Source organism: Rosa chinensis, chromosome 4 (assembly GCF_002994745.2).
Source record: "Rosa chinensis cultivar Old Blush chromosome 4, RchiOBHm-V2, whole genome shotgun sequence".
NCBI classification, from domain to species: Eukaryota; Viridiplantae; Streptophyta; class Magnoliopsida; order Rosales; family Rosaceae; genus Rosa; species Rosa chinensis.
Window position 1 is genome coordinate 25,270,770 of NC_037091.1, and position 139,864 is coordinate 25,410,633.

General features: G+C 38.1%; 7 protein-coding genes and 2 long non-coding RNA genes across 13 annotated transcripts; 5 read left to right on the forward strand and 4 right to left on the reverse strand.

The window, feature by feature from the left end:
• The first annotated feature begins 9,032 nt into the window (after nucleotides 1-9,032).
• Nucleotides 9,033-11,882, forward strand: LOC112198195 (5'-deoxynucleotidase HDDC2). The gene is made up of 8 exons (XM_024339276.2): nucleotides 9,033-9,491; nucleotides 9,576-9,700; nucleotides 9,782-9,819; nucleotides 10,100-10,210; nucleotides 10,311-10,390; nucleotides 10,928-10,964; nucleotides 11,167-11,208; nucleotides 11,498-11,882. The coding sequence occupies exons 1-8, from the start codon at nucleotides 9,171-9,173 to the stop codon at nucleotides 11,566-11,568; spliced, it is 825 nt and encodes a 274-aa protein (XP_024195044.2). The 5' UTR covers nucleotides 9,033-9,170; the 3' UTR covers nucleotides 11,569-11,882.
• A 182-nt stretch (nucleotides 11,883-12,064) lies between these two features.
• Nucleotides 12,065-17,817, reverse strand: LOC112198193 (protein WHAT'S THIS FACTOR 9, mitochondrial). Of its 3 annotated transcripts, XR_002935891.2 has the most exons (4): nucleotides 16,118-17,817; nucleotides 12,658-12,755; nucleotides 12,501-12,565; nucleotides 12,065-12,286 (listed from the first exon to the last, which is right to left on the reverse strand). XR_002935891.2 is itself a non-coding variant. In XM_024339275.2 (2 exons), exon 1 carries the CDS (start codon nucleotides 17,767-17,769, stop codon nucleotides 16,156-16,158), a length of 1,614 nt encoding a protein of 537 aa, XP_024195043.1. In that variant the 5' UTR covers nucleotides 17,770-17,817; the 3' UTR covers nucleotides 12,065-12,755; nucleotides 16,118-16,155. The 3 variants fall into 3 exon arrangements, 1 of the variants encoding a protein (XP_024195043.1); XR_002935890.2 differs by having other exon boundaries at nucleotides 12,065-12,565; XM_024339275.2 differs by having other exon boundaries at nucleotides 12,065-12,755.
• A 930-nt stretch (nucleotides 17,818-18,747) lies between these two features.
• Nucleotides 18,748-29,197, forward strand: LOC112201045 (5'-nucleotidase domain-containing protein DDB_G0275467). The gene is made up of 14 exons (XM_024342050.2): nucleotides 18,748-18,930; nucleotides 19,010-19,043; nucleotides 19,224-19,412; nucleotides 19,501-19,637; nucleotides 19,733-19,882; nucleotides 21,150-21,251; nucleotides 22,038-22,202; nucleotides 22,381-22,491; nucleotides 23,635-23,732; nucleotides 24,652-24,775; nucleotides 24,887-24,976; nucleotides 26,623-26,667; nucleotides 27,263-27,580; nucleotides 28,968-29,197. The coding sequence occupies exons 1-14, from the start codon at nucleotides 18,883-18,885 to the stop codon at nucleotides 28,992-28,994; spliced, it is 1,638 nt and encodes a 545-aa protein (XP_024197818.1). The 5' UTR covers nucleotides 18,748-18,882; the 3' UTR covers nucleotides 28,995-29,197.
• Nucleotides 29,198-47,182: 17,985 nt separating this feature from the next.
• LOC121052981 lies at nucleotides 47,183-53,308 on the reverse strand. 2 transcript variants are annotated; one of them, XR_005810449.1, is made up of 9 exons: nucleotides 52,513-53,308; nucleotides 50,334-51,542; nucleotides 50,162-50,257; nucleotides 48,955-49,870; nucleotides 48,766-48,856; nucleotides 48,530-48,613; nucleotides 47,910-48,178; nucleotides 47,564-47,814; nucleotides 47,183-47,420 (listed from the first exon to the last, which is right to left on the reverse strand). It is a non-coding gene; the product is annotated as an uncharacterized LOC121052981 (long non-coding RNA). The 2 variants fall into 2 exon arrangements; XR_005810448.1 differs by having other exon boundaries at nucleotides 48,955-49,878.
• A 1,233-nt stretch (nucleotides 53,309-54,541) lies between these two features.
• On the forward strand, nucleotides 54,542-57,101 carry LOC112197824 (cinnamoyl-CoA reductase-like SNL6). The gene is made up of 6 exons (XM_024338707.2): nucleotides 54,542-54,833; nucleotides 54,956-55,113; nucleotides 55,206-55,394; nucleotides 56,125-56,278; nucleotides 56,452-56,644; nucleotides 56,923-57,101. The coding sequence occupies exons 1-6, from the start codon at nucleotides 54,716-54,718 to the stop codon at nucleotides 57,005-57,007; spliced, it is 897 nt and encodes a 298-aa protein (XP_024194475.1). The 5' UTR covers nucleotides 54,542-54,715; the 3' UTR covers nucleotides 57,008-57,101.
• Nucleotides 57,102-61,912: 4,811 nt separating this feature from the next.
• On the forward strand, nucleotides 61,913-83,608 carry LOC121053005. Its single transcript, XR_005810502.1, has 3 exons — nucleotides 61,913-62,023; nucleotides 80,902-80,927; nucleotides 83,437-83,608. It is a non-coding gene; the product is annotated as an uncharacterized LOC121053005 (long non-coding RNA).
• Nucleotides 83,609-86,094: 2,486 nt separating this feature from the next.
• Nucleotides 86,095-89,169, forward strand: LOC112195746 (tetratricopeptide repeat protein 1). Its single transcript, XM_024335934.2, has 5 exons — nucleotides 86,095-86,419; nucleotides 86,692-86,871; nucleotides 87,789-87,915; nucleotides 88,071-88,184; nucleotides 88,916-89,169. Exons 1-5 carry the CDS (start codon nucleotides 86,228-86,230, stop codon nucleotides 89,029-89,031), a joined length of 729 nt encoding a protein of 242 aa, XP_024191702.1. The 5' UTR covers nucleotides 86,095-86,227; the 3' UTR covers nucleotides 89,032-89,169.
• A 149-nt stretch (nucleotides 89,170-89,318) lies between these two features.
• LOC112199040 (putative clathrin assembly protein At5g35200) lies at nucleotides 89,319-95,249 on the reverse strand. The gene is made up of 16 exons (XM_024340106.2): nucleotides 95,109-95,249; nucleotides 94,604-94,733; nucleotides 94,444-94,513; nucleotides 94,123-94,220; nucleotides 93,706-93,847; nucleotides 93,525-93,625; nucleotides 93,172-93,255; nucleotides 92,884-92,934; nucleotides 92,734-92,799; nucleotides 92,572-92,637; nucleotides 92,405-92,485; nucleotides 92,230-92,307; nucleotides 91,837-91,992; nucleotides 91,673-91,748; nucleotides 91,362-91,513; nucleotides 89,319-90,566 (listed from the first exon to the last, which is right to left on the reverse strand). The coding sequence occupies exons 2-16, from the start codon at nucleotides 94,685-94,687 to the stop codon at nucleotides 90,015-90,017; spliced, it is 1,857 nt and encodes a 618-aa protein (XP_024195874.1). The 5' UTR covers nucleotides 94,688-94,733; nucleotides 95,109-95,249; the 3' UTR covers nucleotides 89,319-90,014.
• A 7,193-nt stretch (nucleotides 95,250-102,442) lies between these two features.
• On the reverse strand, nucleotides 102,443-108,464 carry LOC112200231 (AFG1-like ATPase). 2 transcript variants are annotated; one of them, XM_024341255.2, is made up of 15 exons: nucleotides 108,310-108,464; nucleotides 107,597-107,859; nucleotides 107,427-107,506; nucleotides 107,051-107,151; nucleotides 106,789-106,914; nucleotides 106,495-106,564; nucleotides 106,032-106,118; nucleotides 105,882-105,947; nucleotides 105,671-105,763; nucleotides 105,385-105,441; nucleotides 105,157-105,285; nucleotides 104,961-105,051; nucleotides 104,646-104,734; nucleotides 103,641-103,834; nucleotides 102,443-102,841 (listed from the first exon to the last, which is right to left on the reverse strand). In XM_024341255.2, the coding sequence occupies exons 2-15, from the start codon at nucleotides 107,817-107,819 to the stop codon at nucleotides 102,736-102,738; spliced, it is 1,512 nt and encodes a 503-aa protein (XP_024197023.1). In that variant the 5' UTR covers nucleotides 107,820-107,859; nucleotides 108,310-108,464; the 3' UTR covers nucleotides 102,443-102,735. The 2 variants fall into 2 exon arrangements, with proteins under 2 accessions (XP_024197023.1, XP_024197024.1); XM_024341256.2 differs by lacking the exon at nucleotides 108,310-108,464 and adding an exon at nucleotides 108,151-108,260.
• Between the last annotated feature and the right edge of the window lie 31,400 nt (nucleotides 108,465-139,864).

The window sequence follows — 139,864 nt, forward strand, 5'->3', positions numbered from 1 at the left end:
AGGTAAGCTAAAATGAGGTTTTATTATAAAAATGATTTTCTTGAGTTTTGAATTGTGGACTATAGTTGGTATTAGTGACATTCTTGAGTGGAAAACTACGTTTGTGTGTGTGTGTGTATATTTACGTGAAATATATATATATATATATATATATATATATATATCTTGATGGCGTGGTATTGTGGTGAGAACAATATTTATGATTTTAATTTATGATGGTGTTTTGTGGTTTTACTCTTTGTGGGAAAACAATATATATTGAGAATGTTGATTTATATTTTGTTGAAAGAGTACTTTGAACTGTGGGGCAACATTTTGAGTCATGTGAGACTGTTTAAATGTTTTTCTGGTCTGTGGAGACCTAGTGTCACATTTTAAGTCATGTGGACCTTTGAGTTATGGTGTAACATTTTGAGTCATGTGATGTTTTCGTCTGAGGATCTGATGTCACAGTAGTGACAGAGGCAAGAATATTGAGATACCAAGCCTTTGGCCGAGTGATTGTTATGATTCAGTTAGAGCTTTAGTCTATCTGCCATTGTATGTCATGGGGGTAACCAGGGAATTACTTGCGACTCGTAAGTACACATTTTTAAAAGAGAGTTATAGGTTTGTATTGTTTCTTTTATTGTCCAAGAGGGACATGGGTGTTGTATTTAAAATGTGTGAGTATTCACTTGAGTTGAATGGGCGATTTCTTGGCTTTAGCGTGAGTTGTTTCATTTCCTTATTTATTTTCCTCTTTCATTTCTATTGTTTGATTTTAATGTAATCTCCTAAACTAAACTATATGCCGGGATTACGATGATTTTTTTATCAATTGATTTTAACGTAGTCTCCTGAACTAAACTATATACAGGGATTACTATGATTTTGGATTGTGTGCTTTTTGGTGATCTCCTAAACTAATTTTTTATGCAGGGATTATTGGTTTTATTTAGTTTAATTTGTGAGTGCTACTGTAGTTGAGACTCTGTGGGTGTGGTCAAAAAATTTGACCCTATGATCAAGGCAATTAAAGAGAAGAAATGGCAGCAGTAAATGCGACAGTTAATGTAGCCGTAAATGCAACGATTAATGCGATATTCAGTGTGGCAATCATGACTGCCAATAAGTGACGGTTATTGCAAGAGTAAGTGCGGCCTTAATGGTAACTTGCTACCCAAGTTATTGGTAACTTGCCATGCAAGTTTACTTGTAGCCCAAGTTGTAAGTCACATATAAATAGGGACAAAACGATCAGGTATGGTATCGAACTCTAGTTAAGACTTCTATACTCGACTCAGAAAAATACTGACTTAGGCATCGAAGAGTCTTTTGCAGGTACCCCCCCCCCCCCCCCCCCCTTTTTCGCACCGACGACGAAGAGGAGTCTCCGCTTCCTCATCAAAGCCAAGAAGTGGAGAGAGATTATGGAGAGAAGCTACATAGGGAGACTACATAGAGAGGTTACAGAGCAGCTGGGGAGAGATTACAGAGAGAAGCTACGGAGGGAGCTTATGTAGGGAGCTTACGTAGGGAGACTACAGAGGGAGGTTACGGAGAGAGATTTCGGAGAGGAAAGAGATTACGGAGCGAGGCTACGGAGGGAGACTACGAAGGGAGATTACAGAGGGAGACTACAGAGGGAGGTTACGTAGGGAGACTACAGATGGAGGTAACCGAGATATGTTATAAAGCAGAAAGGAATCAAGGAGTGGTGATAAGTTACGAAGCCAAGGGGAGTCTTCGCTTGGTCAACATCAGGTCAACGACAAATAAAAGCTTCTCGATCGTCCCCGGTTCAGCTCCCGCTCCAGTCCGCATTAATTGTTGGGTCAAATTCCTAATAGGAATTTTTCCTCACCAATATGTGGCTCCGTTTGTGGGAACCCTTTTACTTAAAAAGTGATGGAGGGAGCTGCATCTCAGGACATTTTATTCCATCACTTAAGGGCTGGGAGTGATGGAAACCAAGCAGAATGGAAAATCAGGTGGGTTAAATTCTGATTAGGACCTCTTTTGGTTTTCCTAATACAAACATCGAGCGGAGGTGAGTCAAATCTAGTTGAGGACCTAAAATTCATCTCGCGAAATGGAAAAGGTACGATGATATCATGACTTTGTCTTGACCAAAAAAATCAAAAATCAGGTGAGAAAATAAAAGTATTTAGGGATTGCTGAATGTTTTTATTCTTGGTGGGATATGTGAGTATGGCATGTTATATTGCCTCATTCTGCTAAAAAATTCGTGATGAGTAACTCGAGTGTGACAGGTATATAAAGATAGTAGTTTGTCCCTTCCCATGCTTGAATTTGACTGCGCGTGGCAAGGAAAAAATGAAGCCTACGGCTGGTTTTTAGTATGAATAAAATGTTGTCGGATTTACTCATGTTACCCCAGGAACAGGCGTCGCCACCACATGAAGTGGGGCGAGACGGTCCTTGCCTCCGCAAGAAGTGGGTTAAGCAGGCCTCGCCACCACAAAACGTGGGGCGAGGTGGTCTTTGTCACCACCACAGGACGTGGGGTGAGATGGTCCTTGCTTTCGCAGGACACAGAGTAAGCTGGCTTCACCATTACAGGATGTGGGACGAGGTGGTCCTTGTCGCCACCACAGGACGTGGAGCAATATGGTCCTTGCCACCGCAGGACATGGGGTAAGCAGGCTTCGCCACCACATGACCTAGGCTAAGCAGGTTTCCCTACCACATAACTTGGGGTGAGGTGATCCTTGTCGTCACCATAGGGCGTGGGGCGAGATGGTCCTTACCACCTCAAGACAAGGGGTAAGAAGGCTTTGCCACCACAGGAAGTGGGGCGGGATGGTCCATACCCTCGCAGATGCAGGGTGAGATAGCCACGACACTTGTGAGGCGTGGGGGCATGACCCAGATTACCTCTGCAGGGATTGGGGGCAACATCTTTTCGAGCAAACTCCGCCCAGAAAAACTACAAAGATAGCCTACGGTGACCAAGTGCATATGCGGATAAAGCACTTAAAATTGTTTTTCTTCTTGTGTATGCGAGTACAACGAAGAAAAACAAAGAGGCATGATAGGTGAGGTAAGTACATTTGAAAGTTGGCAAATTGCATTTGAAAATTGTGTGACTGCAATGAAGGGTCAAAAAAGCTTGTATAGCCGACAATAGTTGCTCAAGAGAGAGCATGGAGACCATCGTCAATGCCATGGAGACCAAAGCTATTGTTTCAGAGTTCGGTTGACACAATCATGGTAACCGTCAACGAAGCCGTTGAGAACTGCGATCACCGTCAGAGTGGCAAGCATTTGGAAAGGTTAGTCCGTCTTTTCAAAGGTAATTGAGAAGTTTAAAATTGAAATTAAAATTTAAAATGCAATTTCATATGTTCTTGAAATATCAAGAAAGTACAATAGAGTACAATAGAACCACGGTTTGTGAAAAAGGAAATAGCAGTCGCCTCACATGCGACTTTTATTACATAAGCATGAAATATTAAAAGCAAGGTTAGACATGAACAACCTCGAAAGCTTCAAGACTAAGGAGCGTAGTCGGGCCCACATGGTATAAGAGGAGAGATTGATCATCAATCTAACTCAAGCGGCGGATGACACCTCCTCCTCCTCCTCCTCATCAGACGCGCTCAAGGCCAGCAACGGGACATCTCTTGGCCGCATGCCTCGAATGGGAGAATAACCCATAGGATCAATCCCATAAAAACGATCAAACTCATTAGGGCCTATGTAGCGCCTTTTGTCTTCTTCGGTCAGAGCCTGATTCCATCCGAAACAGAAGTATTTGGCTGCCACACACTTCATCTTAATAGCACCTTTTTGGAACTCCTCGCTTTTGCTTCAAGTTACTAAGGCTAGGTCATTCTTCAACTTTGTTATCTCACGGTTCTTGTCCTCAAGAACAGAGGCCAATTCCACCATTGTCCTCATCTGATCATCGAGCTCTTTCTCTTTAAACTCGAGTTTACGATTCGCCTCGTTGAGTTTATATTGTCATTTTGTATGCAAAGCATCAAGGCCGAGCAAAAGGCGATGAGATGCCAAGAAAGCCTGCACAAGAGAAAAGGGAAACAAGAGAGAATTAGTTAAATGAAGCAGAGATTCTGTAAAGAAGGGAAAAGTAAAGATACTCACATCAAGCTGAGAGGCACAAACGTCATTATACAGCGCCATGGGGCTCTTGGGAGGACCTCCTAATTTAGGATGTGACGATACAGAGGTATCGACCACTGCTGACGCCGCCAAGCCATTGGAAGAAAGGGACTCCCCAGCTAAGATATATATGCTGTCCCGTTTCTTGAATTTGAGCTCCAAAGTCTTGGGTGGCGGCAGTGGCATGAAAGTGGTTGGATCATCTTGAGACGAAGAAGCTCTCTGAAGAGCAGGATCAGCGGCTTCGCTTAGGGTAGGTCTTTAGGGAAGTGAGCCCCCTAGCGAAGGAGAGCGTGGCAGGGCGCTACAAGACGAGTCGATGGAGGGAGCATGTGAAGGGCCGTCGCTGTCATGAGCATTTTCAGCCTTCAACTTCCTCAATTTCCGAGGAGGGGGGATTATTTGGGGTAACTCCCACACGACGTGGGAATGCAGTCTCTCCTCTGCATCGTCGCCATTGAATCCCTCCTCCCTCTCCTCTGAACCTTCGTCCATGTCGTCCTCCCCAACTATCACGACCCCAAAACCAGGGATGACCGTTTTGAATGTGTCCTTAATAGCAAGGTATTCTACGAACAAAGGTTCACAACTCTCCGATACATAGAAATGACCCTCCATGCGGGCAACCTGGAGTGCTAACATTTTTCCTAAAAGAGACTTACTCACATGGGTTCAATAGGGGCCAAACAAAGCCGAAGGACGATTGGACACCATGCCAAGAAAATTCTCAAAGGTTGCGAACTGAGAGGGATACCATCCCTACCCGACAAGAAGAGACTCCAGCCATTGCAAGCAATTAGGGGGAAGGTCGAATTTTGCTTGAGAAATCTTATAAGCTGCGAGATGACAAGTCACATTCAATAAACAATTGGAAGGAAGATTCTAACATAATACAGTGTAATCAAGATACATAATACATACCAAGGTCATCAGAGGAAGCAAGTCCAGCTCAGGAGATCGCCAATCGCCAAAGATAATCAAAGCCCTAGATTTCCAATCATTGTCACGAGTGGAAATCCATGCGGACACCTTCATCTTCGGAAAAGATGTGAAATTGAAATACTGAAAATATTTACTTAGCTTGGGGCAATTGTAGAGGTATAGGAAATCACACAATCTCAGGGAAACTTCCCACTTCAAACCCATGATAAAAAAGGCAGATAACATGAGGTAGGTGTTGAAATGGATGCAGACCAAGCATGGCCCACATGAGCTGAAAGACAGGTGAATAGGGAACCTGACATAAGGTAAGTACTCAGGAGACAAGATCAAGGCATCGTCGGGAATATTTCTACCAGTGTAGATATCCGCGTCTGCAGGAACGACTGAAAGTTTGACCGATTTCGGGATAGAATACGTTTCAGCGCATTTCTCCATAATTGAATGCATCGGTTGCCAAGGTGTAGGTTCACCAATTGACTCTAAGCTCCCTTTCTGAGGTAAGGTCGAATCGGTAAATTTGATGGGAGCCATGGAAGCGAAAGGCGGAGCTGTAGAAAATAAAAATGGAAATTAAGAAGAGGCAATAAGTGGGACATCGAAGTTAAAATAAACAGCAAGAGACTCGCATGAGGCAAAAGAGGCAGCCTCGGTTTAACTACAATTCAACCTCTATCCCAAAGCAGAGGCTGGTATAGGAAAATAAAAAATAAAGCAAAAACTTACAAGTGGCAGTTTTGATTCGATCGGATTCGATGCGCTGGCTCGAAAGCAAAAGTTAGGAAAAACTGGAATTAAGAAATAAGGTCAGGAAAAACGAAGGAACAAAAAAAAAAGTAAGAAAGTAGCAAGGACTTAGGGTTCAGTTAAAAATAAATAAATAAATAAATAACTAATAAAAACATATGGGCTTGGGCCTAGACGTGGTTGACCAGATTTGGTCTCGGAGGCAAAGTTGGGCCTTGAATGGAGTGAGTCTAGTATGGGCCTAGGGGATCTCATCTTGGGGTTCCTTCTAAAATGGGTGCCCAAAGGAGAAGCTCGGGTGGCCTATTTTGAAGTTCAAGCTTTTTCGAAATTTTCTCTTCGGATAGGCGTCCAAAGAGAAAATTTGGGGCATTGTGGGGGTGGTCAACAAATTTGAACCTACGATCAAGGCAATTAAAGAGAAATAATGGCAGCAGTAAATGCGACAGTTAATGTAGTCGTAAATGCGATGATTAATGCGACATTCAGTGTGGCAATCATGGCCGCCAATAAGTGACTGTTATTGCAGGAGTAAGTGCGCCCTTAATGGTGACTTTCTACCCAAGTTATTGGTAACTTGCCACGCAAGTTTACTTGTAGCCCAAGTTGTAAGTCACCTATAAATAGGGACAAAACAATCAGGTATGGTATCGTACTCTAGTTGAGACTTCTATACATGACTCAAAAAAATATTGACTTAGGCATTGGAAAGTCTTTTGCAGGTACCCCCTCCCCTCTCCTCTTTAGCACAAATGGCGAAGAAGAGTCTCCGCTTCCTCATCAAAGCCAAGAAGTGGAGAGAGATTACAGAGAGAAGCCACGTAGGGAGACTACAGAGAGAGGTTTCGAAGCAGAGAGAGATTACAGAGAGAGGCTACGGAGGGAGACTACAAAGGGAGGTTATGTAGGGAGACTACAGAGGGAGGTGATGGAGAGAGGTTACAGAGCGGAAAGGAATCACGGAGCAGTGACAAGTTAAGAAGCCAAGGGGAGTCTTCGCTTCATCAACAGCAGGTCAACGACGAATAAAATCTTCTCGATTGTTCCCGGTTCATCTCCTGCTCCAGTCCGCATTAATTGTTGGGTCAAATTCCTAATCAGAGTTTTTCCTCACCAACAGACTCATAGTGAGTTAAGAAATGTTTTATTATGTCATTCAGGTGATAAATGCTACCTGTCGAGAGGAAAGAAGAGTGATTTCTTGGATTTCTTGTTGAGATTTCAAATGATTTGGTTTATCATGGTGGTGACTTGTGCTTTCCTTAAAAAGAACAAGATTTTGATTTTGAAAATAATCATTGTGTTGATTTGTCTTTCTTGAGTCGAAAAGGTGATTTTGTGGTTATTTGAGTTTACTCACACGAGCTTGCAAAAGATTACCGGGTTTGTTATTTCAACCTGGTGCATTATTTCATGGTGTAGGGGTTATTGTACAGGTCAGAGTAACAAGTAACCGTCGTCGAAGTTGTGGCTCTATTGCTGTCGTAGCTTGGATGTAGAAGTGTACTTTTGGTTTTAGTCTTTCGCTGTGTAATGAGTGTGGTGGGTGTGTTTACTTATTGAATTGTCGTTCACTTTAATTTGTATACTTTTTGTAATGTAATATGTGACTCTAAAGAATGAGTTGATATTGACATTTGTAACCTTGGTTTGTTTTGTTACTTAGTTTAAATGAAAAATTTTCCAAGTGTTTTTCTTGGGCTTGTTAAGTAATCGCGTTTCAGATTTGAAATTCTTTATTCGAAATTCAGGACATGACAGCTATAGTTGGTTCGGGTCTAAAAGTATTCATCTTGAAAAAGATTGGGCTTGGTCCCAAGTTGGGGTTAGACTGGATTTGGTTTTGGAGAAGAGTTAAAAGGGTTGGATTTGATTTGGGTTTACAGAACTCTTTTTGGAGAATTCTTCTAGAGTGGGTGTCCAAAAAAGAAGCTGGGTATCCAGAGAAGGAATTCTGATTTTAGAAATTTCTTCTTAGGAGTGTCCAAAGAGAAATTTAGAGGTATTATGGGGGTGGTCAACAAATTTGGGCCTACAGTTATGACAAATATGAATGTGGTAGTGATGGCAACCGTAAATACGGTGGTAAATTTTGCCATAAGTGCAGCAATGATTGCAGTTACAAGTGAGTCAATGATTGCAGCCATGAAGACAACCGTAAATGTAATACTAATTACGAATGCTCTCATTTACGATTGCAATCATATGCGTAAGGGAAAAAAATTGAGAGTTTCTATTCATACCTCTAAAATTGACATTTGGACCTCTCCACTTAATAGAATTCCAACTTACTTTTACAAGTAACCAATATGTTATGTACACCTCTTTAATTTTCCCACTATGCCTCTTGTCTAAATAAAATCAATACAACCATTTTTCCCCCTGTAAAGGAGGATAGGGTTGGAGTCCATGGCCATGAATCAAAGTCGCCAACAACACGCATGTGATCCATGAAGTCAAAGACCAAGGTATATACTGACAGTTCCGAAAGTAATAGCTGCAACTTCAATGCCTTCTTCATTAACTTCAATGACGACTTTATTTGGGAATAAATTAATAGTGGCTTACCCACGAGTGATTTCACCTCTTCTATCAAACCTCCCAGAAGTCCAAAATTCTTAAGAGCATCGGAAGCTTCAAAGTCGAAAGAAAACTTGAACTTTGGAATTCTGAACTCACCCACTCTATTTGTCAATCAACTATAATATTGTTATTAAGTGACGATTTATTTGTCAAAGAGGTGACTTTAACACTACTCCAATTTAAACTGAGACATGCAAGAATCGCCCTTTAGGTACCTAGAAGTCAAGCAACTTATTTTGTAGACGGGGCTTGCAATTTGTTCATTGTATCTATTTCAATGGTAGTTGGGAAGCGAAAGTGATTTTACCTTTGAGATAGTTTTTCATCAAATTCTTTAGCACTTGTAAAAATAATACCTGATAATTAAAAAAAAATAATATTATACCAAAACTTGTAAAATCAGCTCAACGTGATACTTTCGTTCATCTTTCGTCAGTATTTCTTAAAATTATAGCACATCCAAACACACCCCGAGTCATTTTCTATCTAAAAAAAACATGACCTCACATTTAATAAAACATTGATATAAAATAGACAAAAGTATCACAATGGCAGATTCTAAATCTAAAGTATCACATTGATCACTGTAAAAACTCTTATAGAACTTTGATAAAGAAAGATTCTCATCCGTAATGGTGGAAATAGTGTGAACAGTGTCTGACCAGCTAACCTCAATAGTGAAAATACAAGGTAAAAAAACAGTGAATAGTTTTGATCGGTCAAGCTCAACGGGTGGACTTGCTCTAATGAGATAACCAAATGTGTTGGATTCTATGGACCCAACAAAATTTGGCCGAAAATTAAAGGAAAGCAAAAAGGAAGGAAATCGAAAAAAGAAAGGAAAAAAAATGAGTCGAGCGTTCCTCTGTAAATCGCTCCTCCTAACACCCTCTCTCTACTCCGCTCCCCTCACATCCTTGAAGCCCACACTCACCTCTGCTTCTCCTTCTTATAGGGTTCGCCGTATGGCCACCGAAGCTTCGTCGTCACCGTCATCCCACACCGGCGGTGACGCCATCCACCCCGACCCAACCTCTTCCTCTCCTCCCGCCTCGTCTGCCATTGATTTTCTCTCCCTCTGCCACCGCCTTAAGGTAATCAATTTTGAATTTTCACACTTTTCCTCGCGAATGTGTTTTGGATTTGAATGTGTGTCTGTTGTGATTGTGATTGTAAAGACGACGAAGAGAGCTGGATGGGTTAAGAGAGATGTGAAGGATCCAGAGTCTGTGGCTGACCATATGTACCGCATGGGTTTAATGGCTCTCATTGCTTCGGATATTCCTGGTGTCAATCGAGACAAGTTAAGTTTTGAGATTCACATTTTCTGCTTCTATACAACTCCCTAGTGTTTTTACTAAGTTTCGCTTTTACGATATTTCAGGTGCATAAAGATCGCCATTGTTCATGACATTGCTGAAGGTGAGTCTCTAATTTGTTGTTTTCGAAATTGAAATGAGGAAATGAAAATTATAGACATGTTTAGAAATGGACTTTCCTTTTTACAGTATGGCATGTTTATATTAACAAATTGGTAATTACTACTGTAAGATTCTACTTTTAGATGGTTGAAATCCTAGTTATTTACATTCTGGAATTTAATTTGAAAATATTAAGTGGTTATCTTTTTGTAGAAAAATAAATGAATTCCATTCGTTGATTGTCGAGTTATAAATTGTGGTTATGTATGATTTCTTGGTAGCTATTGTTGGGGATATAACCCCCACAGATGGGGTACCGAAGGCAGAGAAGAACCGAAGAGAACAAGAGGCAATGGACCACATGTGCAAATTACTTGGTGGAGGCTCAATAGGTATTAAATTAGTACCTCCCAGATTTGTACATTTGATATTATTAGACCTGAAAGTGGGAACTGTTTCTCATATTTTAGTTGTTTATGTTTCAAATTTCAGCTAAGGAAATAGGTGAATTGTGGATGGAGTATGAGGGGAATTCCTCCCCAGAAGCTCAAATTGTCAAGGACTTTGACAAGGTATGTTGTCCGTTCATATTTCCTGCTAAATGAGTGAACTTCAGCACTTCCTACGATTAGTTCAGTCATATATGGTGAAAATTATGTATAGGCTGCCAGCTGATGATTTTTGTGTACGTGGTGTTGGAAGACATATATGTACAATAATGGCTAATCACTTCAAATGCTACAGTGTTTATTGGCCAGGTTTAGGTTTTTTTTTTTCCTTCATTGTTTTTTGATAATCTGAATGAAAATTGACGAACACTTTTTAAAGTTAAATATTAAAAATTAAGAATAATGTAGGTTTTGTGAGGGTCAATGGACTTCAAATACTGTTATTTATGGGATGTCATACAGACAATATCTGTAAGGTAACACATAACTTGAGTAAAAAGAGATAATAGGATAAAGAAGCTGACTGAGAAGTTGCAGGCACTTAAAATGTTGTTCATAACTTCATGTTGGTAGTAATCGATTTGCTAGAGTTGGTACTAAAAATTTTCTCCTTGGTAGTTGAACATATAGCTTACTTTTATAATTGTTTCTTACATGCAGGTGGAGATGATACTTCAAGCCTTGGAATATGAGAATGGTGAGGCTGTTCTTATCATTTTGGTATTACAGTATCAAACATGCTGTTACTTTTTCAAACACAATATTAACTATAATTACTTATCCTTTTTGGCAATTATTTATAATTACACTTTCAAAGAATATAAAGTTTGCACCTATAGTGTGCGCTTATGAAAGATTCCCGTGTCTGGCTAAAATCTTTTTCTATTCTTTTTATGCAGGTCAAGGAAAGGACTTGGATGAGTTTTTCCAGTCAACTGCTGGTATATACATTTCTGTCTTTGATTTGATTTGCATCCATATCCAAGTTTTTCTTTTACTCATTTTTCACTAATATTTTGAACCTGATATTTTGATTACATCTGCATCAATATCCACTCGCTTCCATTAGATGGGAGATGCATTTGTAGGTTCATTAATAATTCATGCCCCCAAATGTGAATGAAGTCTTAGGAGCGTCAGTCAATTATTTTGTGGCATTATGCATTTGTATTTGTGAGTTACTTTATGAGAGGCTTATTATATTCTCTGTAATTTCAAACTTTTTCGCAGGGAAGTTCCAGACTGATGTAGGCAAAGCTTGGGCAGCAGAGATAGTATCCAGAAGAAAAAAACAAGGCTAATTTCTATCAAAGTTTTCCTTAGGGTTCAACAATTTAACCTACTCAAACCTTAACGATGTCGAGATGAAATAGTGCACAAGACTACAGCACCAGCAGTTCTAAGCAAGAACAGCATGATTTGTTGTTAGCTTGTAGTTCAACTTTATTTCGATACAAAACTTCATATTTTTAAGCTTGTATTTTGCCAGTTTATAATTGGGTTTGGTTCAAGTTGTATTTGGCAGGTGAGAAAAGGAATAGCTTTTAGGAAGCTTTAGAATGCTATGTCCCAGTAATATTTTCAATTAGTATAACTCAGGATTTAAGGTCTCATATAAGCAATTTGATTAAAGAAGTATTTGTTTTCATTTTCTCCAAGTCTTGCTTTTGGTTAAAGAAAAGAGATGATACACTGACGCTCCGTGCACATACAAACTGTTTGTTTTTATTCACTTGCATTTATTAGACAACACTAGTAAGCAACTGGAATCAGCGAGAGAGAGTTCTCTCATGAAAAAAACAACCCCGATTGCACAAAACGGCCTGCAGATGCACAAAACGGCCTGCAGATGCACAATCACCAGCACGGCAGAAAAAGGATGAGAAAATTGGGGGCCAGCAGGCAGCAGGTATTCAAAGGAAATACCATAAGATGGTCAAATCAGCATTACTGTGGTAGATGGACTTCAGTGTATTTAACAAATATAATACAGTGATCAATGCACGTTATGTCGTAAACCTGCAATGAATCATAGTGTGCAGCAAAGACAAGATACAAGAATTAGAGTGAAACTTCAGTAAGGATTCTAGATGAATTTTCTGATGTTTGGAGGTGTATAACAACAAAAAGTTGATAAAAGTAACATGTGCACATCTGAATGTCCAAGACTCCAAATTGATGCTCTCAGTAACCTAGCAGCCATATTACTTTTTCACAGGTTTTGGTATCATACCTTGTGTACTGGTCTCGCTCATCTTTTCACTTACATTATCAGAAAGATGGATCATATACACTTTCCTAACAAACAAACAAAAAAACTCATACCAGTAAGAATGATCAGATTAAACAGTGAAGCCCCTACAACTCATATCACAGTCTGTTCTCACTACCATTGGAGATGAAGTTTTGGCAAGCTCACAGATCCTCCAGTAGTCTTCTTCGTCACATTTGGGGGATGCAGGTTTTCTTCTCGGACACATCATGCCAACTGAAATAATGCCATAAGCATATCAGGTAATTAGCAGATAAAGGAGGAAAATCAGGTCCAGTTTCAGTTTTTATTCAACGAAAAAGTCCAAGCCATGAATCTATGTACCAAAACACAAGAAGGAAAGATTAAAAGAATAAATTATAGTCATGCAAAAGGTAAAAGAAAACAGAAATGCCTAGAACGAAAAAACAAAACGTGTACAAAACAACAATTCATATGAACAGCCTATGTGAAATGATGTAGTTCTAGAAAGACATAGTAGTTGTTCGTCAAAAATTTTCAAAGAAGATAATAAATGTGGACTACTTGTAAGGTGGCGACAGAGGATTTTATCAAAGGGTATTCTATAACGTGGACAAGATTCTAATATGTACAATGCTGAAAACAAAACAACTGGGCCATAATACTCTTCTTTCTCTAACCAGCGAAGTCTGTATTATGATTAATTGGAAGAGAACTACCCATTAAACACACCAATAATCAGAAAATTAAACAAAAAAAAAAAATCAAGAAAACTCAAAGTACAAGAATAAACAATATAAAAAAAATCTCGAAGAACCTAAAATAAATACTTGTTTTGAAAGCTGAGATGATTTTCTTTGACATTTCAGAAGAGTGAACTGAGAATAAATGAGATAAAAATTCAACCCTGGAAAATAAAGAGAAAGCCGGTTATGGATAATGATCAGAAACAAAACCCAAATTAATGTTACCTGGGCCATGCTATAGCTATAAAGAGCTGCACCAACAAGAGTTAAGAGGAAAAGAAACAAGATGCAAAAACCTAAACAAGACTGGACCAGAAACAGAGATGATGAGGAAACCTAAAAGGATGAAGGTATGGGAAAGAAAATATATATATATATATATATATATATATATATATATATATATATATACGGACGCGTTCTAAAGAGGACGTCCGCACTTTCGTTAAAGTGCGGACGGCGCTGCTGCAGCTCGGTTCGGGGTGCGACGGAGCAGCGGAGCTTGCCGGACGGACGCCACGGGTCAGACGGATGGGTCTGCAGTCGGTGGAGTCGCCGGCGACGTGGTTGCAGGCTTGCCCAGAAACCTGCAGTTGCAGGTGAGCTCGCTGCCCAGAAACCTGCAACTCCGACCTCCTCCGACCTCGAACGCTGCCCAGAACCGTCCGCCAAGCCTCCGGCCTCCGTCCGCCAAGCCCCGAGCCGCCGTCGCAGCCTGGAACGCCGCCGCTGCGTCGCCGTCCGCACTTTAGCCAAGTGCGGACGTCCGCTTCAGAACCCGCCCCTATATATATATATGTATGTATATGTATATGTATATGTGATATGTTCAAAACCAGAAGGATATTTCGCCTCTGATCATTAGAAGAGGAAATGAAAGATGACCTTTCAGATGCTTAACCAAATTGCTGTCAGGATCAGTGATTTCATAAGAAAAGCAGATATCTTCTTATTTACCAAACAGGATATCTTCTATGTAATAACCCGTTAAGTGTTAACCTCCATTACTAACGAGAAACTTGAAGCCTTTTACCCTTAACTCATAAGTCATACATCTCATAAACAAGGACCTGAATCCTCTACAATTGCTTTATGATTCTTTCTCTCCTCTTAAATCTCAGACATTCAAGTTTCATAAAACAGGATCTATGGTCATTGTGTTTTTTTTTTTGTCCTCCAAAGAAGATTGTTGCATCAAGAAAATACTGTTTATGAAATTGTGTTACATTTCCTATTCCTTCTTTCTAAAGAAACTGAAAACATATCCTTGAGCAATTAAAAAAAAAAAAACACCAAAGATACCCACAGCCACCTACCCTTTGCATGAATCTTTTCAGAGACTGATGATCTTCCACTTTCCCCATTCATAATTCACAAGCAAACACTTGGCTTTGTTAATTAAAATTCCCTAAAATAATTAAAGGATGTTCTATTTCTGCTTATCCCCTGAGAAGAAAAATAGTGTTAGTGTCATTAGCTAAGTCAAAAGGGCATCTTCTGTGCCAACTGACAACTCTCCACCTAATAGGCCTCCTTTGCTATGTCCTTTAATCTACTTGAAACATCTACTACCACTGTAGATGAAAAAGTTAAGTGGATTCCCTGATGTCAAAGCACGTGAAGCACCAAATTTTTTGCTGGCCTCCCGAATTCCTTTCTGCATCTACCTACACTCCATGCGATCATATGCCTTCAAACCTATTTTGAAAACTCCGTCTCTTCCTTGCCCAATCTTTCATTCAATGGAGTTCTTTCACATTTTTATCCATTTTTAATTTAGAAATGTTTATTTTACATGTACTTTGAGAAAAAAGCTTAAGGTTTCCCTCAATAGGGGGAAACACAGTTTGTCCTATGCATATCTCCTTATAAAACCAACACAACATAGGGTGTCAATAATATTACAGAAGGGAAATAGTGAAAACTGGCCAAGAAAAAATTGCACCTCAAGCAGGAAAAGTTTGTATCTAAGCTAATGTTAGACATCCATTCTAGATGATCCTATAGACCATAGACCTACAAAGTCACATAACCCATTCTATCATGGAAGGAGAGGTGAAATTACTAGAGCTATGTAGTGGGAAGACTGGGCATGCCATGCCTGAGCAGGCAAATGTGTTAAAAAACCGTTTGGGATTTCAATTGAACATCTTTGTCCTGTGGCCATCAAGAAACAAAAAGGGAAACACTGAAATGAGATTTGTGAATTCTTTGCGTGGGGTTAGTTCCTCTGGCTCGTCTGTTTTCTTATTATTTAGGAACAAGAAGGAAATGCTTTATTTATAATGGAAACTTCAGTGAAAAAAAGCTTAATCATTTTAGGCATGGCAATCTCCCAGAGAGCTGTACACCCAGAGTTTCATCTTAAGCAATACTGAAGTGTCCTATTGCTGAGATTCCTAACTAACAATAGGAACACTGCAAGACTGCTGAATGCTATGATGTACGAATGATTCTTACAGCTTCTTTCTATTGCCTAATTGTGTTCTCTACCAACTGTTTATATTTGACTACAATTTCATAGGCCATAGGCCATTATACTCTCAGCTATACTTATTTCTCCTCATTCTATTCTACGCCTTCCATGCAGCTTGCATCAATGGTGAAAGAAGGGTAATTCTGTATGGAAGAAGAAGTGGATGTTTTACCAATTTATGTTACTATATGCTCCCTAGGGAAACAGAGTTGGGGGTCTCCTAAACTCAAACAGGCAAAAGCTTTCTCATGCCATTAATATAAAGTTTTTATTTATTGATGGTTTTAATTGTATGAATGAACATATAAGTCACAGCCATTGTCAATCACAATTGTTAAGCAGGCAAATATATTTCCAAGCTCATAACAAGGTAGTATCTAGAACATAGAACAAACCTATCGGAATGTTGTTGCAGAAAACTAGCCGACTTTCACTAAACATAATTCTTCTTGTCTGGTGAATAACTCCCCCTGCTTCTGGAGCGATCTGATCTTTCTCTTGAATTTTGGTGGACATTATGCCTAACATCAGCTTGTGTTCTTCTAGAAGTTTCTGCTGAGACTTCATCCCCTCTCCTAAGAGGGTATTGTCCACCGGACCTCCTTCTCCCAGTATTATCAGATTTCCAAGCTCTTCTTTGACCTGAACTTCCTCTTCCAGCATTTCTGGAAGGCGTCATGACATCAAAATTAGATTTCCTAGCTCTTCTTCCTCTAGTATTAGCATCATTCATTCGAATGCTTGTCACACCCTCTTCTTCATCATCGTCTTCATCTTCTTCTTCATCGTCTTCACTGTCAACATTGTCATGCTCCACTTCAGCATCAGACGAATCACACAACTCCCCTTCCAGCTCTTCCTCATTGTCATCGTCTTCCTCTTCTACATCCTCTCCTTTAGAATCTTCAATTCCCTTCTTCTTCTTCTTCTCCTTGGAACTTATCGTTTTACCATCTTCCTTCACAGCATTCATGAGGTGAATATACTGGTTTCTTATGTCCATCAGCGGATGATTTTCGATAATGGCACCCCTCTTATACCCTTCTCTCAACACAACTGTATAAGTCCTAATCTTGCTCGACACATACAATATTCCCGGATGGTGAAGCAATGCCCGCTTAAACCTCGATCTAATCCCCAAATACTCTCCCAGAGCCAAAACATTCTCCCTGTCTGTCTTCTTCGGAACCAAAATATGCAGAAGCTCATGCAAAACCGCAACGGCCCACTTATCCGACTCGTCACTCTGAGACGACAGATGAGCTGCATTCTCATAAGGAGACACATACGGCAACTTCTGCCACTCATCAATCCACTTCTTCAGCTTCTTATCCATCTCGAAGCCTCTCGAAAACCGCATAGGAAAAGCAAGCGGCATTCCCTTGACATAGCCCTGTTTTGCTTTCTTCTCCATAACCGAAGTGGCCAGCTCATCACTCCAACACACCATCTCCAACTCCGGCTGCCCATATTTCCCGACTACAATCTTAAAGTAATCCGGAAACTCCGGCACAATGGTGTCCACGTAATCTTGAGGAAGCCCCAAATCCCATTTGAAAAGCTCGATGACATTCAGCGGCAGTTTATTGCTTCTCACCAGCATTAGCAGCTTGAAGAGGCGATCGGCGGCTTGGTGCGTGTAGGTCACGCTCTGATACATCAACTGCTCGTTGGCGTCGATGTCGAGGACTTGCGGGGTGAGGCGGACGTGGGGCTGGACGGCGGCGATGCCGGCGGGGAGGAACTCCTCGAAAATGGAGGGGTATTGGCGGACAAACTCGACGGGGCGCGTGGGGATCATGAGGGAGTCGCGGGATTTGGTGAGGAGGGAAATGGGGAGGGATTTGGAGGGCTCTGATTTGATGAGGTTCTTGATGTTGATGATTGGCCGGAGGTTTCTCTCCCGCTCGACCACGTGGTCGAGGCCGCGGTCGCGGACCCAGTTTATGGTGGTGTCCACGAAGGTCCTGCGGCTGACGTGGCGGTGGTGGTGGTGGTGGTGGTGGGGGTTTAGGACGGAGCGGAAGGTGAAGTGAAAGGGAGACATTGGTTCCTGCTCTTTGTTTTTGCAGAGTCTCCCTGTGGAAAAATGTGGTGAGGGTTTTTAGTAGGGTTTTAGTTTGGAGTCGACTCGACTCAGTCCAGACTCTTGAGCCATGACTTCGCTCGGCTTTTTTTTTTTTTTTTTTGTATTCAATTTAAATTTTCTGATTACACATTTACACCTCTTAATTTTCATTTTCTTTTTGTCAAAAAACTCTTAATTTCGTACATACTTTTCACCTTTTACCTTTTATCTTTCAAATTTTTCCTCCTATTTTGCCTCTCCATAAAAGTTAGAAAGTGAAAATATTGGATGGTTTGTAAGCCAACAATATAAAAATTTACCTTTTATCTTTCAAATTTTTCTTCCTATTTTGCTCCATAACAATTAGAAAAGTGAAAATGTTGGATGGTTTGTAAGCCAACAATATAAAAAGACTTAGATATGATCACTTAAAAGTAGTCCACAACAATCGTTGGATGTTTATCTCACCGTTCTAGGTAACATCCCTTATGTTGAACAGAGATAGGCATGGAGGTGGGTGTGATGGTCTCACTGCATAGAAATTCATTAAAATGATCGCTAGGATGCATGTGACAAACTATTTTCTAATGATATAGGCATGTAATTGGAGTTTTATTAGGGAATCTAGTTTCAAATCCTAAGATGATGAAGTAATTGCATCGAGGAACCAAGTGGAATAATTGTTTGTTTGATCTACTCTACAATCGGTTAGAGCAAAACAGAAGAAGACGACATAACTAAATGATTGTCAGTGATGGATATCAGGCAACAAAATGAATTGAAGAACTCATTTCACTCCCATTATTTATAGACTTTAGCGGAATAGTCAACATTTGACCGAATAGAATACGAGAAATTTTTTTTATTTTTATTTTTTTCACGAAAATGTAACCAAAAAGATAAAACTTTTTGACGAAAATGAATAATTTTCCTCCATGTCTTGTTCTCCTAAGCAAGTTGAGCTGCATCACGAGCTGAATGTCAAAATGGAGGTGCTTGATTTTCCCATACACCACTAAACAAGTTGAGCTTCTCTCATTCCACTCTTAAATCCCCACCTCCGAATGCAAACCTAAAACCCCTTCCCCTCCCATGGCCTTGTTTCGCAGGCTGCTTCCTCCTCTCTGCTCTTCCATCAACGTCTCTCTCTCTCTCTCTCTCTCTCTCGATATCTCTCTGTGTGAAGCTTCTAATCTCATCTGTTTGTGCTTTGTTGCAGAGGACGAGCTTTTACTCATCTGGAGCTCTACAAGGTTCACTTCCTCTCTCTCTGTTGAATTTCGATATGAATTTGTTCAACAATGCCTGAATCTTTTACTCATCTAAAGGCCTGTAGAAAATGAGTTGCACTATGATTTGTAACGTTTACTGTAAATGTGATTGTCTGTTGATGATTACGAATGAATGGAGCTGTTCAATTCACTTAAATTTAGGTTTTCGGAGTTATGGAGCCATTGCTACACCCGAGCCAACCGCGTTGAAATTTGAGAATGGAGAGGCTGCTGATTCTGTGACTGCTGGTGATGAGATAGCAAAGATTCGGCGTGAATTTGATGCCGCAAAGCAGAGTTTCCTCAGGATTCCACAGGCACTTAGAGAAGTGCCGAAGATGAATCCGGAAGGTTTGTCAGTCCGTCATTCCTGTTTCTCAGTTGAGCTCGATTGCTCATGTCAGTTCTGTTATTGATCAATATCGTACATCCAAATTAGGGATATATGTAAATAAAAACCTGAGGTTGGACAGTATTCAAGTTTATGGATTTGACTATGACTACACGCTGGTGCATTACTCGGCATATTTACAGAACTTGATATATGATCTTGCTAAGGAGCATATGGTCAATGAGGTCAGTTTAGATCCATTGAAGCAATACTGATAAACTTTGTGGTGCTGATGCTTTGCTCTTGTTTAACTAGAGATGTTTGTTTGTGATTGTTTCAGTTCCGGTATCCTGAGGTTTGCATGGAATTTAAGTACGATCCTACTTTTCCCATTAGAGGACTGTGCTATGACAAATTGAAAGGGTGTCTCTTGAAGCTGGACTTTTTTGGGTCAATTGAGCCAGATGGATGCTACTATGGTCGTCGAAAGGTACTTCAAAATTAATTATTTTGCTTTTAGTACTGTATAATGTTTTCCAGAACTGGAAGTTTATATGGAGATATTTTCTTTATTTTTTTACTAGGGCCCTAGGCTATAGATAATGCTTCTAAGGTAGGTGCTTGATGGGTTCCCAGGAAAACAAGACAGCAAATTTTGAGGAAAGTAACTATAGTGTTTTGCAGTTAATCTGAAATGTATGGCTTAAGGGATCCACCTCATAATAATGGTTATTCTGTCTTCGGGAATGACGGATAGAACTTATAAATGATTGATGTTTTCAATTTGGCAACTGAAAAATTAGAAGGTCTAGACATGAGTTTTAAACTTATTTACATAGAAGATACAAGTCCATTCATATAACTTGTGTTCGATTTTAACAGTAAGCAATTTGTTTAATTTTTTCTTACATAAAAGACCATGCCTATGAAAGTAAGAACAGTTGTCACTGCAGAATATGTATTTCACATATTTTGCCAAAAGAACCAAAAGGATTTGTGGGGCGTGGAGACAGGGCAGTAGTACTAAGGCTACAGGGGACTGGGAACTCTGGCCTTTAGATCACTTGCTTTAACAGCTTTAGGCCATAGTGTATTTCAATTCTCATAGTACTTAGTAGTTTTGTATTAACTTAGTAGAAAGAATGAATGGCATGGATACCCTATGCCAGGAGATTCATAATTCCAAGAAATTTAAGTAAAGGGATTCATTATTTTAGTTTTCTCTCTGGACGTTGGCCTTACTGTATATAAAAAAAAATAAAAAAATTGACTTGTAGCTCTTTTTAATCAAATGTAGGAATAAAGGTGCATGTACAAATGAATTTGTAATGTGACTCACTATGAAACAGCTGACCATTTTTTTTTCTTTGCACAATAACTCACTGGCCCATGGTTACTAGCTGCCAGAACCCAACCTTGTATGAAATCCTGCGAATCTAATTGCTTATCATCTGGATTTAACCTCATTGCTTTTAAGGATTGTTCAGAGTTCTAATAATTCTTGTGGATGATGCTTAAAGGAAAAGGTCACCCCTTGCTGTTTTTTTGTTTTTTGTTTTTTTGTTTCAACAATATCTATTCACTCACTTCTATTGTAATTTCAATATTGTTTGTATATAATCTTGCTCTTGATTTTTTCTTCTTTGCATTTCAAAATTTTGTTGCATTTCTTTGTCAATTAAAGTTTTTCAATAAGATTTTGGCGCACAAATTTGTTTCTTACCATCCTCTTTCTCTCTCTCTGAAATCTCATGCAGCTTAGTAGGAAGGAAATAGATGAGATATATGGCACAAGGCGTATCGGTCGTGATCAAGCAGGAAGCCTTGTTGGGTTGATGGATTTCTTCTGCTTTAGCGAGGTTAGCTATTCTATTTAATTACCACATTTCTCCCAACAAGGTCCAAGGGAAGGGGTGGGGTTCATTTCATGTCTCTAAGGTGGTGATCTCAACATTTCTGCATTAGAACAATATACATATGATAAGAAATTTTAGTATGGACCTGTTTACACAATCTTTCAGCCATTGGGCAAGTTTTTAATTTTGTTGTTAAGAAATACAAATTAGACCAGAAAGGTTGTACTGCAATCATAGTAGAGGAGCTGTCTACTGGAGTAGATACAGAATCCTAAGCCTTTCCATTTGAAATAGAATAACATCTGAGTGATCCCAAATGTAAATTTAAGTATCACCTGTTGCAACCTAAGAATAACAAATGATGTTATTTTTATCTATGTTACCAGAAACTGCACCTCTAATGTACCAATGCTCCCTCACTCCGCCCTTTAGTCTTCACAGATCATTTTGTTTCTTTCCATTTATAGCATCCACACAACAGCCCTCACATATTAAGTTAATAACGGTACTGCTCTTCCCTCGAACCCCTCCATGTGCAAATTACTTTTTCCACACAAGAAAAAATGCATTAGCTTCCAAAGAAGATCGTGCTAAATTAATAGGGTAACAGGCCAGTGAAGAAAGAAATACTCTTTACTTTCAGCTCCCTTAAAAAAAAAAGAAAAAAAAAATGTACATGTGACCTGCTATCAATGCACAGGTGAACTGCTATCAGTCATCTCCTACGTTATAGGAATAAGTTCACTTTGGTTTAACTCAATTATGTTTTGTCTAAATTGTACTTTATAGGCATGCCTGATTGCAGACATTGTACAATATTTTGTGGATGCTAAGCTGGAATTTGATGCTTGTTACATCTATCAAGATGTAAATCGTGCGATTCAGCATGTTCACCGTACTGGACTTGTTCATAGAGGAATTCTTTCTGATCCCCGTAAATATCTTGTTAAAAATGTAAGTCCTACAACATCTGTAAGTATGTTATGTAGCAAGATGATATGTTACAATCATGCTGATGTTGATGACTGCTTTATTGAGAATAAAATCACCCTAGCATCTAATCCAATTGTCTACTTTGGGGCTTTGAGCTTATTATATATCCTGTTGCTTTTTCTTATCTCGGTCAATATAGGGCCAGCTGTTACACTTTCTGAAGATGCTCAAGGAAAAAGGAAAGAAACTTTTCTTGCTGACTAACTCTCCATATTACTTTGTGGATGGAGGAATGCGTTTTTTGTTGGAGGTAAAGTCAAATAACTGGAAATTCTACCTCTACCAGTTTTAGCATGCTATTCTGTTGTGAGGAATCACTATCTTCTAAATATGCAGCCTTTCAATAATAGAGGAATATAAAGTGTTGATAGTGTATAGGGGTGGCAATTCATGCTAGGGGTCGTTTTTGAGCAGTCTCATTCTGTCTAATGTTAAATACTAGTACCTAACCCTACCCGTGGATTAGTTGAGTCCATTGACTCCACTAATCCAACCTGTTTATAATCTTGTCTTGTTAGGGATGATCTGCTTGTATGGGCATGCATCATCTTTCTGATTTAGGGGTTTACCTGACTATGTATGCTTTTGTTCGTATTTGAGGAGGGGAGGGAGTTAGTAATTCCAGATGTTTGTGGTTAATATTTAGGATTCTCGGAGTTTGGGCTATTGAGCGTCCTGGTTTACAATCACATTGGGGGATCAACATGCATGTATAGAATGTCAGTCTCACACGTCATCACAACTCTGTACAATTCAATTTTTCCAAGCCAACTTTTGAGTTATACTCATGCACTCTAATCTTCAAATCCATCTATGTCTTAAGAGTTTAGATATACTGTATTTTTGTCTCATCACTGAAATTGTTACCGACATAGCTGCAGTACCGAGGTGTATGTGGTTGATTTATAAATTAGTATCTATCGTGTCGCGTGTGAAATTAGATCCTATTGTAGCCTTTGTAACACTTGATTATAAGTAAAGTGTTGAAGCTGTATATGAGACTTGCTAGTTTTTATATGTGGTGCTACCGTGCTAGCCACAGAAGGCCAACTTTGAAGAAGATGGCCACCATTTTTGAGAAAAGAAGGGCACAACCAGAATCGGTTTGGTTTGGCTCGAAAGGGTTTTAGTTGTTGCACTAGGGAAGGATCCCACAAATTCATGGCTTTCGTCTCACAACTGCCAGCCATTTCGAGCTAAATAGGAGGGGGTTCTGTATGGTCTGAAAAAAAAATATAAAAAAAATAAAGTTGATGCTTGCTTAAGAAAGGTTTGGTTTGTTTGTTATTCATGTGAATGTGAATGTGTCTGTGCATAGCCATAGATTAATTTCTTATATTTCTCGTTTGGGATTTTGTGAAATTGGTTGAAGTATAATGTGACTTTTTGTTAGGATTCTTTGGGTTGTAATGACTCTTGGAGGGAACTTTTTGACGTTGTGATTGCCAAAGCCAATAAGCCAGATTTCTACACATCTGAGCATCCATTCCGGTGTGTATCTTCGATTTTGTTTTCTGTTTCATAAATAGTTACATGTGAGATAGACATCAGACAAGGTGCTTTATTTTGTATACTTCTCAACAAAAAAAAAAAAAAAACACTGTGGTTGTGCTCAGTTTTCTTTTCGGCTTTCTAACAAAAAAATTTGTAGTTGCATTTGGAATTCACATAAACACTGAGGTGAGGTGGAATCCGGATACACATTATTCCTTTAAACAATAAGAATTGAGGTTATGTTTCAACTGTTGGACTGAGGGTTTGACCAGTATTTCAAATGCCTAACCCATAGAGGTGGAAGAAAATGGCCTCAGGGCATCAGTCTGTTTTGCAAAAGGCACAGTAGGCACATGCTTCTCCAGTGAAGCATGCCCTTGTTGAGGTGGTGGAAAACTCATCCAAGCGTATGCAGAGATGACATCATGACATCATGATCTGGCCTTTCTTTTTCTTTTTTATTATTAAAAAAAAAAAAACCAAAAGCGACAGCTCTTGGAGTGGGTTTTGAAAAAGTTGCAACCTACGTTGTTTTGCTTTCTCAGCCAAATATGCCCAAGTCTTTCACTTTAACCAATAACACCCAACTCTAAAGCACTCCCATTTGCACTCGAGAGAGCTTATGCGTCAGGGCTTCAAGACTATGAGGTGCAATGTGAGAAAAAAATGCCTTGGCTATTTAAAACTTTGGTTTTGACTGTTGGTTCCTTGTATAGAAGTTGAGTGTCAAACGGTGAATGCCTGTACCATTTATGTTATACACCTAAAAACTGGTAAATATTTACCAATAGTTTCTTCGAACCTCTTGTTTTGTGTACTTTGGTATCCTCTTCTCAGTTCAGTTTTATTCTTCATTTCTGTAAGAAAAGCTAACATTGTAGCTTCTTTGGTGTTTTGTGAAACTTGTTTTCTGCAGTTGTTATGATGCAGAGAAGGATAATTTAGCTTTCATGAAGGTGGATGCGTTTCTTCCTAATAAAATTTATTACCACGGATGCCTGAAATCATTCCTTCAAATTACTAAGTGGAAGGGACCAGAGGTATTAAAGTATCATTTGATTTTATTTTTTTTTCAAACTTCTCATATGCCTCTGTATTGTTATTCTCTTTGATTAATTAAAACTAATCCTTTCCCTACACCCATTTGGTAGGTGATATACTTTGGTGATCACCTCTTTAGCGACCTAAGGGGACCATCAAAAGCTGGTTGGCGCACTGCTGCTATAATCCATGAACTAGAAGTATGACTTTTTCCATAATTCTTCTGAATGTTGTGTTATATATTCAGAATTGTGGTTTACAATCTGCATAATTTTACAGTCTAATAGGTAAAAGGAATGGTGCTCTTAGAAATAGGAGCAGAGCTCTTTGTCGTCTTATGCTACTGAAAAGGATCTAACTGTTGATCCTGCAGAGTTGATAAAGGTCTTCAAAAGCTATAATTGTTGCATCTTTCTGGTTCTCCCAACTCCTGCTTTTGGTCTATTACACTGTAGGTGTTGAGAATCATAATTTGAGTCCTCACTCTGCAATTGGTATATTAACCGAGCCCCTGATATGTCCAATCTGCATGGCTGAAAGTTTGTTTCTTTGGGTAATAACTTTATTTATTTTTGAGAATTTTGGGTGATAACTCTTATTCCGTGTGATTAAGTTGAGTTTGATCAGACCAGGCCGACCCAGAGAGGACTCATGAGGACTGGATGGTTTATATAAACTTTCTAAAGAAGAAGTTGAGTATACCCTAGCTTAGGCAGAAAGTTTATTTTGTTAAGCCTAGCAATATTTACGCAGAAAGCATATCATAGCTTAAGCAGAAGGGGTGTGTGTGTGTGTGTCTTCAGTTCATGAATGTTGACGTCATCGTCCTTTTGTTCTCTTTGGTGGTTGATGGAAAATGAAGAGTCTTCTGTTCCTTCCAGAGTTCTCTTGGGTTTTCTTCTGTTTTTGACAGTTGTTTTTTTATTTTTGTTTTTTGTTTTTGTTTTTGTTTTTCTGGGTCTTATGTTTTGTTTTCCTAAGCCATTAGCTGTCAGTCATTAATAATTAGTCTTTTAGGGTTTCTAGAGGTAATTTATGAGGCTCATTTAATCTTTGGTCTGGAATCAAAGCGAATGAGATTGATTGTGTTTTGTTGCAAACAATATCCTCTCGAGTGATTCATGAGAAGTCTTGGTGTGACTCCAAGACATCTTGGTTGGATGCCAAGAACCCTTTTGGTGTGATTCTAGGTTTATCTAATTTCTTCCTTTCCCTTCAATTCCAGCTCTTAAATCAGAAGACCCATTCCCCCACAGAGCATAACCCTAAACCCCCACCTTCTCAGACCATAAACACATAAACCCCTAGGTTATCCTACATCAGTGGTCTTCTGACAGAAGGTTATATTTGCATTTTTAGCCTTTACTTCAAAAGATCTACCATTTTATGTGACTCTTTTGCATTACAACTAGAAGTTGTAGTCTTTCTGTTGTTTGTATTATATTTTTACATCATTTGTACCTGATTTTGTGGGCCCCTCCCTCTTCTTTCTTCCCCAACTTTGATGTCGAGTTGGAGCTCTACCCACAGCTGATGAAGTCATTTGTGTCATACTATTTTACATTTATTTGTGGGTTTGCCTTGATATCAGCTAGTATAATTTAGTCTTCTCATTAAGGTGAGAGCAACCTGGGTTACTACTAATCCTTTCCAAATAATTGGATAATCACTGGTCAAAAGAAAACACCATTTTGGAGATTTATCAACTCTTAGCTTTGGATAATCAATGGTCAGATCTGGTAGTTTATGAGATATGCTGTTTGGCTTTTATGAACATTTCAGATTAAGTCTTATTTATTTATTTATTATGAATTCACATTATTGAAATGCTCCATTAATTTTGTAGGATGAAATACGTATACAAAATGAGGATGCTTACCGCGTGGAGCAGGTATATTTTTCGAAAATGTTCTCATTTTAATTTACTGGGTGGCCTTCTCATATTTTATTTTATTTTATTGTATTTTTTTTGTTTTTTGTGGGTTGGGAATATTTCTGTTTCTTCTTGAAGTTGGTGTACAACTACTATAGATTGAATACGAGCAACATCTAGTAATTACATAAACATTATTTTATCATCTTTAGAGTACTCTTTCCTGGTCTTTAGTTAAAAATTTTAATTTTTTATGACAATTGAGTTTTCAACTCACTTTTGACCATCTCTCTTTCATTCAGTGCACCCATGAGATCTGTTAAAATTATTTGACAAAGCAATTTATCTAAATAGTTGATGAGCTTCTGTTCTCATTGATGTAGAGCAAAGAGAATAGAATGTAGAGAAACTACAGGAAATTAGAAATTCTGGTATTGGAATCAACATTGCAATAGTAGTTAACTGTTGGGTACAACGTCGATTCAGGTAGATAGGATGAACTGACGTTGCATAATGGCCAAAATCCTCGATGTGCATGGAGAATTTCTTCTGTTCAAAGTAGTTAATTTTCTTATCTTTTTTAAGTTTGCCTCTGAAACTTCTTTCTGGACAGGCGAAATTTCATATATTTCAAGAATTGCTTGGTAGACTGCATGCAACGGTAGCTAATAGTCAGAAAAGTGAGGCCAAGCTACTGTTGGACGAGCTAAATGAGTGCAGGCGTAAGGCAAGCTACAAGATGAAGAGAATGTTCAATAGCTCTTTCGGAGCCACCTTCCTTACGGATAAAGGTCAAGAATCTGCTTTTGCGTATCATATTCATCAATATGCAGATGTCTATACCAGTAAGCCAGAGAATTTTTTGCTCTATCCACCTGAAGCATGGCTTCATGCACCCTTCGATATTAAGATTATGCCACATCATGTGAAGGTTCGTCTGACTTATATCTTTTAATAATCCCTTGATATGACTATCATATCTCTTATTTAAACGTGCTCTTCTCTGGTATGCCTCTGGTAAATTTAAGTAGAGCTAGTTTTAGGAAAAAAGTTGGAAGTTGTTGCTCTTTTAAGGTCTGTGTTTAGTTATGTGACTAAATATTTACGAGAAAAGAAAATAGGTCACGACCCAATAATTCTGTATTATTCTGAAGTCTTTAAAATGTAGTAAACTAAGAAGACACTATGCAAGTCTAGATATTTACTTTCTCATAAACTGTAGCAGTTCTTTACATTTGCTTTCCCATGCAATATATATCTATGATGTTTGTCCCTTGTGTTAGGATCTATAGCTGTGGAAAGTTTGGCTATTCTTTTTTCATGATTGATGGGTTGTATGCGATCTTTTTACTTCTTTGTTGACCTTTAGCTTACATTCATAATATACCAGGGATGACAATCTCTTTGCATGACATAATCTTACTGAACTTCCGTGAAACTCAGCTCTTTTTTGTTCGTTCACAATTGTATGTATTTCAAATTTTATTTCCACCATCAGGTTGTGTATTTGCTCATTTTCTGTTATTCATATATTTTCTCTTTATTTCTGTTTTCATTTCCAAACTTTTGTTGGAGATTTCTAATCTTACAATGTGCCTGCACTGGAAGTGCTTTTGGAAGCTCCAGCTTTGGAGCCCATTCCTGCATAATCGTTGTTACTCTGCTATAAAACTTTTTCTGTTACCTTACACTAGGCTGATTATTGAAGTTATTAACTCTGGGGAGGGGAGATTGAAATTAGTAGGCTGATAGTCCAACTTCATAATAAACTTTACTGACAGAAAATATAATTGTATAATTTATTCCTGAACTTAAGTCATAAGAGATCTGTCCATGCATTTCCATATCTATCAGTGATATAATACCAAATTTTCTTATGCTCGAGTATTCGGCCAGGATTGGAAAATTGATGTTATGAAGTCTAATTGTTGGTTTAACCCCATCACTTGCTCATTCATTCTGATCAGGTTTCCATGGCGTTTTCATTAATTTCTTTATTAAAAAAAATTACATATGCTTCTCGAGGCATTGAATAATGTGTTTGGAACTCCTTTTCTACTGCAGATTGATTTGTCATAGATTTTGATGTTGTTATCTCCATGTCAATTATATCTATTTGTTTTTTTGTTTTTCCTGATTCCTTACCAACCCTTAAAATGTATGCTCAATCTTGATGTATACAGTGGATGTTAGGCTTTTGATGTGTGCAAGCTCTCACTAGCTGTAGACTAGAGCCATTTTCAGCTGAGCTGTTAGATATCATAACATGTATAGATAATCTGTCCATTCTGACGTTTCCAAGAGCATGCTTCTTTCAGGTTTCATCCAGCTTGTTCAAGACTTAATTGTGTCCAATCTGTCCATCTTACGACATGGTCAGGACTCAGGAATGAGGTATCATGCAGATAGGTGCTTTGTGTTCATCGCGGTATGATGGGTATGCTCAAGTATGAGAGTTCGGACACAATTTCTGTACCATTCTTTGTAAGAATATGCACAAGAACTTAAGCTGCAAGTTCTTCATATTGAAGCCAAAATGCAAATTCCATTCTTTTGACTCATATAATTCAATAAATTAGTCACTGAAAATAAAATAAAAGAATAAAGAATAAAAAAGAAATCTTTTATTTGAAAAAAAAAATTATTTGAAGAAAATAAAAAATAAATAGGTTTTTGTCAATTTACCCCAATTCTGGGTCATTTATCTCACTTACCTCAATAAGTTTTTTTTTTTTTTAATTCTCCCTTGTCCATGAAGACTTTAATAAGGTCTTCTCTAATACTTAATGTATTTTAGGAAAATTGAAATTGGGAGAGAATTGAGTTGTGATATTATTGATAATAGTGATCTCTTTATATAGAGGATTACAAGCATAGAATCAGAGTTGTATAGGAAAACATAAGGGTTAATGCTCATACACCCCAAATTCGAGAAAATACTTCTCATACACCCCAGTGTCTTATTTTTGTTCTCCCTTACACAAACTTTCCTTGTTTTCTTTCTTACCTACCCATCTTTTCAAAATCCCTAACATTAGTATCCTTTATTCCTTTCTCTAGCAATTTTCTTTGCTGTCGTCAAAGTTTGCATATGCATTTGTCTCTTTCATATAGTTTTGTCGTCTATTTCATTGTTTATATAAAGGTTTTAGAAATGTGGTGGGCCCATCAGAGTTTTATTTGAATATATATGCTGATGTAACAATCATCCTCTAAATTCAAAAGGTAAACAGTACAAATTACTATTCATAATTTCGATTGTAGACAGACTTGAATTGATTGCAATCTGCAAACACACTAGTAAAGAATTGCAAAAAGAGAGAGAAAAATTGAGAAAACTAAAAGCTTATCGAGATAGTCTCGATATAGAATCTCCCAATTATTGGGATATTATTTATAGACTTCAGACTAGAATATATAAAATAGAAGAATAGATTGATAATCTCCTATATGTTCTTGAAGAGGAACAAAAACCTCTTGATTATTTGAGCATTGGTTAGATCCGCACATCACTGGTATCAGAGCTTGTAAAATAGCTCAAAGGAGAAACCCTCCTTAATGGGGACAATGTCAGAATTGTTATTAGAGAAAATAAATTCTCTACTGAAATCTTCTGATGAGAAATATCAGAAGCTGTTACTAGAAATATCTAGATGTCAAACTCATCTAGAAAAACTACCTTCTATAATCCACCAATTGGAAAGATTGGAAAACAAACTGGATTATATCAAGGAACTTCCAAAAACGGAAGAAGAAAAACTAACGAGTGTTAGTAGAAAAATCAAATAACAGCAAAAAACGCTGGATTCTATACTGAAGGACAAGAAAGTGCCTACAGTAAAAAAGAAAGCTAATGGGTTCAAACCATTAGAAAAACCAGATTCAAATCTTGTTCCAAACATGATTTTTCTGGAACCATCTACTAGTCAGACTAGTATCCGGTATGAAAACCCGAAAAAAAGAGAAATGAAGATGTTAAGCATCTTTAGAAAGAAGAAAGGAGTACAACTCCTAAATGCTGAAGAGTTCGAATTCAACGAAATCGAACAAGAGGTAAAAAATTCCTCAATTCCAAAACTAGATTTTAAACAAATCTACAAGAGGGGAAAGTTTGATTTAATGGATAGCCATTATTTTAAACTATTGGAAATCATAACCCCCGCTACAGCAGGAGGAGAGACTGATCTTCTACTGATCACTCCTTCAGAAGTTGCCAGAGCACAAGCAAAAAAATATCAATTTATGCATATTGGAGCAGTCCAAGTAGGCATAAATCTGCTTGCTCGTGAAGGCATAAACTGTTCAGTCCTATGTGTTCTACAGGACAACAGGTTAACAGACTTCCAAGCTAGTCTGTTGGGAACACTCGAAGCATCCTTATGCAATCAAGTGGCGTATTTCAACTGCTTCCCCAACTTCACCACCAGCTTGAAAGATGCAGCTCACTGTCTCCGACTGAGAGTCAAGACAGATGACATATCAATGAAAGAAGATATGCAAGAACTCGCAATAGGATACAGAATATACTATAAATTGATGAGTACCACAGTAGCCCCTAAGACAAGGATAACAAATATCCCAGGTCTTACTACTGGGTTCCTCACCAATCAGAAGAACCATTCACAGCAGATTCATAAAATTACTTGGAATGAAGTGACTTTTCCTCTTGAATGAAAATTATCCGGTCCAAAAAAGCAACCATAAAGAGCAAAAGCAAAAATCTACGAGAGTAGAAGAACTGGAGAAATCATCCTCAACTGCGACAATCACAGAAAGAGTGATGTCTGTCCTGGAAATTTCAGGATAAACAATAACAACCTTTTGAGAAGAAGTTATAGCACTAGAGAAGCTAGTGTCAGTGGTACAAAACCCACTATTGAAGAGCCAATATTAGAAGAAGATCTGGAAGCTGATCTAAACAGACCAGTCCTTATGCTCAGAGCTGAGAGGCTCTATGATCTTTATGAAGAAGCTGAGAATTGTGAAAATCCTGAACGATTAGAAAAACTAATCGAAGAAATGAAAGAATTCAAAATCAGAAAGACGAGAAAAGTCTTTCCTTATCAAGATATTGAAATGGAAGAAGAAGAAAACTCCAGAACTTTCATTAGCAGAGAAAAAAGGGAAACAAAACTCCCATTTCAGAAAGCCCCCACGGGTAAAAAAGGGGAAAGAAATTCCCAAAGATTTGTCCCAGAGGACAATCTGCCCAGAGTTCCTATCACGAACTATGGCATCTTGTTAAATCTAGACAAGAGTTTAGACAAAAGAAAAACCATTGACCAATGGGTAGATAGCCTGATGATGGCTTCTGCACTTACCCTTGGCAAATTTGAAGTACCAGATTTGCAGGTGTACTATGAAACTACTCTTACTGGAGTGGCAAAAAAGTACTACCTATCTTTCAAAGAAACTGCCAGAGGAAAAGACTGCCTTGAAGAGATAAAAAATTCAAAGTCTCCGTATGATTTTGCAGTACCCCTGTACGATTAGTTCTGTGGAGATCTTTCAAATCTGAGTGAAAAAGCCAAAGAAACGGCAAAGTCGAATATCTATGCTCTCAAGTTCTGCGACATGAGATATTTCGAAGAATACCTGAATGAGTTTCAGGAATATTACTGTACAATTGGTGAACTAGAGAATACTGATCTAGTTAATCTGTTGCACAGAAAGCTCCCTGAACCATGGAGAACAGCTGTGAGAGAAAGCATAGCTGAGAAGCCAATTGAAAGATTTTCAGTTGGAGGAATTGCCGACAGAATCCGGCAGTTACTAAAGGAGCAATGCAAAGCCAATCTTAGAGCTAAGATGGCCAAGAAGCAACTCAAAGGAGTTGAAAATTTATGTTATGGAATATTGGATATACCCACAAATTGGGGATGTCATGATTCCAAGTTCCACAGAAAGAAGAAGAAAGAAAAATATTACTCTAAAAAATTCAAAAAGAGTAATCAGAAGAAAGATTGGAAATTCAAAAGAAGTTCCAGTCACAAGAAGCAGGAGGAAGATCCTAAAAAGAAATTTTTCAAGAAAAAGAAGAATACTCATCAGCATAAACAACCAAGCAAGAAAGCTTGCAGATGTTGGTTAAGTAAAGCTGAAGGGCACTATGCCAATGAATGCCCGGAAAAGGGTAAAAGATCTACTAAAGCTCTCTTTGAAGAATATGAGCAAATAGTAGAAGTAGCAAATATGAAAGGCTACGAAATAGCCTATTCTGATGATGAGGAAGACGACAGGTCAGTTTACTTTGCCTGGTCTGAAGAAGAAAATTCATCAGAAGAGTCTGAGATAGATTCCGAAGTAGAGTACTTCGAATCCAGACAAATGAATGTTTTGAGAATCAAAAACTGGGAAGAAAGCAAGACAGAAACTTTCATGTCTTCTTATCAGGTGAACCCTGGTACATTCGTTTGTGACTACTGCTTGTGTCACGAAAAGAATGGTCTCCCTATGTTTTGTGAAGAGTCTAAGAAGACTTATCACAAAGAATGCTTCATAGCTGAAGCAAGAAGGAAAACCAAGAATGGCCTTGTAAGCCAATTGGTTGAACAAGAATATGAAGAGTATTTCGCTGAGAAAAAAGCGAAGGAAGTTGAAACTCTGTTCCAGGAAACCATGGAACTATCTTCCTCAGAAATAAAGGAAGAAATCATCGGTGAAGAAAAAATCGATGAAGTGATTGAACTAGTTGAACTACCAGAAATTGTTCCAGAAGAATGTAAACCATTCATTCTAAAGGAACAAGCTCAGGAAAATGAGCTTCAACAATCGAAGGTCGTCTCTACTAGTAGATACAGCAACTACATAGAGATTGGACTAAAATTCCCAGATCACAAAAAATATAATCTACATGCCTTTGTAGATAATGGATCGGGATTTACTGTTGCAAAGAGATTTGCAATTCCAGACGAACTCTGGAAAGAAGATAAGAAAAAATCCGCTACTGGTGTCACATTTGATGGGAGCCATCTCACCATGAAATAAGTAGCAAAAAATGTTCATATCACCATTGGTGGAGGAACATTTATCATCCAGAATGTTTGGCAGTCTGAAGGCCAAGGATCTGATTTCTTGTTGGGAAATGATTTTATTCTCCAACAAAGATTCATTCAGGATGAAGAAGCGATAGGCTTCAGGAAAGGAGAACGGGTGTTCTGGGCAGACCGACTCACACAAGCAAAAAGTGTGGTAGGTCCCGGTTTTACTACTCAGTATCAGAGATCGCAACGAAATAGTGGTGATCTTACCCCCTACAAGCCCAAATTTGAGCCTATACTCCAAATCAAGCAACAAGAAGAATTACTTGTTGAAGAATCTTCCGAAGAAGAAGAAGAAGAAGAAACTAGTGAAGATGAAGAAGCTAGTTTCATCCATGAGCACAACCTCAAGCACTTTCAGAACAAGCTTGAGTCTCAACAAATTCCCACTCTTGAAAAAATCAAGAAACTACTCGAGCAGAATGTTGATACAAATCCTCAGAAGTTTTGGGAAAAAGACCCAGTGGTCTGTGAATTGAGATTGCATGACATGAATGCCATCTGTCATGTCAAAGCCATTCCTCAGTACAAAGAGGAAGATTAGAAAGAATTCAAAAATGATATTGAAGATCTCCTGAAAAAGAGATTAATTCAACCTTCCACTAGCCCTCATCATGCTCCAGCATTCTACGTGAGAAATCATGCAGAAAATCTACGAGGCAAAGCTAGAATGGTGATTGACTACAGAGATGTCAACAAAAAGACTGTCAAAGACGGTTATCAAATTGCTCAAGTAAGAGTATTGATCAACCAGCTCAGAGGAGCCAAAGTCTTTTCGAAATTCGATGCAAAGTCGAGTTTCTGGCAAGTCAAGATGCATCCTGAGAGCATCCCTCTCACTGCATTTGGAACACCACAAGGTCATTACGAATGGTTGGTAATGCCTTTTGGTCTAAAGCAAGCTCCCTCAATCTTCCAAAGAAAGATGGACAACATCTTTAAGCATGTAGCGGAGTTCTGCGTCGTCTACATAGATGACATCCTGGTCTTCTCCAAAAACAGAGAAGAACACATGAAACACCTCCATGAGGTAGTAAAGCTGATAGTTCAGTATGGAATTATCCTAGGCGAGAAGAAAATCTTCTTTATCCTCGATGAAGTTGATTTCCAAGGGATAAACATCAAGAATGGAGTGATAAAACTCCAACCACATATTCTTGAAAAGATCTGGAAGTTTCCAAATAGAATTCCTGATGCTAAGAGTCTAGAGAGATTCCTTGGTGTCATAAATTATGGGAGAGATTTCATCCCTAAGATCTTAGGGTTAACGGCAATGTTATCTCCTAAGACAAGTTCCAAAAGAAAATAGACCTTCACAGAAGATGATGAAAAGATCGTGAAGCAGATAAAAAATCTCTGCAAAAACCTCCCTCCTCTACAGCAACCAGAGGAAAATGATGAAATTATCCTCCAAACAGATGCGAGTGATAATTACTGGTCCGGTGTGGTTCTGGCGAGAGCGCCTGGAACTAACATTGAAAAGATGTGCAAATTTTGCAGTGGCAAGTTCAGCCCTGCAGAACTGAATTATCCCACAGGGGAAAAAAAAAAATTAGCTGTCAAGAAAACGATTTTAAATTCTCCAGCATATCTTGGAAAAAACTTTACTGTCCGCACCGATTGTGCCAGAGTAAAGAATTTTAAAAATTTTAAACTTGACAAAGCTGCTGACAGAGGAAGATTAGCTAACTGGCAATTATTTCTTAACCAATATGATTATACTGTTGAATTAATTGCAGGAAACAAGAATTATCTTCCAGATGCATTGACCAGAGAAATGGCAATGTTCAGCCAAAGAGAAGACGACGAAGGTCGTAATCCTAGAAGCAGAAGAGTTGGGAAAGAACAGGAACCTGAAGAGGATCCAAGAGAAACCAAGGAGAAAATCCTTAAAAGGTTTCTGCTAAGCTCAAAAGGCTTGGCCTCAACTGATCAATCCCAGGGTAAAGGATTGGCTAGCCCGTCTCAAACGGCAGACGGTAAAGGCACATTAAGACCGTTGATGGCTGCTGCTTTGCCAAAAAGCAGACCAACTCCAAGTGGAGTTATAAATGTTCCCGACACTCTTTGCTCTACCTGAAGACTGGCTTATCACCAGAAGGCAATCGTGGATAACCTTTTATTTGCCTTCCAGGAAAGAAGCAGTGGTCTAATGTTCCCGGCACTCTTTGCTCTAGCTGAAGAACTTTATGAGAATGCCAGACCACAGAATGAAGAGATCCATATGCAGCAGAGTGCTGTAAGAAAAGAGAAAATTCACTTCCTAGAAAGTCCTGAAAGTGCTAGGGTCCCTATCATGGCACTTAATGAATCAGACTGGCATGAATTCCATAGTCTGATAAGAAGACATAATCCAGAAGAACTAGTTCCTCCAACTCTCTTTATTGTGTCAAGACCTTATGTTGGAAGGTACTTAGTTAATGTTCAGAGTGAACATCCTCAGGAACACAAACTTTGGCTTGTTGAAAATGGTTTTGTCCATAATCTGTGGACTAAAACTAATGATAATCTGAAAGGTTTGCCACCTATTATTGTAAACACAGTAAAAAACATCAGAAAAGATGATTGTATGCTTCGTCTGAAGTTCAGATCCACTCCTCCAAAATGGATCCAGAAGGCAAACGGTGAAGTTGAATATATTTCTCCATATCACTATGTGAGAATTATCCCAAGGAAATATCTTCAACCAGCCTGTGTTGGGTACAATGGTCAACCAAATTCAAGCATTCCCTGGATGAAGGCCATGGCCCTGGAATACATGAAGAAGATCATCTCTGAAGATATCAGCAATACCTTCCTGGCAGCAGGAGAAAAAACAATCATCACTGCTTACGATCATCCTGACGTAGTCAGCAGTGACCTATTCCTATCTCTAACCAGAAAAGAGATAGACTCGACGATGGCATGCATGCGCTGGGTGGAAAAGATTGAAAATGACAACCACCACAAAATGTATGTAGATACAGACATCGAGGACAATGCAACAACAACTCGCATGGCCCAGGCAGACAACAACTCCTTTTTCTTTGGCCACCATTCTGAAACAGACGAGAACATGTGAAGCTACAAGTGAAGAATCAGCACCAAAATAGCAACTGTAGACCTTTAGACTTTTCTAAAGCTACTTTTGCTTTTTCCTTTTCACAAAAGAAAAGGACAAGTAAAAAACACTTCACTTCTCACCCTACTTGCTTTTTGCTTTTCCCCGAACGACCTCCACCAGCAGAAGCACTCAGAAAAGCATAGAGTCACGGAGTTGTTCTGAACATTTTTTTATTTTGAATTCTAGTTTGAGTTCCGCTCCCTATATAAGGAGCCTTAGCTTCTCTTAGAAGGCATTCAAAGACTTCGATATCAGTAGGATATTCGAAGAAGGACATAGCAGTTCTAAATTCGAAACATAAAAATCAGTTAGAATTGAGCAGAAGAGTCTTCTCTCAAGTAGTATAGCAGTGTGCTTCCTTCTTGTCCAGGTGTGAAGTAGTGTGCTTTCATCAAGTAAGTACCTGTTCTCATTCTTATGGATAGCTAAATAGCTTTTGCTGTTTAGCTGAGAATGAGGCTCTGAATGTTTTAACTATATGTATATTTGAATAAATTCAGATGGTTGTTCACTCACTTCTTTAACGAATATAGTTATTATCAGTTTATTTCTTTTTATCAGTTCATATCTATCATGGTAATTGTCATTCATAGTTTACTGGTTCTAAAAACTTACTGTTCACCTGAAAGAGTCAGTTTTAAAAACAGAAAAAATTAGGACAAGCAGCAGTGATTCCGCCCTGTGAGTAGCCGCTTAGACAGGATATCGTTAGGCGAAATGTGGCATGTTGAAGGCTAGTCTTGTTTTCGTTTTGACTTTTTAAAAAACTGCTCCTTTTGTTGGATAGAACTGTAGAAGAATCCAAAGGTCAACATAGGATACAAAAGGCATTTGTTTGTTTAAACCATTCTTGTTAGTCTTTTTCTATCAACAACAGTGTAATACCAAAGTGTTGGGCAGTTGGGAAAAATACAAGCGCTTTTTGGGTATACGGGAAAAGACCCCATATAATAATATAATGAATGGATATCTACAAAGATATCTATGATATTAATCCACTTGCACAAGTAACTAGAGTTTGACCCAAACACATATTTTGGATTTACTTGAACACTCCCTCTTGTGTCGCCCAAATGTGGTGCTCATCTTGTTGCCTTGTCAAAAACTTTGCCGAGTAACAAAAACTCAGTGGGACAAAAATAACGTCGGTCGAAGGAGAAAAAGAGTATAACACACCTTTCACGTTTCGAGACTAAATGTGTAGACGTCTCTTCCTAATGCATCTCCCCTTGATGACAACGGTCATGGGAGTTTGGAACTTCTGCAAACGATGCTATTAACATGTTTCTCAAAAGTGGAATTAGTTAGTGACTTAGTGAACAAGTCTGCCACACTGTCCTCAAATCGAACCTAGTTCATTTTGATCTTGTGGAAAGTCTGTTGTTGCTGATGATGCTTGGTGTTGTCGCTTTTGATGTAACCTTGCTTCATTTATTTAATGCAAGCAGCATTATCCTCATAAATGCTCATAGGCTCATATGTTGTAGACTTCAAACCATAATTTCTTTAAAGAGGGTAGAATGTAGTACCTCGGAAATTCGTTATTATTTTCCGGAATTTAATTAGTGGTTATCGGATGGTTTCGTGGCTCGTGGATGGAGCGGAAGTGTTTCGGGCGAATAATTATTCAAGAAGCGTCATTTTAGGGAGGGGGGCGGATGCAAGGGTTGACTTTTTATTCGTTGGGTTTCTCAGAAAACTTCCTTCACGAAAGTTGTAGAGCACGGCGATACGAGTTCGTGGCATGTGGAACGCGGATATCGGAGTTCGTATGGAGAAGTTATGGTCATTGGAAAAAGTTTCTATTTTGGTATATATGAGAAATTTCCGGAAAAATATCAGAAAAATTAGAGTTTCCATTTTTGGAAAGTTTTCTCTCTCTTCTCTCCCGAGCTCAAGTCGCCCTCTCCACTTTGCCGATCGGTTTCTCCCTCATCCGGCCACCATAGGATGTGAAACCAAGTGGGATTTTTTCACCTCAACCTCCTCTACAAGCATGTGGAAGCCATCGAGTGTGGGTCGAGCTGTGGTGGGCGCTGCAAGGCTGAGAAGAGGCCTTGACGGAGCTGCAATCGCCTTCGTCGGAACTAGAGATTCTGACCATCTTTGCCTATGATTCTTGAGGGCTTTTGGAGCCCAGAGGACGTAGAAGCTTTCTCCTAAGGTGGCTTGCAACGATTCAACATGTGGAGATCGAATTTTGAAATTCAGGATTCTAGGGTTCATCGGAATTCAAAGCTTTCGAGGTAAATTCCGGCCATATGGCTTTGATTTAGACTTTGTCCTAGTTATGAAAGCTTTAATTAGAGTTGAGATGAAGAACTTTTGTGTTAAGAGTTTTGTCAAATTTCGACTTTGGGCCTGCGGCAGCGCCGCCACTGTGGTGGTGTTTTCTAGAGGTTTTCGGCCACCTAAGAGATAGTTTCTGTTCCTGATTTTGATCTACTTGTCGATACAAGTATTTAGATATACAACACTTAATTTTTGGAGATCGTATGAGCTTGTTAGGGTTTTCATAGTTTCGAACCGTTCGATTATTCGATCTGTGAGGATTCGAGTGTTTGATCAACTTGTGGTTTTGACATATCAATCATAGAAGTATTCCAGAGACTTTGGGTGGTCTCGGATGTGGTTTCGGCTCAATTGGAGTCACTTTTGTGGTTTTAGTTCAAAACGGGGTTTCAGACTTTAATCACTTTGTGATTCGTGCACTGAATCGAGACCGTATGTATTTAGGTACTTGACAAGCTTGTATTGAGCGGATTGCGGCGATTTGTGCTTGTCTTGGTTAGTGTGTGAAGACGCAGCGGGATTCAGAGGCGAGTAATCTCACGAGGTTCATTTACGAACAGAATACCATGATCATTTTGAGAGTTATTTATTTAACTGCAAACTATAGTTGGTATTAGTGGCATTCCTGAGTGGATGACTACGTGTGTGTGTATATATATATATATTTACGTGAAATATATATGTATTGGTGGCTTCGTTGTGATGTGAACAACATTTGAAAATAAATTCATTATTGCTCGAGAATGGTGACATTGTGTATTGAGTTGTGATTGTAGAATTTCATGTGGAGATACCATGAGTCTAGTATGACCATCTTAATTGAGATTTAAGATATGGTAGCTTGTGTAGGAATATCTGTGTGATGATTCGATGACATCAGTGTGATGAATCTTTGTGATGATTGCTATCTGTGTGATGACCGACGAAATTTGTGTGATGATAAGTTGGACGATTGCTATCTGTGTGATGACCGGTGAAATCTGTATGATGATCAGTTGGATGATGACTATCTGTGTGATGACCAGTGAAATTTGTGTGATGACTGCTCGGTAGCGAAGTTGAATTGTTATTAAGTTAACAAAGATGGAGAGGTCTACTATGATGGTCGAAGCGACCTACGGATGTTAGATTGTGAGGTTATGATGATTACTATGACTTCAATTACTTGTTTTAATGTGACCTCCTGAACTAAAACTATACGCAGGGGTTACTATGAATTGCTGTGCTTGTTTTGAATTGTGTTCGCCTTGTTTTCTTCTTGATTTTATTGATCTTAAATGCCATAGTGGTGACGATTGTGCTCCATATGAGGATAGGAAGGTGATTCATTGTTTTCACCTTTGATGTCATGTTGATGACAAAGGCTTCCGGTGGGAAGGAAATGAGTGTGATCTTTGTGACTCACCGTTGTGCGTCAAAGGATTTCCAAATATTACTTGAGGAGGTTTTGTTTGACTGGAATTTGTGTAATTGGATGCTAGGTTGAGAATCTGAGCATGGGGTTTTAGTCACGAGTTGACCTACATAAGCATGTTATGGAAAGTTATGAAACAGATTGTTGTAGTTGTGAGTTATGTGCTTATCGTTGTTAGGTTGTGGTGACTTAAGAATGTGTTTCTGCTTTGTGGTTTTGAGTTTACTCATATGAGCTTTCATAAGCTTACCGAGTTTGTTGTGTGGCAACCCGGTGCACTATTCAATGGTGTAGGGGTTAATCCTGCAGGTCTGGACAATCGTGGTGGAAGCTAAGATCGTGTGATTACAACTATACGGTAGGAAGCCAATTTTGTGATTTTACCATTGGAAAGACTTCCGTTGTAGTAGCTCTGAGGAGCATTTACGTTTTATTTTGCTGTGACGTTTTAATTCATAAGCATATGTAATATATAACTCTGTGGAGCGGGTCTGTATTGACATAGTGGGTTCAAGGCATCAGTATGTACTTAGTTTAAAAGGAAAACGTTTTCTAGGTATTTTGTATTGATGGCTGAACCATCACGCTCAATTATGAGATTATATATCGACTTTTATTTGTGTTAAAAATTAGGGGCGTGACACTTGTCTTAGAGATGCGAGGGCATTCACATATCGCTTCCCAATCAAGTAGCCACTTCAGTGAGTGTTTCAACCTCATTGCAAACGTGCTCCGTGCTTTAGAGCCACTTTACTTGGGTAAATGCAGTTCACCATGAACCTTCATGTATATTCTGTATCTAGATCCCCATAAAGATACGTAGTGATGACCACATTCATAAGCTACATGTTCAGTTATTCCGAAACTACCAAACTGACAAGGTAGTAGAGTGCAATGACATCAATTACTAGAGAATATGTCTCCTCGTAGTCGATTCCAAGGCATTTTGTGAGAAACCTCATCTCCTTTTCTCATCACGGTTTCTAACGAAAACCCATTAGTCAATAGGTTTTATGTTAGGAGGTGTTGGCATCACTAGCTCGAAAAACCTTCCCCTTCGTTAGAGAATCCAACTTAACCTGGATCACATCTTTTCATTTAGGCCAATTTTCTCTACGTTGGCATTCATTAATCAACGGAGTGTGGTTCAATATTATCGGACTTAACAAACTTATGTGCTATGAAATGCGCAAATACATCATCAATTATGATGGAGTTTTTATCACATGTCTCATGTACACTAGTGTAATTTTCATTGAGCTCTATATTCTCAGGAATAGGTTCTGACGTTGAGGCGTCCCCCAACGATAACCTTAATCCAAAACGTTCTAATGAGACAAATTTTGAGTGTCGATGATTAAAGGATTCAGTTGTGCCAAAGTATCCATCGAACCCACGAGCCTCCCACGCATCCTAACTAGGGCCATGGCCTGTAACTCTAGAGTGCCACTCTTTATGGCGTTGGCGCCATGCCTACCTCCATGTAGGGTGGTGCTACATCCTCTCGTATAGATGTCCATCCTTGCAGGCATGTTTGCAACATATATGTGTGATCTCGTCACTTTATACCTGCTCCGAGTCGAGTCTGTTGATGTTGAGGAGAGAGAACACAGCTTTCTGACTTTTCGGTTTTGGCAACTTTCCAAAATATCAGACTATGAAATACCAAAATAGAAAATCCTTTTATAATAATTTCCAAAAATAGCATAAACTTCCACTAACCATAACTTTCTCATCCAAACTCCGATTTATGCATGCTACATGTTCACGAACTCGTATCGACGCATTCTACGACTTCGATGAAGGAAGTTTTCGGAGAAACTCAACAAATAAAAAGTCAACTCTTTGACCCCTCAAAAATAAAACGTTTAGAGTAATTATTCGTCCAAAATATTTCCACATCATTCTCGAACTACGTACTCGTACTAAAAACCACTAAATAAATTCTGAAAAATACTCAGAAAATAATAACGAATTTCTGGAGTATTACAAAAAATCTCAATAATTTATGACATTTCTAAATGAAAATCTTAATACCTCAAAATTTAATAATAAAGACTTTCGGAAAGTAAAAAATAATATCAACTTCACCAGCTTCGTAAATCATCAAAATGCCATCAAAAATATAACTCATGAAATCTCAATAAATCAATCATAAATCAAAAATCAAATATCATGTTTCATCAATATAAATCAATACGATAAATTAATATTCGAAAAAATAATACTACATACATAATAATTTAAAAAACAAATGTTCATTCACTGAATTGTGGCTATGACAGCCGTCGATGAATTCCTCTGTGAGCTTCATCTACACGTCGACCTGAACAAATTGACATCATGAATTACTGTTTTCGAGTGTCGAAAATAAATTGGGAATGATAAAGTTGAAACCCTAAAAAGGATAATTTGTCGAAAGCTTGATATCATGAATTACTGTTTTTCAGTTTCGAAAATAAAATGGCGATAATAAAATTGAAACGAGCTCTAATTTCATAGGTTACGTTGAGTCGATAACTATAACCTCCTATCGAAGAATGTGATTGATCCAACAGTCGGATCGTCCCGAATCGAAACCGAATATCAAAAACTTCAAAAATTCCTATCGATCCCAAAGTTCATCGTATGGTTACCGAACTATATCCACATGTTCATAACGATGAGCTCTCCATAATAAATAAAAATAAAAGACCTTAAGTGGCCAGACGCACCCCCACACGTCGCCACCTCCAACACCGAATTGGTACCAAAAACTTTAAAGGGAAATGATCATCTACTCAATTTTTGGGTTATTTAACCCCACTACCCAAACACTCTAAGAGATTGCCCACTTAATCAACAGTTTTCATTTTTAAACCCCAATTACCCAACCTTTTCAACACGTGCCTGTTTTATCATTTATTTTTTACCCTTTTGCCCCTCTATAACTGAAACGCTTTCAAATTGTAATAGAAACGTGATTTAGGGAGCGAAGCTCTCCGATTTTAGAGAGAGAGAGGATCGGCTGGAATTGTAGAGAGAGAAGCTCCCTGGTTTTTTAGAGTGGAGCTCTACCATTTTAAAGAGAGAAGAATTGTGCAATTTCTAGAGTCAGGAGAGAGAAGCTGTGCGATTTCTTGGTTCCAGTGTGTGAAGCTCTCCGACGATTTCAGTGTGTGAAGCTCTGCAATTTTTATTTAGAGCTGGTGGTAGAAGCCTTGCGATTCTTAGAGAGAGAAGATCTGCTGCGATTTTCACATGGAGCGAGATCGAGATGCTCTTTGTGTTCCTCCATTGCGGTTTGCTTTTTTTTTTCTTTAGCTCTATCTAATCTGTTTGACTTTTTGCCCGATTTAATATGTTTGATTTTAGGTTTTTTGATGTACGAATTGTTGTGTTATTTTCAAACTGATTTTTCTGAATCAGAGCTTCGTGTTGTGTTTGTTTTGGTTTTGAATTGTTTTTGCAATTTTGATTTTATTTTCCAGGTGTTTTTGAGTGTATTGTTTAGTTTTGAATTTCTATATTAACTTCGTGTTTTTTTTGGTGAATTCATGCTTGGATTTGGGTTTGAGCAGTTTCCGAAGTGTTGTTGTAGTTCTGATTATATTATTGGGAGGCAATAATATTTCTATTGGGGGCCAATAATGTGTGTTAAATGATATGTAGTCTCTATAATTGTTGTTTGCTGATCTTTTTATTTGGGTGCATAGCAATTTATTACATTTTCCGAAGTGTTTTAGTATTTTTGACTATATTATTGGGGATCAATATTCTGTGTATTGGGGGGCAGTAATGTTTTTTATGTGTTATTAAGTCGCTGTAATTGTTGTGTAGTTATCCTTTTCATTATATTAAAAGTAATTTGGTACTGCTTCTAATGTGTTTTGGTAGTTTTGATTAAATCAGTGGGGGGCACTAATTGGTTTATTGGGGGGCAGTAATATGTGTTTTAGGGTTAATAATATATTCGTTCTCCTGTGTTTTTTTCCGCAGGATTATGGCTGATCCTTTTGTTGCTAGGTGCCTTTACTCTGGTAAACGTTATATGGTTCCTTTGAATCAATGTATGAGCTACTCTGAGTTGTATGAAGACATTTTCCATACATTCCAGTTTTTGCCGAGTGATGTTATTGAGCTTTAGTATTCAGTTCCTGGTTGTGAAGTTTGTTTTCTTCGTAAGGATCGTGATTTCCAGATGCTGTTTTGCTCTGCTAGAATTCATAGGTTAGAGTGTGTCGATATTTCAGTTGTAAAGATTGGGGGAAGTTGCAGCAGAACTTGTTCAGTGGATAGTTGTTCGGAAGTTATTGATGAAGGTGATTATTTGGGTGATGCATTCAGGACTGAAGTTCACAAGACGTATTTTTCTGATGAGTGAAGTTCTTATATTCATCATGTTGGGGATAAGTTTCATGGTGCTGCCGAGCTCCGTGAGAAGCTCAGGAAGTATGCAGTTGCAGTTGGTTTCGAGTTTGCATTCCTGAGAAATGATTTGGACCGTATTCATGCAGTCTGTGCAAATGTTGGAACCGAAGGTTGTGATTGGCATCTTCGTGCTCTTTCATCATCTGCCAATGGTTGCCTTTATATAACAGAGTTGAATAATATTCACACTTGCAAGGGTGTAGTTAGGACTCAAAAGCATAAGCTTTTGGGATCCAAGGTTGTCAAGACTTGCATTGCTGCCGATGTTAGCTATAATCTTTCATTGAAGCCAAGGGATATTATAAGCAAGTTCAAATCAACATATGGGTTTGATATTTCCTACAAGGTTGTGTTGAAGGCTTCCAATTCTGTTTGCCTGTGTTGTATGTTGATGGAACATTTGGTAAAAGCATTTACAAAGGTCAGATTCTTTCTGCAACTAGAAGGAATGGAAATCAAGGTAGCGGTATAGTTTATTGCCCCCCCCCCCCCCCCCATTTTATTATTGGCCCCAAGTAATATTGGCTTTTGTTATAGTTTCTTCATCTGTGTGATTAATATTTCTTGTTTTAGTTTCTTTCATTGTTGTTGATATCATTTTTTCTGTGCAATGCCATGCTGCTATAGTTTATTGCTCTGCAATAAAAATATTATTGGCCCCCAGTAGACTGATTGTTCTGTGATCTAGTTTATGCAGGTTTCTACCCTCTAGCCATATGTTTTTGTGATTCTGAGACAGATGCAAATTGGACATTCTTTTTCAAGCATTTGAAGATTTTGCTTGAACCTCAAGGAAGAGTCATCACATGTATTAGTGATCGGGGTACTGGTTTGTTGAGTGCTTTCGATAAGATATTTGCTGGTAATCCACATCTGTTTTATTACAAGCATTTGGTGGTGAACCTTGCAGGTAAATATAGGGGTAAAGGTAATTCTGTCTTGATAGAAGATGTTAAGCATAAGTTTTTTAAGGTTGCATATTCCTCCACTGAGAAGGAATACCGTTTCAATTTGCGGTTGCTTAGAGCAGTTGGTGGTGCCGATATTATTGACCCTTTTCTTGCTGAAATCCCTGTGGAAAATTGGTGCCGTGCATTTTATACTAGCTGCCGATATGGAATTATGGCTAATGGGATTGCTGAATCATTTAACTCTTGGATTGCAATTGAGCGTTTGATGCCTGTCTATTGTATGCTGGACCAGACAAGAATAAAACAAATGGAGCAGATGGGGGAGAGGAGGGATGAGGCACAACGTTGGACCACAGAACTAACTCCCAAAATGGAGGAAAGGTTGAAGGTGCAGATGGAGAAATCTCGTTGTTTCAGTGTCCATTATTCTAGTCCTGGAGTTTACAAGGTTCGATCTGGCTTTTCCTATGTAGTCAACATTTCTGATCATTCATGTTCATGTGTGAAATGGCCGATCAATTGTTTTCCTTGTCCTCACGGCCTTGCTGCAATACAAGCTACCTCTGAAAATGTCTATGATTATATTGATATATAAGTACTTTCATGTTGATATGTTCAAGAAGAGCTACAGTTTTCCTATCCGGCCGATAACCAATATTGATATGTCTTCTTCTGAATCTGCTACTGAATGTATATTACCTCCCCTTGCAAAGAGGCCACCCGGGAGGCCTAGGGTGAAGCGATTCAAGTAGGTTGGAGAGGTTGAAAAGAAGCTTATTCGTTGTGGCCGTTGTGGCAAAATGGGCACTCATAACAAGTTGAGCTGCACTGAACCTCTCGTTCAGCAGTAGTATATGTTTATGTAAAGAGTTGATAGGTTTTACTTTTTTCTATTGGGGGGCAGTAATGGGTTTATTGGGGGCCAGTAATTATTTATATTCAGGCTCAAACAATCATTACTCTTTTCAGATGGCAGATTTTTACTTTTGGTTTGATTGAAATTGCTTTTAGATAGCTGAAGATAAATTTCGAACAGGTTTCTGGGGAGGCAATAAACTGTTTATTGCCTCCCAATAATGTCATCCATTCAGAGTTCTACAGTCCTTCTTGTGATTTGAAACCCATATCAAATGTTGCCAACAATTTTAATCTTTTCATTACCAACTGAGATACTTCTGCCCGTCTTATTAGTGAGCCCGAAGACTATTATGACCAAAATAACGAATATTATTAGGGGGCAATAAACATGTCTATTATGGAGCATGAATCGAATACTGCATGTAATGTCACCCTAATTTGTAAAGGACCTGCTATTAATTGAGGTCAGCAAGAGTATATTATTTCATTCAATATTGCAGCCCATTCCACCATAGTTTGAAATTAAGGATAGTATGAGAACTTTACAATCCCTAATCTTCAAATACTGAAACCAAATTTCTACATATGTTATCTCTAATGTCGCTCCTCACTTTCTGCCCAATAAAAGGTGCATGAACCTCTCAGGCATTCTTTTCCTCATGTTGTCCCCGCCTTCCTTGGTAGGATCTTCGCCATTTACTATGCATTCCATGAAATGGAGCATAAATGGTCCGCAATCAACACTGCAAAATTAATAAATGAATTTATGTTAAATGTTATTGGGGGGCAATAAACAGAGAGATTGTAAGCAAAGCATTTAGAAATCAAGTCCATATCATCATGTTTCACATTTACAATGTCAACAAGTGTGGTTTGAGATAGTTACGATGTTGTGTTCTGTTGCGGACACTCAAAGTCTTCATAGAGTTCATAGTCTGTCTCCACAACGTTATTATGCAAAATCCAGTTCCTGGTTTGTTTTCCCTCCTCGATCATTCCTTCTTAAACAATAATTAGGTTTTCCTTGTCATCTTCGCCTTTGCATTTTTCTCGTGTGACCTCTAGATCTTGGCTGTCCCCCGGGATTCTCATCCTAGTCAAGTTCACAGCATGTATGAACTTCTTGATGTGCTTTGTCTGTCATTTGGCAGATTAAAAAGTTTAGTTCTTCAAAAGCATGCTAAACAAATTCATGATAAACATAAACAAGCATTGTTCATGTGATTACATACCACTCTTGCTGCATTCAGGTGGTACTTCTCCTCATTGGTGAATTCATCGATTGCTGGCCTCATTAATTCATATGAGTGAAGCTCCTTTTTTCATTGTCGACTACCAGCAAAGTGTAGTGCATGCTTGTGCTGTGGTGAATTGGTACTAGGACATTTTTGAAACGGAAGATTGACCACAGCGGTTCATATAACATCGTTTCAACACCACACTCAAACGGTCTAGTATCCTCATCTTTTTCTTTGTTTTGTTCATACTTTAGAGCATAGTACTGTATAGACAACATAACCAAGTTAATACAAGGAAAAACTTAAAACTGTTGGGTAATAAGCCACCACTGACTCCAAACAATCATATTACTGGGGGGCAATAATATGTATATTTCCCCCCAATAGACCAACATAGTACACTTCATTTCCATTCTATAAATACAAATAAACGTATCAGCCATGAATAATATATTACCCACAAATAATAACATATAGTCAATAGATTATTGGGGGCCAATAATCTGTCTACTGCCCCCTAGTAAACCAACCAAAAGCCCTCCATTTTAACCTTATTTACACACTACTACTCTTTATTAACTGAAAATTCAATGTGCTGGGTTTAGGATACTCACTGCAGCATCTACAGTCAGAAATCCCACTTGCGCATTTCGCTTTACGGTATCAGACTTCAACAAGTCAATATAAACTCTAATCACCTGCAATTGTGTCATTTCATTGTCCATCAGAACCATATAAGTGAACATGGTTAAAGCAAGTTGCCCTAAATAACCAAATTACTTGGGGGGCAATAATCGTTCTATTGGTCCCCAGTAATACATTAAATGGATCCCTTCTTTGGAAGACTTACATCAGTTTTGACATCCCCCTCTTGGATGATTACTCTGAGGTCGTGCTTGGTGATCCGGTGTAGAAGATTGATGTTGATCCAGTACTCGGTTCTGTTCAAACAGAAACATTTGATTTTAAGGCATATGTAATCAGTATGAAATACGGAAACTGAATTGTTGTACCATATTAAAACAGGCTGTGTTCTTACGTGTCTTTCACAGCAACATTGAAGAAGTCTCGATAGTGCCTTGCCACTGTTGGGTCTAGTGTCCTCCATGTTTGCTTATCGCCGTTGACACCCTTGATCTTGATCTTGTTCTCCATTTTTCTCTGGGCTTGCGGCATGATTCCAGCTTTCTTAGGTGCAGCTCTCTTCCTCATTTTTGTTTCTTCAGGAGTGTCATACTCCCACTCCTCTTCTCTAGACTTCTTGGCAACCCTCCGGTCTGTCTTCAAGTTCTTCTCTATAGAATGTATCTCGGGAGTTTTCTTCTGTTTTTACTGTTCAGCATGGGTCCCTTCTTTCTGTTTTTCCTTTCTAACTGCTGCCATCACTTCTTTCTCAGCAATCATCCTTATTATGTTATCGACCTGTTCATGTTCCTCTTGATTCCCACGTTCTGGTTGCTCCGGTTGTAAACGGCTTTCATCTTGTTGTTCAGGTAATTCCATTGCAATGGGAAACATTGATGTCACCGTGCCTGTCGACTTTCCCACACTAGCTGCATAATGGGTTTCCTCTCCGATGCTTGGTCCAAAGTTTGGATTTTCATCCTCAACTTCATCCTGGGGGGCCACTTTCTGCGTGAAAGGAACTATCTCAAGCTGTCTTTGTTGTAGGGGGACCTCTCCTTTCCAAGCCTGATGTACAACGCCCTGATGAGGTTATTTTTTGCCCTCTTTTCATTCTCCAGAACTTTAATCCTCTCATCGGCAACCTTTAGCTTGGCCCATAGATCTTTGTTCTATGCATTCATTTTCTCGTTTGCTTTGGCAAGCCTTCCTAGCTTTGCCTCCATTTCTTTGGTGGGCTTTGTCTCACCGATGGCTGCCTCCATCCCCCTGATTAGTTCTTTCATATTCCTTGTCAGCCTTTCATTTTGTTCCTCTTCCGCTTGGCTTGCCTGGGGCACTTGCAAACAATATAAACAAAACCTGTAAGTTATTGGTCCCTAATAATGTGTTTACTGGGGGTCCGTAATAATATTATTGCCCCCCTGTAGACCACCATAAAAGCTCATATTTCCATGGAAAACAAGCCAATGTATTAAAGAAACACACAAACATCATTTTTTTCACTTGCAAGGCCTAGTTTAAGTTATTACTGAAGAAGTGTCAAAACATTATTGGGGACCAATAATGTATCTATTTTCCCCCAATAATAGGCAGTAGACAAGATCAGCTGTGATACTCACCTAGTTGTCAAAGCTTGGTGTGTCCTGCACCTCATCTCCCAGCTCGAGGTCTTCCAGTTCAATTTTCGCAGACCACGGTCCATCTTTTATCAGATCCTGTTACATTTGACAAGTCAGTTCGGTGTAGTAATCATATATGTACATCCATGTAATGTTTTTGTGTTTTGCTTACCACGGCTAAGTTCTCATTCCTGTACAGCTACTCCAGGCTAAATATTTCCTTTATCGACCATCGGATGAATCGTGGAGTTTCATTCTGCTTTCCAGGTATCCAGGTCTTTGCCTTGGTCTTCTCAAGGAACCAGTAGTAGATGAGAAGAGGCATCCATTCATTGTAGATGGGTTGTTCCTCCTATACTTTTGTAGCCTTTCCATCAAGAAGTTCAGAATCAGTCTTGGCTAGTTGTACAAGTTTATGGTCTCAATCCGTTCACATACAGCGACCATATCCCATGTAATCTGAGCTCCGGTTCGATTGAAGAAGAAAGTGCTGAATAGATATGTGATCGTTAGCGCTGCTATCTTCCTGGCATCTTTCTGATTGGCCGGCTTTGTCAACTCAGTTACCAGCTTCGATTCCACCTTTGTTCTGAGGACAACCTGCATCTTTAAAGGGCTGCCAAATATTGGGGAGTCTTCCATCTCTTCCCTCACCACCCTTCTGTTCACATTGAACACTTGTCCTGAAGCCGGAAGCTGAAATAACGCCGTGACATCCTCCTCTGTTATTTCCATAACAACATCCCCAAACTTCCATTTGTTGTCTGTGTGGAGCTGGATCTCGGTTATCTCCAAGTCCGCTTCATGCTTGTGGAGCTGGATCTCGGTTATCTTGTCTTGCTAGAATGGCTCGATCATTTCACCAAAGTCTATACCCCTCAATATCTCCTTTGTTTCGTCCGGTATTCTCTCCTTGTGTGCGTCAACCATTCTCCAGAAGGAACTGAGCGTGCACTTCTGCTGCTTCCACTCTATCTTCGATTTTTGGGTCTCTTTTTTCAACACTTCCTTCTTAATTGACCCTTTTTTAGGCTTCTTGGCTTTCTTCCTCTTTAGTTCTTCTTCTTCTGAATCCTCTTCCTCTTGAACTGTTTTCCTTTTTTGCTGTTGTTTTGTTTTGATGACAAACCTCTTCGTTGTATGTTCGCCTTCTGATTCTGATTCTTCTTCAATTGATTGTTCTGTATCTTCATTGACTTCTTCTTCGGCAGATTCTTGGTCGGAAATCTCATCTGCCTGTTGTCACTTCCTCTTCCTGATTTCGTCAAATTTTTTTTGCAGGGGCTGGTTAAATGTTGACCGACTACAGTTATCCAAACTGTCTGAACTCTGGTCATCTTCTTCCGAGTCACTCATTAGGGTGAATTTCGGTCTACTCATTCTGCATCAAAACAAAACCGAAATGATTATTCTAAAATCGTCACGAGAAAATTTATGACCCCTAACAAAGACATTATTGGGGGACAATAATGTATCTACTGCCCCCCACTAAACCTTCAAAACTTCCACCAGTTTGCAGGATTCACAGAGTATTGCACTTTATCACAAACAAAACCAAAATGATCATTTTATAATCAACAAGAGATGATTACTTACCCATAATAAATACATTATTAGGGGGCAATAATGTGTCTACTGCCCCCCAATAGACCATCAAATATTACACCACTTTCTATATTTCACAGATTATAGCACTTCTTTACACATAAAACAACAGATAATGTCTCAAATCTCACATTATGGGGGTGGGGGGCAATAATCTGCCTATTGTCTCCCACTAGACAAACAAAAAACCAACAATTTTATTCATTTATCTACTACAGCTATTTAACAAACTACACGAACCAGATATCAAACTTAAAAACAGAATACATATCAAAGCCTTAATTAAAGGCAATTTATGAACCACAGGGAAAGAATTTTTGGGAGCCAATAATCTTTCTATTGCCCCCCAGTAGACAAATAAAAAAACCATCCATTTTTCTTAGAATAGCAGATTTCTGTACTTTAATGAACAACGGAGTGATCATTGGCCCTCAATCCAAAGTCTACTGGGGGGCAATAATGTTATATCTTTTATGATTAAGACTCCACAATAGGCTTTCAAACCATCCTCATTTTCGCTCAATTAACAGTTTAAAATCGACAAACAACATTCATAACAAAATTTCACAATTATGAACCAGAAACCCTAGATTTTACAGATTTTGGCACATGCAAAGTCGTATCACAAATTTCACAGATATGTAACCAAAATGAAGCTATTAACAAGATTAAAACGAAGATTTCTTTAATAGATTCCTCAGAAAACATCAAAATCTGGAAAACAGAGTCGGAAATTGAGTTTTTACCTGTTTCGATATCTTCGAAGCCGAAAAAGGGAAAGGGAAATTGTTGCCGGACCTTGAATTGTCGTCGCCGTAGAACGGTGAGTATCGACGTGTGAGAGAGTGAGAGAAAGAGCGAGTGAGGTAGAGGGAGAGAGAATCGGGTATGGAGGGAGGAAGAGGTTTGAATCGGTTTGACGTTTGATAGAGACAGATAACTGACGAGTCGTGCGTTTTTAGTGTAGTGGCACTACTGTAATATCATTTTTTTTCTGGAGCCTAGATGAGTCATGACACTGTTGAATTGGGTAAGTGGGCACAAACAGTTGAAGGTGGAGTGATTGGGGAAATATTGGGCTAAAAATGGGTAACTGGTCACGGCCCCAAACTTTAAATGGTTGATTTGTCCACCTCCGATCGATTGAGCTACACAACTTGGAGGGATTGTTAAGCGTCGGGAGGGCTTCAAACCCAAGGAATTTCATCTGAAATAGGGGCCGGAACTGGAAGTTCAACTAGGTTAAGAAAATTGGTCATTCAGAGAGTTTTCTGCTTTTTGCGCCTTCCACCACTAGATTTGTTGCACGCTGCCACCATGTTAGGAAGAGGAGGTTGACACGGTTAAGATGAAATCGGTATCATGGCATGATGTGACCGGAATAAACGCCGGCAAGGCCGAGAAGATTCGGGGCCAATATGCCTTTTTCTAGGTTTTGGGGATTCTATTTCAGGAAACTTCCATATGGTCGTTTCCAAAACAAGAAACAACTATTTATAGTATCAAAGTTCCTACTATTTACAAAAATGCTACTAACTTAAATCCTTAATAACATATTCCTTATAACTCTGATTCTTGTGTACCACGTGTTCACAAACTCAGTTTAACGCCCTCTATAACTTTTCAGAATGAAGTTTCCTCAAAATCTAAGCCGAAGGAAAAGTCAACTTTTGGAACCCTACAAAGTCCGAAACGAAGGTAAAAATAAATATTTTAATCATTTACCCTCCAAATGACCGGTAAACGGGTAATTACGAGGCACAACAAAAATGATGGAGAGATCTGGGTTGTTGGAATTGAGAACCAAGGTAGAAGAATGGCTGCAGTGGCTCGAAGTTGTTCGAGACAGAACTAGAGTTTAGGTGTGCCAGTTTTGTCGCTTAGGGTTTTTTCTATGAGTAATTCCAACACAGACTTATTGTAAAGCTTGGTAATACCAAAAATCAAAATACGGATTTGGTAGAAATAATCAAATACTACTTAATTTGGTAGAAATAATCAAATATGGAAAGTTTCAGTTGGGAATTGAAACCTAAATGAAATCTTTAATTTTTGAAGTTGGTAATGCTTATAACTGATTTAAACCAACTAGGTGGCAAGCTGGTAGATACATATCCTTGATAGCAGAGGCGTTAGAAAAAGATTGCAGGCTAGGGGTGCAGGAATTACCTCTTTTGGCTCAAACTGCAGTTTTCTGTAGAAGGTTCATAGTTTAGAAAGTAATGAATATATGGCTTCCAGAAGACTCCATATACATGTTTCTGTCTGTTGTACAATTTGTTAGGCTCATATTTTTCGTTGACCGTGATCTAGATAACTCGAAGTCTTGAATGACTTTCTTTCCGGATAGTGGATTACGTGGCTTCTTTTACAACATACCTCGTCTTGGTATGTATGCTCTTTTATAAAACCAATTCATGTCAATTCGGAAACCATTCATCCATCCATTCCGTTCACACGTCTTTCAACATTAGCGAATTGGAATTGCCTATGCCTACATCTTGAACTTGGGAAAGGAAACCTACCCTTCCTATTTTGTATGTCAAAGTTAAATTGGGATTACTTCTCATGGAAATTATGGCAGCCTAGAAGCAAGGAATCTATATAGATAGTCCTTTGACCAAAATCAGATTTGAATTTTATGTTTAAGTTGAATGAAAATCGGATTTTATGTTTTATGTTTTTGGCAAAGAAATCGGAATAATGCCAGAAAATTGGATGCTTGGCAATTCTTTAATAAAAGGTCCACTTTTGTTATAAAAATGAAAAAAAGAAAAGACAAAACAAAGAGGCAGCGGGATAGTCCTAGCTACAACATAAGATGGTGAGTAGATGGGAACGTGTTACAAAATAGTTCACCAAACTCTGTCTTACCTTCATTTTCTATATGTATATATAAGAGAGATTTGCGTATGAAAGAAAAAACTTGAATGAAAAGGAAACCCCAAAATGAAGTACGACAAACCCACAGTTTGTGTTCTTGATGCTTCAACCTACGTTGGCTTTTGGATTCTCAAAGGATTACTTGCTCGAGGCTTCAGAGTTCACGCAGCTACCCAGAAGAATGGTAAGCATTTGCACTATTGTGAAATGTTTATTAAGACTGAATTTGATCGAGGATTATCTTATACAAGTTAGTTTCAGTTATCTCGATCTAATCGTTCGGTTTTAACCATATGATCCATGCAGGGGAAACAGAGATTCAGAAGAGAATTAGGGAAATGGAGAAGGAAGAAGAGAGATTAGTAGTTTTCTCTGTTGATGTTTTGGATTATCATAGCATTGTTTTGGCTTTGAAAGGTTGCTCTGCTGTGTTCTGTTGTCTAGACAGTCCAGAAGCATACGATGTACGTAATGTTATTTCTAAATACATTCCCTCTTATTTTCCATCTTATTTCTACGTTCATGGTGATAATTATCAATTTTCTGGCTCTGTTAGGAAAAAATGGTGAATTTGGAGGTGAGAGGAGCAATCAATGTTGTTGAAGCATGTGCTCAGACAGACAGCGTGGAGAAGATTTTGTTCTCTTCTTCGTTGGCTGCAGCAATATGGAAGGAGGACATTTCTTCTGAGAAGGATGTGGATGAAAAGTCATGGAGTGATCCAGAATTCTGCAGGAAATTGAAGGTCATCTTCTATATATATATTTTTTTAATAGGGAGTGGGAAGTTATTTACAGGAGTGGGTAGTTTTTTATGGAATGATAGAAGTTGGTAGTTTAATTATCTGTTTCTCATTTTCACCTTTTTTTTATTTATATTTTCTGTTTATTTTGTAATTTGACTATATCACCCCTATCTGTTTTATGAGTTGTATAGTTTTTTAATATTTCAGGGTCATTTTGGTACATTTTTTTCTATTTTGGCTAACAAATCTTTTTCTCTTAATAATAGTATAGATAGATATTTGTTTTTCTCTATCTAATTTTGTCTTTTTTTTTTCTCAAATTATATATTTTCACATGGGGAGTTTTCTTGTCACCCCTTAGTGCTAATATAATTTAGGTAAGCTATATTCATTTTCGCAACCTCTCAATTATTTTGTCAGCCAAATAAGATCCTTAGTGGTAGCGCTGCCATGGCAAGCACCTTATATATGTTTACCACCACATCAGAGCACCTATGTCATGTCGTAAAGAGGACATGATCCGGTGGTCAAAATTATCAGTGTTTTTCTTCTTCATCTTTTTTTTTTTTTTTTTTTTTTTAATATAGTTTAGGTATTTTTGGTACGTCAATTTCTCAAAAGTAAGCATCTAATCTATACACAATTAGCAAAGAAAAACAAAGGTATACTGTACAGGCACTAGTTACAATATGTTAATATTGAACTTAGTTTTGTATTTTCTTCTTTGTAGTTGTGGTATGCCTTGGCAAAGACACAATCGGAACAGGCTGCTTGGGCTCTATCAATGGACCGGACTCTTAAGATGGTCTCTATAAATTCTGGACTAGTCCTTGGGCCTAGTGTCACACAACAAAATCCGCGAACAACCATGTCATATCTTAACGGTCGGTATAGTTTAAAAATAATCTTGTTGCAAAATAGTTTGGCATGTTATTTTATCAAACCAATAACCACGTACAAAGTGTTCTTGAGATAAGTGGTCTACTTTGATACATGAACTTCATTTTCTATCTTCAAGTTGCTAATTTTCATCATCGGTTTTACGGACTCCTTGCAGGAGCTGCTCAAATGTATGAAAATGGTGTACTAGCGTTTGTCGACGTGGATTTTCTTGTAAATGTTCATATTCGAGCTCTAGAGGACCAGTCTGCTTGCGGGAGATATTTCTGCTTCAGTCACATGGTGAATACTGAGGACGAAGCTGTTAAGCTTGCACAGAGCTTGAGTCCTTTAATATCTTTACCACCAAGGTATGCATAAGAACTCTAAACTCTTTGACTATATATGAAGAACCCTAATCAAGCAGTAACATAGTCATAAATTGAATCTGATCGAAGATCCCGCACTAGACATGTTCAGTTTCTAAATTTATAAATATTTGTTCAAGAAATTCTATCAAATATTTTTCCTTTGTTCTTTAATAGTGGAAATTGAATTGCAATGTTAGGTGAGCCTGTTGTTCGAAAAAAAAAAAGAAAAAAAAAGAGAAGACAATATTGAGAGGTAGTGATCCTTTTGTTATGTGCAGGTATCATTACGAAGGGAGTGAGGCACATATCGAGCGATTGAGGACTAAGAAGTTGAGCAAGCTGGTTGAGGGAGCTGCCTATTAGAATATGAGGAGATGTTAATTACTCTTTTATCAATTGTAGTTTTTAGATCTCTCATCGTTTTCTTTTTTAATTGAAATTTTATATTAGTGAAGTATGTGCATAGCCTTATTTTTATTTATTTATTTATTTATTTTCTTTTTGGATCAGATGGTTAAGAGCATCTAAGTTTGTATCACATACAAAAAGTTCGATTAAATTTATAAATGTTAGAGATACCAAAATTACAAAATAATGTGGTTCGCTTTGTTCATACCAAATGTTCATCCACATGTGCAGATCATCCTAGTAAATTTTCAGGTTCTGGTTCACCGTGGTTTGGCCATAAATGCTGCCATAATTTGTACAGCTCCGGTTTTACAGTTTTTGTCTTCTAGTGAAGAAACTTGTATGGATTTTTTGAAGGTCTTCCACTCCGAACTAGCTCTTTTATTCTTCATAAGAAATGATACTCAGGATATCTAAAATCTCTCTACAACATTTCAGCTCATTTGGAGTTCATTTGGTCAGGCTGCCACTTCTTCTTTCTTACGTAGCTCGGTTTCTCTTAGTCGGAGTAGGAAAAGGTGCTAAGATTGACTTTTTAGTGCCTTTTCAAGCTTATCCATCATTTCCTAGTATGATAAGGAAAACATAATAAATATATCTAAATAAACACAAAGGTTAAGTAAAAGTGCAAGATTAGGAGAATAATTACTAGGTAATTATGAACCTAACACAACCTCCAGCTGCCGCACCAGTCATGTTTGGTTCGTCTGGACATCGCCGCCACGCCTCTAGTCACCATTTATTCAATCGTCGACTGTGGAGAGAGAATTAATGCTAAGTAGTCTTGGGTTTTTCGGGGGTTCTGACACGTTTTCCGGTGACTTCGATTATCTTTGGCCATGCATGAGGTATGAAACTCGACCTCCTCATCATGCTCTACACATTGATATACTTGGTTTTGGTTATGGTTGAGTTTTGATCAAATTGGGTTTTTGGGAGGTTTCGGTTGCCATCACATTTACAATTTTGGTAGCGACTTTGGAGCTTCCTGGTTTAACTTCGATGATGTTACTTGTCCTAGAACGAACAATTAAGGCCAAGTCATCTTGAAAAGCAGAAAGTGTAATCGAATTGAAATGAAGGTAAGGCAATTCTCCTATTCTGATTCAATTGATGGGTCAGATTCGTGTTAATCTTATCAATTCTATATGTTAACATAGATAGAGTAATTCATCGGCTTAGCTACTCTTCATCGAAGGACAGAGTCTGTTTGGACACGTCGTCTGGTTTTGTTTTGACATTGATTTGAGGCGAGCTAGATTCTAGCTAGTTAGCTTTGGTGAAGAGGTTGTTATTGCCATTCTAATTGGTTTATGTGAATACTTGAGTTAAACGCGTAAAGGTTGATTGTTTGGGCTTATTGGAATTTAAGGCTTGTTTTCAGGAAGCAAAGAATTAGAATCCAAAATATGGATTCTTTAGTTAATCAAGTTATGTGAGTATTGCATAACCTGGAGATTGATTGGTTCTTGTAGTCAAAAGTATGCAAATTGGGGTGTAATGGTGCTTTGAAAAAACATGTTCATTGAAATATTGTTAAGGATATTGAGGGAAAATTGTGATTAGGTGCCCTTAGTAATTTTTGGGTGCACTTAATGTGAAAATGAAATTGTGTCAATTTGAGAAATGTCTTGATACATGATTGGTCAAAAGTCTAAGAGTGGTAAATGGTAATGAGTTTGATGAATTGACAATTGAAGTTATTATGTTAGAATCTAGGACTCCAGTTACTTAAGGAACTGAAGTACAGAAAGTGTTAGGACGACATGAAGCAAAAGTTTCAGAATCCATATAGGGGACTCGAACTCTCAGTTAGTTGTTTTTCTCGCATTTGCTATTTGTTTTGATGTATGAAAAATATATCGATTGTTTAAAAGATACTTTTAAGATAACGAGTGTGTGAGAAATATGATCGCTGTGGATTACGAGCAGTCAGGTAGTCGATGACTTCCAAATAAGTTGGATTCATCCCAAAATCCTTACAGTTAGGCTATATGTGACAAAAGAATCTGGTTGGGTAATAAGAAGGTTCGACATAAAACCCTACCCCTTAGGGCAACTCCAACCATGTGGGTTCTATCCCATATTTGAGACCCATATAGCACTTGGGCTCTCCAATAATCCATTTTAGGGGGAGTTGGTCCCAAAAGTATAGGACTTAGTCTCAAACCAAGTCATAAATATGTGACTTTTCCAGATGCAGGACCATAAACAGTAATGCGGGGCCATGCAATTAAATTAACATATTTTTAATATAATATTCATAATATTATACTCATATTAAATTTTAATCAAGAATAGTGAAAATAATATCACATATAGCACCTCATAGTTGGAGATGAGAATTGGGTGCTATATGAACAATGCAAGAAAGAGGTGTTAAATTGAGTATAGCACCCCCAAATGAGACTTCATGGTTAGAATTGCCCTTAGTATCATTATAATTATCTGGAAAGTAAGGAGGCGTTATCGTCATTTTGATAAAGGGGACTATATAAAACCCTAAAGAGACGAGCAGAGAGCAACACTTTCTTGAATCTTAACGTACACTCTCTTGATTTATATCAATCTAGATCTCGATCACTCTGTCTATCTCTAGATTTCGCTCTATCTATCTGATACGGGAAGCGTGAACACGATAGTAAGGGGCTCCTCCGTCAAGCGTCGAAAGCCATATGAGATAAGCTAGAATCCACTAGCAATTACGGACACAGCCGTAAGAAACATAGAGAAACTTCTCTAATATTTGGTTTTTTTATTGATAACTTGAATGAAAATTACAATCTAAGAGGTGCCTTATATATAGGGCACATAGCATAAACCTAATACAACTAGAAAACAAAAAGAATAATTTATTATAGACTAAAACTAGAAAACCGAATTAAACCTCATTAAATAAAAATCAGAAATAGAATCCTAGATACTAAAGAATATTATGCAAATATATAATTGGAATCCCAACCAAGATTTTGTTCGAGAATCCCCATATATCCAAAATAGTAATTTATGATTAATTCAATCATTAAGAAGTCTGTTTGAATACCAGTTTTCAATATTCAAATTATTCTTCTTGATGTGAAGACGCTTCTTTCTTTTCGAGATTCTTTGTTGAAATTGGCTAAAATCTCATCCTACATCAGTCTCCTTCACTTGAAAAGAACTCGACCTCGAGTCCCTCTTGAATGCAACTCGATCATTACTAGGAATAAAACATGATAAGCCATCAACTTCAATATTCTCGAAATTAAAAGGCATCACCATGAATCCAATACCGTAGACAAGTTTAGAATAAGCATCTTGAAACTTGAACTCCTCCACTTGAAAAGGAATGGGCAATGACTTTCTCCTTGGGTTGATCTTGAACACAATTAGTCATGCATGACATGGATATCGATGTGATGAATGAATCAACTTCCTTATCCTTAATGAGTTTCTCTTCAATCTTTAAAGTGGCTTCTTCATGTTCCTTTTCACACACCTCAGGATGGTCATTCTTGATGTTCTTCCTTCCAGGCTTGATTTTAATTTTGTGCTACTCCCACCTACATAAATATGTGTTGTCTTTGCAATAACCACCTTTGACGCTTTCATGCCATGGTCTTCCAAAAAGCACATAAGTGTCGTCCATGTCAATCACATGACAAGTAATCTCTTCTTTATAAAATTTTCCCATAGAGACAGGAACTTTACAAACCTCTGTTACTTGTGCATATTCATCATCTCCAAATGGAATCCAGTATGAATCCCTTAGCTTCACTATCGGTAATTGAAAATAATCCACAACTTTGTTTGTGACAAAGTTCTCTCGTAGACCACTGTCAATTATTACAGAGCATATCTTGTCTTTGATGATACATGTAGTTCGGAAGTCGTCGTACATGTATCAGTTGAGAGTCAGAGCATATGGGTTTTAGTTTTGAGTTAACGTATGTGAGCATGATATTGTAGGACATGAACTTGATGTTTGTGGTGATAATTGCATATCGATTTTGTAGGTTGAGATGGTTTAAGCATGTGTTATGTTGGTTGTTTGGAGTTTACTCACACGATCTTTCATAAGCTTACCGAGTTTGTTATTTCAATCCGGTACACTATTCAATGGTGTAGGGGTCTATCTTGCAGGTTAGGGTGAACGTGATGGAGCTGTGGTCCCTTGCCGTTGCAGTCATGAGTTTAGCAACTTAATTGTTGTATGCACTTGTTAGTCTTCCGTTGTGTAGTGAGTGGGGTGGGATTGTTTAATTATTGAATGGCTATTCAGTTTAGTTTGTAAACTTGATGCAATGTAATATAAGACTCTATTGGATGAGTCTGTATTGACATTGTATGTTCATGACATCTTTACTTGCTGTTTTTTAAAGAAAATTTTTCCTAGCTAGTGTTTTATATTGATGTCTAAACCATCACGCCTGGAGTATTTGTGATTGTTATTTATTTATTATTTGTGCTTGAAAATCAGGACGTGACACACATATTATGTGAATCCTTAAATACATAACAAATTAAAAGGCCAGATGAACCCCATTAGGTTAATTGGTAGGTTATTATAGTAACAAAATCGATATTTATTTTCTTGTCTTAAATTGATTATGGATTCTTTCCCATCACTAATGTTCGAGAAAATTAGAAAATGAATATTGATGACATCAATCAGATGATGGATGTTCCTATTTATTTATTTAATTTTTTTCATTATTTTTTGAGCCAATAAAGTTGTACCTACACAAAATTCTCCATTTCTAATTCCACTAGAAGTAGGACAAGTCGGAAACCCTCTGTTTATGCAAGATCATGCCAACCCTCAACATGGTAGTCAGATAAAGTGTCGACCAGGGAGACCTAGAAAATCTAACAAGCTTAGCTGTAGCAGTGGCAATACTTCTAATTCTAGGAGAGGGAGAAGAATCAATAAGGGTAGGCCACACTGGTTGCCACAAGGTTGGAAGATCATAGAAAGAATTCGCAAGAGTGGTAGTGTTGATGTTCAGAATACCGCCATATGATGTTGGCTTCCAATAACATGGACTAGCATCCAATCTTCTGATAGGTGTAGAGTTTACGAAGTCTCGCTAATCTGTCAAGAGAAATACAACGGCGTCAAGAGGGGAGACCACGGTTGGCGGTCTTTCGCTCCTCTGATGCTGAAGTTAGACGATGTACTTGTATTGACAAATGTAGCGGTAGATAGCTATTAAATGCATAATGAATGAAGAGAGAGAAGTAGACCTTTTATAGGTGAAATAGTGAGTTACCTCACTCTTGTTTTCAATGTGGGACTGATACACTTCAATTTGCTGAGTTTTGGTCCTTTCTGCAGAGACAACTTTGGGTAGTGCGTGTCGGCGCGTCAAGGCATATTTCGGCCTAGAGTTGGCTTGCCAGTTGTGAGTCACTGAAAATGTCGACACTTTCTGCTCCACAATCGATGGTTAACAATAGCCCTGTGATAAGTGCTTCATATTCCGCCATGTTGTTGGAGGTCTTGAAATCAAACTTGAGGGTGTACTCTAAGTTAAGTCTCCCTGGTCCGGTGAGGATGATACCGGTGCCACAAGCCTTGGCGCATGCGGAACCATCTATATAGAGATTCCATTGTGATGGTGTCTTTGCTTGAGTGGTTTCAGTTTGTTGAATGCTGCCCTCCGACATTGCATCAGTGGTATGTTCCGGCTGTGGTTCTGTTGGCTCTGCTATGAAATCAGCAACAGCCTGTCCCTTGATAGCGGTTCTTAGCTTGTAATCGATGTAGAACTCGCTGAGTTCTATTGCCCATTTGCTGAGGTGTCCTGAGTGTTCCAGACTTTGGAGTACTTGCTTTAGCTGTTGATTTGTGAGAACATGGATTGTATGTGCTTGGAAATATTGACGCAACCTTCTAGCGGCCATTATGAGTGTTAGCGCAAGTTGCTTAAGTGGCGGGTACCTTGTTTCGGCTCTATTCATACCTCTACCGGCGTAGAATACTGGCAATTCTTCTGATGCCTCCCTGCGGACAATTGCGCAGCTGATGGCGAACTTGGATACTGCTAGGTAGATGTATAGTATTTTGCTCAATACTGGAGTTGAGAGTAGCGGAACGGAGGCCAAGTATTCCTTGAGGCCCTGAAATGCCGCCTCACAATCAGGCATCCAATCTACCACTTTGCAATGAGACCGCTTCATTGCCTTGAAGAAGGGTAGGCATTTGTCAGTAGGGGCCGTGACCACTTACCCAATTTCAGCTTAAGAATTGCCCACTTACTTCACTAAGAGTTTTTTAACCTCATTTACCCAATCTAACATCTATTGAAAGTATTGCCCTCATTTTAATTAATAAATTACACTCATCTCTCTCTCCCTCCCTCCCTTCTTCGATCTATTCTCTCTCTCCTCCCCCTCACCGATTTCTCTCTCTCTTTCTCTCAACTCGTCTCAGACTCTCTTGGCAAAAGCACTTCAGCTTCTTCGCCAGGCCCCGGAGGCCTCGATCTAACCCATGCCTTCTTCAAGCCCATCCACAGCGCCACCCCTCCCTCCTCCTCCAACTGCCAGACCAAGATCTCCATCATCAGCGCCGGCAACGTTGGCATGGCCATCGCCTAGACCATCCTAACCCAGGACCTCCAAAGCTCGTCCTTGTTGAAACCATACCCGACAAGCTCTGCAGCGAGATGCTTGACCACTGGTCACCGGAGAAGAAGAAGAAGAGTCCGACAAGGTCTCTTCCAATAATCGTTTTATTGCCATCGTTTTATTGTCACCGGAGAAGAATAAGAAGAAGAGTCCGGCAACGTCGGCATGGCCATCGCCCATACCATCCTAACCCAGGACCTCCGAAGCTTGTCCTCGTCGACGCCATACCCGACAAGCTCCGTGGTGAGATGCTTGACCTCGACTGCATCTCCGATTGCGAGCGCCGCTGCCACGAGAAGAAAACCTCCTACGCTCCGCCGCCATGCCAGGGTCGTCATCCGAAGCTCCACGCGGCAACCACAGTTCGGGTCTGGGCTTTGCTCCGAGTCGGGGCTCTGACGCTGTAGTTCAGGCTTCTCTTCTTTTTTTTTTTTCCTCTTCTTACTAGTAAAATGCGTAGGAGGCCTCCAATGGTTGTTGCAGTGGTTTATTTCTCCAAAAAATTGGCCGATTTCAATATGAGATATTGCTAGCAGTGATTGTTTTGTTTATTATGATTTGGTTGGACAATAATAAAATCATTAGTGGGCAATAAAACGATTATTGGAATATAATAATAAAATTATTGGGGACAGTAAAAAGATTATTGGGGGGCAATAATAAGATTATTGCAGGGCAATAATAAGATTATTAGGGGGGCAATAATAAGATTATTTATTTGGATAACCATACTAAAACTTTCAAAATTATAAACATCTTCATTTTTCATTAATTATTGATCCCTAATAGACTTGTTATTGGGGGATAATAATATGATTACTGGGCATATAATATGATTTCTAGTCACTAGTACGGTAGCCGGATTCGGGATTTCGGTGAACAGTCGCCGAATTCTGGTCACTAGGCGTCAGATTCCAGTTACCGGTCGCCAGATTCCCATCACCGAAGTCGGCGGCCGGCCACTGGTCACCGGAGTTCGGCAAGGTGGAGGATGACTTCTCCCTCTAAGTGAGAAAGAAAGAGAGGGCAAAAAAGTCCCAAAAATAAATAAAAAAGAATTAATTGGGTATTAGGGAAATAATCTCTTAGAGTGTTTTGGGTAAACGAGGTTAAAAAACTGTTAGTGGAGCAAGTGGACAATTTTTGAGCTGAAATTGGGTAAATGATCATTTCCCCTTATCAGTAAGCCTGGAGATGAACCGGAAAAGAGCCGTTAACTTTCCCTGCAGACTTTGTACCTCAACTTTTTTCTCCAGAGATTTCATGTTTATGACTGCCTGTACTTTGTCGGGGTTAGCCTCTAGTCCCTGCTCACTGACTATGTATCCGAGGAACTTGCTGGCGGTCATGCCAAAGAAACATTTTTCTGGATTCAGGCGCATTCCATATGCTAGCAATATGGCAAAGATGATGCGGAGGTTAGCCACATGACCACAAGCTTTTATGCTTTTGACAAGCATGTCGTCGACATATACCTCAATGATCTTACCCAAGTGTTTTGCAAACATTGCGTTCATCAACCATTGGTATGTGGCTCCGGCATTCTTGAGGCCAAAGGGCATGACATTGTAGCAATATAAACCCTTGTCGGTGGTAAATGTTGTGCAATCCTGGTCGCTGGGATGCATCTTTATCTGGTTGTAGCCAGAAAAGACGTCCATCATGCTGAGTAGCTCATGCCCTGCTGTTGCGTCAACCAACTGGTCAATGCGAGATAGCGGGAAGCTATCCTTGGGCATGCCTTATTTAAACCTTTGAAGTCAACACACATCCGCCACTTCCCGGTAGGTTTCTTTACCATTACCACATTGGAGATCTATTGTAGATAATGAACCTGACGAATGAAGTCTATGTTGCGCAACTTGGTTATTTCTTCCCTAATGGCCCGATATCTTTCTTCTTCAAATGCCCGTCACTTCTGTTTGACAGGATAAAAGGATGGCTTGATGCTGAGCTTATGTTGAATTATGTCGGGAGAGATCCCTGACATGTCGGCATATGACCATGCAGATAATGAGGTATTTTCATTAAAAAACTGGGTGAGTTCAATAGCTATCTCAGGGGAGAGCTGGGCTCCGATACGCACAGTCCTCTCTGAGTGCTCGTTGGAGATGCTTACAATGCGGAGCGATGTTTCTGGGTTGACAAGCTCCTTTCTATAATATTTTTCCTTGTCAACTCTGGGGTCGTCAATTTTATCCGTCAACTGTGGTGTATTAGCTACTATTAAAATTTCATGGCGGCCTCTTGACCTCGACACTGTTGTTGAGTAACACTCCCATGCAATTGATTGGCTTCCCCTGACCGACCCAGTGCCGTTAGGTGTTGGGAATTTCATGAGTAGCATGTACCCAGCGATGATGCATTTGAGTTTGTTGAGAGCTGGGAGACCGAAAATGGAGTTCTATGAGCTTAAGCAATCTACCACAATGAACTCAGTATGTATTTCCACCGTACACGGGACTGTCCCAGTGGATATGTGTATATAATCTGACCCCAGAGGTTGGTCTGACCCCAGAGGTTGGGTTACATCTCCGTAAAAGTTAAGTAGTGGCTCGTGGTCTTGCAGAAGTTTATTGTTGCGATGTAGTTGCTTGTAACAACAGTTGAATATGACATTAACGGCTGACCCGCTATCTACCAGTACCCTTCTGACAGACAACCTGTCGAGGACTGCATCTATCAGGAATGGCAGTTTCAAATTTCTTCTACTTCCTCATGGCTCGAACCAAGGTTACCCCTCGCAGGGGCGTCAATCAACGCCGTGTTCTCTCTTTGGAAGAAGAAGGTCGTCAAGCGGCCACTAGAGCTGGGCTTACTTGTCCAGGGGACCTTCGTCCTATCCGTGAGCGTACCCGCAGTCCCCCTCCTCTGCCTCGTCGCTCTCCCAGACTGCATCCCGGAGAGTCTTCTTCCTCACCAGCTGCTCGTGCTCCTCGGCCTGTGGCCACCCTGGAAAGCTTGTCGGATTCTATTGATGATTTGCGCTCCTCTCTCCGCGATGGTATTATGGTGACAGATTGGAGAGTCACATGCATGATCGATTACATCTCTGAGATGAACTTCTCTTTGATCCGCTGTCACACTGCAATAAACAAGCTTGCTCAGGAAGTCAATAACTTGCAGAGTTATCCTCCTGGGTTTCCTCGCAAGGACGCTACTGCATCACACCATGAGGACCCTCCTCAGGAGGCTGAAACCAGCAAGAGGGCTGCCACTCGCCCGCACACCGCTCCTCCAAAGGAGTAAATGGAGATACAAGTCTAGGCTGAGAGACTTTAAACATTAAGCGCTGCATGGGAGGCAACCCATTTCAACTGTAGCTGTGGTGGAACCATCAAACGCAGATTTGCTTTCTTGAACTCTTCCTTCTATTTTATTTTCTTGAATTTTAAGTTGTTTTAGGTTTCGTTGTGTTCATTTTCTCTTCTATGCTTGATTTATGCTTTGCATGATTTATATTTGTTTATACATTGAGGACAATGCATGAATTAAGTATGGGGGACGGATTATTGCTTTATTGTGTTTTTAGTAGTTAGTATATAAAGAAAAAAAAATGTGTTTAACAAAAGAAAATGTTGTGATACACTAAGGTATATTGGATTAAACATAGTCTTGAAAAAGGGTAGCTGTTTCAGTCCCATTGCACATCGAGACTCCCTGTTCCCGTACCTAAGTGTTGAAATTAAATTAAATTGTTGAAAAAAAAAAATTTCGTTGCTTTTGTTTTTGTTTTGAGTCTTAGGATGCCCTTTCAACTGTCTAGGATGATTCTATATCTCTGAAATCATGATTAAAAGAGGATCACAAATTGAGATGACTTTAAAATGGTATTCTTTGGTTAATTGAGATATATGAAAAATATGTGCCTTGTAGTGGATATGGATTTCGTGACTTTGGTACAGAAAATATGAGCATGCTAAGATGAGTTTTGATTCATAAAGCCCATGTGAGATGTTTGAGCCCATGTCCCTTTTTCTTGGAGTGATAAATGAAAAACATATTCTTATTTTCTTGGCGATGTTTTGATGATCTCATTATTCTTTCATCTTGATTGACTACTTGCCATAGATTAAGTTTGATGGACTAGAGAATGCTAGAATTCGCTCTTGTGCTTGTTGAGACGTATATCAATACATGGCCCTGATTCTGGAAGGGATAGAGGCACCCTAGGAATTACCACCATTGCCAAATAAGCTTGTGTCCCCATTCGTGCCCGTCGTGGGACCCCCCTAGATAAGCCCCTTTGAGCCTACATTAAGCATTTTCATTCATCACCCTTAAAACCCTCAACCATGAAGCTTAGTATAGTTACAACCCTACCCTTTGTTCTAAGAACTTAGTGGAGCTATTTTTTGAGACATACTACATGGGTTTGGTGCTAAGGATGAAAATTGAGAAGAGGTGAAAGTTCAAGTGTGGGGGTAGACTTATCCATAGAAAAAATATGTGAAAGCCGTGAAAAATGAAAGAAAAGAAAAAAAAAATATATGTACGGCTAGAAAAGAAAAGAAAGAAATATTTATGGATTTTAGTCCCCCATACTTACTGATTTTGGAGTTTGCTTTGAAATGAAGGCCCACTATAGAAAAATTTGGCCTTTGTCCATTCCACTATAGTTCAAGGGAAGTTTACAATGAAGATTGAGCCCAACATGAAGACATTAGGCCCCTTTTATGTTACCTCTAGGGAAAGTGACCTTTTTGCAAAGCCTTGGTGGATTTCTTGAGGTCTCTACATTTGCATGTGCTCTGCTAGGTTTTTAGGACACTTTGTTAATTTCCTTACCCTTCGTTTCTTTAAACCTTGAGCCATGACCCCATTACAACCCTTGAAAAGACCTTCTTGATCCTTAAGATGGGACAGCCCTTGATGTGGAGATGAGTTACAAGAGTTGAACCTATGGCTTGGGTCCATCTGTGCAAGTAGTTGGTATCCTTCATAAGATCTTTAAAAGAAAATTATACTTGTGCTTTCGTTTCTTACATTATGTGATATACTTGCTATCTTTCACATATACTTGAATGTCTAAGCTTTTAAGCATTGCCATGATCTAAGAGAAGAAAGAGTGGATATACTTGGTGAGGATTTGAATCAAACTTGTTTGAAGCATGCTTAACAGAACCTACCACCATTGTTACAACCAAGTCCTACTTGTGTATGTGTAAATTATGTGTTTCAATTAACTCTCGAATGCCTAACATTAAATCTTGATTGAGTGCTAATCTTGATGTTGTGAAAGTAAGAGATTGATGAGACAAAAAGTTGAAGGGCAATAGAGTCATTATTTTTGTTAGAGTCTTTAAATTTCATTGTGTCTTAGTGTGATTTTGCTAAGGGACTAGCAAAAGCTAAGTGTGGGGGAATTTGATAGGAGCATTTTAATGCGACGTTTTAACTGCTTTTCCCTACATTTTCTGCGCCATTTCCTTAGAAAATCCCTGTTTTGGAAAGTTTCCATTCTTTGATTGGGAAAGTTCCTATTTGTAGAAAGTTTCTATTTTGTAGTTTCTAATTTTCATTTTTAGAAAGTTTCCATTTTCAGTTTGGGAAAGTTTCTATTTTTCTTATTAGTTTCTATTTTCAGGACCTCCGAACTAAAAAGTGGAAATGAACTCATAAATGGAAAGAGGAGCTTGCAAACACCAAGGGGAGAAAAGATGAAGGTACATTGGAGTAGATGAAGGTGAAATGTACTAAAAGATCAATTTTACACATATTCCTACTCCGAGGAGAAACCAAGCCAAGCAAAGAAGAAGGAGCGTCCGCCTGATCAAATGAACTTCAAATGAGCTGAAACCTTCCAGATCCATTCTAGACACCCAAAGGAACATTTCATATGAAGAGTGCAAGATCCAGATAGAAGTGGAAGGCCTTCAAACAATCAGTCCAATTTTCTGCAGAAGCAAAACTGGAAAACTGGACCTGTAAGAGGTCCAGCAGCATTTCCGGCCCAACCACATGGCAATAAATTCTGAAATTTTACCACAGTAATCTACACTCATGGTGGATAATTTCATATGAAGAAGTCAAAGGCTAAATCTGAGTTCTTAGTGGAGATAAAAATTAAAGGAATAAAGGAGCAGAAAGTGCTCTCACCTAACAAATCCACCAAGTGTTTAAGTGCTCTCACCTAATAAATCCACCAAGTGTTTAAGTGCTCAAACCTAACCCATTATGATTTGTTTAAAGGCCAAATAGTGTTGCTTGGAAGCCTATAAATAGAGGCAAAAACAAAGAGACAAACATTCCTTCATCTAATTCATCTTCTTTATCTCTCCATTTCCTTTCCATTTTCCTTTCCACCCTCTAGAGCAAGCCACGAGTTCAAGCAAGGCCAAGGGAGAAGAAGAATTTCCGTGAGCATCATCCTCCATCATCATCCTTGAAGCTTGCTTTCGAGATTCAAGAGACTACATCCTCAATTTGTTCATCTCATCTCCATCTCACGGTGTAATCCGATTCTCCTTTATAACCTTTGCTTTGATTTCGTTGGTTTTGTTCTAGTTGACATATATGTATGAACAAAGTATTATTTCTGGAATTTTTATGATTAATTGATATTTTCAGATTCATATCATTGTTCTTCGAGAGTTGCTTATGTGGGTTTGCTTAATTAAATTTGTGTTATAGATATCCTTTGTGTATTAATCTTATTTGGGTCGACACTTATAGGGTTTATGCATAATTGTTGCTAGGTTTAAGAACATGAAATCGACTTTTCGTTTTGTGTAAACTTGAATCAAAGTAGTAAAGGTTTTGTACAAAGATCGAATTTAATTAACGAGGATTGCAATTAGGTGGACTTTTCCATACTAAGTTGTACACTTGAGTTGATAGCCTTTCTCTATGTGTAATGCATTAAACATGTTATGATTAACTAGCTTTCTAGTGCTTGAATGCATGTTTGATAGGATTGATCTAGGTGCTTTCGCTTAGGTTAATTAGCATTGAAAAGTAAAATATGGGAAATTGTTTGCTTTTAACGTTTCACATGATCAACTCCTTTCTCATGACTTAGATGAACAATATTAGGGTTTGAATCAATTTTAATCATATGTTTCGATTTTGATCTTTGTTCTCTCATTCCATTCATATTTTTATGTTTTTGCATTTTAATTATTTTGTTAACTTAGTTTTATTTTCGAAAATCCAAAAACAAAATCCCCCTTTTTTTCGTAAATAATGTTTATAGTTGTGAATATATTTGTGAATATTATACTTTGTTTTAATTTTAATTGTTTAATTGTTTGACATTGATAGGTGTACCCTCAATCCCCGGAATAGAACGATCCCTACTTACTTATATTACTAACGACATTTCAGGGTTAAATTATGCGCTTGCTAGAAGCGCGTCAAATTTTGGCGCCGTTGCCGGGGATTGAAAAATCACTTGCTAAATTGTGTCATTTAGTGTATATATTTGTTGTATATAAATTGTTTAAAACTTAGTTTAAATATTATTTATATTATTGAACACGAATTTTAATTGTAGGTTGTAAATTGAGAGAAATAGGTGAAGTCTCTTTTATTAATATTGGCCTAAACCCCTTATTGGTACCTAGCTTAGGTCCCTTAAGGTTGAGGGCGGCCTTTATTAACACTTGTTGAACTGTCTTCACACTTATGAACTTTTTCATCTTAGTAAGTATAGCCTATGTGGAATGGTGTCTAGGAAGGGGACAACGTTCATGACGGGTTTTTGAATCCAGAAGTGCTTGCAAATGGGCCTAAACCACTATGTGGGAGTAGCTCATGCCAAAATAGATTTTTCCTCTCATGTTCGTCCTCCCCCACCTGGCCATTTCAGTAAGGTTACCCAAACGATTTGAAAGGGAGTTTGTGTCTAGGCGACTATACTTGGGCCGCACGTTCACTTGATTTACCGCTTGGAATTTGATTCGATTTCAATAATGTTTATAACAAAAGAAATACTTGTGAATACTCTATACGTATAAATTATTTGTTGTTTCACACTTTAAACTTGTAAAAATAGTTTTCACGTTTTATACTCACTTGTGTACTTAACTTGTGTCTTATGTACAATATACTTGTTAATTATACTTGTAGTTTGTAATTAATAGTTATACTTGTTTTTATTTTGTATTTCTTTGTTAATTATAGTTACTAATTTTATTTAATGTAGGTACCGTCTGGCTGCAAGACGTAAAATACAAGCGCTACTTGGGAGGCAACCCAATTCAGAATATAATCAGATTTGCTTTCTCTTTCCCTTTTGCTTCTCCAATTTTCCTTTGTTTTAGTAGTCATTTTCGTAAATTTCATCCCTATATGCTTAAGTGTCTCATTGCATGCTAATAATTGATTACATTGAGGACAATGCAATATTTAAGTGTGGGGGAAGGGATTTATATTTTTGTCGTTCATTTTGAGTCCTATATATATTTTTGTCTTTTATTTTTGAGTCCTTTATATTAAAAAAAAAAATTAAAAAAAAAATTAAAAAAAAAATGAATTAAAAAAAAACTGCATTCATTCAGTCTTATTAAATTCAGCTATTTATAAAAAAAAATAATAATAATAATAAAAAAAATATATATATATTTATACACTATACTAAGCCATGTCTGCATCTCCGTAGGAGTTGAGGCTGAGCTCAAGGGAAATGCGAGAGCCACCGCCATAGCCGCTACCTCCCTCGGAAGTAGTCTTCATGTTGCCAAAGATGTCCTCACCATACATGGGGAATAGTGGAAGGGTTTCAATCTCCTGGTGATATTCTCCTCGTTGTTCCATGATCGATCCATCAACACCATAGCCGACACGTGACCCAAAATTTAGATCAATGGATCTGTCAGTACTAGTAGAACCAGTGGAACCAAAGTTTAGATCAATGGACCTACCATCATCAGTAGAACTAGTGGATCCAAAATTGAGATCGAGAGATCCACCAACCCGAACGTTCCGAAATTCCCTCAACTTCTGCCTCTCACGAGCCTTGAGGTTCTGGAACCAAAAGAAGACGTTCTTGTCCTCGATCTGCCCATATTGTTGCAGATTAAGGCAGATCTCTTGAATCTACTCTGGAGTTGGGCATTTAAGCACCTTGTCATAGTAAAGCTCCTGGAGGATGCTTAGTTGATCTGGTGTAGGAGTCCACCGGTTATTGGTTGGCCTGATAGGCGTGTTGGCACTACTCCCGGCTGCTTGGATGCTTCCTCCCTCCTCGGTTGGTTGCTGGGCTTGTAATTCCATTTGTTGCTGGGTTTGTAACTCCATTAGTTGCTGAGTTCGTGGTTCCATGTTGATGAAGAAAGGATTTGAGTTTCGAAAGAAAGGCTGAAGGGTTGAGAGAGAAAGGCTGGAACTCGGAAGAATTTTCTTTTGGAGTGAACAGTCGCTCAGAATGCACCTATTTATAGAACGAGTGAGCAGATCTCCACCGTTGGATCGACGATCTCTGAGATTAAATCTACGCGTTGGATTAAAGTCACCCGAAAACACGGAAAAGCTGTTGGCGCGTGGAGGACATGTGGGGGAACCAAACGAATCTCGAGGAGCTGTGACAGACAAGCTATAGCCGAAAGCATGCCATAAATCCAGGAAAAGAAAGGACACGTGGGGGAACCAAATGAATCTCGAGGAGCTGTGACAGACAAGCTACAGCCGAAAGCAGGTCTAATTGCCATAAATCCAGGAAAAGAAAGGAATATTTACGCGTGGGGGAGTTTTTCATGTGCATACGTGTTTCTTGGGCCGTGAACTGTCATAACTCTTCTCCTTCCCGGAGAAGCTTTGTTAAAACCGTGTGCTTGTTGAGATTTCTACCCTATTTTGTGCTTCATATATACATCTTTTTTTTGTCTCCTCCAGATTTTACTAAGGTTTGTCTAAGCGTGCAGTTTCAAATTTCTTCTACTTCCTCATGGCTCGAACCAAGGTTACCCCTCGCTCCTCGGCCTGTGGCCACCCTGGAAAGCTTGTCGGATTCTATTGATGATTTGCGCTCCTCTCTCCGCGATGGTATTATGGTGACAGATTGGAGAGTCACATGCATGATCGATTACATCTCTGAGATGAACTTCTCTTTGATCCGCTGTCACACTGCAATAAACAAGCTTGCTCAGGAAGGCAATAACTTGCAGAGTTATCCTCTAGTGGCATTGATTGACGCCGGAGCGAGGGGTAACCTTGGTTCGAGCCATGAGGAAGTAGAAGAAATTTGAAACTGCACGCTTAGACAAACCTTAGTAAAATCTGGAGGAGACAAAAAAAAGATGTATATATGAAGCACAAAATAGGGTAGAAATCTCAACAAGCACACGGTTTTAACAAAGCTTCTCCGGGAAGGAGAAGAGTTATGACAGTTCACGGCCCAAGAAACACGTATGCACATGAAAAACTCCCCCACGCGTAAATATTCCTTTCTTTTCCTGGATTTATGGCAATAAGACCCGCTTTCGGCTGTAGCTTGTCTGTCACAGCTCCTCGAGATTCATTTGGTTCCCCCACGTGTCCTTTCTTTTCCTGGATTTATGGCATGCTTTCGGCTATAGCTTGTCTGTCACAGCTCCTCGAGATTCGTTTGGTTCCCCCACGTGTCCTCCACGCGCCAACAGCTTTTCCGTGTTTTCGGGTGACTTTAATCCAACGCGTAGATTTAATCTCAGAGATCGTCGATCCAACGGTGGAGATCTGCTCACTCGTTCTATAAATAGGTGCATTCTGAGCGACTGTTCACTCCAAAAGAAAATTCTTCCGAGTTCCAGCCTTTCTCTCTCAACCCTTCAGCCTTTCTTTCGAAACTCAAATCCTTTCTTCATCAACATGGAACCACGAACTCAGCAACTAATGGAGTTACAAACCCAGCAACAAATGGAATTACAAGCCCAGCAACCAACCGAGGAGGGAGGAAGCATCCAAGCAGCCGGGAGTAGTGCCAACACGCCTATCAGGCCAACCAATAACCGGTGGACTCCTACACCATATCAACTAAGAATCCTCCAGGAGCTTTACTATGACAAGGTGCTTAAATGCCCAACTCCAGAGCAGATTCAAGAGATCTGCCTTAATCTGCAACAATATGGGCAGATCGAGGACAAGAACGTCTTCTTTTGGTTCCAGAACCTCAAGGCTCGTGAGAGGCAGAAGTTGAGGGAATTTCGGAACGTTCGGGTTGGTGGATCTCTCGATCTCAATTTTGGATCCACTAGTTCTACTGATGATGGTAGGTCCATTGATCTAAACTTTGGTTCCACTGGTTCTACTAGTACTGACAGATCCATTGATCTAAATTTTGGGTCACGTGTCGGTTATGGTGTTGATGGATCGATCATGGAACAACGAGGAGAATATCACCAGGAGATTGAAACCCTTCCACTATTCCCCATGTATGGTGAGGACATCTTTGGCAACATGAAGACTACTTCCGAGGGAGGTAGCGGCTATGGCGGTGGCTCTCGCATTTCCCTTGAGCTCAGCCTCAACTCCTACGGAGATGCAGACATGGCTTAGTATAGTGTATAAATATATATATATTTTTTTTATTATTATTATTTTTTTTTTATATAAATAGCTGAATTTAATAAGACTGAATGAATGAAGTTTTATTTTATTTTATTTTATTTTTTAATTTTTTTTTTTTTAATATAAAGGACTCAAAAATGAAAGACAAAAATATATATAGGACTCAAAATGAACGACAAAAATATAAATCCCTTCCCCCACACTTAAATATTGCATTGTCCTCAATGTAATCAATTATTAGCATGCAATGAGACACTTAAGCATATAGGGATGAAATTTACGAAAATGACTACTAAAACAAAGGAAAATTGGAGAAGCAAAAGGGAAAGAGAAAGCAAATCTGATTATATTCTGAATTGGGTTGCCTCCCAAGTAGCGCTTGTATTTTACGTCTTGCAGCCAGACGGTACCTACATTAAATAAAGTTAGTAACTATAATTAACAAAGAAATACAAAATAAAAACAAGTATAACTATTAATTACAAACTACAAGTATAATTAACAAGTATATTGTACATAAGACACAAGTTAAGTACACAAGTGAGTATAAAACGTGAAAACTATTTTTACAAGTTTAAAGTGTGAAACAACAAATAATTTATACGTATAGAGTATTCACAAGTATTTCTTTTGTTATAAACATTATTGAAATCGAATCAAATTCCAAGCGGTAAATCAAGTGAACGTGCGGCCCAAGTATAGTCGCCTAGACACAAACTCCCTTTCAAATCGTTTGGGTAACCTTACTGAAATGGCCAGGTGGGGGAGGACGAACATGAGAGGAAAAATCCATTTTGGCATGAGCTACTCCCACATAGTGGTTTAGGCCCATTTGCAAGCACTTCTGGATTCAAAAACTCGTCATGAACGTTGTCCCCTTCCTAGACACCATTCCACATAGGCTATACTTACTAAGATGAAAAAGTTCATAAGTGTGAAGACAGTTCAACAAGTGTTAATAAAGGCCGCCCTCAACCTTAAGGGACCTAAGCTAGGTACCAATAAGGGGTTTAGGCCAATATTAATAAAAGAAACTTCACCTATTCCTCTCAATTTACAACCTACAATTAAAATTCGTGTTCAATAATATAAATAATATTTAAACTAAGTTTTAAACAATTTATATACAACAAATATATACACTAAATGACACAATTTAGCAAGTGATTTTTCAATCCCCGGCAACGGCGCCAAAATTTGACGCGCTTCTAGCAAGCGCATAATTTAACCCTGAAATGTCGTTAGTAATATAAGTAAGTAGGGATCGTTCTATTCCGGGGATTGAGGGTACACCTATCAATGTCAAACAATTAAACAATTAAAATTAAAACAAAGTATAATATTCACAAATATATTCACAACTATAAACATTATTTACGAAAAAAAGGGGGATTTTGTTTTTGGATTTTCGAAAATAAAACTAAGTTAACAAAATAATTAAAATGCAAAAACATAAAAATATGAATGGAATGAGAGAACAAAGATCAAAATCGAAATATATGATTAAAATTGATTCAAACCCTAATATTGTTCATCTAAGTCATGAGAAAGGAGTTGATCATGTGAAACGTTAAAAGCAAACAATTTCCCATATTTTACTTTTCAATGCTAATTAACCTAAGCGAAAGCACCTAGATCAATCCTATCAAACATGCATTCAAGCACTAGAAAGCTAGTTAATCATAACATGTTTAATGCATTACACATAGAGAAAGGCTATCAACTCAAGTGTACAACTTAGTATGGAAAAGTCCACCTAATTGCAATCCTCGTTAATTAAATTCGATCTTTGTACAAAACCTTTACTACTTTGATTCAAGTTTACACAAAACGAAAAGTCGATTTCATGTTCTTAAACCTAGCAACAATTATGCATAAACCCTATAAGTGTCGACCCAAATAAGATTAATACACAAAGGATATCTATAACGCAAATTTAATGAAGCAAACCCACATAAGCAACTCTCGAAGAACAATGATATGAATCTGAAAATATCAATTAATCATAAAAATTCCAGAAATAATACTTTGTTCATACATATATGTCAACTAGAACAAAACCAACGAAATCAAAGTAAAGGTTACAAAGGAGAATCGGATTACACCGTGAGATGGAGATGAGATGAACAAATTGAGGATGTAGTCTCTTGAATCTCGAAAGCAAGCTTCAAGGATGATGATGGAGGATGATGCTCACGGCAATTCTTCTTCTCCCTTGGCCTTGCTTGAACTCGTGGCTTGCTCTAGAGGGTGGAAAGGAAAATGGAAAGGAAATGGAGAGATAAAGAAGATGAATTAGATGAAGGAATGTTTGTCTCTTTGTTTTTGCCTCTATTTATAGGCTTCCAAGCAACACTATTTGGCCTTTAAACAAATCATAATGGTTTAGGTTTGAGCACTTAAACACTTGGTGGATTTGTTAGGTGAGAGCACTTTCTGCTCCTTTATTCCTTTAATTTTTATCTCCACTAAGAACTCAGATTTAGCCTTTGACTTCTTCATATGAAATTATCCACCATGAGTGTAGATTACTGTGGTAAAATTTCAGAATTTATTGCCATGTGGTTGGGCCGGAAATGCTGCTGGACCTCTTACAGGTCCAGTTTTCCAGTTTTGCTTCTGCAGAAAATTGGACTGATTGTTTGAAGGCCTTCCACTTCTATCTAGATCTTGCACTCTTCATATGAAATGTTCCTTTGGGTGTCTAGAATGGATCTGGAAGGTTTCAGCTCATTTGAAGTTCATTTGATCAGGCGGCCGCTCCTTCTTCTTTGCTTGGCTTGGTTTCTCCTCGGAGTAGGAATATGTGTAAAATTGATCTTTTAGTACATTTCACCTTCATCTACTCCAATGTACCTTCATCTTTTCTCCCCTTGGTGTTTGCAAGCTCCTCTTTCCATTTATGAGTTCATTTCCACTTTTTAGCTCGGAGGTCCTGAAAATAGAAACTAATAAGAAAAATAGAAACTTTCCTAAACTGAAAATGGAAACTTTCTAAAAATGAAAATTAGAAACTACAAAATAGAAACTTTCTACAAATAGGAACTTTCCCAATCGAAGAATGGAAACTTTCCAAAACAGGGATTTTCTAAGGAAATGGCGCAGAAAATGTAGGGAAAAGCAGTTAAAACGTCGCATTAAAATGCTCCTATCAGGTCGTCATGAGGTGAGTGAATACCTCGCTCCTCCTCCTATGAGAAAGTGATTGGTTCCCAACCAATTTTGGCCATTTTGGCGGATCGGTCATAGAGGATGTTGAATACTTCTTTTGGGTGGTTACCGCGCTCATAACGCTTTCTTGATCTGTGCGACAAACTGCCTATGAAAGCGCCGCCATCAATAGTGTTAATTCGCCGCATTGGTTCGATGTTGGCGACAACTGGTTGCGGCTGTCGGACTTTGTACTGTTCCAACTTTCCGTCTCGATACAATGACTCAATTGCAGTCTTGAGGGCATTGCAGTCATTAGTGTTGTGACCGCTATCTTCATGGTGTTTGTACCATTTGGAGGTGTTTCTAGGTTTTCCTACCCTGGGGTATTTTCTTGGGGTGGTGGTGGGATTTGATCTTTGCACTGATCATATATTTATGCATATGACGCCGTGAAGATTGTAAAAACCTCAAACTTTTGAGCCTTTGTGGCGGACTTATTGTTACGGTTGTCGCAATTGTCGCGGCGATCATTGTGAAACTATATGTTGCCCTTATTGTGATACTGCTGGTCCTTTTGTCGCTTGTCTTGGTAGTTACCCTGTTGCCACTCCCTTTTTTTGTCATTTGGCGTTGTGGTTATGTTTGGAGTGGTGGTGGTGTTTCCTTGTTGGAATGTGGTAGGTTGGGGGGTTTTTAGTGGAGTTTGTGGTGCTGGTGGTGTAGCGCCATAAGTGCTGTATTCAGCTTGGGCATGTAGGACTGCCTCACTCATGACGTAGTCATATGTGGCGTTTGGACAATTACAGTTGAGGTGGTATAGAAAACTTGCCTTGAGGAGTCCTTGCTTGAAGGCTGCCAGGGCCATTGTTTTGTCAAGATCCCGACATCTCGACGTGGCAGTCCTCCATCTTGTGACAAATGACTTTAACGACTCATCAATACCTTAGTTGATGCTGAATAGCTGGCTGGAGTTGTGGTACCCGTCCGTCATGAGGATGAATCGTGACAGAAATGCATTTGACAGAGCTGAGAATGAATCCATGGAACCTTGTAGGCATTCGAAAAACCAACTCATTGCCTCGCCATCCAACATTTCGCTGAATAGGTGACAAAGAGTTGCGTCGTCAAATCCCTTGTTATTGGTGACCTTTTTGAAAGTATCCATGTGCAGGAATGGATCTGTTGAACAGCTAAATTGGGCTATCCTCGGCGTCTTGGCATATGTGGGTATGACGGTTTGCAAAATTCTGGTGGTAAATGGACATGGTTGTGCCGCAAAGAGTGGATTCTGTGCTGGCGGTAGAGTGCCAGCCTCAGCTCTAAGCAACCTTTCCTCTAGTTCCCGCATCTTTTCTAATATAAAGGTGGTAGCGTCAACAGTCGGTCTAGGCACGTGTTGGGTCGTTGCCACCATTTGCTGTTTGGGTGCCAGCATGTTTCCGGTTCCCCTTTGTTGACCGACGCTGAATGAATTATCGTATTGCGGATGTGAGTCCGCTACCTGATCTTGCGCTAACTGCGACGGTGGTGTCGGTCTTAATCTTGCTAGTTCAGTTGTGTTTAGGGTGACACCCATTGGGCTTATTGGTATCGGTGCTGCTCTTATCCCTATGCCTGGACTGAGTTTCGCGCTTTGTGAGTGTTCACTTTGGGTTGGTCATGCATTTGTCCCTAGCGCCTTCTTCAGCTCGTCAAACTTTGATAATAGTGTCACCACTTGATTTTGAGCTTCCGCCTTTTCCCTTCGTTCCTTTTCTCGCTCTCTGTTTGCGTTGTGCAAATCTGTCAGGGCTATTTCTAACATAGAGGCAAGATCCCAGCCTTGTGCCTGACGGTTTATGCCGGTCTGATTTTCCATGATAGATTGTCTTGGGAGCATCTCGGGGGTGTCTAGATGTTGACCGTCAGTATTGATTGGTGTGGTGAACAATTCAAGGTTGACAGTTGCTGGATTAGTAGGGTTGGGCTGAGGGTTGATGGGTTGACTGCTTGATCTTCAACGCCCTCGCCACTTCCGCTAGCCATGGTAGATTATAGGGAATGACTCTTAGTTCAAAAGATTCCCACAGACGGTGCCAATGTTGATGTTCAAAATACCGCCATATGATGTCGGCTTCCAATAACGTGAACTAGCGTCCAATCTTCCGATATGTGTAGAGTTTATGAAGTCCCGCTAATTTGTCAAGAGAAATACAACGGCGTCAAGATGCGAGACCGCGGTTAGCTGTCTTCACTCCTCCGATGCTGAAGTTAGACGATGTACTTGTATTGACAAATGTAGCAGTAGATAGCTATTAAATGCGTAATGAATGAAGAGAGAGAAGTGGACCATTTATAGGTGAAATAGAGAGTTACCTCACTCTTGTTTTTGATGTGGGACTGATACACTTCAATTTGCTGAGTTTTGGTCCTTTATGCAGAGACAACTTTGGGTGGCGCGTGTCGGCGCATCAAGGCATATTTCGGCCTGGAGTTGCCTTGCCAATGAAGGTTGTCTTGCTGTGTTTCCAAGGGTCACACCGTTGAAGTCATTCCGACAAGGTGAGATGGTTAGGTATGAGTACTGATTATGGCCGGCAAGTGTTATGTATGTACAGGTAGAGATATCAATAAATTTTACAAGGTATTGAAAACTTCTCTTCTTTATTTTATATTTTTTTGGCCAAATTGAAAACAACTCTTCTAATATGAAACATTTATATAACTACATATATGATAAAGCATATGGTCTATTTCATGAAGGGTTTTAGTAACAATTTAGCATAACATTGAATGCACATTCTTAAAGTGTTTTGGCAAACAATGTACGATTTTTGTCAATTAAAGAAGCATATAATTGTTTTTAGTCCCTGCTAATCATGCATTGTGAAAATTTCAAATGTTTACTTATTCTTTGTATAAGAATACTATACCACTTAAAACTACAAATTGATCTACCTCAACTAAAGTTATTACAGCATCAAATCAAATACTTTCTATTTGAATGACTTTTGTGATCTACTTCAAATATTGATACATTAATTTTTTTTTTTTTTTGAAAAGGGAAAAATTTCATTACTAAACGGCCAGAAGGCCACGTACATCAGATGCTGTCTCATACCTAGGAATTAAATGGCACAAGCTGTCAAGCAAAAGACAGGTGACCCTCACTGTATAACATATTCGCTCACTTATTGAGCCTATAGACAAGACACCAAATCCTCACTACAAATCTCTCAATAAAGTAAACCTAGCTGCCTAGAGACCTCAATTGGTGTACAACTAGAGAAAACAAAGAAATAGGAAGTGCCAAGTGCTAGGCAAAGATAAAGTAGGGAAACTAAAGTTTCACTTTGCCCTTTGCTCGAGGGCTAGACGTCGAAACACCTGTAGTAGGATAGGTGAGCCTCAGAGTAGCAACACCCTGCAGCTTACCAGACCGGTGTTGCTTATTCCTACTGCCCAAGGGACGCCCCAACTTCTTCTTCAGAGTAACCAGCGGAACATCACTGTCCATATCCCTCAATCCCAGAGCATCAGCCTGCAACGTTGGAATTTTGCCGCCGAGTATGGTCTTAAACTTTTTCAGGGAGGGATTGCAAGCATCAGCGCGCTCCCTTTTCTTAGACCCCAAGATATCCTCCTGGACCACCTGCACACGGTCAATATCCCCACCAGTAGCCTATCCCAAATCAGCACCAGTATGCTCATTCCCATCTAAAACTTTATTCTGTTCCAGTTCATGCGCCATCGCCGAAACACTAGGAACTCCATCAACTGAGTCCGAAACTAGCAGTGATTCAGCCAGCGTGGGGGAGATATTAACAGAGCGGTCGAGTCTTCTGATCGTGGGCTTCTTTTTCTTAGGGATAGTGGAGGGCGCGGTGAAGAAGTCCCTCTTGTTCTGGGCTGTAAAAGAAAAAGAACCACCCGAAGATGATGAGCCCGGAAAGTGGGAAGCCCTAGGCGTTGTGACAGCAGCATTCGGCATCTCACAGGAGATCCTAGCGTGTGTGAAGAGCCCACACTGTGAGCACCTGCCTTTGAGATGTTCAAACTGAAAGTGTAGTGTCGGTTCCACGCCCTTATCCAAAAAAACTTGTCGCTCCAGCAGGACTGGCTTGGAGATGTCATGGGAGATCAAGATCCGGGTGACTCCTTTCTTAAACTCCTTATCAAAATCCAAAAAGCCGCCTAAGAGATTACCAATGAGAGTAAAGTTTTCTGGTTCTTCATACAAAGGGGGAATTCCAGAAACCCTAACGCAAATACGGATATGTTGGAACTGGATCTCCTGGAGAGGCTTGACACCATCATATTCTACAAAGCAAACTGGGGCTCGATCAAAGCACCAAACCCCACCTCGGAGTATCTTGTTGCGGTCACGCATCGAGTCAAAAGAGAACAGGAAAATATCTCCAGGTTTATCCTGAACCCTAAACTCGCGATCCACCATCCATGTACGATGGAAGTGAGCCTTGAAGGCCTTGGAATCCACCGTCTTACGAGTCAAAGGCTTGCCAAGCAAGAATGATTGAGAAGATCGGCGCACATGGCCTCCACCGATCTTCCCCAGGTCCGGGGCTCTTCCCCCTTCAGCTAGGGCAAGGGAGACTACAAAACTAGCCGTAACGGCGTCAATAGAGGCCATGGCTGCTAGGTAGAAGGAGGAAACTGACTCTAGGCCAGCTAGGAGGAGGCAAGGGTGCCGTGGAGAGCTAGGGTTGAGAGGAAAAACTCTCCTAGGGTTTTTTACTAGTGATGACTACCAATATTGATACATTCATTATTCTTTAGGTTCCTAGACAAAAGTTGTCTTTGTTGAAAATAATCTAAATTTATAATTGTTTGGTCAACTAAAAGATGAATAGTTTTTTCATTCATGCATATGGAACTAGAGAGTTAACAAATAAAATTGTTTGATTATATACTGGAAATATGAGAGTTTTCAATTTTATAATATGCATGTGGAGTAGAAATCCCTCCTTTATATTTTTTTCTTTTCTTTTTAAACGAGGATCAAAGGTTTTCACTCCTACACTCATAGTGACTCGAACTCATCCCTCCTTTATAAATTCTATTATGTTTATACAAATAATTCCTAAATTATCAAGCATCGATTTTTGATGGTGTTCTATATGTTCTATATGCAGACTTATATTAGCCTGGAAGGACACCACTTTTGGTCAAAGCCTCAAGTTTTGAAGCATCTCAAAAAAAATACCAATTGAAGTTGTGGTTGAACAGCTTTAAGAAAGTAGACAATTTAATCAATTTGTAGAATTATTTTGAGAATAATTCGGAGGCTCGAACTATCTAGTATGATTTTTGAAACCATCCAATCATTTCACTGTTAATGAGAAAACTTGCATATTTAAAATAGCATTTTCTAAATATTGAAATTTAGGGTTTCATTTTTATGTGTGCATAGAGCTCAATCTTTGAGTGTATGTGCATAAATGGTGTTGGAGCAAGTTTTAAAATATATGATTTTTATAAATAAATTAAAATGTGTCACTTGGGTTTGCACCTTTTGGGAAGTGATTTTTGCATAATAAAATTTGCTAAAAGGTTTGTGACTTGTCATCACATTTCAAGAGGTAACATTTTGTGAAGTAACATATGTAGTTGAAGTCAGACGGTACAATTAATAGTTGAATCAATCTAAAACTAATCATTAAGATTTTTTTTTCTCTCTCTAGTTTATGTTCAACAAATGATGCTTATTTAATTAGCATATCTAAACTCTTCTTTGGATTCAACCAATAGATCAACATCTTTCTATATATGTTTGTCAGGCCCGAATTTTAAATAAAGAAAATAAAATTTGAAAAGCAATGCTCGACAAAATCGCCCAAAAATACTTAGATATTTTTTTCATTTAATCTAAGCAATAGCAAGTTTGAGCCCACAAATGTAAGTATCGACTCATCCCTTAGATTGAAACATTACATTTAACGAGAGTTTACACATTAATTTAAAACATCAAAGTAATAATGTAAACGCTCTCGGGGAGCATACTACATACACAGTAAGTATGCAAAAATAGGTTCCACAACCTAACACTGCCATGGTAAACAACAGCTCAGCCTCAACCCTGATTGCCCTGACCTACAGTGTCAACACCTACACCATCGAATAGTGTACTGGATTGCAACAACAACAAACCTGGTAAGCTTTTAAGCATGTATGAGTAAATTCAATTAACATCAATCAAACATCACAAGGAAAAAAAATCACACTTTGATTCTTTTCAAAACTCCACATCTTAACTCACAATGAGTCAATGACAACTCACGTCACCAGAATGACAAAATCATATTTTTGTTAACTCAACAATATAAATATGAACCCACGCACGTCCATCAAGAACTTTAAAAGAAAGAATATGCTCGAAACTCTCTTTTAAAACATGTACTTATGAGTCGCAAGTAACGCTCATTTACTTTCACGAAATACATTGACAGACAGACTAGAGCTCTAAATGATCATAACCATAAACCCGGCCAAAGACATGGTTCTGATAAACTTGCCCTTGGTCACAACTGTGACCCCCGATCTCCACATACCAAAACATTTAAATATATCACGCAAGACCCAAGGAAATGTTACATAAATCTCAATAAAGGATTCCACACTCTTGATCACAACAGTGACCCACAACCTCCATAGACAAAAACAGTTAAATATTTCGCACAAGACCCAAAAAATGTTTTACACAACTCAAAATACTTTTTCAAAACAATATAAACCACCTTTTCACAATATATTGCATTTCCAAAAAGTCAAGTCACACAACAATTAAATGAACACAGTCACTAATATTGTTTTCCATCATACAATAAATCCATCAATATATATGTATTTCACGTAAATACACACACACACACACACATGGTCATCCACTTAGGAATGCTACTAATACCAACTATAATTCACGATTTAAATAAATAAATCAGACAATAAGGAAATTCCGTTCATAAATGAATATCGTGAGATTTATTCACCTCAATATCCCGTTGCGTCTTCACACAACACGAGATAATGTACACAACACACTCTATCAAGCACCTAAGGAAAATACAGTCTCAACTTAGTACACGAAACACGAAACGATTAAAGTTTGAATCTCACATTTGAACTAAAACTTGAAGTTACTCCAATCGAGTTGAAACTTCATCCGAGACCACGCGGGGTCTACGGAACACTTCAAAGATTGATATGTCAAAACGACAAGTCGATCCAACTGTCGGATCCTCACGGATTGAAAAACCGAACGAATCAAGACTACGAAAAACCTAACAAGTTTCAAACAATCAAAATAGGACTCGATCCACATATCAAGACGCTCGTATCGATGATTAGATGATAACAGAGAAAGAAACAACTCTAACCACAGGACATGCCGCAGTATCAACATCAAAACTAGGTTGATCCAACGAGTCAAAATGAAGATCTTGGTGACAAGAACAACTTTCATACCTGGGGCTAGGGTCAATTTGGCCTAGATCACCACCGAAAGCTAAAAACTTCAAATCAAAAATTGGAGCTCCACCATTCGAATCTAGTTGCTAGGCTAGTATGGTATGGTTGGAATTAGGAGGAGGAGAGCTTCAAAACCCGGGTGGTTTCGAGCTCAACCGCTGCCGGAATGGAAAGCTATGACCAGGGCAGCGCCGCAGTTAGGGCTGTCAATTCTGACACCAAACGACGTGATATTATAATTTATAATATTTGCCTACAAAAAATTTATTAATAAAAGAAGTTTTTTTTTCCAAAAGAATATAAAAAAAAACAAAGAAATAAAAATGCCCCAGGTCCGAGAGAGAGGTTTCCAGAAACACGGAACTCATCCGACTTAGATATATAAAGGTTGGAGAGAAGAGCAATCGGGCGGCCAAAATCCCTCGACTTTGTATTGGCGGAATTGTTCAAACCCTAACGATGCTTATAGAAGAAGAAAAGGAAGAAGAGCACAATGTGAAGACCCCAAAACCCTCGTCGTCCTCCGCCAACAAAGACGCCGCCGATGGCTTCGAAACTGCCAGCGACGGCGAGTTGGGACCGAACGAAAGCGACGATGAAACTCAACACCACGTCCAGCTTGAAGAGACGGATGACCTTGCATTCAAACAGGTTTTCAATGTTCTCCATCTCTTTGCTCATTTTGTGTCTAAAACTGTGCTCTGTCATATACATGATATTGATGATCCAATTGTTAGAAGCTTCATGTTTCTCTAGTTCAGAAATAAGAAATCTTCTTAGCGAATTACGAAGCCCATCTCGATTTAGGTCTTTCTCAGCTGTATGCAGTTTTATATATATGTGATAGAAAGTGTTTTTAGTAGTTAAGATTCCTAAACCATTGTATACATGTGATTGATATGTTGTATTTGCATCTGGAACAGAAATCGCTTGAGCAAGCAAATGAGGTAAAATTGGAAGGCAATGGACTGTTTGGGAATGGACACTATGAAGAGGCATTGTCGAAGTATGAACTTGCTTTACAGCTTGCGCCGGACATGCCTTCATCTGTGGAATTACGTTCCATATGTCATTCGAACCGTGCCATATGCTTTTCGAAGCTGGTATGTAGTCTGATTGTAACTTTTTATTTTTCTTAATATGTTTCTGTACCGTCTCACTCTATTTGGATATGAAAGTTGAGGTATCATAGCTGAATATATACCTGTCTAGTGCATTCTCACCAATTAGATGGATCCCCCACCTTGGCTCCCTTCCTAATTAAGTGGGTGAATTTGTTTTGTAATCTTATGAAGAGAAAATCCTTGATGGTTGCACTTGATGTTAGATAGTGTCACCTGTAACGAATCCATGCTTCAGATGCTCTTCTTTTAGGATTTGTGCTTCACTGCCTAATAGTCTTGTGGGTTCTAGTCCCCTTTTGCTTATGATTGATTATTGTGGGATTTAAATGGTAGAGCTTTTGGAAACTAAGGGATTATAATGGAGAATAATAGGAACGGGAATAGAGAGAAGATATCAAGGCACAAAACCTTGAACAACAGTTAGTTTTCATCACTTGGAATCTGATTTTCTTTGGCACAAAGTCTTACTTATAAATCACCCTTGACGTTGCTTTTCGCATCTCTCCCCCTATCCAAAAGGAAACCCAAAAAAAGAAAAAGGGTATTATCTGTAGACTTCAGATAGGAATGACATTCAAAATGCTAAAAGAGCTAAATAAAATTGGCTTTATTAATGATGTCTAATTTTTAGAGTTGATTTTCATTGAAAAGGGCAACAAATACTGATTTGAAGGTTGTAAATAGTGATAATTCTTGCTGATATTTCTGAACAGTAGAGCTGCTGCAACTTTCGACCATAATAAGCTTTTTCCACATTTTGTTTCGTCCTATTACTTCTTTGGAAAGGCTTCTTATTCTTTCTCATTATAACTTCTGCATTGCTCTCTACTGCATCATTCATTCCATTGAATTCATACTAGTGCATAATCATTACTCTTTAAATCTTCATGCTACAGGGAAAATACGACGACGCGGTTAAGGAATTCACAAAAGCACTGGAACTAAATCCTTCATATATGAAAGCGCTGATTAGAAGAGCAGAAGCTCATGAAAAACTAGAACATTTCGAAGAGGCTATTGCTGGTATTTATGGCATTTTAAACATTTTATTGCTATATATCTTGGGACAATGTAGCACCATTATTGACTCTTTTTGTTCAGCTGTAACTTCTTTGTCTCTTCATGTGTATGGGTCAGTGGTTTTAAATGTATTGCTTCATTTTCTTTTCATTTTGCAGATATGAAAAAAATCTTAGAACTTGATCCTTCAAATGACCAAGCCAGGAAGGCCATTCGGCGCTTGGAGCCACTTGCTGAAGCAAAGAGAGAAAAGATGAAAGAGGAGATGATTGGTAAGTCAATTAATGATTTCCTGGGCATTTATTTTCACTTTGCAGGATTTGTAGTGTTATGTTTGTTTGCTGGTGGTCACTAGATCAAATTATTCCCAAATTCTGTCTGTACCCAAAAATAAATAAATAAAGGATAGAAGCAAAGAAAGAAAAAGAATAAAACCCGACCCATATCATCATAGACCACTCTGCTAGCTTTCCACATCTTAGGGGCAGGGGAACTAGATTGTATTGTAGGGTAACTGTGCAGGTTTGCAAAATTCAATTACTTGCAAATGACTGAAGTAAATATTTTGTTTGATTTGGTGAACAATGCAAGGCTAAAAGGAAATTCCTAAAAATTTCAGTCTACTGACCATACTCTATTCACCTATGCTTTTGCTTGGCACAATAGCTTTTTATGGAAGTACTTTCATCTAGATAAAAACTTTCTTCATGATTTCCAAAGTGAGCATTAGGACTATTCTTGTGAATGATGCCAACTGGATAATATTGAATTGATTATGTGCCTTTATTTAGAAGAATGAATATATACATAAATAAACTGGAAAGAAATTGAAAAAATGTTAGATGCTTTATTGGATTCATGATTGTTATTTATAGATTTTGTTATTTCTGGTGATGTTCAATACTATGTATGAATTTGCTATGCCTGGGCGGTATAATTTGCAGGCAAATTATACAATGTAATCTGCAAATTAACGAGGCATATAATTTTTCTATGTGAACAGGGAAGTTGAAAGATATGGGCAACTCGTTGTTGGGCCGGTTTGGAATGAGCGTTGACAACTTCAAAGCTGTAAAAGATCCAAACACTGGCTCGTATTCTGTTTCATTCCAACGTTAGACTTGGTGGTGAATTTGTTGATAGTGTTATCTCCTTCCATGAATATAGGACATCATTATATATGCATAAATGAAATTGGTAGTTGATGAGTGTTTATTACATTTGATCCATCTTGTTTCTGGTGGGTTTATTTTGTTATATTTTATTTTGCCTAGTTCGTGCCTTTTACCTAGACTGTTTTCTTTCTCATTGTTGCTTTCCCAAATGCTCATTCACTTTCTTTAGGATGAAATCATGAAATGATAATGTAGACTATTGTTGCTTTACCTAGAAATGATTGTTGGGCCTGTTTGTTTATTGCTTCTCTGCATTACAAATCAATCTAGAAATGATTTATGTAGGAAACAATGCCATTGAGACCAACCCATTTAATTTAGGTATCTCACATCTGTAGTTGTAAACTAGTTTACAGTATCGAATTACAACTTCCTATTGGGCTTCTGAATTATTTTGGAGTGTTCGGCCAACATTGTGTACTTGTATGAAGCACACAAAAGATCCCAAAAGCATTTGGCAATGTTTCTCATCAAGTCATCCTCTTCGATAGCCTCATATTGGCAATCCCAGTATCTTAATCTGCCAACAAATGCTGAGATTTGGGAGATTGATTCATGGGGTATACATGATGGGATGATGAGTTTTTAATACATAAATCCAATGGAGTTTTTACATTTAATTCTTTCATGCATAACTCGGAAAACTGCGGCTGCTAAATGAGGCCATTGTGTGAATCCTGAGGTGGAGGATTACTGATCTGTCCATCAGAAGGATTCCCAGAAGAGGTTAATGGACTTGGTGGATTTTGGAAAGGACTTGGTGTTGATGGATTTTGGCTAGGACTTGGTGTTGGTGAATTTTGGAAAGGATTTGGTAAATTTTGGAAAGGACTTGATGGATTTTGGAAAGGACTGGGTGTTGGTGGATTTTGGCTAGGACTTGGTGTTGGTGGATTTTGGAAAGGATTTGGTAAATTTTGGAATGGACTAGGTGGGATTTTGGAAAGGAGGACTTGGTGTTGATGGATTTTGGCTAGGACTTGGTGTTGGTGAATTTTGGAAAGGATTTGGTAAATTTTGGAAAGGACTTGATGGATTTTGCAAAGGACTTGGTGTTGGTGGATTTTGGCTAGGACTTGGTGTTGGTGGATTTTGGAAAGGATTTGGTAAATTTTGGAAAGGACTTGGTGGGTTTTGGAAAGGATTTGGTAAATTTTGGAAAGGACTTAGAGGATTTTGGTAAGGACTCGGTGGATTTTGGACAATGCTGGGTGACTCTAGTTGCTGCACTTGTTGTTGCTGCATCATCATGAAATATTGTTGCTGTTGGGTCATGATAGCCATTTGTAAGTTTGCTGGGGTTGGTGCATTGCTGGAAGCATAATAAGGGTCTTGGAATTGGTATGAAGAAGTAGCAACATCTTCAAAAGGATTAGAGGGTGCCAGTGCGGCTGGGGAGTACATGTTGTTCTGATTTGGTGTACTTGCCATTGCATTATCATACAGACTGTCCAGTGTCGATCTGTCTAGCCCACCAGCCTGCATATGTTTAAAGATCACAGATTTAAGATTTAACATTCAACTAAAAAAACATGATACCTTTGCCTCAATCCTCCACCCCTATCGCTTGAAACATATAAAAATTCTCGGTGTTTCGGATAGATGATCTGGTATTGGCGGATTCCTCAGTGTTTCGGATAAATAATCTGGTATGGGCGGATTCAGGGGTTCTCTCTGATGGTTAGAGCGTGATCTGGGAGCTCTTAAGTTAATATTGATTTCCTTACCTCATTATCTTATAGGATGCCTGTTTCGGGCACTTTGTCAAACACCTTTTTCCCTCTCCCCTTGAGTTAAAATGAAGGTTGCTAGGGCTTTAAATGGACCACCAAATAATCATGGAAATCTTCTCTAGTTGGAGGCACTAGTACTTTACAATGTCAAGACTGTCAATTTTATGTTGTTGATCAACTGAACTGTATGTGCTATGTCAAATTCATAGTGGTGACATAAAATGCTAGATATCCAGCAAAGAGAGTATTTCCCTATTTGGTACCCAATAGAGATGGTTTTACCTCACATGTATCTTGGACTGGGTATGGAAATCCAAAGGTAAATGTGTCAAAAGCAACACAGCATCACAGGAATAATTAAGGTAAGCAGATTGTTAACTCTAACCCCATGTTACAACAAAAGCATGGTTCAAAGCAAACAATTGACCCTAAGATGAGATTTGGATGACAAACAATTGAAGAGAATAGCAATATGTCTCAAAAGCCCTAGTGTTTGTAAAAAAATCCTAAATAGTGTTGTCAAATGTGGAGGAAGACTCACCAACTTAGTTTCTGCAACTCCAGCTGCATTAGAAGTTGACGGTGTCTCTTGAACTGCAGCTCCATTAGAAGTTGGTGTAAAAAGTTCAATCTCCCAACTAGAGTTGGAGGTTGTAGAATTGAGACCATCTGTTTTGGAATCTGTCGGATTCTCTGTGAGACGATGTAGAAGGCAAATAAAAATGTATCCTTAAATACTGATTCATCCATTGACATATATACAAACTTACATAAACACACACATACATACAGATATAAATACAACATATATATATATATATATATGTTTAAAAGTAAAGGAAGACAAGCTACCCGACGGAACGATTGCTAGTGCCAGGGAATTGTTTTCATCTGACTCTGATGTTACTGGAATAACTTCATCAAAGCTCTGGTAAAATTAATGATACAAGATCAGCTAAGTAAAGAACAAAAAGGATGGTCCGTGTTAAACCAAACATGGTAGCTGAAACGAGTACCAGCAGGTCAAAAATTTGTGTTGTCGCAGCAGCCTCACTCTGGTCACTTGGATGTTGAGGTGCTGATTTTTGTTCCTTATTATCATCATGGTCGATTAACAAGTCCCCTTCTACCACAACAGTTTCCTTGGGAGCATCAGTTTGATCCTCAATGGTCTGTTCACAACTTGAGCTCTTTTAGTTTCGGGACTATAAATGCATTGAAAATTAATTCATGAAGGAAATCAAAAGCACAGTTTTAGCACAGCTAAATTGGTCAACAGTCAAGATTCTCAGAAGCATGGCTCTGTGTCACATTCTAAATCCATTTCTTTCAAGACAAGTATGCATATAATTTCAGATTATCTATACAGCGTAAATTGATCCAGAAAATAAGGAGTTGAAGCATCTTACTGGGGGAAGTTCAAGCATTACAACACCGGAAGCCTCCTTAACATAATCTTCCATGGTGGTCAAGAATGATTCAGGGAGCTGCAGTTATAGATGTTATTTCATACTGAGACAATCAATTGAAGGGCATTGCCATTTTACAAATATAGAGTTCCAAACTCAGTTTAAAAGTTCCAACCTGTTGAATTCTAACCGTTTTCAGCCCCCGTCCAAAATTAAGGCTCCTGCAGATCTCAAAGAACTCAAATAACCTCTCTGCCTAGAGCATCATACAAATTTGATGTAAGATCTCTATAACGGCCAATGTTACGACCAAAAAATCACTGTAGATAACACAACGTATACCTGGCTTCCCGACTTCTTATAAATTTCAAGTGCTTTGACTGCATCATCGCGCTGCATCTCAAAGAACTGCCAGAAAAGAAAGTGAGTCCTAAAATGATGTTTATGGCAAGACTAGGAAGACAAAACCTCCCATCATTTTGCACATAGAAAACCAAGGCCTACCTTGTCAACTAAATTGACAATACCATCTGTAATTGCAGCATACAACTTGGCACTTTCACCTGCAACCTGATGGAGGAACACCATAAGGAATATTGGATGGAATGACACCAGATTAGACCTACTTACAATTGAGCTTTTGAGAGTTTGTACCATTGAAATAGCATACTGAATCAGGGTATTACATATAGTCCCCACTTCTGGCTGCAAAATGACATGCCTTCATTGTTTCAGTAATAACAGAATAGGTGTTGGCTGTGGTCAGTGGTCTTTATTACATAACAGAAAAAGCATATATAGTTGTAAAATATATAAAGGGTAGGATCATCAAAATTTGGTGGAATAACAACTCCCTTTGACGGAAGATAGACTGAAAAGAAAGGAAGAATAAAAAATAAAAACAAAAACAAAAAACAAAGGAATGAATATTGGATCAGTCACCTGGCAATCAAGAAGGCGAGAAAGAAGCTGTTGCAAGGCAGGTAGATGCCTCAATAAGTCTGGGGTTTCAAGTTCCTTGGTTCTCTGTAAAGATTGTATTGAACATGTCAGATCCTTTATTCTAAATGCCATCATGTTACACCAGTAACACAAAATGAAAAATGTGTAAATCAGCAGTAGACGACTGTAACATATTAAAGAAAATGGAACGTTCCTATTCCTTTTTGCATTGATAAGTAAACAAAATATAAAAGTTCAAAGAAAGCCAGAGGGGTGGTTTTTCTGTTAAATATATAAAAAGAACACTATACATACAAAGAGCTTGCACATAAATTCCAATTCAAACTGCATACCAAGTGATCTTTCTGAACATCATACTTCAGGACACGAAAACACTCCAGGCGTTCTTCGAGATATGATGCATATAAACGAACCCAGGTGGAATAACCCCATGCTTCATGCCAAAGAATCTTCATGGTCATTTATTATTCCCACTGAAAAGCAAATGAGAAAAGATAACAGAAAGAATAGTACCACTTGGACTTGTTTCATCCCACGAATGAGATATGTTCAGAATATGACCTCTACTCCAGCTATACTTAATTAGAGCGTCACAAAAAGTATCATCAACTTCCCGCAGAGCACGGTGTATAACCATCACGGTTTTCAGCGCTACCTAGGCATACACTGGAAGATCTGAGATTGTTTATGTGTATATACTAAATGTATAAGGGTACAGATTATCATAAAGAAGAATCATATGGAGTTTGAAGCAGGAATATAAGAAATAGTATCTATATTAGAGTATAGTTCTTTTCCTTCAATTGAATAGCTTTTTAGAAGTATATATTGAAAGGTCAAAAATAGATGAACAAATGATGAGTGCACAAGAGACCGCACAGGATTAGTAACAAAACTGGAGCAAGGTGCTCAGTTCGTAGGAGCATATACCTTCCAACTGTGAGCCTTAGAAAGGCGCCTGGCTAGAGCATGTATGCAATAAGCAACTTCAGCACGAGGTCTTGAAGCTGGAATTGCACGTAGTATAGCTGAAAACATGACAAAATAAATTCATAACAAAAAGCGGACAACGTTGTTCATCAGTTTGGAACCTTTTCAAGTATAATGTAACAGAACAATTGAACACTGAACTTCCCTATCAGCCAGAATTTCCAAACTTGGACACAGGCATATCTTATCAAATGAAAACTATAGTAATGAAACTCTACTAAACATGTATGCTGGCAAAAAAAAGAGAAATTTTTCACTCACTAATAACATGTTTCTCCTTTGGCAATGCGTCATCATGTCTTGTGGCCTTGGAAATGGCATTATCCAATACCTGCAGTGTATATGGATCGAATGTCCCTCTTAAAATACATGATCATAAAGCAATATGATAAACTGCAATGCTGAAATGCTCTAAAACTACCTTAAATTCACCATTGGCTTTTGCCAATCCAACTGATTTCAACGCTTTTCTCAAGCTTTGTTGACTGCCTGCGCCTGCTGCCATTCCCTTTCGAGATAATGTAAGTATACTTCTATAAACCCCAAAGAAACTGAACCAAGACAACAGAAGAAAAGTACACCCTAATTAACAATTCAACATCGATCAATACAATCTATTGCATTGTCAACTATATATTAACTAATACTGTAGAAAAATGTCAAACTAAATATAGTAAAACAATGTCATAAGGAAGAATCACTGCATACAACGGGCGTATACAAATATAGACCAGCACGTAAGGAATTATAAGTCAAGTTCGTGGATGGAAATGAAGAATATAACACCAGCGCATGCATTGAATGGTTTCAGATACCAATCTTTATCAACAACACAAAAGAAGCAATGATCATACATATATAAATGTACATATTAATATGATGTGCAAATAAGAGAAAAATGTGAGTAATGTGATGATATGATGTACCAGAGGGCTCGATCGCCTGCCGGAGACAGGCAGTGATGATGGAGAACCGCAGGAGAATTGAACGAGGGGACGCCTTACCTTCCACCTTTCCGGCTTTGACGCGATGAAATGGCTACATGTCATATACCCACTAAACACACGTTATGAGGTTTATTTATTTTGTTTATTTATTTTCTTTTTTATTTTTTTCTTTTTTTTACATTGCACCTCACTATTATTTCAATGTGATCATAGATAGAGTAATGGAAACGAACATTTTGCCTCAATTTGAGTGGTTGGCTCGGATTAATTTTTGTAAAAGAGAAAATTGGTCCATTCCATATCTATAATCACTGAAATCATCCATTTGAGATCTCCATTATTCATTCAACTAAGTGGTGAGAGAAATTTTAAATACACACCCTAATCACTTAATACACATCCTTATTACTTTATATTTCAAATTAGATTTTGTAGGTAGGTTAAATAACCAAAACTCATTAAAAGAAGAAAAAAAATAGTCATATTTTTTTATATTATTTTTTTTTTTTTTGAACACATATTATTCTATTTATGTATAAATAGTTATATAAACACAACAAATTTCTATACATGGCCTCCCAATTTAATACAAGAATAAAGTTAGAAACGATCTAATTTAATTTTTTCTTAAATAAATTGTAATTAAATGAGGTTAGAAACCATAAATTTAGAATTTCAAAGTCAATGACATTAAATGTTTTTAAAACATATTGCTTTACTCCCATTGTTTAGTTAATTTTCTTTTTTGTTCTAAGAGTTATGATTAATCAATTTATTTTCTAATATAAAACATCACAGGTGAAAAAACTTTGTAATTGTTAATTTATTTGGCCTCTCTAATGACAACTTTTTAGTTCCACCACTGTGGAGAAACTACTGATATAGTTTTGGTTGAATGTTCAACTCATAATTTTATACTTGATTAACATGGTGTTTGGTGGATGAGAGCTCAAATAACATAAAACCTATTTATATGCCCCTATTTAAAGGGACCAATAATAAATCTTTATGGATTTCTCAATTACTAACACAAGTAGTAATCAATATGGTCATTTACAAAATGTCAATAACTACAATATACTAATCATATTAAATAGTAACCTTAATATAGTAAAAAAGTATGATATTTCATGATTTTTGAGATTAAGGATATTTTAGGTACTTTGGGTTGTGTATTTAGTAAATTATTAGGATGAGAAATTAAATGGGTGGTGTATTAAGTATGGAGTGTAGTTAGGAAAATGATTGGGGATGTTGAGAGGAAGATTTTGGTATAGGTCTTGATACCCAAATCATGGGTTGACTTGGTGGCCTGTGGGGCTAATTCTGGCCTTTTACTTTGGCTAGTTGGGTTGAGTTTAGCATTTAGAACTTGTGGATATGATTTCAGAGAAAATTGGAAAAAGTTTAACATCGATCGAGAATTTCCAAAGTTCGGAGTTTCGGTTGTCGATTTACAAAAATCCAACCGTTGGATTTCCCTCGGTTTCGCTCCAGAACATTTAAGTCGATGAATCGATATTGGTGGTGAAGTTTGGGTTGAATCCAAGAATGATAGGAGTTTTTAGGTTTCGGGGTCGACGATTAGGGTTCGGTTTCTAATTAATGTAAACTTAAATTTCGGTTCTTGGTTTGGTTGTTCATGAGTACTGTTTTCTATAGGACGTGAGGAGACCCACTTGAGGAGAGTTCCAAGTGATGGCAGTCTTAGCCGTATACTGTGAGTGGATAGTTTTTATTTATTTGAGAGTATGACTTGGTTTCAGAAAAAATTGATTTGAGTTTGGTTTACTTTTGGATATTGGTTATGATTTTCAGAAATGGTTTCACTATAGGACTCGGCTTCTCTGCTATAACAAGCAGTGCTAGGATCTGCTTGGACTTCACTACCAAGCTGACACGTCATCTAAAATCAATCCAAGAGCCAGAAGTGAAAGTCTCCAAAACACAAACCATATACCACACACAACATATCACTCTCTCTCCCTCCCTACACGCTTCTTCTCCGATCAATTCCGTCTCCGACCAGAATATAATAGCATTGAAAAGTTAAGAACAACAGAAAATTGAAGTCTCAGCTTAAAGATCCAATACATGAAACATCTAGAATCTAGACTTTCACCAGGTTTCAGTATGTTTATTGTACCATTACAAGCAGCACTCCACAAGCTCCACATAAACATCAAGCAAATCAAATCGAAACCGCGAGTCATAAATGAAAAATCACCACAATCACAAAGTACTCCTCCAAAATCCAAATGACAAAATCTATGCTGGAATTCTTTTTTCTGGGTGAACAGCAATTATGATTAAAGGGAATCTAACACTCGAAATCAATCTCTCCCTAAGAAGTAAATGGTCAACTGCAGCCAGCAGTACAGAGCATCACAAAAATTAAAGCTATTTTGAGCATTAAAGATACGACCTTTCATTCTCAATGAGGACTTTCAATGGTGGTTGGAGAGCAGGCAAGCAAGATCGGAGTTATCCTATGCTCGGACGGATCGAAGACGGCCCCGTGATTGGTTCGAGTTGGGCTCGCAGGATCGGGTGGCGGCTTCGCTGGGATCTACTGGTTTTCGTTCGAATCAGGTTGGTATCGGAGATGAAGTTGCAGAAGGCGTGGAGGGAGAGAGGGAGAGAGAGTGATATGCTGTGTGTGGTATGTGGTTTGTGTTTTGGAGACTTTCACTTCTAGCCCTTGGATTGATTTTAGATGACGTGTCAGCTTGGTAGTGAAGTCCAAGAAAATCCTAGCACTGCTTGTTATAGCAAAGAAGCCGAGTCCTTCACTATATGACTTGTGATGAGAAGTCGTTAATCTCACATTTATATATATTTATCAATTTGAGAAATCTAATTAAGTTTAATATCGCATTTGTTACTATGTTCTGGAGAATGATCTTAGTTGAGATTTTCCGAGCACGGTTGGAAACCGTATTCGTGCTTTGATTCACAATTATTGTTTATTGTGAGATTTTGGGGAAGCTTTACTGATTTCTATTTTCACATGAGTTTTCCTATGTCATACTTGTTGTGATTATATGGTAATGCTAGCATGTTGTACTTGTTATCCCTTTTTAGGCGATGTGACTACTACTTTCAGGGTGGAGTCACGAAAGCTCTTTCCGTCTTTATGGTGTGTGGTGTTGCCTTAGTGGCGGTATCACGAAAGCCCAGTACCTATTCGCCTTAGTGGCGTAAAGATACATGTGTATGAGAGTATTTTTGGCCTGGGAGGCTCACTTGTATGGCTATTGTTTTCCCCTATTTATATTTTGTTGTTTTTAACTAGCGGGGCTAGTCGGTTTTATTCTTTCGAATATTTTCCTAAACACTTGCATGCATCATTGATTTTATAAAGGGTTAAATACTATTTAGTCCCTATACTTTGCCACTCTCATCGTTTCAGTCCCTGACATTCTAATTTAATCTAAAAACTTCCTGACCTCACAATTTCCCTCCAATAAGTCCCTTCCGCATCAAATTAGGAGTTGGCCTTGGGTGAAATGTCCAATATACCCCTCTGTTATTTCTTTTTCCTTTTTTTTTTCTTTTTCCTTTTTAATTTCCTTTTTCTTTTTCTTTTTTCTTGTTCCTTTTTTTTTTCTTTTCGTTCTGCCTACTTTCTCCTTCCTCAACCCACCAATCCCATTCCAATCAAACTCCACAACCCATCTGTTTCTCTCCCCAAATTGAAACCAAACCCAGCAAAGACCTAGCTTGGCGGTGTATAGATGGACATCGAGCAAAAGAAAGAGGCTAGGAGCTTATCGATCACTTCTTCACCTTCTCTGAAGCCATCTCCCTCCGTTGTCTCTTAGCGGATCCGCTCTTGTCTCCATCGTCGCCGACGCCATCTCTCAAACATAAACAGATCCCAATCAGCTCGGAAATTCGCCGCTCAACCACTCCCCTCTTGTTTTCATAGCCTACTTCTCTCTCTCCCACTCAAATCCCACTTTCTCTCTCCACATCAGGCCTCAATTTGGAAACTTTTCACTGAAAACTACCATTTTTTCAGACTCTGAGGATTTTGGGTCTTGCTCAAAATGGTGATTTGGATTTTGGGTATGGTTGAAATGGTGGTTTTTGATGGCCAAGTTGACCAAGACCAGAAGTGAAGAAGAAGAATAGTGATGGAAAAGAAAAATGGCTGCCGGCGTGGAGAACAATAATTGGGGTTTCGGGTCGATCTGAATTGGTTCGCTGACGTGGCGCTACTAATGCAACAGGATATGATGGTCATTAAAAAGGAAAAAGAAAAAAGGAAAAAAAGAAAAATAAAAAAAGGAAAAAATAAAAAGAAAAAAAGGAAAAAAGAAATTAAAAAGGAAAAAGAAAAAAAGAAATTAAATAGGAAAAAAGAAATTAAAAAGGGAAAAAAGGAAAAAGAAATAACATAGGGGTATATTTGACATTTCACCCAAGGCCAACTCCTAATTTGAAGCGAAAGGGACCTATTAGAGGGAAATTGTGAGATCAAGGAGTTTTTAGATTAAATTAGAATGTCAGAGACTGAAACGATGAGAGAGAGACAAAATACAGGAACTAAACAGTATTTAACCCTTTTATAAATATACAAGTGGGAAAGTATTAACTTTTAACTAGCTGGGCGTCAGTTTTATTCTTTCAAATATTTTTCTAAACGCATGGTTGGTTTTATAAACATACAAGTGGGAAAAAAATTAACTACTCGTTTTTGTTTAATTAGATTAATTTATTTTTGCCAACTCACACTAAAAATTTATGGGTTTTTGTCTATTTACCTCATTTTTAGAGATTTTTTTCCCACTTACCCCATTAAGTTTTTTTAATTTCCTCTTACCCAAAACACTCTAAGGAGGTCTTCCTTAATACCCCATTAAGATTTTTTTTTGTTGTTTTTTTTATTTTTTTTAATACCATTTTACCCTCACCTCTTTGAAACTTAGAGAGAGAGAGAGAAAATGGAAGAGAGAGAAACCATAGGATACTTTGCTGGAACCCGGTCACCAGCTGCGGGATTCAGGCCAACTTTTGCCGGATTCCGGTCACCGGTCGCTGCCCACCGGAATTTGCTGAAAATCTCACCGGAAATGTTTTTTTGCCCTCAATAGACATCTATTGCCCCCCCCTCCCCCCCCAATAGACGTCTATTGCCCCCTAATAGACGTCTATTGGCCCAATAGTCTATTGCCCCCTAATAGATGACTATTGCCCCCCAATAGACGTCTATTGCTCCCCAATAGAATTTTCAGTTGCCGGAATGAGAACTAATCTTTCTAAAATTAGACAAATGAAACTTTGATTAAAGAAAAAAATGAAGAGATTATATAAATTCAAAATGTCTATTGCCCTCCAATAGATGTCTATTAACCCCCAATAGACATTCAAAATTTTTTTTTCTTTTTTGTCCCATTACTTAAAAAAAAAAAAAAAAAAGATTTGGGAACCCACCTTTTCACTTTTTCGCCGGTTGCTATTTTAGGGCAAGAATGGAGAAAGACCAAGACGACGACCGAGATCGGAGAAGGACACACAATAGCAGTTTTGGGGCAAAAACGGCGGCGTTGGCAGAGGAAGAGCGTCGAACTCGCAGGGAGAGAGCACTGGCTGAGAACCCGAACCTGTCTTCCCCTTTCTCGACCGCAAATCCTCCCATTCCAATTTAGATTCAAAACTCCAGTTCACTCTTAGCGACGACGCCGCTTTGAAGTCTCCGATCAGGCTCGACTGGACCCGCAGCTCTAAGCTCAGAGAAGGCGAACGCCCTCAGATCGGTGATTGTCGGAGTCAAACTCGAAGCGATTGTAGTTGGTGTCGTAGTTGCTGGAGGCCACAGGCTCGATCTTGGAAGGCGCGGAAGAAACAAGGCCTGGATCAGTTCGTCGTCGTCGGGACCGGTGATCTGTACGTACGGGGAGGGGAAGAGAGAGAGAGAGAGAGAGAGAGAGTGTCTGATAGGAGAGATAAGAGTGTGGCTTTGACGTTTAATTAAGCTGAGGGTAAATTTGTCATTTTCTTTGAAATCGGGTTAGTGGGAATAAAAATTTGTTGTTGGGGTAAGTGAGATAAATTTGGCCAATTTTGGTGCATTTGGTCAAGGACCCAAAAATTTATTTACTTTCCCCTTATTTATTTTCCCCTAAACCTTTCAGTTTACAAAGCCCCAAGGTAGGTTATATTGCTGCCAAATCCAAGTCCAGTCTGATGCCCATTAGCCATTAGTGACTCCATCTCTCCATATCTAGTTATGGCGTTCGATTTTTCTTCATTTAGCTATGTTCCCTTACGATGGTGCCCTCAGAGCATCTCCAACAGTAGAAGTTATATTTTAGTTTAATTTAGCTAAAGTTAAGAAATATTGCTACTGATTTAATAATGTTGCTCCAGCAGTAATAGCTATTTGTAAGTGATATATTATATTTTATCGAATTATAAATTGACATGTGAACAAAAGATGAGAGAGAAATATAACTTTTACTTTAACTATTCTTGATTGTCTAACTAAATATAGCTAGACATTTTAGCTAAAGTTAAATTTAAGGGCTAAATACTAGTTACTACCCTGTGGTTTAGGTCTAAAATAAATTCAGTCCCTAGACTTCTAATTTCATCAAAAACACCCATGCACTTTCAATTTTGATCTAATAGGTTCAATTCGTTAATATTCTGTTATGAATTCAAGTTATAGTTGGATTATTTGTTAAAAAAACTATTTATTTTATAGTATGACTCGCTCCTAAATTGACTATGCAGGCCACCTCGACACCACATCATAAAACATATGCCATATCTGAGCCACGTTAACAAGTTAAATAACTTTAATTATTGGAAAACTAACAAATTGAACCTATTATATCAAAATTAAAAGTGCAGGGGTGTTTTTTATGAAATTAGAAGTTCAAGGACTGAATTGATTTTGGACCCAACTACAGGATAGTAATAAGTATTTAGCCACAAATTTAACTTAGCTATAACAAGTCTGTTGGAGTTGAGTTTTTCTTAAAAAGTTAAATAACTTCAATTATTGGAAAACTAACAAATTGAACCAATTATATCAAAATTAAAAGTGCAGGGGTGTTTTTTATGAAATTAGAAGTTCAAGGACTGAATTGATTTTGAACCCAAACTACAGGATAGTAATAAGTATTTAGCCACAAATTTAACTTAGCTATAACAAGTCTGTTGGAGTTGAGTTTTTCTTAAAAACTAGTTATATATAGCTAAAAATTGAATTTAGCTATTCTGTTGGAGATGCCCTCAGTAAACATATTTTTCTTTAAAGTCATTCTAACACCCAAGTTAAATACTAAATATACATACCAAAGTTAAATACTAAATATACATATCTCAATGTCGAGGATCTGCCCGCTGTATGGAAATCATTAGGCCACAAAATTTATTAAACAGGATGCCAACTGATGGCGCATTTACATATGGGAGATTGCATTATTGAACACAAAGAAATAGATCTAGTCAAATCCTATATTAAATTAGGACAGCCTCACTAGAACAGGTAAAAATGCTTACATGGAACAAGTACCCTTTTCTTATTGATATAATCCCGTACAGTTTTACAACAATGGTTTACTGTACTAGGAAGAATTCTCTCTTTTCTGCATCATGCGTGCACGGTTTTATCCTGATTCAGATCTTCATGGGAGTCGTTCTCTTCCAGTGCTGCAGCATGATGCTCCAAGTACTCTTTGCTATTCATTTCTGTTAATCTGCATTCATAGGCCATTTAGGCGTTTGACAATCAGAATTTCCCATAGAAAGAAAAGAAGACAGAAAGAATAGCATAGGGAGACAATAACACCATTAGCTTTGATGGCAAAAACCAAGGGTTAAGAGTTCTATGCAAGTGAAATATGTAAATGCCAATACTATTCATTGGGTGTCCATTCTTTTTTCTTTTTTTTCTCTTTTTTGGGATAGAAGTGTCCATTCTTTTACTTCCTTTTCCTCTCTTATTTTATTTTATGTTTTTCTCAGGCACAATTTAATTCACAGAAGATATAAGCCTGTCATGATACCGTTTAAGATGCAGAAAACATCCCGGATCCCTAAATAAAGGGGCATGAAGATTGACTGCACAGAACAAATAAGAAAGTCCTCAGGTAAGCATTGCAACCGCCTACCAGGAATTTGGATTATGTTTGAAAGCATGTGCATGCCCTGGGATCGACTCAGGTTGCAGAAGGTTGGAATGGTGACAAAAGCATGCCTAAAAGACATGAAAGAATCCCAAACCTAGACTGCATATTATCATGTCTTCATTAAAGTTTTGGTGACCAAAGTTTCCAACCCAAATCCAGAGAATTGATTGAATACTCCTATGACAATACATTGTATTGAAGTGGACTTATTACCACAAAATGATAAGAGTGCCATTTATTTATAAGGAGGTGTTAATCTCTCACGAAATGCCTAATTAACACAGTTCTAAACTCATTGTCAGCAGATCAAGAATCATATATTGCATTCTATAATAATTCATATTATGGATTCAGCACAGGAACATACCTACTAATGGTGCGTTCTTTAGCAAATCCCAATTCATTATCTACACATAGCTCCGAATCATCATTTTTCCTTGATCTCGAAGAGGTTCTAGGTGCCACTTGTTGGGCATCAGAGATTGTCACTATTCTTTCAAAAAGTTCAAATGGAGTCCCCTCAGCTGTACACATCAGTCTGCCCTTGTTCTCGTACATCACCTGTGACCATATTAGTAGCGTTGGTACTGTTTTGACTTCTTAGGCAGGTAATAGCACAAAATTGGAATAAAAATTAAAATATGCATCTAATAACTTCTTGAGGAATGCTCACACACTAAAAATAAAATAAAAAACTATTTACACAACACCTGTAGTCCAAAATGAATCCTATTATTTCCAAAACTGATTTTCCCTTTAATATCAGTTCCTACCAGCAGGCAGCAACTGAAAATACAATTTTTTTTTTCTGTGTCAAGGAACACAATGAAAATGCAGTAAAGAGGGAGAAGAAAGGAAATGCATTCAAAAGGCCAAATGAAACATTATCCAATGTTTAGACTTTTGCTACTAAATTTGACCTCGAGTAACAGTCATATATATATAGGTGGAAGAGAATGGTGGGAAGGACCGAATCAGGGGAAATGACTTATGATACTTAAATAAAGCAATACAAACTGCTATTGATCCATTTGGGGATTTTCTTCTTCCCTAACTAACAAAGGTGAACGTACAGCTTAGTTTATTTGAAACATACAAATCATAAGTCAGAAAGGAACTCCCAAGTACAATGATATAACTTAAGAAACTTGGTCCTGCTTCATCAGAATTTTGAAGATGATAGTGAACTACCAATTAAACAATTACACAACAAATGGTAGAGATGGCAACAACAGTTAGAATAGTATCTTGCGGAGGATGACCAAAGATAGAAATAAAACTTTTATCCATAAATTTTGGTTCCAGGAGTACGAATACCAAAAGTAAAGTGTAACAAAAATAGTCAAACTAGTTATGAGTAAAGAGAACATACATCAACTAAAGTAACAAACCGATATGCAGCTGTCCTATTGTGGAGTCCAAAAATAGGGACACCCTCCAAGGCCAAGGTATGGTATTTCTCTGTAAAAGAAAAATGAAGAACCTTCATGAGACTTGATATACCAAAAGACATATTTGGTGTTTGGCATTCACAAACCCAAGATAGAAATTCACTAGTGGGCAGCTGCACCAAGGATATGTCTTCTATCAAGTTGGACTTTTTCCAAAAGCACAAAGTAGAATCATGTTTTTCAACTATTTCAAAAAAAAAAGAATCTTGTTTTCAACTATGCTAGATTTTACTTACTGCACAATCCAAAATAATCTGCAGCTCCCATAGGTCTGTCACAGAGTTCCTCAAAAGGAAAATATGCACATCCATTAGCACCTAGTGGAACCTGAAAATATTGAAATATATAGATTATAAGGTCAGATAAAAAAAAAGAATGTGACTCTATAATAAGCTTTGCACATGCCACGCCAAAAGATAAGGAAAAAAATACCTTTAATGTTCTTCCCATAACTACTTCTGCCTCCTCAGGATGAGCTTCGTAATCCCCAATCAATTCTTGAAACTTTTCCTTAAGAAAGCCTGACAAATCTTTACCAACAAAGTAAAACCCTTGCTCAGCCTGTGGTTCAGGTGCAAACATGAAAATACGAATTTATAAACATCAGATCACTGAAATGGTTGCGCAGAGGTAACAAAGCTCGGTACAGTTATATCTTACCGAAGTCAGTTTTCGGTAGTCTACTGCTGAACCAATTTCATGAACCACACATCTTTCCTACAACCAAGAAAAAGATCCTAGTTATGAATGAAACCCAATCAATACACAAGCAAGGGATAAACTTGTTTGATTACATGAGTATTGGAGTCAGATAGTCCTCAGGTTGTGCACATTAGACAATGGTTAACAACCTAATTAAAAATTAAGTGACACCAAAAGTGTGAGCAGTAACATACTATATTTCAGGCAATCTAGTAACCAAAAGAGATCACATCCAGATACAAACCTTTAAAGCAGCAATAAAGGGCAGAAACAGATCCCTCTGCAATCCACGTTCATACAGGTTATCTGGAGCACGATTGGAGGTGGCAACAAGAATCTATACTTGCCCGATACCACAAAAATAAAATAGTATGGTTTTCAGTCAAATGCATATACTTATCTTGTAGAATAGATGTCTAAGTAAACAGTTTAGTAAATGAAAACAAACTGCTTACAACGCCATTGTCGAATAGATGTCTAAATAGACGATTTAGTATTAATGCATCAGCAACATCAGTCACCTATCAAAAACCAAAAGAAAATCAGTACAGTATACAAGTAGCCAGGGATTATTATAAGCAGAGATGTAAATACTAGTTCTTTACCATGAATTCATCAAGACATAACAAGACTGCCTCATCAGATATCTCTCCTGCAACAACTTCAAGAGGGTCTTCTACACCCTGGTGCTTCTGAGAAGTTAAACAAGATTCACGTTAACCTTACTATGGCATTTGTAGAACACATAGTATCCAAATAACAAGAATGCAGAATGAATTTTATCCCAAGAAATGTCAAAAAACTGAATGCCTGAAGAAGAGCTACTGAGCCCAACCATCAGAACAATCTCGTTGGATTCCATCCATTTAGGATATTTCCTGACAAACAACAGAATGTACTTCTGTATTGATGATGTAATATAAAAGTAGGACACGCGTACGTTTTCGTATATTTGTTTTGGTGAAGAAATTTAGTAATAGAACTTTTACCAACAGAGTTGAAGTTTCAGAATGAAAATATTTCTCAGTCCACACAAAAAAGTAAACTTGTACAGAGTTGCATTCTTACTCGCAAGCAGCTGTGGACATTCAACATAAAATCATGGAAATGAATCCTCTTTTTCCTCCAACTGCATTGTCTGAGAAGTGAAAATCAGAGTATTAGGAGACAATCAAAAAATGGAATCACTAAAAATTTAGATATAGACCAAATATTCTTTGTATCCACTAGTATATCAAATTTAGAATCACTATTCTCAAGAATCATAACAGCATGGTCTATACACAAAAAAAATAAAATAATAATAATAATAAATTAATTAATTAAAAAAAAGAAAAGAAAAAACAAACATTGGTGACTAACAGTTGATCGAAAAACAAGTCCATCAACATGGTTTTTCCAGTTCCCACTCCTCCATAAAGATAAAGACCTTTAACAGGGGAGGCATTTGAAGACTGTGGAATGAAACGAGACCACAACCATCTACTCCTGCATATAGACAAATGGATAATCAATAATAAAACTACTCCTAGATAACCTAGAAGTAAAAAACGTAAGAAAAGAACACCAAGCAAATGAACAGCTGTATCACTATTCAAAGTGAAGGTAAGACTTCAAAGGTCACCTTCCAGATTTCCTCGAAGTTGTATATCTATCCAGCCGGCAGGCATCAGCTGACTGAACAAGTTCATCATATAGCCTTTGAAGTTCTGTTAAGGTGCTTACCTGCAAAGATTAATCAGAATACTTGACAAAGAAAAAGCCAATAGAAAGGTGGGGCATATTAATAGCCTTTTATAGTACTACAGTTCATTCAGCAGATCCATTCAGTGCACCCCATATTTAACACAGGATTTACTCAATGAAACCATATCAAGGTTGAATTTCAAAATAAGCTTAGTGTCAAACTGGATTCCAAGCTTTGCATTAATCACAATATGTTCCTCAATTTCTTCTTATGTAAACCGATAAGAATGCACCCACTCCACTGTTTGTCATACCTGGCAGGCATCACCATCAACAAGTTCGCCCGCAGCAATTCTTCGCTCATACTCAACAAGTGGCCCTCCTTTGCTTGCATCTGCCATTGAACCCAAAACCAACAACACTGAGGAAACTATGCACCAAATTCTCCACCAGAATAATAAGACAGCCAAAAATAGAAGATTACCTCCATTAGTAACTTGAACAGCATCAACTGACAGAGCTCTTGAGCCAAAATTCGCGGGGTGTGGAAATCTATCGAATTTGGCATTGTTAGAGAGTTCATGAGCTAACCCAGAATAGCTGTTTGTCAAAAGCTTCCGCCTTCCCACAAAACCAGTGGAGTAATTACATGTTTGCCGCCGCAGAGCTGATCTAAATTGGTGGACAGAACGAGCAATTGCTCTCATTTTTAATCCAGGACTCCAATGCAAATCTCAAGCACTCCAACTACAAGACACACACAGCTCTGATTCAACGGATGGCATTTAAAAATTAACAAAGGTGAAAGCAGAATATATTCTTGATTGTAAACCAAACTGTCAAAACAATTTTCACGATACATAACAAGTCAAAAGATTCGTGCTTTTTTAAAAATTTAATATTGTCAAATCCATCAAACTCGGCAAAAATTAAGAGCGCAATCACAACATCACCATCAATTTGCATGCACAGCTTTTGTTATAAACAAACTCACACTAAAACAAGTCCACATATATAAGATCAAAAGCAAAATCATACCCGAATGTTAAAAAACAAAAAATTCCCAGAATTTATGAGAGCTCCCTGAAAACAGGAGATTTTGCTAATATGGAAACTACGAGCTTTCCAAAAACAGAGGAGATATAAAATAATTAATTAAATAAAAAAGAAGAAGAAAGAAGAGAAAGAAAAAGATACCGTGGTTTATATAGTAATCGGAATCCTTAATCTCGAAGAAGACAGAAACAGAGGTGTGAGGGAAGACCCAGAAAACACAGCTCCTGTTGGTTTTGCTTTGGCCTCTGTGCTGATTTGACTTGTTGTGATGGCAATAACATAAATGGATAAATGGGGCATCTGAACGGTTTTGTGTTTTTTGGTTAATCCGAGTCATCCCAACGTCATTATCACTATTATTGCCTATATTAAAGTTTGTCCTTCAGACTCATCGTGTTGGTTTTTATTTTCGCACAAAATATTCGGAAAATATTCACCTTTTTTCTTTTCTTTTCTGGGAAGATGATAGGATTGGCATATTTGGCCCACTAGGAAAAACCCGTGCCGACTGATTTAATTCGCAGGCACATGCATGTCGGGCGTCCGGGGAGATTATTCTTCACTATTGTTGTTTTTTTTTTAATAAGTTATCATGGATAAAGGTAGGTCAATTCTTTAATGACAGGTAAGGTCAATTTTTTATAGCAGTAGATTGATTCTTTACGGCATTAAGACCAGCCTGAAATCTAGCCGATCTAAGTCTATTAAATATGAATCTATGGAATAAGTCTATCTCCTATTTTATGTATTACTGTAGAATTAATTTCAGTTTACTTCCCTGAGATTTGGGGGTGTCATCATTTCACCCCCTGAGTCTCAATTTCACTTTTTTACCCCCTGAACTTTCCAATTTTTGTCTTTCGTGCCCAATGTCTCATTTTCCGTGCAAATTGGACGTTAAGTCTGATAATGGGATCCACTTTGAGGGCTAAAATGGTCATTTGAAGATTAAAAAAAATATGATTAATTTCAGTTTACCCCCCTGAGGTTTGGGAGTGTCATCATTTCACCTCCCCCCCCCCCCCCCCCCCCCGGGACTCTCAATTTCACTTTATGTCGAAGTAAATCAAGCAACGACTTAAATTTCAAACAAATTAGGTGCACCCGAATTTACTAAGACCACCCAATATGTTATTTCTGTCACGCCCCTGATTTTTAACACGAACAAAAATCGATATACAATCTCATAATTATATATGCGTGAACGTTCAGTCATCAATACAAAATACCTAGAAACTTTTTCCTTTTTAACCCAAGTACATATTGATGCCCTGAACCCACTATGTCAATATTAACCCGCTCCATAGAGTCATATATTACAAAAGCTTACGAATTAAATTGCTAACAACAAAATAAACGTAAATGCTCCTCAGAGCTAACTACACAACAGAAGTCCTTATCAACGATAAAGTCACAAAAATGGCTTCCTACCGTAAAGCTGCAAGGATGTCGCCACCGTTTCAGCCACGATTACCCTGACCTGCAGGATTAACCCCTACACAGTTTGAATGGTGCACCGGGTTACCACACAACAAACCCGGTAAGCTTTTGCAAGCCCGTATGAGTAAACTCAAAATCACAAAGCATAAATACATTCTTAAGTCATCTCAACCTAAACACGATATGCACATATCTCCCACCTACAGCCATCAATTCCATAATCGTCCATATCGTGCCTACATAAGTCAACTGGTGACTAAAGCCTCAGGCTCAGATTCTCAACTAGCGTCCCATTACACAAATTCAATCAAACAAGACTTCCTCAAGCAATGTTTGACGCCATTCTAACGCACTACGGCGAATTTCAAATCACACTCATTCCCTCCCCCCCCCCCCCCAAGAGCTTTTGTCATCAACATGACATCAAAGGTGAAAAATCAATGAATCACCTTCCTATCCTCACCATAGAGTACAATTCGTCACCACTATGGCTCTTAAGATAAATCAAACCATCAATCAATACAATCAAGAAGAAACAAAGCAATCACTTTTCAAAACAAGTAAAACAATTCATGGAAACCTCTGCATATAATTTAGTTCAAGAGGTCACACTAAGTCAAGCAATTCAAATCATAGTAATCATCGTAATTCCACACTCTGACTTCTGTAGGTAGCCCCGGTCATCACAGCAGTCTTCTCGATTATTGTTAACTTAATAACAATTCAGCTCCGTTACCGAGCAGTCGTCACACTGATCATCGCACAGATTCCACCGATCATCACATAGATAGCCATCGTCCTAATGATCATCACATATATTTCGAGGATCATCACACATATAGCAATTGTCTAGCTGATCATCACACAGATTTCGCCGGTCATCACTCAGATAGTAATCATCACAAAGATTCATCACACTGATTCCAACAATTCATTACACAAATATTCCTACACAAGCTTCACATGGCAATCATCACAAAGATTCATCACACTGATTCCAACAATTCATTACACAAATATTCCTACACAAGCTTCACATGGCAATCATCACAAAGATTCATCACACTGATTCCAACAATTCATTACACAAATATTCATACACAAGCTTCACATGGCAATCATCACAAAGATTCATCACACTGATTCCAACAATTCATTACACAAATATTTCTACACAAGCTTCACATGGCAATTATCACAAAGATTCATCAATGCATATATATATTTCACGTAAATATATACATACGTAGTCATTCACTTAGGAATACCACTAATACCAACTATAGTCATAGTTAACCTAATAACTCCAAGACAATAAGGTAACCTTACTCATAACAAATATTGATCATGCTCATAACAAATATCGTGAGATTTACTCACCTCAGAATCTTGCTGCGTCTTCACATGTTAACCAAACCAAGAACAATCGCCGCAATCCGTTCAACAAGCACCTGAACACATAGGGTCTTGATTCAGTCACGAACCACAAAGTGATTAAAGTTCGAAACCCTCATTTTGAACTAAATCCCCATGAGTAACACCAATCGAGGTGAAACCTCATCCGAGACCTCCCTAAGTCTCCAAAACACTTCTACGATCAATGTGACAAAACCACAAGTTGATCGGATGCTCGGATCCTCACGGATCGAATAATCAATCGGTATGAAACCGTAAAAATCATAACAAATTCATACGAACTCCAAAATTTGCATACTATATATCAAAACGCTCAACGAGTAGAAGATATATAATAACAGAAACAGTTCCTAATATGGCCGGAAAGCTGCCACAGGCGGTGGCGCACCGCCGCAGGTCAAAACTCAATATTTCACAAGACTTCCAACATCAAAGATGTTCATCTAAGCATGCTTGTTAATTTTCATAACTAGCTCGGAGTCAGAAAACAAGCTTAAAGGGTCGAAAACTACCTCACAAGTTTTGAATTTTTGCTCAATCTGAGTTGAACTGATTTCCACGTAAATCGATCCAAACAAATACCATAGATCGATCCAGAAGGCTCCCATGAACCCAAAGAAGGAAGCTTGAAGCAGTGCCATTGCCGAAGCTGTGTTTTTCGATCGGGTCCGATTACACAAAATTTTGCCGCCTTCTAGCGCTGTCACCACAGCGAATCGCTGCTAGAGGACACCACAGAGAGGAGCGGACGACAACGACGAACTGATCTAGAAGGTTTCACCCGAAGAGGTCACCGGAGTTGGTCGGAAAAGCCGGGTCGGATCGTCCGGGTTCGGGTCGGGTCAGCCGGGTTTCTTCGATACTGAAGGTATCAGTCGAGAGAGAAGAGAGAGGAAGAGAGTTTCTGGAAAAGGAAACTTGGAATTATGAAATAATTTCCGGAAATCCTCTATTTATACTAAAATGGAAATTTTTTCCGAAAGCCACAACTTCCCCATACGAACTCCGATTGACGCATTCTACATGTCCACGAACTCGTATCGACGCGCTCTACAATTTTCATGAAGGAAGTTTTCTAAGAATCCCAACGAATAAAGAGTCAACATTTGCAACCCCCCTAAAACCATATTATTCGAATAATTATTCGCCCGAAACACTTCCGCTCCATCCACGAGCCACGAAACTGTCCAATAATCACAATTTAGATTCCGGAAAATCCTCGAAAAATAATTACGAATTTCCGGGCATCACATTTTTCTTCCCTTACTTATTATCAATTAATAGCATACACAAACAAACCATTTGCCAATTCACTGGAATAACAACAATCTAATTCCCCAATCTCAATAAGGTTCTGATTCACAACAAGCACACAATATAGCAACCAATTTTAGTCCAAAATGGCAATACCCATAACAGATTCCTCACAATTCCAACTCCCTCAAAATTAAACTCAACTCACACAAAACCAGGATAATCTGATTTCAACCAAACCAACCAACTCAGTTCATTAAAAATGTGACAACAGTCGAAATTCACCAAAACCAGATGTAACTCAACTTACCTTATTTCGATCTCGGAACCGAACGTTTTCCAGAAACTTGAATGACAATGAACTGAGGATTCAACAACACCCACCTAGAAATTTCCAGCCTTTAGCTCTCAATCAAAGTTAGGCCTCATCCAGAGAAGCAGTCGAACCAGAAACCAAGCCCAGAAAGGCCGGGGAAGTCGCCGGCGTTAGTGACGGTGTTGAAGCAGAGAGGAACCCAGAAACAAAATTGTCAAAACTCGATCAAATTCAAAATCTAATTGTACAGGCTTGTAGAGTATGACAAGGAGATGAGATTTCATACCAAATGGAGCCCAAAAGGTGGTCGGAGTAGCCGGAACTCTCAGAATTCGCCGGAGAAGTCTCAGAGCTTCCAGTCGTCGATTCTTCGTTCACCGTCGATGCATGTATGATCTGAGACAGTAGGGACGTAGGCAACTGTGAGACGAGGCTATTGTCTATGGTCCGCCTCAGAGAGGTGGCCGGAGGACGGCGTTCTAGTCGGATTTCTTCCTCGGGTCGGAGACGCATTTTCTGGTCAGAAGCTTCGAGCTTCTCTTGCGTCTTCTAGATCGATCTGATCTGGTCCTCCTCCCTTTAAAGTGAAATCAATGGCCCAGATCAATAGGTGGAGAAAATGGACGACCCAAGTTTCCCCGAGATGATCCCTTTTCTTTTTAACTAATTTCCATACTCCAAAACTTTGAAAACCCATAGTAATTAGTTTGGATATCCAAAAAATTCACCGAAAGTTCCCACAAACTCGTGGTGTCGTGTACTTTATTACTCAATGCTTAAATCAAGAATTTCATCTTGTATAATTTTCTGAAAATATTCTCAAGCACTTTGACGTTTATCGAGATTGTTAAATAATTTCTCGTACAATCTCCACTAAGCTCGATACATTTTTCCGGGGCTCACATTTGGCATTGTGATAGAGAGATGGATTTAACGCAAAGAGAGAAGGGAGAAACCCTGGTAAAAAAGTGAAATTGAGAGTCAGGGGGTGAAATGATGACATCCCCAAACCTAAGGGGGTAAACTGAAATTAATCACTTTTTTTTAATCTTGAAATGACCATTTTAGCCCTCAAAGTGGGCCCCATTATCAGACTTAACATTCAATTTGGACGGAAAATGAGACATTGGGCACGAAAGACAAAAATTAGAAACTTCAGAGGGTAAAAAAAGTGAAATTGAGAGCTTTTTATATATATAAAAAGTGACGGAAAGTGACCATTCCGCAGCTGAAGCTGTCACCACAGTATTACTCAGGGGGGTAAACTGAACTTAATCCTTTTATATATATAAATGTATAATTATGACTATGCAAGAAGGCCGTGGTGACAACTTCAGCTGCGGTAATGAATAATACTGTGAATACTAGTCCAACTACAGGAGGGGATAATATTCAAAACCAACCAACCACCATTGTGTGGAAGTTTCCTCCTAGTAGTTCTGTGAAAATTAACTTTGAGATGGATCTGTTTACAGGAACTCGGCTGCTGGGGGTTTATCATTTGAGATTGCAAGGGTGAGAATCTATTTATAGCTGCCAAAAGTTTGGGAAACACAACAATACCAGTAGCAGAAGTCACAACACTCAAAGACAATCTTTCTAGTGCTCGAGAGAAGGGTTACAGGAAGATTAAGGTGGGGGTGACTCAAAACTAGTCATTGATGCTGTAAATGGGGTCAGCAACCCTCCTTGGAGGCTACTCAAGATTATACAAGACATTAGAACTCTTGCTACTTCGTTTTCCTCTATTACTTTTAAACATATCCTTAGAGAGGCAAACTTTGTAGCGGATGCTATAGCCCAACTTAGGTCATGATACGCTCAAAATGAGTGCTCAAAATTAACTTGCATCAAATAGTAGTATGAGTAAGTATTGATAGTTCTAGCCCAAGACTGTCAAAAACGTCAAAGAACGAATTATTAACAAACTCTATATATATGAAATTACAAGATAGAGAAAGGGTTTTGAAGAGCTTGTATTCTAATCTAACTATATAACCTAAGTGATCGATCAAACCATGAATCAAGATAAAATAAGGTGAATGGAGATAGTAGAGATGAAGTTAACAATCATTAACACGAAAACAAGTAATATAAACATAAACCATGAATCAAAACATGTAGATGAAAGAAATCAATCAAGAATAAAGATGAACGCATACACAAGTTGGAACTCCATACAAACATGCAAGACTCATTGTTGATTTACCTAAGGAACTATAGGTTTTCCACTTAGAAATTAAGACCTAGAACACTAGCATATCTTAATTTGGATTACATGCTCAATATTTTAAGTTTGCAACCAAAGAACACAAAACACATATAAAAGGTGGGATTGAAGTGATTACACGCATATATATACGTGTAATTATATCTAAAACACTATAATTAAGCTAAACCTCATGTCAATTATTATGTAATTAATCCACTTTTATTTATTTTGTAGAAAATAAGAGGAGTTACAAAAACGAAAGAAAATGGTGCGAAATTGGAGTTTCTGACAAAAGGACGAAAAAGTCAATGCGGGTCAACCGTGGTCAACACCATCAAGGGAGCGGAATCCAACCACCTCTGATAATATATGGAAGTGCATTGAGGAAGAAGAGAAGAAACAAAAAATTGGGGAAAAGAAAGAAAGAAGAAAGGTGCAGAAAAGAAGAAGAAAGGAGAAAGGAGAAAGAAAGAAAAAAGAAAAAAGAAAAAAAAAATTTGAATTGTGCTGACGTCATCATGACATCAGCAATATCATAATCAGCTCATTTTCTTTCTTTCCCACGTGCTGCTTCTTTTTAATTTTATTATTACTCTTTTTTTTTTTTTTCTGTCTCCAATCACTTGCTGCCACATGTCCTTTTCTATCTCTTCCTCTTGCTGTTGAGTAAAAATTTGCACACAGTGAGTGAAAATGTCACCCAACATAATTTCACTCGTAATCATTAAAAGAATAGAGTTTTTATTATTTTGGGTTTGACCAATTCAAGACAGAATGTCTCTTAATTACAATCCCTTCTTACAGGGAAACACCCTTTGATTCCATTTATGTAGAAACCAATTGATGGGTTGTATGTTTTTACGGTTGCATCCGAATATTTGAGTGGGTTGCCTACGTACCCTTGGAGAGGGATCAAGCCACTCGTAGTTCAAGAGTTCCAATGAGTGAATGACTCATTGGAGGGCTTTGATTTTGGAATGAGAGTACTGTTTGGGACGAATTTGGTTGAAGTGGACTTTTACGGCTGCATCCAGATATTTGACTGGGCTGCCTACGTACCCTTGGAGAGGGATATTCAAGCCACTTGTAGTTCAAGAGTTCCGATGAGTGAATGACTCATTAGAGGGCTTTGATTTTGGAATGAGAGTACTGTTTGAGACGAATTTGGTTGAAGTGGACCAGGGATTCAGTTCAGGGATTCGGTTTTGTGTTTAGGACGCGGTTGCATCTAGATAAATTTAGTTCTAGATTGCCTACATACCCTTTGCAGGATCAAACCACATTAGTTCCGGCATTTGAGATTTAAATGAGTAGATGACCCATTTATTTTGGATTTGTGTTTGGGAGATTTGAAAGGTTTAGAGCCTTTGAATTTTGTGTGATTTGGGAATGATTTGATTTTCTGGTGTTGGGAGAATTTGACTGGAGTCAGTGATTCATTTGGGACTGGTCAAATTTGACTGGTGGAGTCAGAGATTCTGTTAGGAATTGTGGTTGCATCTAGTGGGTCGCTAAACTGCCTACATACCCCATGAAGGGATCAAACTACTGTAGTTCAATAAATTTGAATTTTCGGTTTTGTACCGACTTTTTGTTTGACAGATGTGTATACATTTTTTGAACCCGCCAACTGCATTTCTTTTGGACGCCAAATTTGGTAGCGTCCGCTGATTTGATTTGGGCACCTTGTCATACCGAGCTTTGTGATTAGAGATTTGGAGTAAACCTCTATCGACGGGCTTGCTGTCATTTTTTGTGGGAGGCCCAGTGATTCCTTTCATTTCAAGTGGACACCCAGTTTTGGTGAAGCGTTCGACATGTTTTGGAGTCAAACTTGTATCACTTGACGATGAATATTTAATCTGGACACCCATCAAGACGAGCTTTGAGATTGGAGCCGAAGATTGACATTCCGCTCCTTTTTTTGTAGGAAGACCAGCTTTGTTTTAGAAATGCCTGGGCACCTTAAGTTTTCATGGGAAACTCTTAAATAATGGATATATTTATTCAATCAACAATCCATTGATTTGTTTATTTTGTCATCTCTCTCCATTTTTTTTTCTTTTGGTGTCAATTGCCCAGCAAACTGAAATATACATGTATATGGCTTCAGACTGGTTGGTGTGTTCAAATGAAGACCAACACTGTAATTCAAGTGGCCTATTTTATATGGGATTCATAATTCCCATTAATTCATATTTGGCACATGTTTCGAAGCAGTGGAGTTTGTCTCTAATTTGCATCCTCCCTTCTTCAATTTGTTTCCACTTTAGCTAAAGAATTCATCCTTCTTTCTTGGTGGAGCCGTGGAGCTTCGGTATTAAGAGTCCGTGTCCCATCATTTAGGTGGTGGAGCGGTGGGCTTCGCTATTAAGAGAGGGGTTGCCATACAGCCATGTAGTTTCTTCTTCTTCTTTTGATGACAGTAGTGCAATAGTTTATTTTTCATTTGCAGGCCTCTCACTCATTGATACAAAAGATGGCTTTGTACTTCTTACCTGGCTTCACGGTTTCACCAAAACATAGAAGATAACAACTTGTGGTGTGTCTTTGGGCAACATGTACTGACTTCTTATCTGCAAAGCCCGATTATAATCATCCAAGTCATTCTTGCATAATGATTATGATCGGTTGTTCATAGAGACACGTTCATGATCATCCAAGCCAATCCTGCATAATGATCATGCCCGATGTCTGAAGAACAAAAAGGGAGCCATCAACTGCAAGCAGGTTTACAGCTCGTGGATATCAGAGGGTGTCGAAAACGAGTTTTTGATATAGAGCCACACCAACTTTGTTACAGCGACATTCATCTTGTGGCTGATCATGAATCATCGGACCCCTGAGCTTGCAGACCACCATGTTGCTCATGTGATTTGACGTGCTGGGAAGAATGACACAACCATGTCTGTCTTGACTCACTTTGTTTTCGCCACCTATACGCAGGACGCACCGCCATATAGACATCGAAAGGAACAAAGTGAGGCAAGAATGGCGTTGTGGCTTTGACATAGGCCAGAAGGACTACTATGGGCAACAACTTGATTCCTCCATTGTTGCTGATGTGGTAATTGCCTTGGTCACCAGCAGGAGATTATGAGGGTGAGAGCAACAACAAACGCTCCAGAGAGATTTTGGGAATGCCTCACGAATTGTTGTATTTGTGATGACGTTAAAGAAACACCTTAGTAACGACTGCACCATGAAAGAGAAAGCTCAGTAATTTTAGGTGATAACTTTAATTATATACCTGTGATTTATGAAGCTTCTTCTACAGCAACATGGTTCTTCGGCTGGCTTCTTTTGTAAAGCTCTTAAGGATGAAGTGCTACAGAGCTTCGGCGTTTTGTGAACTCTTTCTTTTCTAGTCTCCTCTCTCTTGAGTGCCTAGTGTTGTAGGCTTTTGCTCTTTAATGTTTGCATATGTGATGCCTCAGAAATTCGTATTTATTTTCCGAGGATTTTTTGGAATTTAAATTGTGGTTATTGGACAGTTTCGTGGCTCGTGGATAGAGCAGAAGTGTTTCGGGAGAATAATTATTTGAAGAATATGGTTTTAGGGGGGTTGCAAAGGTTGAATTTTTATCCGTTAGGATTCTCCGAAAACTTCCTTCATGAAAGTTGTAGAACGCGTTGATACGAGTTCGTGGACATGTGGAACGCGTCAATCGAAGTTCGTATGGGGAAGTTATGGCTTTCAGAAGAAGTTTCCATTTTGGTATAAATAGGAATTTTCCGAAATTATTTTCATAATTTCCAAGTTTCCATTTTCGGAAACTCTCTTTTCTCTCCGTTCTCTCTCCTCAGTCTCCGCGCGACCCGACCCAAACCCGGTGACCCGACCCGACTTTTTCGGCCTTTCCTGACGTCCGTCAGTGACCAAACCAACGTAGACGTGATCGCCACCATCTCGCCGTCCTCCCCCCGGTGCTTGACGGCAACGGAGACCATCGGAAAGTGGAGATCGGATGAGCTACAGTTGACGTAGTTGGATCCTGTAGGATTTTCTCAGTTTCCTGCGACTCCTCGACCGATCGTTCTCAGTTTCGGAATCTCCTCCTCCTTCTGATCATCCTCATACCCGCCTTGAAGGACGATTTTGCGTGTGGAGTGGAAGATCAAGGGTTGAAGAACAGCGGTGCATAGTGAATCTGGAGCTTGATCAGACGGTAGCGATTGGTCGATCTTGTGAGCTTGATCTAGGACGATCTAAACCGATCTAGGCTTAGCTCCAAGTATGAAAGTTGTTCTACTCTTCATGATGATCATGTTTGTAGGCCTTGATTTTCCAGTGGTCGAGTTTGACCCGGCGGCGGCACCACCTCCTGTGGCGGCACCGGTGGCGACGTTCCGGCCATGTAAGGGATAGTTTCTGGTATTATATATCTTCTACTAGTCGATACGAGCGTTTCGATATATAATATGTAATTTTTGGAGATCTTATGATTAAGTTGTGATTTTTATGGTTTCGGACCGTTTGATGATTCGATCCGTGAGGATTTGAGCGTCCGATCGACTTGTGAATTTGACATATCGATCGTATAAGTATTCCGGAGACATTGGATGGTCTCAGATGTGGTTTCGCCTTATTTGCCGTCACCTTGGGAATTTTGGTTCGATTTAGGGTTTCGAACGTTATTCCTTGTGATTCGTTAACTGAATCAGAGCTGTACTTCCTTAGGTACTTGGCGAGGTATTTTTGGACGGCTATTTTGTGGATTGGCTGCTTTGTTCTGTATTGAAGACGCAGCGGGAGTTTCGAGGTGAGTAATCTCACAAGGTTCATTAATACAAGGTTCATTAATGAACGGAATACCCTTATCGTTTTAAGAGTTATTGATTTAACTGCAAACTATGGTTGGTATTAGTAGGCATTCCTGAGCGGATGACTACGTATATATATTTATGTGAAATATATATGTATTTGTTGGTTTTGTGGATTTATGAAAACAATAGGCATGAATTGATGCATTTTATTGTTTTGGGTTGTGGCTTTTGGAAAAACAAATGATTGATTTCGATTGTTTTCAAAAGCGTTGAGATTTGTGTAACATTTTGGGTCCAGTGCGACTCCTTTAATGTTTTGCTCCAAGGGACTGTGCAGCTTGAGGACTGAAGGTCAATGACCTTGGGAAAAGTGTTGATATTTGTGTATGAAAACAATATGCATGAATTGATACTCTTTATTGTTTTGTGTTATGACTTTTCGGAAAACAATGATTATGGAAATGTTGATTTCGATTGTTTCCAAATGCGTTGAGATTTGTGTAACATTTTGAGTCCTGTGCGACTTCTTAAATGTTTTGCTCCAAGGACTGAGAAGTCCGAGGAACGAAGGTCTATGACCTTGGGCAGAATATCAGGTAATCACGTCTTTGGCCGGACGAGTGGTTACGTTTCAGTTAGAGCTCTAGTCTGTCTGCCATATAGGTAATTGATAAGGTAACGGGAGCTGGTTATTGATAACTCATGACATTACGTGGTTTTTAAGGTAACACGGTGCAAGTTGTTTTCCTTATTAACGATTTGATAGAAATCAAGACGTGAGTTGCTTTCTATGGTACGATTATGATACAATTGATAGGAACCAAGGAGTGAGTTGTTTTCTATGTTTCGATTTGAAAGGAAATTAAATTGTGAGTTATTCTCTTTTATTTCGTGTTTTTAAGGATCAAAGCGTGATTTGGCTTCTTGATTGAAACGTGTGTGGTTTATCCCGTGATTTTGGTGTGAGTTGTTTTGAGTTACTCATACGGGCTTGCAAAAGCTTACCGAGTTTGTTGTGTGACAACCCGGTGCACTATTCAAATGGTGTAGGGGTTAATCCTGCAGGTCAGGGTAATCGTGGCTGAAGCTGAGGTAGCTTGTTGGCAGCAGAACGGGTAAGAAGCAATTTTGATTGGCTTTGCCATAGTTATGACTTTCGCTATGTAGTAAACTCTGAGGAGCATTTACGTTTTATCTTGTTGTTGACAATTTAATTCGTATGCTTATGTAATATATGACTCTGTGGATCGGGTCAATATTGATATAGTGCGTTCAGGGCATCAATATGTACTTGGGTTAAAAGGAAAAAAGTTTCTAGGTATTTTGTATTGATGGCTGAACGTTCACGCATATATAATTATGGGATTGTATATCGATTTTTATTTATGTTAAAAATCAGGGGCGTGACAGCAGAGCCTTCCTCTCTTTTTTTTTCTTTTTTTTTTTTGTCTCTAGTCTTTCTACTTTCCTCCCTCTGGTGCCTCCTTTTCTGTTGCTTATGTTCTATCTCTAGCCTTTTCTGCTCCCCACCCACCCCCAACCCCCCCCCCGGGCGCTCAGAGGCGGAGGGAGGCAGGGGCCCAGTGGGTCCCGTGCCCCACTCACATTTTTACCAAAAAGTTAATATATATATATATACACACACATAGTATTAGTATTATATTATTATTAGGTTTTTAAGATATAATTTTATATTATTTTTTCACCTTCAGAGCTCTTCACCACTTCACGTGCACTTCTTTGTTTTCATTATTGGGATTGTTTGAGGAAGAAAACGTGAGCCCCACGTTTGATTTATATTATATTTTTCTTTTCCCAATTTTTTGGATATCAACAATAAAATTGATTACAATTAATGATTCTTATTTCCTCATTACCTATATATTTTTTAAGTCTAATAGAAAAAGGATTAAAAAAAATATTATATTACATCAATAACATGTATGTATGTATGTGTGTGTGTGTGTGTGTGTGTATCGTCACTTGACGATTCTCAATCAATTCTTTTGTGAAGAGTATTGTTGTAGTCATTTCTTTTGATTCTTACTACTACTCTATTTTTCATTCAGATATATTAAGATACTTTGAAAAGAAAATTCTGGTGCAGAGGAGTCGTCGGGTATAAATAACTCATTAGATTCATCTCCCAAAAAAAAAAACGAAGAAGAATGATAGTAATTTAGAGAAGCCTTGTCCCGAAATTAATGAAAAATATCATTCTGATCATGGAAATCGTCCTCCAATCAACTTATCATCCTAATGTTCAAATTGAAGTACGCAGATATTATCTTCAAAAAGGTCCTTGTCAACCTAGAGCACACGAGTTTCCTGATGATTGCTTGATTGATTTCATATATTGAGAAAGACATTTTTACTAGCATAGATAATGAGACTATCATGCAAGGATTTCAAAATATGAAATCTCATCGAGGGCAATTACCATTGTAATAATATTTTGTATTTTTTTTTTGTGCCCCAGTGAATCTAAATTCCTGACTCCGCCACTGCTCGCGCTCGCCTTTGATGTATAAGGCTCCTTTTATAGGCCATAAAGATTAGGGTGGCTATGGATATTTAAATTTGAACTTAACCAATCCCACCTACTATTCATTCAAATTCAAAATTAATCCGAGTGTCATCCGCCCGACGTTGTTCAAGTACAGCATGAGCCAAACAACTTTTAAAATTTAAAAAGTTGCATTATCCCTCCAACTTTGGCCATGGCTAATCCCATTAGGTTCCTTTTCTTTTGGTTTGGATGTACCTGGCCTCTTCTTTGGTCTTTTGTTACATAGTCTTTCATGATCAACAAATTAACTCCATCAACTGCAACTTGGATGCAAACAACTGCACATATAATTTTAATTTCACAAGCTCCCCACGTGAGACACCAGCAGGTTGACTATATCTTCTTCTATTTTGAAATATATATATTTTTTTTGACCCAGTTTTGCTTTGGCAAGTCTATCACTTCCTCTTTCTTTGACTGACTTTGTAACAAACCTCATCAATCTCCAATTTGAATGCCACACGCTTTAATTACAGCAAAGCTTTTATCTTTTTCTTTAAAATTTGAACTGGAGACTTGATTTTTTTCTTATTCAACACTTGCAGCCACACAAATCTATTTCCATCCACATCTTCCTCTCTACCCATTGGACGACCACACATATAATTAACCCCAGATCCTTCTTTCTTTTCTCACACCCAAATCTCATTCCCTCCTCCTCATCCAACAGTGGCAACAAACAGTGGGGAGGGCTACTGCCCTCTCCCTCTTCCCCTTTCAATTTTCTTATTTTGCTTAGTTTCTTTTAGAGATTTGAGGGATAACTCACCCAAGACTTCAAGGATTTATCATGGGCTTCAACTTCTACTAGATTCAAGATTTGGGTAATTGTGGGAGTTGTAATTCAAGGGTAGTCATACTAGCTTCCTAGCTAATTGTGACTATGTTTGTCTTCTCCTACACTTCTCTACTCTTTTATCTTCGAATTTTGTAATTTTGATGTCTATGATTATGGGTTGTGAGTATTTCTTTATTGGGGATTAGGGTTGTGTGCCCTAATCCAAATTTGATGTAATGGATGCTTAATTGAATTAATATATGGAATTTGTTAATTATCGGATGCTTGTGTTTTGTAATGATCGATTAGAATGCATGCTTAGGTATTGTCAAATCTTGGGTATATGTTTTAATAAGTCTAGATTAAAATTTAGGGGATAACATCCTTAGATTTTAGAGCTAGAACCCCGATTTAATATTCGTGGGAAGTACAAGCATGGTTCACTACATGATTAGCTTGATCGCAATTATGGTGAGGTTGGTTGCCTAATTCTTCGAACTCTAGGCCTCTTGATGTGAATTAGTGACCCTTGAACAGAGTCTAATTCACGTCAAGTGAGTTCCTACGACCCTTGAACCGGAGTAGGAATACCATGAAAGAGAATTTCGACATTTGAGCCTTGAAAAGCCTTGGGTATGGCTTCTACCACCTTTAGTAAATTGCATATCAATCAAATTAGCATCTAGAGCATTGAATTAGGGTTCGGATTCACCCCTAGCTACCAATCCTCAATATATCTCAATTTCTTACTTTGCATTACTTTATTTAATTTAGTTGTTATTTGAGTGTTCATTTAAATTATTGCAATCTAGTTTCTAGAAATTCACATTACTATTTTCGGTGACAATTTTTATCTCATTGTAAATAGTCAGCACTAGGCTCTTAATTTGATTAGGCTTTGGTGAGAACCAAAGCCGAGCATTGCTAAGGCTTGGTGTCTTAGAGTAGTATTTTTATTTATTTTTCTTTTGTTTGCTAAGTGTCTTTATTTCCAATTATCCAAGGATTGTAGGTTAGCCACTAATCCCCGTGGTACGATAACTTTGGGCATAATATTTCTCTATCTTGATCATGATACGTACGCTTGCGTTAATACATATCCAAGTCATGAAGCACAAAATCAACAATCTAAATTCATCACACATTGAAATCGCAATTTATATATTGATAGAAACCTAAAACATTTTCATGCTTCATGGTTATTGGAAACTAAACATCAATACATAAGCTTTATTCTAACAAATTGTCGAAATATCCATTTAAAACAAAAATCTAGAATGCTAGTTTAATTATTTTTAACGTTACAAGGCAAATATAGCAAAAACAAAAAATAGAAGGTCATGGTTACACTTTTGATGAGATTTCAGAATGCAAGAAAGACTTTAAAAGGATGGAGGACGTTGATGATGACTACGGCAAAGAGGTGGAGATGCTTAATGGCTTCAATGCTTGAACAATAGAGAGAGGCCGAAATTTTGAGAGAGAAATGAGAGGTATTGCATTATTTGATTCTGGGTTTTGATGATGAATAAAACGTCTACACTCCCCTCTATATATAGTGCACAACATAGCTTGCAATCTTGGTCTTTCTCTACTTCTTCTACATCATCTGACTAATAGAAATCCACCAAAGGAAGTAGAAATCAACGTTAAATCTAGAAAGTAGGAGTCTTTGCCTAATTTGCTATGTATCTAGTCCATATTTCAGCCAACTTGCAATATTTATGCAATCAGGAAACCTTATTTGATAAATATTCTCTTTTATTTTCTTTTTTTGATTGCATACAAAGTAGATTTCCTTCCAGATTCTCAAAGATGTCTAAATCTAGATAAATACTTAGAAATTAGTCCAAAATCAATGTGTGTCCAATACAGACTCCAAATTTGATATTTATCCATCTTTTCTTGTCAAAAACAATTCTCAATCCATATCACCTTTTTATAGAATGTTTTGGACTTCTTCTAGATGCTTCTTGAATGTTCTTGGGCTCTTCTAGTCCACTCAGGTATCCTAGTGTCATTAGGACTCCTTGGGCCAACAGGTTTCCTACTCCAATAAGGACTCTTGTGTCGAAATGTTCTCAAATCTTCCAAAATCTTCTTGAGTTCTCCTTGCCTTCATTTTTATCATTTTCAGGTCTTGCTAGCTCATTTCCTATATTTGGAGCTCAAATGTACCTAATTACAACAAACTAAGTTAGAAATGATGATGTTAAGAGAATAACTAAGTAAAATGTAGAGAGAATAATATTAAAAACATCGCATATAATGCTCATATCAGGTCATAATTTTAATGATGGCAGCTCTTGGACCAATATGGTTCCTAGAGGAGCCTCTAGTGCCTTATTATTTGATATTGTAAACTGTGGTTGCCCTAGGGGCTTCCAGTTATAAGTTATAGTCTTCTCGTATAAAAAAAAAAGGTGATTGAAACTCAGATGAGTACTAAACCTCATTTATCATACATCTAAAAATAACATTGATCAACACAAAATAATATGGAACAATATGGCTCCCAAGCTTATGTCAACCTTGGGTGACTAGAAATTTATAAGGGTAGACCTCTAAACTTATATCTTATCTCTCCCCACTCTCTCACAATTAAGCTTCTCTATTATGTCCCGTATCTCAACTTACCTGTTTACTAGTCATTTGGACAGTAAACGACAATTACTTTCACTTTTTACTTCATTTCGATACTTTTTGTTCGGATCAGTTTTTGAGAAAATTTTGTTCACGAAAGTTGTAGAGGACGTTAAACCCAGTCCGTGAACAAGTAGTATGCTTAAATTGGAGTTCGTATGTGAAAGTTATAAGCGAAAAATGAAAGTTATTGTTCATGGTAATTTAGTATAAATAATAAAAGTTGATGTCTCTCTCTCTCTCCCCCCCCCCCCCCCCCCCGGTTTCATTTTTTTTTTTTTTTTTGGTTTTTCCAGCATATCTTCTTATTCTGGCCACTTGACGGTGTGCCACCGGTCATTCTAGGACCGCCTCATCCTCCCGCACACTCCTATAGTGGTGGTTCACGGCAATTTGGCTAGAAAACCAAAAATCGAAGCAAAACACGTTTACTGTAGCAGTTGGACATTTCAGGCAATTTCTCCCTATTTCGGCCACCATCTTCTACTATTCCGATTATTCTGGAAAGCCCTTTCTTCATAGATGACTCCTTCCAAGTTTCATGATCCAATTTGAGGCGTGGAGGAAGAATTGAAGGTTTGATTTTTCTCTTCACTGTAGGAAATCGGGGCTTTACTATTGGGCTTGATTTCCGGCTATTCTAGATGTTTTTTGACTTTGTTGTGGTTGAGAAAAGTGTTAGGCTTGTTGAGAAGATAGTGTTGCTAAAATTTGGTGACCGGAGGTGAAGTTGGTCGGCCCCACGTGCCACCATTTTGAGTGGCGGGTAGGGCAGAGTTATATCTCATGTTGTTGTAGAACTTGTAAATGTGATTTTGGTGGAAATCAAAAAGGTTTGTTATTGATTAGGAATTCCTAAAGTTCGGAGTTTCAGATGTCGATTTATGGGAATTTGAAGTTCGGATTTTGCATGTTTCTACTATGGAATACTTTAATCGACGGATTGATGTTAGTGGTGAAGTTTGGGTTGAATACTAGAAGAAATGGAGATATTGGTTTACGAGGGGTTTCCAGGATTTGTTTTAGAATCGTATTTATTTGTCGAATTGTTGTTTACGGAATATAATTGTGTACATGACAAGGTACCGATCTATCGCTCAACGAGGATCCTCACGCTTCGGTGCCACGTTAGCCATATACGGTGAGTGCACATTTATTTTAAATTGAATTGCATGTGATTCTAAGTATTTGAATTAAACATTTGTGAAATGGTTCTTGGAAATTTTTGGAAAATGATTTTTGATCTAATATTATAATTTGAGCATATGATGATTTTAGAGAATTAGTTGTGATTTGTTTTGATGTTAGTTATGTTTGACTTGATATATTTGTTTGTTTATTGAATTGTGACTTATGTTGTTCGAGCCACTAGGAGAGAGGGGATGGACTAGTGGTCTCATAGGAGTGTACGTAGCGCCAGGAGAGTAGGGATGTATTGGTAACTACATAGTTGAGTCCAAGACACTAGGAGAGGGGGGATGGACTAGTGATCTTCAATTGGAGGTTCCAGGAGAGAGGGAATGTACTAGTGGCTCTAGAAATAGCGGTGGCACCACGAGAGGGGGGATGTAATGGAGGCCTAAATAAAGATTGTCATTTTCGGAGATTTATGTAATGGTGTATGCAGGTATGTTTGATGACCCCCTTGAGCTATTGTTGTGCAGTTGGGTAAATATATGTGTGAGTCTTGAATTGTTGGCTTCTCTCTCTGATAAACATGATTTCATAAAGGTTGATGTAAAGTTCTTTTCTTTTTATTGGTGAATCGCATGTTTGGTTTTTAAAAGCGTTTTGATACGGGAAAGTACTAAAGTATTCTTTTCCTTTATTTTGATTTAGTTATTTTTGTCCACTCACTTTGACATTTTGCAAATATTTTCCCCTACGCCCTTTGGTTTCAAATGCTCAGTTCGCAGTGTTGTTGTTCGACATATTAGGAGTTAAGGCATAGTATCCACATCCGCTGCCATCAACTCGTTGTAGGTTATTTGTTTAACTTACTAGTTATCATTTCAGTTTTATTATCTTAGATTGATCTGATCACCTTAGGGTTGTTGTATAAATTTGTAGTATTCTTTATTTAGGGTTTTTGAACCAACTACTAGGATTTGTTGTAACTTAATTTGAGGTTTTTTTGTTGAAATTCTGGTACTAGAGTTGTGTTTTTGTTTTGTTGGATGTGGAGTAGTTTGGTTTATGGGAGCAGGGTGGCTCCAGGAGAATAAAGTGGATTGTTAGAAGTGAAAATGTGCTCTCACAGGGTTTGGGTTGCCTACTTTTAGAGGAGGTTCTGTCAAATTCTCGGTAAAATCTCCTTTACGAGTGGGCCATGCAGGGCCACCTCAGATTTCAGGGTGAAATTTCGGGGCGGGTCCTGTCATTCTCTCTTTTATCAAATTTGCATTTTCAACCTAAAAGAACCTAGAAGTATATGTAGCTTGTTTTGATCTTGGGTTTATGAGGAACATGAGGGAGGTTTGAGAAAGATGCATGGTTAGGTGATATGTCGTAGAGAGATGAGCTGCAAAGTTTGTGTTGAGAAAGAAAAGAGATACGAGAAATTTTTGTTTTCTATTTTAAAAAGGAAAAATGATTTCGAGCAATTTTAATTAAAATTTCTTTATCTTCATGGTCTTTATAGGTTTCAAAAATTATTTAAATTTTTAGTCTTTCAAATTTTATATTTCAAGCCGTAAGATTAAAATAGATGTTGTCACGAGTGCGTGGAAATTTTTGGAGGATTATTCAGAAACCGAGGCTATTTTTAATGACTTAAGGAGTTGGTATTATCTAAAAATTTATTTACAAATAGAAAATGAGGCTGCGCAATTTAGATCATTGATTTCGAAGTCACTAGAAGACCGCAAATTCGCGTAGAACCTAAATTAAGATTTCTTAACCCAAGTCCTCAGAATTTGCAAGGAGAAACAAAGAAATTTAAATACATATCAATTACGAAATTCAAGAGTTGAAGCTCTTATTTAAATGAGGTGAAAGTCTTTTAGTACAGAAAAATAATATTATTTTCTAAAACTGTAGGAAAAATAATAGTCTGACTAAAGGTAAAAAATTTGACTAGTTTCTAGGAGAATGTTTATGAACGAATTGAAACTCGTCAAGTATGTTTTACAAGTCTAGGGAAAGAAACCTATCAAGCGGACAAACTCAGATAATGATAGTTCAAAGCTAATGATACCCGCCGCACCTAAGATTCGTCCAGCTATCTTGTCCTCGTACAAAGTACCTGCAATCAAAACTGTTATAGGAGTGAGCTTTTGTCCTAGCTGGCCAGAAGGGCTTTATGACAGCTAGATTTGAAAGTACTTTCAAAATATAATGTCATTTCAAAATATAATGTCATGGCGAGTAGTGAAAACATTTATAAGAAAATTCATCTACCAAATCAACACTAGTTGTAACGCCAAAGAGAAGATTTCACCACACAAACATGTACTCGACTACTTTAGGTACTAGATGATATTGTTTATTCATATCAATCCACCATAAGCTCATTATTATCTTAGAGATGTCGCTTACCCCCACAACCGAACTTGAAGTGGATACGAGTATCAATTGACAACTCAATTAAGCTAAAAGTGTTATAATGAGAATTCCCCACATAACTCTCAATATTTGTAGACTCACTCAAACGTTGATTTTCACGCGTGATCCCAGAAATCCGAATGCGCCTCTATTTCCATGCCGATAGGAGAAAACTAAGAACTATTGTCTTTGTACCCTTCTCAACCTGTAGATAACAAATTTCTTAATGATGGTCATAACCTTTTGATCCTACACATAATTATTCCGTTTGGTCTCCTTAATTTTTCATCCGTCAAGCCTAAATTTTATTTTCTTTCTTTTACCATCCAATTGCCAATATTTGTGTTGTCTATGACATCAAACATAGTTACTTAGTTCCAAGAACACAGACATTGAAGTAATCATCTTCGGTAGTGTCAATGAAGCCCACCACAGTCTCACCCATTTTGTCGAAGTCACCAAGTTGATCAATAACTTCAATGGATGATGTCCAAACATGGTTTAAGCAAGACTGAGTAACAACCTAGTGACTTAAGATTGAAAGATGAAAACCTTCCACTTTAGAGTCAAAACGAACATGGGTTGGAAATACTCTTCACTACTGCAATAGGACAAAAAAATAAAAATAAAAACAAACAAACAAACCTAAAAGCATAGTTCCAAAAAATAAATTACACATGTACCTTAGTAAGAGTCATAAAATCTCTGGGTACAAAAGTTCTTCTATAGTCATCAAACACAATAAAATTTATTTAATTGGTATCCATTCTTTATACCATGATTGATGGTATACATACAATTTCAAATTAATTAAAATAACACCCAAACCAAATCTTCATTACCAGACTTACATAATTACTTTAGTTTCAAAAAATTACCTTCACCGAAAACCATCTTGAGAAGGCAAATTCTCCAAATCCACATTCCAATTTTGACTCGAGTTTCTGAAACCCAACACACCAGAACAATCAAATCCAAGGGTTTTCATACAAAACGGGAATCTGTGTTTACTCACTTAATTGAATATAACTAGTGACTACCTTATACTCAAATTTAGTAATTAAGATTGGAAAAACAATTTGGAGGACCAAAATTGTCGTCTTAAGCAGTAATGGTGTTACGCTCCATATCAAGAATTACTTGTTTACTGATCATTTGGACAATCAACGATTAGAATCTTTTTTTTTTTTTAGGGAAAATTTTAAGAACAGTACATGAAGTACAGGCCATTCCGAAGTTCGGTGTATTTGGTTTCAAAGAATTAACTTTGGTACATGAAGTTCTAATCCCGACCCACTTTTAGTACATGACGTCAATAACACCGTTAAACCTATGAAATTATTCAATTTTCAAAGGGTAATTTTGGGTTTTCACCTCTCTCTCTCTCTCTCTCTCTCTCTCTCTCTCTCTCTCTCTCTCTCTCTCTCTCTCTCTCTCTCTCTCTCTCTCTCTCTCTCTCTCTCTCTCTCTCGGACACCCATCCCTGGGTATCTTTCTTCTTCTTCCTCCTTTTTCTCCTTCTTCTTATTCCTTCTTCTTCCTCTCTCCCTCCCTCTCTCGGACACCCATTTCTGGGTATCTTTCTCCTTCCTTCTTCTTCTTCTTCTTCCTCTCTCCCTCCTATTTGATTTGGATACCCAGATTATTTGATTTTTTCCTCGTCCTTATTCTTCTTCCTTCTTCCTTCTCCTCCTCCTTCTTCTTCCTTCCTTCCTCCCTCCGTCCCTCTCCGATATCAAGTTTTATTTGGACACCAAATCTAATTTTCTTCTCCTTCTCCTTCTTCCTTCTTCCTTCTTCTCCTTCTTCTTCTTCTTCTTCTTCTTCATTCTTCTTCCTCCCTCCCTCCCCGATTTGATTTGGACACCCAAAATCTGGGTACCCAAATATGATTTTCTTCTTCTCCTCATTCTCCTTCTTCTTCTGCAATTTTTCTTCTTCTTCTTCCTCCTTCTCCTTCTCCTTCTTCTTCCTTCTTCTTCTTCTGCGATTTTTTTTTGTTAATTCATGAAGAGACGAATTTTCCCTTACAAATTTGACTAAAATCAGATTGACTAACGGGGGCCGTAACGGCATACACTGATTTTGGGTCGAGATTGTAATGTCATGTACCAAAGTTAATTCTTTGAAACCAAATACACCGAACTTCAGAATGGCCTATACTTCATGTATTGTTCTTAAAATGTTTCCTTTTTTTTTACTTTCATTTCGAAATTTTAGGGGTTTTAAGTTTGACTTTTTCTACAATTCACTTTTTGAAGAAACTTCTTTCACGAAAGTTTTAGAGTACATTAAACCGAGTTTGTGGACACGTGACACGTAAAATTGGAGTTTGTATGAAGAAATTATGATCTGAAGAGCAAAAGTTACTATTTCAAAAAACCTACTATAAATAGCAATTTCACCTTTCCATTTTTAGAAGTTTCCATTTTCAACCAAAAACTCTAATTTCCAAACCATCTCGACACAACTTGGATTACCATCCTGACTCAAATACAAACCTAGTAGGTTTCGCTGCCGTCCGACCACCCTAACCGCTGCATCGATCCGATCTGGAGCACCTCCTCACGCCGACTATCTTTCCAGCCTTGGTTTTCTCGAATCACCGTCGATGAAAGTATTTCAAAGCAAATTTTTGTTCGGCAATCCATATCCTTGACCCGGTTAGTTCTCAGTTCTCCGGTCACCTTTGGTGCGCCACTGCCTGGGTTTGAAAGCCCTCTTTTCTGCGCTTTAATCCGTCCAAGTCTCTTGCACCCATTCGCTTTGAGAAGATATTAAGTTTCAGATTTTCCGGCCATTTTGGGCTTAATCCAACCTTATTGGAGGTTTAGAAATTGATCCCCATTTGAAGATAATCCTCTAGGTGTAAATTTTTTGTCTCAATTTGAAGGTTGAGGTGGGGGTGCGTGCCACCTCTTATGACCTCTGTTTTCATTAGTAACATAGAGCTCAATCAAGTAGCAATTTTCACCAATTTTAAGTAAAAGTGAAATCCATACATACAAGCACGATGAGTAGACCAAGTTTTATACCTCATTCATCATCAACATTGACTGTAGTTGCTGGAAGCACCAAAGCATTCCAAGTTCGAACCATTACCATAACTCGCCGTTGAGCTCAAGAAAGACTGGGCTCCATATTACGACGTCGAGGTGAACTAGACGCTGCTAGTCCTACATCAGGAAATGGCTGAATAATGGGGAAATGGGTCTAGATCGATCCGACTGGTCTGGTTCCTTCCAGACCGATCTGAAGTTATATGTGAAAAACAATTGACTATCAAGATCGAGCAATGTTGATTTACAACGACCCAAATCACACCACTAAGTTTTTTTATTTAAAACGAATTTCCAAATTTCATAAATTCATAATATATAGTTGAGTGTCTGAAAAATTTCACGAAAATTCCCATGCATTCGTCTCAATACCTATTTTAATAAGGAGTCCTCAACTTGAAGATTTCACTTCAAAGAAAATTACAAATATATTCCGAGCATCTTTAATAATTATTGAGATAGCAAAAGTAATCCTGAATAATTTGATCTTGGCTCCTCAAATTTTTTCTCGGGTTCACAGTATAGAAGACTCTCTGTAAGTCTTTTCACTAATTATGATGACATCAAAGAAAATGCTAATTTCATTTTACCTCCATGATATTTACACTTTAAATCAGTTATGCCCATGAATTTATAATTTCATCACATGTTCCCTTATCCTCTCCAACTTCAATCAATTTTGCCCGACCCTTAGTTTTTTTAAATTATTGTGTGTGTTGTAAATATTATAAACATGTAGTTGTCCAAGTAAATTCTCATGTGTGTTGTAAATATTATAAACATGTAGCTGTCCAAGTAAATTCTCATGTTTTATGTCTTTAGGATGTAAAGCCAACTCTCATATAAAGGGGTCCATGAGAATGAATAAGACACACATCTACATTTCCTCCTTACTATCTCTTTATATTCTCTTATTCCTACCAACGTAAGTTTCTAGTTTATAACATGTTATGAGCACATATTTGCTCTTATTTTTTCTTCTTCTTCTTTGAACTCCATGATGATCCGCAAGCCCTTATGGTGCCATATAGTTGTTTATGACTAAGGCTAATGATCTATGAGTCTTTTATTTTCTCTTTTAGATGAACATCAATTTTTTTTTATGCTATCATATAATTTATAGATGTTTTATGTATAATTATTGAAAATTTATATTTCATATATGACATTGAGAACTACATGTTCTAATAGTCAAAACTCGAGTCCGTTGACCTAGTAGTCTTAAAACATATGGTTCTATAAACATTACACATGTTTTTCTCGTGTTTTCTCTATGGGATACGCTGTTCATATTTATGAACACTTCGAAACTCTGTTTTGTATATGAATTTTCTATCATTGTTATAGTACTTATGGATCCTGATATGTCTCATTCTTTTCTCTTTGTAAGAAGATGATGCATCTGAGAAAATTGGACTTTGATTTTCTTGAAATTTCTGGCAAGAACTATTTAAGCTGGGTTCTTGATGCCAAAATTCACCTTATGGCTAACAACCTTGGAGATGCCATCAAAGTTGGCAATAAGTCATCTGTGCAAGATCTCACTAAGGATATGATTTTCTTGTGTCATCATGTTGACAAGAGCTCAATGATGAGTACCTTGTGGTGAAATACCCACTTGAGCTTCAGGAAGCATTGGTTGATCGATTTGTTCACCAGAAAACCATCATCCTACCTAGAGCAATATATGAATAGACACATTTGTGCCTTCAGGACTTCAACTCTATTACTGATTTCAATTTTATTATGTATTAGATTACCTCCTAACTAAAATTATGTGGATAACCTGTCAGTGAAGATAGCTAGCTTGAAAAGACTTTTTTGACTTTTCATACCACAAACAAGAGTATGGAGAGTGAGGATTCAAAAAGTATGCAAACTTCATCTCATGTCTTTTAGCGGCGGAGCAAAATAATGAGCTCCTAATAAAAAACCACAAGTCTCGCCTACCAGGTCTCAACCCATACCTGAGGTGAATGCTGTTTTCACTAGTGGTGGTGCCTAATGAATTAAAAGGCGTGCTGGCTTTAAAAACGCGAGACACTAAAGAAAATGAATCTGTTTTTGCTGCTGAGGCCTAGAGGGGTGAAAGACGTCGCTGCTCAAGGCGTGAAAGGCACTGCTCAACGCATCTTGTGCGAACGACCAAATTTTTTTTTTTTTTTTTTTAACACCAAAACGACGTCATTTTGGTGTTTTGAGATAGAGATTCATTTTGGTTGTGTTTTGAAGACTTTACAAGCAGCAAAACACTCAAAGTAGCCAATCCCAATACGTTACTAAAAAAATTGATAAAATCATGAAGAGCCCATAAGTTTTCTCAAGAATTTGATTCTAAAGGAGGCTGTTTGGATAATTAGAGCAAGAAATAAATTGGATTTGAAGAGAGTTGGAGAGTTGTAGTTCGATTTGAAGAATAGGAGTTTAAGGTATGAATTTTCAATCAGCTTTCTTTGTTTTCTTTAGTGGTGCTGTTCTATCTCAATTTGTTATGTGCAATTGGAATTGCAATTTGGATTTGTAATGCAATGTTTGATTCACTACCCTGCAATATTATGAAACAGGGTTCCCTTTCACTCCTCAATCATATGAAACAGGGTTCCTAATCAAAAAGCTTTAGTTACAAATTTGGGTTTCTATCTTTAGACGATTGATCACATGAACTTTCTCTCATTTAGGCTTTTATAGAATTGGTTATGAGTGCGTTATATTTTTAGGAGTTCACCATCACATGACAAACTCTAGTTGGGGTTTCGATCTTGGTCTGAGAAGTGGTTACAGTAAGACATATAGTGTAATTTTGAAGAAGGAAACTTTTTTCGAAATTTGGGAACTTCATTTTTTTGCTTTGTAGAAATGTGTATGGTGTTTCTAAATATATAAATCAATAATGTTTGTTGTTTTAGGTATATGAGTGTGGTTCTACGAGGAAAGAGTTGGAAGTTTCCATTATCGTCGTTCGGGCAGGGCTGGTTAGTGCTTTATTTTGTGAAATTAGCTAATAACAACTGATTGCTAGTTTATATATGTAGAGATTTTAGAATAGAAGTCACTCATGATTGATATATTGTCAATTATATTCATGGTTGTCTCTATTTATTCTGATTAACTTTTGTATATTTTGAACACGGTTTATAGCATTGTGTTTTTTTTTTTGTGTCTGTACTCTATACTTATGGCATTATGTTTTTTTTTTTTGACATTTCTTTCATGACATGTTGTGTTTATGATTGGCATTGTGTATTTAGTTGTCCTGCTCCCTCGCTTTAAATTGATATAAGTTTTGAAATTGTGTAGTGTAGGCATAATGAGTTCTAATGCTTGTGGGACAACAAAGAAATATCGTGGTTGGCGATGGACTAAACCAATTCCTAGGGAGTTGAAGCACCTAATTTTTGTGTGCATTTTGTGATCAAAGAAATACCGGTGGCATATTCAGGTTCCAGCAGCATTTAGTTGGCACTCATAAATGTATCAAACCTTGTAACAAAGTTCTAACAAATGTGAAAGATTGGTGTGCTATTGCACTTAAAAGAAATGAAGAAAAGAAACAAGCAAGGATTGCGGTGCATCGGGAGATAGGGGGTTATAAAGTGTAGAAGAAGAAGATGCACATTATTATGAAGTGACAAATGTGGCTGCAAGTGAGAGTGGTAGTGCTCAAACTCCACTTGGTGGTGGTTCTACAGGTCAACCGAACACTAGAGGATCGATTGACAAGTTTCCATCCTCAAAAACTCAGCAAGTTACATTGAATACCTCATACAAGAAAGAAGAGAGACGTGATGTGTGTAGGACAATTGGGCGCTTAAAACTAGTGCATTGGCTTTCAATGTGGCAAATAATCCTTATTATTTTGCGGCATTGGAGATGGTTGCCAAATACGGTCTCGGGTTTCAACCTCTAACAAGTCATGAGTTAAGAACTTGGATTTTGAAGGAAGAAGTTGAAGATGTTCAAAAGTTGATGGTAGCACACAAAAAATATTGAAGCCACTATTGATGCACTATTATGTTGGATGGTTGGACAGATGACAAGAGTAGAGTTGCACTAAATTTTTTAGTAAGAGAAAAATGCACTAACAGTTCCTCAACTCTTATGCACGGGCCAGTTTGATATCCAGACTCATAATGGTATCAATGTGATACCCAGACTCAAAATTTGTTATCAATGATATACTTCCGTTAATGTTCCGTCAATCATCTGTTAAGTATGCTGATGTGTCAAACACGTGATGCAAAAGATAGGGGCAAAAACGTCTTTTTAACTTGTTAATAAAATAAATTGAATTACACTTAAAAAAGAAAATTGTTGGTCAGATAATATTGATTTTTTTTTCTCTCTCACTTCTTTCTTCTTCTTCTTCTTCTTGTTTTTTTTTTTGCCCTTTTCCTTTCTTTTGCTCTTGCTTAATTTCTGGAACGATCTTTTTTCCTCTCTCTTTTGTTTTGAGCTTCAACATGAATTCTTTGTAAACCCAGCAGGCTATCAAACCAAAACCCAATTTACACCTCAAAGAAAAAAAATCTATCGATGGCCCGTACGAAATTCCACTGACGGCAAGGCTTCGAGGAAGCAACTAGCGACGAAGGCTACCCGGAATTCGGCCTCGACCACCGGAGACGTGAAGAAGCCGCACGCCCTCGAACGGTGGCTCTACGTGAAATCCGATAGTACCAAATCCTTTCAGAGGCTTGTTCGTGAATCACACCTCTGCGCAAGTGGGGAGTAGTATTACCATTAGTATTATTCTTGCCTCCAGCCATGGTTATCCAAATTGGAATTACAATTGGAATTAAGATTAAGATTGGGTACTGATAATAATGGATCGAGGACTTTCTTCTGGAATTTTAACAACGAAAGAGGCAATTGAGACGAATAATGGAGACTAAAAACCAAGAGACACGTAATGAAGTGATTGGAATTGGAATTCAATATTCTCTGTATAAAACCCAGCTTCCCCAACCAGCTCATGCGCCTTTATTTTGCCTGACGACGACGATTTCAAAAATTTGCTCCTCACTTTTTCAATTTCCACTAGCCGCGATCGGATTCGATTCCCTGACAAGCTCGAAGCCGGAAGAGTCGCCCGGATTGCGAAGATCGGGAATCAGAAAAGTGAGATTTAGGGTCCTGCTCGGGAATCAAAGCCCGAATTGTGAATTCCCAGAACCGAAGTTCGAGGATTTGGTGAACGGAGCTGCTGCTTGTTCGTGAAATCGCTCACTTTAAGACGGACCAGCGTTTCCAGAGCCATGCTGTTGTTGGCGCTACAGGAGGCGGCGGAGGCCCATCTTGTTGGGTTGTTTGAGGATATACTAATCTGTGTGCCATTCATGCCAAGCGAGTCGCAATTATGCCCAAGGATTATTCAACGTGCTAGGAGAATCAAGGGTGAGAGGGCTTAAGCATGCATCTGTGTAAAGAGTGGGGTTTAATTGTTTGAATCTGTCAATCGATCATGAATAGGATTGCTTTTGTTTTGAGGAAGAAGAGGAGGAGAGAGAAAATTATTTTAAAAAAATTCATTTAATTAAATAATTAAGCTGTTGGTAGAAGTTGGGGTTATTTTGGTCATTTGCCATCTCTGTTTTCTCCATGTGTCTGCCACGTCAGCTCTTTAACGGATTCGTTACGAAAATCTAACGGAAGTATGTCGTTGATAGCAAATTTTGAGTCTAGGTATCACATTGATACCATTGTGAGTTTGAGTATCAAACTGACCGGTGCACAAGAGTTGAGGGACTGTTGGTGCATTTTTCTCTTTTAGTAAATAGCTCTAAAGGTACATGGTTTTTGAAACCGGTTAATGCATCGAATACAATTAAAAATTGTGAGCTAATGCTAAATTACTTGGATAGTATTGTGGAGGAGGTAGGGGAGGAGAATGTTGTCCAAATAGTTACAGACAATGCTTCTAATTATAAGTGGACAGAAAATAAAGGAACTAATGAAGCATAGGAGCAAATTGTGGTGGACTCTATGTACGGCTCATTGCATTGACTTGATGTTAGAGGATATTAGCAAGATGAAAGTCTTTGAAACTACCATTCAAAGAGCTAATCAAATTGTGAAATTCATTTATGGACACACACAAGCCCGGCCTAGGAAATTCAAGGCTCGGGGCGAAGAATAAAATTGGTCCCTTTATATATGAAAAAAAATTCAAAAATGTTTCATATTGATTAAAAAAATATGATACAACCGCCGGGGTGGGGGGACATAAAACCCATATACTAAAAAAAAAAAAAAAATATTACATCGCTTTATATCAATCAAATCTCATCTAAAATAACTTCTTCTTACATTTTTAGATGCAAAGTCATCAATTATATGCTCAACCTCAACATTTTTCAACATGTTCTTTTCAATACTCAAAATTGCTAAACCATTCAACCTATCTTAAGTCATTGTTGTCCGCAAATAAGATTTTAATAACTTTAATTTTGAAAAACTTCTTTCCGCAGATGCCACTGTAGCAGGTATAGTTAATAAAATCCTATAAGCAACCAAAATATTTGGAAACATATCCTTTTTTTTTTTTTTTTTTTTTTTTCAAACTCCATAATTTTAATAGAATTCCATGGTTTTCCTATTTCATATGCTTCATTTGGTAGCATTTCCTGCAATATTTGTAACTCATAAAGCAAATATTTTGCATCAATATCAGACATCTCACCATGTTTCAAAGCAAGTTCAAATTTCAAACAACAAATTTTCATTTCTTTATCATCCAATGAAACCAACCGTGATGCATCAAATAAGAAGCCAAATACATATTCAAAACTTTCCATTTGTTCATATCTACTCTTCAATTGAGAAAGTGTCATATCAACTAAGACAAGAAAATAATCAGTTCTAAAATATTCTTGAGCTAATTGCTGTTTTCTATCTGTATCAGGAATCTCATCAAAATGTCTCTTTCTTATAACCCTTCACAAGAAATACAGGCTCAATTCTCATTTCATTTGCAATTTCTTTAGCATCAATTATAGCCGAATTAAATCCATCTTCTCTATATTTTTCAAAAAATGAAACCAATAGCAACATCAAGAATCATATCTCCAGCCTGCAAATTTTTGCTCACCATGTTTATTTTGTGAAAAATATCATGTCATATAACCAAACTTAAAATGAAATCAAAACTTGAAAATTCACCATCTAATAATTTCCCAACTTCCCAACTCAAATGTAATCATATGCATCACCAACTTCAACAAGTTTGATTAAAGCTTCTTTTATTTGGGGAAATTGACTTTTTTATTGCTTTCACACTTTCAATACGACTTTCCCACCGTGTAGCCTACAAAGATTTCAAAGTTGATTCATCTACATATTCAAGTAAAAAGTTCTATCGCTTTTTTGAATTAACAAATACATTGTAAATGGCTTGACATGCTCCAAAAAATGATTTTCCTTTTAGACAAGAGTTTGTCATATCACAAAGTACTAAATTAAAGAATGACAATAACATAGCATATAAAAAACTCTAAAATTTATGTCAAGTAACCTTTTCTGAACACCTTGGTGTTTTCCTCTCATATTAGAACCATTATCATAACCTTATCCCCTCACATCATCAATATCTAAATCAAGAGAGCTTAGAGCAGCTTGTAGGTCATTAAAAAGACCCAAACCCGATGTATCTTCTACTTTTATTGGGCAACTTGAAACATCTACATATCTTATTATCAAAATA

Bases quoted from the DNA above. Each gene is read 5' to 3' on its own strand.
- LOC112200231 (XM_024341255.2), bottom strand. From the start codon at position 107,819: ATGAGAGCAATTGCTCGTTCTGTCCACCAATTTAGATCAGCTCTGCGG. The intron at 105,948-106,031 runs GTAAAGAACTAG...GGTTTTTGATAG, and splicing joins TATGTCTTGATGAATTCATG to GTGACTGATGTTGCTGATGC. The intron at 105,052-105,156 runs GTATTTTTTTCC...CAATATTTTCAG, and splicing joins TTATGGGAAGAACATTAAAG to GTTCCACTAGGTGCTAATGG.
- LOC112195746 (XM_024335934.2), top strand. From the start codon at position 86,228: ATGCTTATAGAAGAAGAAAAGGAAGAAGAGCACAATGTGAAGACCCCA. The intron at 86,872-87,788 runs GTATGTAGTCTG...TTCATGCTACAG, and splicing joins CCATATGCTTTTCGAAGCTG to GGAAAATACGACGACGCGGT. The intron at 87,916-88,070 runs GTATTTATGGCA...TTCATTTTGCAG, and splicing joins TTTCGAAGAGGCTATTGCTG to ATATGAAAAAAATCTTAGAA.
- LOC112198193 (XM_024339275.2), bottom strand. From the start codon at position 17,769: ATGTCTCCCTTTCACTTCACCTTCCGCTCCGTCCTAAACCCCCACCAC.
- LOC112198195 (XM_024339276.2), top strand. From the start codon at position 9,171: ATGGACCCAACAAAATTTGGCCGAAAATTAAAGGAAAGCAAAAAGGAA. The intron at 10,391-10,927 runs GTATGTTGTCCG...TCTTACATGCAG, and splicing joins TTGTCAAGGACTTTGACAAG to GTGGAGATGATACTTCAAGC. The intron at 11,209-11,497 runs GTATATACATTT...ACTTTTTCGCAG, and splicing joins GTTTTTCCAGTCAACTGCTG to GGAAGTTCCAGACTGATGTA.
- LOC112201045 (XM_024342050.2), top strand. From the start codon at position 18,883: ATGGCCTTGTTTCGCAGGCTGCTTCCTCCTCTCTGCTCTTCCATCAAC. The intron at 19,883-21,149 runs GTACTTCAAAAT...AATCTCATGCAG, and splicing joins GCTACTATGGTCGTCGAAAG to CTTAGTAGGAAGGAAATAGA. The intron at 24,977-26,622 runs GTATGACTTTTT...TTAATTTTGTAG, and splicing joins CTATAATCCATGAACTAGAA to GATGAAATACGTATACAAAA.
- LOC112199040 (XM_024340106.2), bottom strand. From the start codon at position 94,687: ATGGCAGCAGGCGCAGGCAGTCAACAAAGCTTGAGAAAAGCGTTGAAA. The intron at 93,256-93,524 runs GTATGCAGTTTG...CAATCTTTACAG, and splicing joins ATGTTCAGAAAGATCACTTG to AGAACCAAGGAACTTGAAAC. The intron at 92,800-92,883 runs GTACAAACTCTC...TTCCTCCATCAG, and splicing joins TTCAGTATGCTATTTCAATG to GTTGCAGGTGAAAGTGCCAA.
- LOC112197824 (XM_024338707.2), top strand. From the start codon at position 54,716: ATGAAGTACGACAAACCCACAGTTTGTGTTCTTGATGCTTCAACCTAC. The intron at 55,114-55,205 runs GTACGTAATGTT...TGGCTCTGTTAG, and splicing joins ACAGTCCAGAAGCATACGAT to GAAAAAATGGTGAATTTGGA. The intron at 55,395-56,124 runs GTCATCTTCTAT...TCTTCTTTGTAG, and splicing joins AATTCTGCAGGAAATTGAAG to TTGTGGTATGCCTTGGCAAA.